The sequence below is a fragment of the Pelobates fuscus genome, chromosome 10, assembly GCF_036172605.1.
Source record: "Pelobates fuscus isolate aPelFus1 chromosome 10, aPelFus1.pri, whole genome shotgun sequence".
Classification (NCBI taxonomy): domain Eukaryota; kingdom Metazoa; phylum Chordata; class Amphibia; order Anura; family Pelobatidae; genus Pelobates; species Pelobates fuscus.
In genome coordinates this window covers 91,175,545-91,319,723 of record NC_086326.1, presented here as the reverse complement: position 1 = coordinate 91,319,723, position 144,179 = coordinate 91,175,545, and the positions used below count along the sequence as shown (strand labels likewise).

The 144,179-nt window shown below is 42.0% G+C and overlaps 1 protein-coding gene across 1 annotated transcript; it reads left to right on the top strand.

Moving 5' to 3' along the window:
- The first annotated feature begins 27,122 nt into the window (after positions 1-27,122).
- Positions 27,123-136,854, top strand: ALOX5 (arachidonate 5-lipoxygenase). Its single transcript, XM_063433939.1, has 14 exons — positions 27,123-27,340; positions 45,297-45,495; positions 47,127-47,208; positions 52,023-52,145; positions 73,204-73,310; positions 79,565-79,737; positions 82,645-82,791; positions 94,496-94,699; positions 109,519-109,605; positions 118,847-119,025; positions 127,952-128,073; positions 131,173-131,273; positions 132,372-132,542; positions 136,423-136,854. The coding sequence occupies exons 1-14, from the start codon at positions 27,191-27,193 to the stop codon at positions 136,600-136,602; spliced, it is 2,025 nt and encodes a 674-aa protein (XP_063290009.1). The 5' UTR covers positions 27,123-27,190; the 3' UTR covers positions 136,603-136,854.
- The last annotated feature ends 7,325 nt before the right edge of the window (positions 136,855-144,179 follow it).

The following is a 144,179-nucleotide window of genomic DNA, read 5'->3' as shown; positions in this document are numbered from 1 at the left end:
ACAGAGCCTGCATGAAAAAAAAACAGTTTCACTTTCAAACAGATGTAATTTACCTTAAATAATTGTATCTCAATCTCTAAATTGAACTTTAATCACATACAGGAGGCTCTTGCAGGGTCTAGCCAGCTATTAACATAGCAGGGGATAAGAAAACCTTAATTAAACAGAACTTGCAATAAAGAAAGCCTAAATAGGGCTCTCTTTACAGGAAGTGTTTATGGAAGGCTGTGCAAGTCACATGCAGGGAGGTGTGACTAGGGTTCATAAACAAAGGGATTTAACTCCTAAATGGCAGAGGATTGAGCAGTGAGGCTGCAGGGGCATGTTCTATACACCAAAACTGCTTCATTAAGCTAAAGTTGTTCAGGTCACTATAGTGTCCCTTTAAGCCTAATTGAGGCAGCTCAACTATCTGACTGGACTTTTTCTGCAGCAGAGTCTAGTTATTGGGAATAGTTATCGCCTCTCCCCCTACCTGTATTGTATAAATTGTACAAATAGATACTTTTCATCACAAAGTCTTATTTTTCGATACATTGTCTCTTTCAGGTAGTCATACTGATTAAGAATTCTTAGTGTTGCTATAGCAAGACCATAATTTTCATTTAGGACCAAATAACTTTATTGTTACTTTATCTTTATTTAAATGGCTTTTAAAATTATCTATTAAAAGTGAAGTTTTACTTTATTTATTTATTCATTTATTTTGTTTGGTGACAACCTCATATGTGATAACCACATTACGATCTCTACACCATATTTACTTAGAGACACCTATTGGTAGTGTGTTTGTTTTCCCCCTTTTTTTAGTTTCTCAATTTAACCATTTAGGGGTTACCCCCCATTTTCACACTATCTACCATTTTCTGTCTCATCTCACTATATAGGCTCCTTTTTTTATTTTTATTCATTTACATTAATATTCTATAATGTGAAATGTATTAAATTGCTTGAAAAAAAAATATACATAAGCAAATACATAGCACCTTCTCATACTGCAAATATATTTTACTATGCCAGAAATGCCCAGCCTGCTGTGGTGGTTATGGTGCTTGTGCAAAGTTTAATTATTTACTGTAACTAAACTACCATTATTTTTGCCTAGGTGAGGTATGTTTTAATACAACTATTACATTCTGTGAGCTTTGAAATTACTGTTTACTGAATGAGTGAATGTGATGGATCTTGTATGTTGTATGAATTGGCCCCAGCAGCACCCTTATAGGTATGCATGTTCAGGTGAGTGCAGCCCTCTTGATTTTATATATATATATTTGTTCATTTGTCTTATTTGTTCATTTTTTTCCCTTACATGGCTGGTGATTGGTCCCCTCTCTCACGTTCCTATTTGTTTACGCCCTCACTGTAATCAGTGGTGTATGTAAATAATATTCTCTGACTGGTTCTAATAACTCAAGGTTCATCATTGAGCTTGGGGAAGTATAGTTAGAATACGGCCTTGCTTAGTAAGGTTTTATTTTATTTATTTTTTTCGCTGCTGAGCTAATCACTTTGAACTTGTTGTTATTGAGTAATGAGTCTTTCTAAAGATTTGCAGGACGTTCCTCTTGTTGCATGCTAGCCAAAAGTGTTTGCACACTAAAAAGTAAAAATTGAAAAAAAAACAGGAAGTTACTTTGTGCTTGAAATAACATTGATACTTACAAAATAATTTTGCACATTCCTGAGAAAACCTTATAATGAGTTCCATGGCAAAAGGCAAAAACTAAAACCATAAAAAAAGTACAAATATAATAAACCTAAATATCCAAGAAGGGGCGGAACAAAATTAATGATAGAAAAGAAAAGGAGATGCTTTCTCAACAGCAGAACCGTTTTGAGAACATAATCTCACAAATAACCCTTTAATCGTATGCTTATCAGTCTATTCAGATGTTTAAATACTTGCAAAAGAATAATATGCAGGTGTATCATTTTTCTTCTAAATCCAAGAAAATATCTGACTGTCATTTTTTTTTTTTTTTAGTCTGTTGCACAATTGCAAGCGCTTTTTGTCTTCTTTTGGATCAACAACAAAAACAAATGTGAGGAAGGCTGAACTTGATGGACGCATGTCTCTTTCAGCTATGTAACTAAATATTATACTTACCGTCAGAGTTCTTTTTTCTTTTTAATTCTTCTGTTATTCGAAAAAAAAGGCTGTATCAAAGTAATTGACGCTTCTAATTAACATAAAAAAGTAAAAAAAAAAGGCTTGATGTAAATAAAATAAAATGCAAAAAAAAGTGGTTTCATGTGTAACAATAGGTTTGACTAATGGTCTACCATCTATGGCATCAACGGCCAAGGATATTATTTTAAAAATTATGTATGGAGGCACTTGAGGAGAAACCCTTAAATTTTGGTGGGACAAAACTAAGTCCAAATTCAAGATTTTGTTTTGGTTCAGAAGTTGGTCAATTGCATTTGTCGTTTTTTTTTATTTTTATTTTTATTTTTCTTAATTCTTTATTTTTGTAGTGCATGTTCAACATCATAGATACGCATAGACAAGTCACATTTCAACAGTATGGAGTGTTAGAGAGGTTTAGCAATGCATGTCAAGATTACTGCACTCTTTTTAAATTTTAGGATTCGAGATGTATTGTTGCCAGTAGGTTGAGGGATCGTCCGCTTCCCTTCCCTTGTCTGTGAGTAGGCACCCCAACAAGATCCGACGAAATTGGCCAGAGGAACAGCAAGAACAGCCACTGAGGGGTCCACCCGGTTACCGACCAGCGTTAGCTGTCTGAAGTCTGCAACTGTGTACCGCAAGTAGTTGAATTAGCCAAGTTTTTTATTTTAATTCCTCGGAGTACTCTGGATGTGCGACTAATTAGCCTGGCAGTTAGGCTCCGCCCCCTGCATTTGTCTTTAACAGGTTGGAGGGGATGTATGTTGGAATTAGTTAGAGGCGAAGTACGTTTTTTCACTAACAAACAAGGGTACCACTGGGATTGAATTTGGTTTATGATATGTCCTGTTTTGTGTAAACTATTTACTATTGATATATTATTATTAAAATATTATTGAAGATTTTATACCAAGGCAGCAATTTTGTTTTCTTATGCATCGTTTTGTATCTTTTTAAGCTATTTGTATTTAAATGTTATAATTTTTATGTATCTATGTTTATTTTTAAATGTTACTTTTCTATGATCTCTCTTTCTGTTAAACAATATTTGAAATATGTGGACCAAATTTAACTAATGCAGCCGCCTACAGACAAGAGATCTCTAGTCTTATCAATAATGACCATCACAGAGCTCTGCTGAGTTACAACACTTTATTTCACAGTAATGCAGACAAATGTGGATATCTGCTGGTAAAATGATCACCAAGTAGGGAGAAACCTTCTAAATAGACAAAATGAGGGATGCACAAAAGCTGCCAGACCAGATTGCAAGTGTTTTTTATTTTTTTTTATTTTTTTATTACTCAGGCCTATATGTGCTTCCCACCCAAACGCAACTTATTGAAGAATACATACAGGTTCACATACACCAATGACTGCCCTTTAGGAGCGCTCGACTTTACCAAAGTAGGCTCTGTCTGCCAACATTACACTGATTCCTAATGAGGGCAAGGACATACAAAACTATGCAAATTGCCACCCAATCTCTCTCTTAAATTGTGACATCAGACTGTTCACTAAAATGATCACCACCAGATTGAAACCTCATCTCCCATTACTGATCAAGGAAGAACCGTCGGGTTTATTAATACCTCATTGGTAAGCGAGAGACAATACTATCAGGATACTTGGGTTGCTTTGCCAGGCACGCGCTGTGTCAAAGGAGCTTCTCCTCCTGCCTACTAATGCAGAGAAGGCCTTCAACAGAGTCAATTGGGCCTTCTTTTTTCAGCACTTGCCTGTCTTGGACTGGGCTCAATCTTAATAAGAAGGATTTGGACAATTTATACTTCCCCTACTGCCCAGGTCTGTGTTAACTGAGCCTTTACAGAACAAAGTTATCCTTCTCCTCGATCCATTTTTGAACGTGGTTCAGGACAGTTCCAACATTTGGGGGCTGGAGGTCAGGGAATATCAACTGGATGCATTTGCAGGTGACTTACTCTTTTACGTGACTGACCCTGTTGTCTCCCTTCTGGCTGGCTGCTGACATGCGTCTTCTGTTCTACAAGGATTTTCGGCCTAAGCTTTCCAGGTTTCATCAGAGTGGGGAAGACTGGGGCCTGCCACATAGCTCATGGCTCGGCAGAAGAGCAGTAATTAAAATGAACTTGCTGCTGGAGTTTTTGTACCTGTTCAAAACCCTGCCCTTTTCTCTTCCCACTATGTGTTTGATTTCAGACTCTCATTTTGCCAATGTTAAAGGGTTGCCTGATTTTAAATTATACTACCAAGCAACACATTTTCTTCAGTGGGGGAGTTGGCTAAGATGGGCTTGCATAGACTCATAGACTTTGGAAAGCAATAGCGTAGTCACAAGTAGGGAGACCCCTCCAAACCTTGCAGTGGTTGGGGGTGGAACATAGTTGGGTTCTGGCATCCCCATACTGCTTTGTTAGGGCTAACCTATTTTTTTGCATAATGTGAATACTCACATCTTGCCCATCCCATCTCTTGTTTCTGAAATTTAAACCTGCATACACACTAAGTCTTGAACCTAAGACACTGAGGTCTCTTGCCTCTCGCACCCTCCCCCAGGTTTTGGTATGTAGCAAAATGGAGAAAACTTGCAATATAATCAGACAATACTAGGATTCAGAGTCCATCTTTCATGTCACTCTTTACATATCAGCTCCAGACTTATTTAAAGGGCATTCCACAACAACACCAGCTTTATGATTTCACTCCCTTTGAATCATTGTGCTTGGAGCCTGAACCTCTATAGCATGAGGTCTCATATCTATATACTACAATACAAGAGCAGTCCAGGAACCCCTCTTTTTTTGGTCATTGGTCTTTGGTCATTGGCAGACTGCCCTGGAGATTACATTTTTCGTGCCACAGAGGCAGACTATCTACAATCTAGTCCATCACTATTCATTGTACAGCAAATGCATGAGTTTGCTTACAAACATCTAACGTCAAATACCACAGAGAGGGACAATTATTCATCCTGCTCTATGTGCAGCCGGTGCTGTCACCGAGCGGAGGGCTTAACCTTGCGCATTTGGTTGGCCAAAAATCCATCCCTTCTGGAAGCAGATCCATTCAATCACTTACTTCTCAGATAAACCTCACTCTTTCCAGCCACCCTTGTTCCTGCTTATAAAAAGAAACTGAAAATTCTCAATGTGGCTTAGAGTCTGATCACGCTATATTGAAAACAAGCTATACCGTCCCCTATGGAGCTATGGCAAACCCGATTGGAGGAACTGTGCTCCATGAAGGAATTGATTTTAGTGCTACTGACTGAACGTACTAGCTGTATGCGGCGATCTGAATACACTGGCATGTGTTTTAAATGTTGGAAGGCTTTCAGGCCTTGTTGTCCTGATCGTCCATGATCTCTCTTAATCCCTCTAGATAGTGAAGCATAAGAATCCACATCCGATATGGAAATCCATTCATGGTCATAGAGAACACAACTTAAAGTATTTGTGTACTCTTATATGGGCACAACAGCTTTATGTACCATTTGTGCTTTTGATATGTAATAAAAATCAATAAACTTTTGAGTTACAAAACAAAACGTATATAATGCAAAACGTATATACCGGTAAAACTAAAATCCTCAGGATTCGATGGCTTATTTATTAATATTATATATATATATATATATATATATATATATATATATAATAAACAATACACAAGATCCAGCGCACTCTCCTATCTACTAAACAGCAACTTCAATGTTGACAGATTTTATTAGTTTTTAAAAGTTTTTTTAAATACACCTAATCTAGGATAAAAAATATAATGGGGATTTAGTTACATTATATGATCATACATTGCATAAGCCTGCCACAACAAATTCCATCTGAGGCTCTCTGCAGAAGAAGGCTAAATAGGGACCTGAGATGAGGCAGGCTTATGCAATGTATGATGATTTTTTGCCTAGATTAGGTGTTTTTTAAAAAACTTTTAAAATCTAATAAAATCTGTCAACATTGAAGTTGCTGTTTAGTAGATAGGAGAATGCGCTGGATCTTGTGTATTGTATAATATGGCCCCCAGCAGCACCCCATTTAAGAATGTTCAGGTGAGTGCAACCATCCCCCATGTTTCATATATATATTTGTGGCAATATGGACCCCTGGAGCAGCCTTTCCTCTAGAAGTATCATCTAGAAGGGAACGTTGCTGAGACCAGTAGGGGAATCTCCGTGAAACAAGATGAATGAAATGGTGATAGTCTGGAACCAGTAGTGGAAGGCAGGTAATGTCCACTCTGTCACACATACCAATCTGGGTACGAACTTGCACTTCTACCAACTGGAGCAGTGCCGAGGAAGGACTGTTCTCCTTTTTGCCTTGACGTGGCAGGTGGGCTTACATCAAATGGCCGTTGGAGTTACTAAATAACCTACATTTATTTAAGTATGCGTTGGGATTTGGGCTAGAGCGCACGTAACTTTTTTTTCTTTGGTTTTTATTGTATGTATTGGGGCTGATGTGTGCTATGGTCGTTGCTGCCGCCCAGGAGTAGTGGGAGTTTGAGCACAGGACTTATTTTTGTGTATTTGTATTCACTTTTGTCTCACCACATGTGCTCCCTATTAAGGGTTAATAACTATGTAGGGGTTTAGAAAAATATCCTTCTCTGCCTCATTAGAGGTTTCTCTGCATGCAGATGGAGCAAACAAGGTGAATTGTTAGTGTAGGACCCACCTAAGAGATTTGCCTTGACGTGGCAGGTGGGCTTACATCTAATGACCGTTGGAGTAACTAAATAGCCTCCATTTATTTAAGTATGCATAGGGATTTGGGCTAGTGCGCAGGTAACTCTTTTTTTCTTTGTTTGAGTTCTGTATGTATTGGAGCTGATGTGTGCTATGGTCTTGCTGCCGCCCATGAGTAGTGGGAGTTTGAGCGCAGAACTTTTTTTTTGTAACCATTCCATACCTCCCAGCAGCAAATACATTCCCAAATAATCCAAGCCCAAGGTGGAGCCACTCTGGGGATAAAAGCACCCAATAGTTAATAAAATAGTTGCCATTCATACAATGCCAGAATTAATCTAAATTGTATGCTGTCTAGGAGGTGGGAGGATCTGGGAAGGAGGGTCTGCTGCTGATTGGCTGGGATGTGTCTGCTGACTGTGATGTACAGGGTCAAAGTTTACTCAATGATGATGAATAGGGGGCGGACCGAACATCGCATATGTTCGCCATCCGTGGTGAACGCGAACAAGCTGTGTTCGCCAGGAACTATTCGCCAGCGAACCGTTCGGGACATCGCTAATGAACAGTAACAATTATTTGAAATAATTATTATAGCACCTACTATGGGCACAGGGTGACTTAGACATTAACACATGAGGTGTTAGACATGCAAAAAATACAGTTCCATTCCTCCCAGAAGCAAACTCATCTCCAAATAATCCCAGCCGAAGGTGGAATCACTTATATTTATCTTCATCTTCTTGTAATCCACGTCCTGAGAGGTTGCTACTTGTAAAGCTCTGACATATTATATGTATTGGTTTTACAATGAGTATTATTGATCGCTAGGGAACAGACACTTAATGTTTATTGAATTCATAGATCAAGTGACCAAAGAGGGGGGGGGGGGAAGGATGAGCAGTAAAAAAAACATATCTCTATTTTCATATTTATATAATATACATTTTAAAAAATATATTAACATAGATTTTAATTTATTTTTATTTTTTCTTACTGCCCCTCTTTTTTCTGGTTACGTTTTCTCACTTAATCTGTGAACAACCAGTGTAAAGCAACATATAGATATAATATATTGCATGTGTGTGTGACAAGCTGGATCATGAAATGAACGAGTGTCGGAAATCTAAAACTAAATTTAAAAAAAAATGTTTTTAATAAGTCCGCCGAAGCAAATTTCTCCACCGCGGACAAGTCTGCTAACATGTGAACGAGATAATTATGGATTATGATTGATTTGAAAACAATATTTTTCTCCTGGTAAAGTCCCCAAACATTTAAATCATGAAATTTAGTCTTCCTCATTAATCATGATAATCTGAGATTGTGACATTCATGGCAAACAAAATGATTCAAACTTTCACACTTGGAATGACCCGACCTTTGGAATGTTCTTACGTGTATGTTTATTTAAGCAGGTTTAAATCAGACATTTTGGTACAGTGTATGTGTTTTTTTGTTTTTAGGAAGTAATTGTTATTGTGAATTTGAATATTTTCTGGTGGTACCATTCAGGGCTGCCATCAGAAATTTTAGGCCCCTTAGACCTCTCAAGGCCCATTCCACCATTATCTCGCAGGCACTAAGAACTTTGGTCAGTGCCATCACCCTCTCATCCCCACTCGATCATCATCTCAGCTCCTTTTCTTCTTTACAGCTCCATCTCACACTCAGCTCCATCACCCCCAGCTCCATCTCTCTCTCAAAGGGAGGTGTGACTAGGGCTGCAAGTTATTTAACTCCTAAATGGCAGAGAATTGAGCAGTGAGTTTGCATAGGACATGATGTATACACCATAACTGCTTCATTAAGCTAAAGTTGTTTTGGTGCCTACAGTATCCCTTGACACAATCCCAATCCTTGCAACATAGGCACTAAAACAACTTCATTTTATTGAACTTATTATAGTTCCATGATTCTGTCCATTTTTTCCCAAGCTCCACTTCCCTACTGTTGTATTTTATTAAATAAAATAAATTAGGTCACGGCATTCAGGATTGCTGCTGGAAGGCAGGTTTATTGAAACCAAAACGGCAACGTTTCAGCCTATACAGAGGCCTCTATCAAGCTATCACCTCAGTGTCTTAATTAATTTAATTTTTTAATTTGTGTTTCTTTTTTTGTTATATATGTAACATCTTTCTGGGCATGAGACACTTAAATATTATTAAACACTATTAAATATTATATTATCCGTGACTTTGCTGGATGACTTTGCTGGATGAAAAAAAGGAAGAACAATTTCCTGGAGAATGTGGAAATTAGAGATCACCTTGGGTAGAAATTCTTGTCTAGGTCTCAAGACCACCCTGTCGTGGAAAAGTTAATTATGGTTCTCATCACAAGGGAATGCATGAATTTCAGATATGTGTTTTGCCGTGGTTATAGCCACTAGAAACATAGTCTTATAAGTCAGCAAGACAATACCCAGCTCATCTAATGGAGCAAAAGGGGCTTTCGACAAAACATCCAGCACCATAGGCAAATCCCAAGGAGGAGAATAATTCCTGTTCGGCGGTCTGATACGGATGGATGCGTTAAAAAAATCTAACAATCAGTGTATCTGATGTCCACGAAATGTTGCGTAGGGCAGACAATGCTGATGATTTAACCTTTAAAGCGGCACTGTCATGCCGAACTTACCTTTCCTCAATCTCTTCCTCTTCTCCCCCTCTCTCGGGATCTGTTATTCATTTCTTCCATTCTTCTTTAGTTTTCTTTAAAACCATAAGACAAAGTAGGGACTCTTTGTCTTATGGGATTCCTCCGCTTGACCAGCTCTGACCAGCGGAGGAGCAAAGTGTGCTTCATTTCCGCTGGTCAGAGCAATTTTCCCATGATCCCTAGCTTTCCTCCCTGTTCCCACAATGCTTCCTGTCAGTATTGCCGAAAGTCCTGTCACTTAGACAGAACGCCGGCAAAACTGCCGAATTGCATCCTAACAGAATGAGCACTGTTTCTCCATTGGTGTTAGGATGCAATTCGGTACTTTGTTCGGATCGGAATTTCATTCAAATGAATGAAACTCCGATCCTATTCATTGCTGTGGCTGCATCTTGCAGCCGCTTAGTAGATAACTCCCTAATTCCCACGGTATCAGGGAGCTATCTACTAAAAGGCTGAAAGACCTAAATTGGTCTTTCAGCCAAATTTACTAACACTAAGTAAAAATGACTTGGTATTAGTAAATAATATGCCCCTACTCGCTATACCGCGAGTAGGGGCATGTCTAGTAAGCAGTGAGCAGCCTGTGGCTGCTCACTGTAGAAAAAAAATAAAAAAAATATTGCCCCCCACCCCTAAATGACGGGTGGGGGCCGTAAAGTAAAATAAGGGAGGGAGACCTATTGTCCCCACCCCCCGGCCCCCACCCCTGAGCGGTGGGTGGGGGCCATAAAGATAATGAGGGGGGGGGGACCTACTGTCCTCCCCCCCGGCCCCCACCCCTGGGCGGCGGGTGGGGGCCATAATAGTAATAGGGGGGGGGGACCTACTGTCCTCCCCCCCCCGGCCCCCACCCCTGGGCGGCGGGTGGGGGCCATAATAGTAATAAGGGGGGGGGACCTACTGTCCTCCAGCCCCCGGCCCCCACCCCTGGGCGGCGGGTGGGGGCCCTAATGGAAAAAAGGGGGGGGACCTACTGTCCTCCCCCCCGGCCCCCACCCCTGGCCGGCGGGTGGGGGCCATAATAGTAATAAAGGGGGGGGGGGACCTACTGTCCTCCCCCCCGGCCCCCACCCCTGGGCGGCGGGTGGGGGCCATAATAGTAGTAGGGGGGGGACCTACTTTCCTCCCCCCCGGCCCCCACCCCTGGCCGGCGGGTGGGGGCCATAATAGTAATAAAGGGGGGGGACCTACTGTCCTCCCCCCCGGCCCCCACCCCTGGGCGGCGGGGGGGGGCCATAATAGTAATAAGGGGGGGGGGACCTACTGTCCTCCACCCCCCGGCCCCCACCCCTGGGCGGCGGGTGGGGGCCATAATAGTAATAGGGGGGGGGGACCTACTGTCCTCCCCCCCCCGGCCCCCACCCCTGGGTGGCGGGTGGGGGCCATAATAGTAATAAGGGGGGGGACCTACTGTCCTCCAGCCCCCGGCCCCCACCCCTGGGCGGCGGGTGGGGGCCCTAATGGAAAAAAAGGGGGGGGGCCTACTGTCCTCCCCCCCGGCCCCCACCCCTGGGCAGCGGGTGGGGGCCATAATAGTAATAAGGGGGGGGGGATCTACTGTCCTCCCCCCCCCCGGCCCCCACCCCTGGGCGGCGGGTGGAGGCCATAACGATAATGGGGGGGGGACCTACTGTCCTCCCCCCGCCCCCACCCCTGGGCGGCGGGTGGGGGCACTAAGTAAATTCCCCCCCCCCCCATCAAGGTGACTAGGGGTGCCCAAGCCCCTAGTCACCCACCCCCCACCCAAATAAAAAATGCCCCTACCTACCCCCCTCACCCTAAAAAATAGTGAGGGGGGAATAAAATTGCTAACCTGTAAAGTAAAATTAAACTTACCATTCAACGTCTTCTTTTTTCTAAAATCTTCATTTTTCAGCCCCAAAAAAGGCCAAATAAAAAACCATCATAGCCGTCGAACTAAAAATAAAATAAAAAACCCGAGCGCAAAAAAAAAACCCGACGAAAAAGAAAAAACCCGAGCGCACAAAAAAAATAATCCATCTTCACCCATGGAGGGCTCCGCGCAGACTGAGCTCCGCAGGGCGGGGCAAGGCTTATAAAGCCTTGCCCCGCCCTGCAATTAGCCTAAGAACACTCTGATTGGTGGGTTTAAGCCAATCAGAGTGCTCTTTGTCATTTTACAAGCGTGGGAAAGTTCTTTGGAATTTTCCCACGCTTGTAAAATGACACAGAGCACTGTGATTGGATGGCTTGAAAGCCTTCCAATCACAGTGCTCTGTGTCATTTTACAAGCGTGGGAAAGTTCTTTGGAACTTTCCCACGCTTGTAAAATGACACAGAGCACTGTGATTGGATGGCTTGAAATCCATCCAATCACAGTGCTCTGTGTCATTTTACAAGCGTGGGAAAATTCCAAAGAACTTTCCCACGCTTGTAAAATGACACAGAGCACTGTGATTGGATGGATTTAAAGCCATCCAATCACAGTGCTCTGTGTCATTTTACAAGCGTGGGAAAATTCCAAAGAACTTTCCCACGCTTGTAAAATGACACAGAGCACTGTGATTGGATGGCTTGAAATCCATCCAATCACAGTGCTCTGTGTCATTTTACAAGCGTGGGAAAATTCCAAAGAACTTTCCCACGCTTGTAAAATGACACAGAGCACTGTGATTGGATGGATTTCAAGCCATCCAATCACAGTGCTCTGTGACATTTTACAAGCGTGGGAAAATTCCAAAGAACTTTCCCACGCTTGTAAAATGACAAAGAGCACTCTGATTGGCTTAAACCCACCAATCAGAGTGTTCTTAGGCTAATTGCAGGAGCTCAGTCTGCGCGGAGCCCTCCATGGGTGAAGATGGATTATTTTTTTGTGCGCTCTGGTTTTTTCTTTTTCGTCGGGTTTTTTTTTTTATTTTTAGTTCGACGGCTATGATGGTTTTTTATTTGGCCTTTTTTGGGGCTGAAAAATTAAGATTTTAGAAAAAAGAAGACGTCGAATGGTAAGTTTAATTTTACTTTACAGGTTAGCAATTTTATTCCCCCCTCACTATTTTTTAGGGTGAGGGGGGTAGGTAGGGGCATTTTTTATTTGGGTGGGGGGTGGGTGACTAGGGGCTTGGGCACCCCTAGTCACCTTGATGGGGGGGGGGGGGGAATTTACTTAGTGCCCCCACCCGCCGCCCAGGGGTGGGGGCGGGGGGAGGACAGTAGGTCCCCCCCCATTATCGTTATGGCCCCCACCCGCCGCCCAGGGGTGGGGGCCGGGGGGGGGAAGGACAGTAGATCCCCCCCCCCCCTTATTACTATTATGGCCCCCACCCGCCGCCAAGGGGTGGGGGCCGGGGGGAGGACAGTAGGTCCCCCCCCCCTTTTTTCCATTAGGGCCCCCACCCGCCGCCCAGGGGTGGGGGCCGGGGGCTGGAGGACAGTAGGTCCCCCCCCCTTATTACTATTATGGCCCCCACCCGCCGCCCAGGGGTGGGGGCCGGGGGGTGGAGGACAGTAGGTCCCCCCCCCCTTATTACTATTATGGCCCCCACCCGCCGCCCAGGGGTGGGGGCCTGAGGGGAGGACAGTAGGTCCCCCCTCATTCCCATTATGGCCCCCACCCGCCGTCCAGGGGTGGGGGCCGGCGGGGGAGGACAGTAGGCCCCCCGTCCCCCCCGTATTACCCTTTTTTTTTTTTTTTTTTTTTTTTACAGTGAGCAGCCACAGGCTGCTCACTGTTTAGTGGACATGCCCCTACTCGCGATATAGCGAGTAGGGGCATTGGGGAGATTTTAATCTCCCTTGTGCTATTATGGGGGTCATATTGACCCCCATAGAGTGAGGGGGGGACCTGGGGGGCTTATGAAGTGGTGGGGAGCTCTGCTCCCTGCCGCTTCTATAGTTACATATTACAAGGAGGGAGCTGCACGCCGGTAGCTCCCTCCTTGTAATAAACTGAACGAACAAACTAACACTGATACTCAGTGTTAGTTTGTTCGTCTGATTTTTTCTATTCATTCATTCATCTGTCTGATGAATGAATGAATAGGTGAAATTCCCGTTCGCATGTCCAGGTGTTTCACTGGACATGTGCGGGAATCTCAGGGCTATCTAGTGTGGGCAGATGACGTGTCCCACAGGGACTTCACCTACCCACACAAAGATGGCGGCGCCCTGAATAAAGATCGGGCAGAAAATAAAGAATAAAAAATAGGTAATGTGGGGGGCATAGGGGCATTTGGGGATGACTAGGGGGTCGATTGGATGTAGTTGAGGCGGGAGGGGGGTTAAAAAAAAAACGGAATTCGGCATGACAGTGCCGCTTTAAAGCACTTAGGCTCAGCCCTTTATCCAGACCTGCATGAAGGATATTTAAAACGTTAAGGATGTTAGGATGAAGGAAATCAATAGCATTATCTTTAGACCAGGAACGAAAAGTCTCCCATATCCTATGCTAGCAAGCTGATGTTGAGCCTTTTCTAGATTTTAGGAGAATATCAAACACAGACTACGAAATACCTTGTGCTAGGAGTTTCTCTTTTTCAAGAGCCATGCTCCCAAGTTCAAAAAAATGTGTGGATTAGGCGCTCGCTATACAATAAAAATAGGCAGCAGTAACCAATACAAGGAACCCCAACCTTGTAAGAGAGTAGCGTGAACAAAAGAAGAGAGGTAACTTGGAAATAACAGAAATATACAAATATACAAAAATGTATACGTACACAATGGTAAAGGTGATGGTGTCTAATATAATTTAACCTCAAAGAAAAAAAGAGAACATACAAGATAATAGTGCAGTATATCAAATACAATGAGTATGTGAATGAATAATTGAGAGAATCCTCACTCACATCTCCCAGAGCTAACAAGGAGCTCTGCCGTTGGTGCGCGTGGACGGAACAATCCCCGTCTTAGGATATATATGATGCGATAGATGTCTTGAGCGTCTCAAATGAATAAGTATGTAAAAGAGCAAAAAATTCCAAATGGTGCAGTATGTACTAGTAAGTTGAGTGGAATAAAAATAATAAGAATTGGATACTCACATTTACTAGAGCAGAACTTGCTCTAGTTTCAAAGCGTAGGTGGTATTGTCCCCACCAGGGAGCCAGGTATATATGGAAGAGCAGAGAATAATAGATGGTGCAGTATGTACTGATAAGATCAAAAAATATAAAATGCTAAAAATTCAGTACTCACATTTAATAGAGCAAGACTTGCTCTAGTTTCTAAAGCGTAGGTGGTATAGTCCCCACCAGGGAACAGGATGATAACCAGGAAGTAAAAAAACGGAGTTAAAATATATATAAATAAAAAATATATTTATTATATAAAAAGTAAATAGAAATAAATAAAATTATTCTATTAAAGTCTTTGCAAAGTCCAAATTAATCCACTTGACGCGTTTCACCTGTCAAAGGCTTCTTCAGAAGTGTGGATGATGTCCTGGAATAGTCCGTTTATATAGGGAACTCCTGAATAGAGATTACTTCCTGGTGAGTGTTGATTGAAGATTTCCTGTTTCCTGTAGCCACCGGTGAGCCGCACGCGTCATACCGGAAGTGACGCGGCGTGGTGTTGCCGTGGTATCGAATGCGTTCCACAAGTGGAACGCAACCACTATCGAGATGATGGGGTTGCGTTCCAGCGGGATGGGATAATAAAATACATGTCATAAAACATATTAAAAAGCAAACCGCTGTATAACTGTGGCTACAACTAATATGAGGCTCACACATATCTAAGTTGACATGATACGATAAAAGTATGTAAAATGGCCGTGCGTTCCACTAGTGAGACGCAAATGGCGTTACTATAATGATAAAGGGAGCTGTTCACAAATAAAGTGGCCGAAATGGTAGAATAGTGAATATTAAATAATGCAGATGATTACATGAATACTAAAAGATGAACATAATAGTTACAGTGTATGCTAAAATATCGAATAATGGATGGAAATCCAACTAGTCGATGTGGGACATTAAAAGAGGTATACAAACTGGCAGTATATAGCAGAATTGAGTATTTCAAAATATAATACTGTAAAAAATTGTATATATATACATAAAAGACACAGGTATGTATATAAACACATGATATAAAAAAGGCAAATGCCATAGTTTATAGTGATATAAGGAGATAAATACATAGAAGATGACAGTGCATAGCAGCATAACTCTGACATATGTACCTGGAGTGTGGTACTATGAGAATACATATCCACATAATAAAGGTGAACATAAATATAAATATAAATATAAATATAGGATAGAAAAAATGGGAATGAAGGAGAATATAATAAAAAAAATAGGACGATCGTACTTAGGTGTGGGTATTAAAAATTGGAAAAAAAAATATATATATAAATAAAAATCAAAAATGCTAGAAAAAATATATATATATATATATAATATTTTAAAATACATGTATATATATAAATAAAAGAATTAAGGACTAATACAAAAATAGTAGTAATAACGGAATACCCTGCATAAAACAAAAGGCATAACGCTAAAATTATATATGGTTATAAAAAGTTAAAAAGATCGAATTCAATATTTAGTCCATTAGGATGTAGGGTGTCCATATTAAAAACCCACTCCATTTCTTTTTGTCCTATTTTTCTTATAAAATCTCCACCTCTCCAGTGATTATTTACTGTGGCAATGCCTATAAACGTCAGATATTTGGGATCGTTGTTATGTTTGCAAAAATGGGATGACACGGAATGATTGGCATAATTGTTTTCTATATTCCTACAGTGTTCAGCTATTCGTGTCTTTAATGATCTTATTGTACGCCCAATGTACTGGAGGCCACACGGGCATTCTAAAAGATAAATTAAGTTTTTACTTTCACAGGTAATAATTTCTTTGATCACGTATATTTTACATGTGTTGTTTGATTTAAACGAGGTACTTCTTTTCTGAGTAAAATTTGTTTTTTTGCAAGCTATGCAACTATTGCATTTGTAGAAACCTTTATTAAGGGATAAAAAATTATTTTTATTAGAATTCTGTATTCTATCTCTGGTATAGTTTTTTGTAAGGTGCATTTTTAAATTCGGTGCTCCTCTAAAGATGATTTTTGGTTTCTCTGGAATAATACCTTTTAGTATAGGGTCCTCTTTTAGAAGATGCCAGTGTCTATTTAGGATTTTTTTATTTTTTTTTAAATTCTTTATTTTTGAGTGCAGAGTTAAGTATACGTTTCAGCATTTTTACATGGTTTTAACGAGAGGTCGACAGTGTTTCGCTTAGCATAGTCATGATGTGCTGCACTTTTTTTTTTTAACAAGAATAATATCAAACAATTTAAAACAGGATTTATCACATATTCTTTTGCATGCATAATAACAAAAAATATCTTCCATGTGTGCGTTTCTGAGAGGAGTTTTGTGTGTGTGGAGTGTCTCGAGGGGCTAGGCTCTCGGGTGTGCTCTTGTGATGTGAGGGAGAGTCAACTGAGGTTCTGCATGGAGGGTTGCAGTGGCATCTCTTGTGTATGCCTGTGGTGTTTTATAGGAGTCCCCGGTGTATGGGGTGGCAGTTGCCTAGTGGCTGAGATGTTGGAGCGTGTGGCTGGGTATCATATGGGGCTCTGCCAGGGCGTCTGGGTGGAGATATATGTCCTCCTTTTTATGTGTACCCCTAACCGAAGGGGGTGGCGGGGGGGGGGGAAGGGGTAGTGTGTCATTGTGCCCCAAGATTCCAGACTCTGCGGGTTCTAGCTCTCTAATAAAGTGGTGGTCTGAGGCGTGTAAGAGAGAGCTAGCATGAAGAGAAGTCAGGAAAGAAAGAACACAAAAAAAACAAAAACAAATATACAGTTGCAACTTTAAATTAAGACAAGTGTAAATTAAAACAAGTATAACGACTCATATTGAGTTTCAGCCCAGTCGCGTTTGTTCAGGTGCCGTGGCCATAAGTATTGACCCAGTCCTCATTCGTCCTCATGTATCATTTGCCTGTGAGCTTCCAGCTCTCGGGATGAAGGAGGTGACTTGAGCAGGGTCCCATGTCCCCCTTGGGGTGGTCGACTGTGGGTCCTGATGGCTGCTTGTTAGGCCCAATGCCTGGAGGAAGGCCGGTGCTCCTTCTACTGACATGAGTGTGTGGTTAGTTCCGTTGCGGGTTACTACAAGAGTTCCTGGGGCCCCCCAACGGTAGGGTATGGCTGCAGTTCTTAGTTGAGAGGTAACTGCGCTCAGTGATTTCCGCCAGATTAGAGTATTTTTGGTAAGGTCTTGAAAGAATGTTAGCGTGGAGTCTTCGAAGGTCAGGGGAGTTTTGTTCTTCAGCGCCATCATTACCTGGTTTCTATCTTGTGAGGTTAGGCAGCGAAGAATGACGTCTCGTGACGCTCCAGTTGGAGTTTGAGGAGTGCCTGTAACACGAAACACTCCATCCACAGCCATCTTTTTGGAGGCTGTGTGTGGTAGTATGAATGCAAGTAATCTGCGTGTGTAATGAGGGAGTTCTTCTGCAGTCACTGCAGCAGGGATGCCACGGATTTTTATGTTGTTCCTGCGTTGTTTGTCCTCCAGGGCTGAGATTTGGTATGTCAGTGTGACTTGGGTGTTTTGCATGTGTTGTACTGTCTCTTTAAGGGTTGAGATGTCTGTTTTGGCAGCTAGTATGTCCTTTTCAGAGGTCTGTACTCTTTCATTTATGGCCTGTATGTCAGTTCTCAGTGCTCTGAGGTCAGCTGTCCATACTTGCTGAATGTCGTGCAGCAGGAGTTTTAAGTCCTGTTTTGTTGTGGGAGCAGTCCCATCTGGGATGTCAGTTGGATGGAGTGGACTTGCCTGAATGGGTGTTGTAGCCCTCTGTACGTCCTGTGCCTGGTTCTCCTCGTTCTGGTCCCCGGCAGGAGTCTGCTTAGGCTGTGCAGGCTGTCTCCACATGTCCCCTATGTCTCTGCCTTCAGCCACTGCAGTGGGTTTTTGGGAGCGCCTCCCCATTGCCTTCCGATGTTCCAGTTGTGGGAGAGAGGTTAGTGGCTCCGATCCCAGCAGGGGGAGTGCTGTAGGCCGCGTTTTTTCGCCGCGGTTTGGAGTGCCTCGGGTTGTGAAAAAAAGGCATCTATCGATGCGGTTCAGTTCTGGGGACCCAGCTGAAGTGGTATGAGGGTCGGATGGGCTTTAGTTGCAAAGATATTTAGGTGGATGGAGTCAAGAGTGTGGGAGCTCTTAGAGATGGCGTCCGCTCGTTAGGCTTGCAGGCTCCGCCCCCTATTTAGGATTTTTTTTAAATGTTTATTTTTATCGTTGTAGTCCAGTACTATAGGGAGTATTATATCATTTTTTTGCTGTCGTTTTTCTTTGTGTATGAAGTCTTTTTGGCTAACTGTAAGTGTATGTTGTATGGTAGATTCTATTAATTTCTCGTCATATCCTTTATTAGTTAGACTGTTTTTTATTTTGTTTGCTTGTTCAATGAACATCATATTATCAGAGCAGTTCCTTCTCAGTCTTGTAATCTGGCTTTTGGGGATGCTATTTAGCCAGACTTTATTATGGCAGCTTTCTGTGTTTATGTAATTATTAACGTGTACATTTTTAAAATGAGTTTTAGTATTGATAGTATTGTCTTTAATATAAATATTAAGATCCAGATATGTAATCTCACTGTTGCTAATTTCTGAAGTTAAAACTATACCTTCTTGGTTGGAATTTAAAAACGTGATAAAATTTTGCGCATCTGTAATAGAACCTCTCCAAATAAAAATAAGATCATCAATGTATCTTGAATAGGACACCAGATTCGCTGCCCAACCATGGTTGCTCCAAATATATCTTTCTTCCCATTCTGCCATATATAAATTGGCATAGCTGGGCGCGAATCTGGTGCCCATGGCTGTCCCTCTGTTCTGTAGGTAAAAGGAATTTTTAAACCAGAAATAATTATTGTTTAAAATTAGTTTAATACCTTCAATTAAAAAGTTAATTTGGTCCTGCACCATAGATCCATCATTTTCTAAAATCTTTTTTACTGCCTCACAACCTTTGTCATGTTGAATAATAGTATATAGAGATTGTACATCACAGGTGATGAGCAGATAATTTTCTTGCCAGGTGATCTTTTCTAATTTTTTTAAAAGGTCTATGGTGTCTTTGAGATAAGATTTCATTTTGGTTACATACGGCTGAAGTAAAATGTCTATATATTCGGACAGATTTGAGAGGGCAGAGCCTATGCCAGAGACGATCGGTCGCCCTGGCGGTTTTGTTAGGTTTTTATGGATTTTCGGGAGAAAGTAGATCACCGGAATTTTTGGGTGAATGATATTAATATATTGAAATTCTTTGTTATCTAATATTCCTATGCTAAGCCCTTTGTCTAAAAATGATTTAAGTTCTTTTTTAATATCTGTTGTCGGGTTAGTAGAAAGTTTGGTGTAAGTAATGTGATCGTTTAATTGATTGTAGGCCTCCTCTTCATACAGTTCTTTTGATAGAATGACAAGGCCCCCACCTTTATCCGCAGGTTTGATTACAATTGTATTGTCATTGTGTAAATCTTTAAGGGTTTGTTTCTCTTTTCTAGTTAAATTAGTCTTATCTATGTATTTGTTGTTGTTCTCTAAGGTTCTGATATCTTTACCAACCTTTTTTACAAAGATATCTAAGGCACTCGATTTACAGTGTGCCGGATAAAATTTTGATTTGTTTTTTAAATTACTATTTATATATTGGTTAGGAATATTATTAATTTGTTTTTTGTTTGCATTAATGGAAAAAAATCTTTTTAAGGTGGCATTTCTGACAAATTTGCCAATGTCTATAAAAGTCATGAAAGAGTTGTATGGTTTGGTGGGAGCAAATTTAAGACCTTTTTTGAGAACGTCAGTTTCTGTTTTATTTAAAATTTTGTTAGACAAATTAAAAATGCCAGTAGGTGAATTAGTACATGGCTTTTCTAGAATCTTTCTGTTCTTCCTTTCTTGTTGTCTTCTGCCTGATCTGCGTCCTCTAAATCTCTTTTGCGACTCTTTATTGGGAAGATATTGAGTTTGTTTGTATGACGTTCTCTGTTTGAGGGAATTTCTAAAAAAGAGGTCTCGTCAAATGGTTCACAAAAGGACAGGGCATGGTATCTGTTTTTGGTGATCAATTCTTTGGATGTATTGGGTTCTTGTTCTTCATGTTTTTTATGGTGCCTAGTGGTAACTTTTTCCCAAGAATACTGTCGTCTCTTAGTTTTGTATTGAGGGGAAGAAGGTTCATATACAAATCTGTGGGTTTTAGGTCTCACAATCAATGGTGAGGTATTATGGTGATTATGTGCTGGTTCTTTTGTTGTAAAGTGCAAGTCTTCTTTTCTTTTATATTCAAGTGGTCTGACCAAAGTCTTTTTTGCATTTTCATCGACTGTGGTGTGCTTATTTGTGAAATTTCTTTCTGAGTTTTTTCTCGTGAATTTATTCCAATGTTGTGTATAGTTGTGCTTTGTGTTATATCTCCTTGGAGATCTATATTGTGGTCTATACTGGTAATTGCTACTGTGAGCTTGATCAAATCTTTCTTTGGTATTTTTATTTTGGTAGTGTTTAAAATTAGAATGATGGTCGCCTTCAGTGTAGTGATGTATTGTGTTGTAATTTCTTTTATTTTGTTGTGGTTTTTTAGTGTTATATGTGCGAATTTGATTGTGGGCGTAGTCCCATTTGTCTCTGTTGTATTTATTTATTTTAATTCTCTTAGTGTCTGTTTCAGTTTTCTCTACTATTTTTTGATTTTTAGTGTTTGGCAGAAGTATTCCTCAGTGTCGGCAAAAGGGATAAGTTGTTCTCTTAGGCTGTTAATTTTTTTATCCAAATTTAGGAGTTTTTCACTCTTAACCTTAATAAGACTTCTCATAAGTCCAAAGGTACAAAATTCTAGGTGGTTATACCACTCTTCCATAAATACTTTGTTATCAGTATCGGATGTGGGCATTTTAAATAGCCTCAAACCTCTTGGCGTAATTTTATCATTTACGTATTTTGTTAGAGTGGCAATTTCCCATCTTAACTTCATTTCTTTTATTAAGGAAATTTCCAATTCTTTGAGTAATTCTTGTGGGTCATCAAAAATGATAAGTGGTTCATTATTGTCTATGTTTGTTAGATCTTCTAGATCATTGAATATGTCATCAATGTCAATGTTATAATTATCGCGATATTCAAATAGTGTCATTCTTATACTTTTATAGGGCTGCCCAAAGCAAATGGGGAATAGAAATAGGGTGTACAAAAAAATGTGTGGATTAGGCGCTCGCTAAACAATAAAAATAGGCAGCAGTAACCAATACAAGGAACCCCAACCTACCGGACTATTCCAGGACATCATCCACACTTCTGAAGAAGCCTTTGACAGGTGAAATGCGTCAAGTGGATTAATTTGGACTTTGCAAAGACTTTAATACAATAATGTTATTTATTTCTATTTACTTTTTATATAATAAATATATTTTTTATTTATATATATTTTAACTCCGTTTTTTTACTTCCTGGTTATCATCATGTTCCCTGGTGGGGACTATACCACCTACGCTTTAGAAAATAGAGCAAGTCTTGCTCTATTAAATGTGAGTACTGAATTTTTAGCATTTTATATTTTTTGATCTTATCATTACATACTGCACCATCTATTATTCTCTGCTCTTCCACATATACCTGGCTCCCTGGTGGGGACAATACCACCTACGCTTTGAAACTAGAGCAAGTTCTGCTCTAGTAAATGTGAGTATCCAATTCTTATTATTTTTATTCCACTCAACTTACTAGTACATACTGCACCATTTGGAATTTTTTGCTCTTTTACATACTTATTCATCTGAGACGCTCAAGACATCTATCACATCATATATATCTTAAGACGGGGATTGTTCCCTCCACGCGCACCAACGGCAGAGCTCCTTGTTAGCTCTGGGAGATGTGAGTGAGGATTCTCTCAATTATTCATTCACATACTCATTGTATTTGATATACTGCACTATTATCTTGTATGTTCTCTTTTTTTCTTTGAGGTTAAATTATATTAGACACCATCACCTTTACCATTGTGTACGTATACATTTTTGTATATTTGTATATTTCTGTTATTTCCAAGGTGCGGTTACCTCTCTTCTTTTGTTCATGCTCCCAAGTTCAGCTGGTTGGGATTGGGATAAACTGTTGGTCACTGAGTTAGTAGATCTGATAGGTAGTCTGCCAACACGTTGTCTGGCCCCGGAAGGTCTACTGCCTTCAGGCCTTGTAAATTGTATTGGTCAAAAATCATTATAGGACTCAACTCTTTTAGAAGGGACTTGCTTCGGGTGCCACCCTGGTGATTTATATACGAGGTAAAAGCCCTGTTGTCTGTCTGAATTCTGACCCAAGAATGATTAAACTCCCACAGGTGACGACGAAACCCCCGCAGAGCCTTGAAAACTGCTCTTAGTTCTCTTAGATTCGAATAAAGCCTTTTCTCCTCCGTAGACCATGTAACCTAAATCCATATGCTGTTTAAGGGGGCACCACAACCTAGAAGGCTGGCATCTGTAGTTATAGTTATCCAAGTTGGTTCTTCTGGGGGAAACCTAGAAGAACCAACTTGGATAACTATAACTACAGATTCTTCTCTCTGGTCCACCAAATCAGATCATCTAAAATGCATAGAAGAAGATGAATTCTCTGATCCCAGTTGCCCATTTTTTCCTTGAACTGGTGAAGAAACTGCATTTGAATAGGGCGTGTCCTCCACTGGGCCCATCTTGGAAGAAAGAGATCCAAATAGGCTCATGAACTCCCTTACAGATATGTAATGCTTCTGATGTAGACTCCTGATTTTTCTCATTCTTTCCATTCTTTCTGTAGACAGAGTTACATTTCCTTTTACCGAGTCCTTATTTGCTCCCAAGAAAATCATTCTCTGTGTTGGAACTAACAAACTCTTTTCTTGATTTATTAACCAACCATGTTCTTGAAGACAATTGATAGCAGTTCCTGTATGGAGACTCACTATTTGACTGGTTGAGCCTATGATCAGAAAGTTTTCCAGATAGTAATATATATGTTCTTTGTCCTCATAAGAGCCACAAGGGAAATTATAATTTTTGAGAATGTCCTCGAAGCTAAACTTAAGCCGAAAAGAGCCTATTTTGCTTTACTAACCTTTTTGGACTATGTCGGCTTCGGTTGGGACCACCAGTTTTATAATGTCAGGATATTTATATCGACAGACATTTTGTGCTATGATAGAAATTAAAGTGTATATTGCCTGAATCACTCAGAACAGAGCAGACTCCATTTTGGATTTCAAGCTAACAAAGACACAGATTTCCATCCTTTCTGTAACGCTAACTACTGAGCTGGGAGCTTAGGAATGTTTGTATATACAAACCAAGTGATAAGAAATGAGAACGGGGGATGGATTCTCTGTCTAGATGCTAATGGAATAGAAATAATTCTAAACCCAGACATTAGTGACAGAGAAGATTAGTAATTAATTTTACTTTCTAAATTTTACAAGATTCCCATTGTAAGTGAAAGGTGAGACTAAGTTTCTAACTGTCATTTTAGAAATTACAGCAGGAATTGGAGACACACTGTCTGAAGAAAATTCAAAGAAACTCTTTGAACTGACAGAAAACTTAAGTTATAGATAACCATAAAGATAAGCTAAATAACGTCAGAATAGCCACCAGGAAAAGTTAACTCTTTCCTGGATAGGAATGTTTAGTGGGACGAGACTGCCCTCTATAGACCAAATACTTAAATTGCTATCTGGAAGGTAACCACACCTCCAGTTTTCTATTAGTCTATCACCTAGTGACGAACAGAGAATTTTTCCCTTTAAAAAGGTAAGCAAGAGAGTGAGCAGTAGGGGGCAAAGCAGTTGGAAGCTGGCGAAGTCAAAAAGTCGGAGTTGAAGTGAGTTGGAGTTTGGGTTTCAGATTCGGCCATGCAAAGAAATCCATGACAGATATCCACTCCAGGGCACTCAGAATTTCTTACACACCAATCACACATCCATTCAGTTCCTGAGATTACCTACTCATCTGATGAGAATGTCTACTCAACTGGTAATTATACTGGTTTCATTTAATTAATCTAAATTAATGAAAATTTTCTAATAGCATGATATATGACTGGATAAATCACGATCAGATTTCGATATTTAGAAATCTTAGTTACTAAAGAATATATAGTTATAGCATCCCATTCTGCAGGTGGGAAAATAATAATTATATATTAGTGTGATTACATCACATGTTAGCATATCATGATATTTATCCAGGTGTATTGATTTGCTCTAAAATAAGATAAGATATATGTTTAGGCAAGTTAAAATTCTGCTTATAGAACATGGTAGATTACTCTTATTTGATGATTCCAGGAAATGACTAATGAGCTGGTTTAAATGTTATGTTATTTAAAATTACATGAAAATAGGATAATATATGCCAAGAAGGACCTAACCAGCATTGAAAGGGTTATTCTAACTGTTAGCTAAAGTTTTATGGCCTTACGCTGCAAGCTGTGTGAAAGAAAGCTTTTCTGTGTGTGTAAGTTTCCCTTTCATTTTCTCTGTGAAGCCCTCATAAATCTCATCTTGACAATTGACTGTGTTAACCATTGGAATGTGTATTGCCATTGTATTACATACTATGTTATACTAAATATTCATTGATTATTATCACGTATGGTACATATTATTATTTAATTTGCCACAATAAATTGTATCTATTTTTATAACAAATTGTGATTTTATTTATATGGAATACATTTCACTTACATGATAACGATCTTTGGGATCTGAGAATTGAAATAGTGGGCAATTCTCTACTGTTTACTATTATTATCCCATAAATATCCCCACAATAAGTGCGCTTACCTTATTGTTCCAGTTAAGGCCACCAAAGATTCCTCCACCTACGGATGGTTACAGACATGGTCGCCTGGTTGGCAAATTATCAGGTAGTCTCCATAGTCAACACACACTTCTGGTAAAGGTGAAACCAATACCAGATTTCATGGCGCCACAATCACTAGGTGTAGTCTCCATAGTCATATTTGGACATCCTGTTTTGGAACTCTTTCAGGTGTATGTAGGTATGGGAGTCTAGCTGCACGCATCCCTATTTAGCTATATTGATTATTTTTCCCTTCTCTTTTACTTTTTCTTTTCTTGTTTCTTTCTCATGGATGCACTTTTTAATTTATTATGAATTTAGTAATTATGAATGCACTGTTTTATGACTGGAATATGTATATTTATGAATTTGGTGTATAATTGACTGTTTTTATTTCATTGATCAATTTTGCACAGATTATGTTAATTGTGGTTATGGTTGACACCCTTTAAATAGGGTATTGTGACACTGAGGTGATAGCTTGATAAAGGCCTCTGTGTAGACCAAAATGTTGCAGTTTTTTTTAATAAATCTGCCTTCCTGCAGCAATCCTGAGTGCCTGAATCTAATTAATTTGATCTTCTAAACTGGATTTTGCCAACCCTGGCCCTGATAAGCACCTGGATTCCTAAATGTGAGTGCGGTATCTTCCGTCTGTGAACTACTATAGTTGTAATTTATTGAGTCTTAAAAGTGAAGCTTCTAGCCATGCCACCAAGCCCTCTCAATGACAGATGGGAAGTATACTCCCAGTTCTCATACTAATTCATAATAGTGCTGACTTTGATGGACTTGCCTGTAAGTCTAAACAGTGTAATGGATAGTACTGCATATGGCCCCATGCCGAGCACTAGCCAATCACTGAAGATGTGCTTCAAGGTCACAGATTTAATCATTTCTTTCACAACTAATCCTTTTATTTTTTACGTTATTTTGTGTTATATTTGTGCTCTCACAGTGTTTATTGTAGGGCATGTAAAGGGGTAAACTTAATATCTATCTTGTGTTTCATGGGTTAATTAAATTAAAAGAACCCTATAGTGTCAGGAATGGCCTGAAATGGCTGTTTAGGTATCTGGCGTGCCTCAAACCTCAATCTCGAGGTGGCTAGCCCCATAGGCTCTGCCTCCATGCCTCATATCATCAGTGTAGATGATGTCGGCCAATCCAAGGCTTTTCCATAGGACAAAACACCACACTGAACCAATCAGCATCTCCTCATAGAGATGCATTGAATCAGTGCACCTCTATAGGGGAAAGATCAGCCCCTCCATGCAGTGGAGTACAGTGCAGTGGAGACTGAGTAACTGCAACAAGAACTACTAGGCACAAATGCAAACACTGCATTTCCTCTGAAAAGTTAGCGTTTACTGTGAACAGCCTGCAGTGACACTATATTAAGCTGTGCTGGTTCTGGTGACTATAGTGTCCCTTTAAGCTTTCTTTTTGCCAGTTAAATGCTCATTCCAAGATGATCTGATTTAGAGGTTAGCTTGTTCCCAGTCATACATAGTTTAAAATGGCTTGCATAATTCTGCTGCAGCTTGAAACCTCTGCAAGGTTATCGAACATTAAAAGGCTCACATTATATTTCAGGGTTGTTTGGGTTTTTTGTGTTTGTTTTTTTTTTGTTTTTTTTAGATAAAGAGCCTGAATATATCCCTTTTTTTCTTTTTGAAACATTTTGATAAAGTCAATGTTTATTTTGCAAAGAGTAAAAGAGGAAGTCTTTCAACCTTGTACAATCAAAGTGGGAGGGTTTATATTTTGGGTGGAACATACATAAAGCTAGCTGATCTGCATAGGAACTATTCCACAAGTGGATACTTTCAAGAATACAAAAGCACATCCAGGGATCTGTCCCAGATAAAGATGCCTTCTTATACTGTTACTGTGACCACAGGCAGCCAGTGGTTTGCTGGTACAGATGATTACATCTATATTACTCTCATGGGGTCCAAAGGCTGCAGTGAGAAGAACCTGCTTGATAAACCTTTCTACAATGATTTTGAAAGAGGAGCTGTAAGTACATTAAAACTTGGTGCACACTGAATGGAAGTAGAGCTATGTATTGAAATGTTATGGGGGGCAATATGTCTCCAGTGAGAGACCAATTTACTACTTGTGAAGTATAACATATGTAACATTGTGTAGATGTGTTTGCTTTTGTATACAGTATACATTTAAATGGTGCTCTTCAAATAGTATCAAAAAAGCTAAACTTTATTATCATAAGCAGTAATGTCTGTTAGAAATAATCCACTTACAAAACTATTTTATTCATGAGGGAAATATATACGTTGCATTAAAATTTTTAATTTGGATAGTTAATTAACACATTTTACATTTGATCCTATCCAAAATATTCAAATGTCATCTGACTTCACACCTCACACATATATAGTTGTGCACTTTAATATATATATATATATATATATATATTTTTTTTTTTAAATTAGCTTCCCATCATATCTTACTTTTCACGGACTATGTGTGGGAGTGGAGTACTAAAGTCTTAACATGTCCCAAATGTGAGTATAATGGTCATTTCAGATATAAACAAAGCTAGAATATAATAATTTTTATTAAGGGATTCAGTGGATGGGGGACCCCTACTGTGGCCCAATGCACACCTTTAGTTTGTACAACTGAGCTGACTCCTTATTTCTTTATTTTCCAAATGTTTTGAGAATTGAGACCTATTTGGTTAACTTCTTAAAAGCTACAATACACATTTCAAAATTACACCTTTAAGAAGCTTTGAAATTAACATTTTGTGAAAACTGTTGACTCGATGAATAGGATGAATTTGGGGAATTGGAAAATTTCTCCCAAAATTTGCTCTTGTCTAACTGTATCACTACAGTTGGTTAACAAAATATGATTGTAATGAATTCTTCTTCAACATACTTTTTCTTTGAGAGCTCTGAATTAGAATTCTGTACATTACTACATGTGTGTTTACGCAAAATAGAGGAATATAGGCAATGATTCATGCATACCCATATGAGTTGCATTATATAAAATACATTTATTGCGTTATATAGTTCCTCTTATCAGCTTGTAGAAATAAATACTTTAAGGATATATTTGCGTGGGTGCTGCAAGTATATATGATTGTGTAATGTTACAGGAAGGAAAGAGGAAAATGGTTTCTTAATGAGTAATCACAAAGAGAGGAATTCAGATTAAAACTTAACTTTTATTAATCAAGATATCAATAAAATTAATAGACCTCCACATTTGTGGACTAAAAAATATCCATTACTTTTTGCAAATTATATACAGCTACAGGATGCTTGCCAGCAGCTACTAAAATAAATATCACCTGAAACTAAGTATCCAGTTTGAATTAGAAAGTTGCAATTATCTGAATCTAATTAATTTGGTATCCCTTGATGCTTTGCCAGCATTATGATTGAGAGCATTATGGGAGATGTACTCCACAACATCTGAAGTGCCAAAGGCTGCCTACTCCTGATCTAGGAACATATTCAAAAAAATTAATGATATATAGAAATAATTGCATAAGTAAATAGAAAAAAATAGAACTCAGGGATGCCCAAAGCTGAGGATGCTCCTGCACAGCAGATCTGAGTGGATGGAGGCATATTATGCATCCATCAACTCAGAAGTCCCTCTGGTTCACTGTGAGTGACTGCAACTGGAGGTGTTCCTAGCTTTCAATATAAACACTGTATTTTCTCAGAAAATACAGTGTTTACATGAGAAAGGCTGCAGGGAGCTATAGTTCTCACCTGAACAACCTCATTAAGCTGAAGTTGTTCAGGTGACTATAGTGTCCCTTTAATTTTATCAGATGCTGTAAAGTCAGATGCCAAAGTTGCCAGGTTGCCATTAAACTGCTTTAGACATTATGACATAACCAGTACAATGCCTCTGTGATACATCATAAATGACATTGTGTATTAGACCTTATATAGTCCCCAATTACTCCCTTTTGCACCCCATTTGTACTGTTGTTTCTTCAAAATATCAGAGCTCTGAGAACAGACAAAAGCTTAGCGAAGCTCAGTAGCTTGCACTTCAGTAAATTCCCATTCAGGTCTCACAATACTTTTTGCTCACATGTGCCATTACAGACAGAACATTTTCTGATTTTTAAAAAGTGTGTGTGGTCCGTCCTCCCCCTGCCCCCTCCCCATCCCCCCCGCCCCCTCCCCCTCTCCCCCCGCCCCCTCCCCCTCTCCCCCTGCCCCCTCCCCCCTCTCCCTTGAATGGCCTGTCCATTTTGGGCATTATCAGTGATGCATCTAAAGTCTACCCACCTGTCATGATTCCATACCTCTTGAAGGGTTTGTACATGTTGATCTTATAAGGACTTCTACATGCTGACCTTATAAGGACTTGGGTGCTAAATGAACACAATAATGTTAGGAATACTCATTATTTATTTTTTTCTCTAATTTGTTGTTCCTTCATGAAAATACCCCAGATGAATCTCCCAAGAATCAGTTATAATATGCATCTGCAACAATAAATGTAGCTAGTAACAAATAAGTTATTCATCTGTCAAATCATACTCTGAATTTTGTCTAACCTTGTATATGCAATTGGGTGAATGCTATAGGTCAAAATGAAGAGCATTGATTGGCCTTTAACACATGCTTGTTCAGAGCCAAAGAGTAGCAGGTGGGCTCAATGACTAAAATATCGGTGGTCAGAGGGTGGCGTCCAAGGCGAATGAGCTGAAGAAATTGCACAGAAGGAAGGATAGAATACTGAGAGTTCTTGCATTGTTAGATTGAGGAAGGGAATATTGTATAATATTCAATGGTGGAGGGAAGGCTTATTGAGGCACATCAAGGTGACTGCACACACGTCCCCAAGCTTCACATTGCAGGTGCACTTACAGCGGATGACAAAAGTATTTTTTGCACATAATTGACATTTGGCAGTCTGGAACTACTACCTGGCACACAAGTCCAAATATCTCTGGATGTGCAATGTTTTAAGAAGCACTGCACATGCAGATTCCTTCCTTCTAAAAGCAGAAGTAATCATGGAAGTTAGAGTAACCATTTAAAGTTGTTTTCCCTTGCTTCATACTCTGTGAGAGGCTCTAAAATAAATGGTTTTTTTTTTCTCATAACTGTTAAAACTTCCCCTTTTACAACAATTATTTTACTCTCCCCCGTGTCTGTTGTGTGGTTCATGTGTACGTGATAAGTGTTAACTGGTGCGAATAACAGCAGCAAGATTTTTTTTTTCTTTTTCTGTTTTACTGACCATATTATTGTAAGATTGGCAAATGACCATAATGGGGAAAACATTGGCTATAACAGGAAAGGATGATAAGTGATTGCTTATTGCACTTTTTGACCAATTGCAAAATATAGTGTTGTGGTCTTTAGAAATCTAAAGTCATGATTACTGAGACATTGAGATCTTAAAAATCTTAGACAAGCACCCACTTGCACCTTCTCCCACCCATAGTTGCACATCCCCTATGTGTTCAAAAAACCTAACCACTTCGGCTCTGGCGGCCGCTTGTGCTGCCTTATGTATAGTCTAACATACAATTATATATAATGCATTTATAGTTTAATGCAGTTTAATAAACTGAGCTGGGCACAATACAAAGATAACCATACCATAGACAGAGCTGAGAAAAAACAGAGATGTAATACAAAGAGCTGGGCACAACGCAATGATACCCATTAAATACAGATATCTGGGTAGACTTCAGAAATACCCACACAACAGCTATAGCTGAGTAAAATACTGAAATACAATACACAGGGCTGGGATACTCATAACTATTCCACACAGCCAGGAAAACTGATTTGTTACACAGAGCTGCAATACAGAGATACCCACACAGTATGATGTCTTTGTATAAGGATCCAAGCCTCTTTGTCTAAATTTAGCGTTCATAGCCCTTTCTTAGCTCTGCCTTTCTTGATCTCACCTTCAGTAGTGCTCCTGCCATGACAACTGTAGCTTTCTAGTAAATGTTGCTGCTGTAATGAAACATGTCATCTACTCCAGGCTCACTATTCGCTCTCAGCACACAGTGTGCACAGGGTTAAAGGAACACTAGAGCGTTAGATATATAAATGTGTATTCCTAACTCTATAATGCCTTATTCACCATTGAGGTGAACAGACTCCCGCAGCCAGAATTAAAAAGGCAAGTTTTAATGACCTTTTCTCCCTGGTTTATGGTGTTCCACTCCACCTATAGGAAAGCATTGGGAAGCTATTGCTCAGGTGCAGCGAAATGCCACACTGCACCAATAAGATGGTTTCTCTGAGACTATCTGATGGAAATAGTGGAGTTTTACTACACTATTTTAGTGCAAGTGCCTCTATTGGCTGTCAGTATGAAAAAAATGGCAATCTGAAAAAATGAAACTGCAAATTGAAACTATCAGAATCAGCTCAGTCCTCAGAGTCACAGCCCCTGTCCTGTACTGTGGAGCTTTTCAACTTTTTATCTCGCCACAGCATGAGTACCTTGGACCTTGGCTATAGAGTGACTGAGCACTTTAAAGAAAATGGTGGGTTTTGGGCAGCTGAGCCTACTCTATGCAATGTGCAGTGGAAATTATTAAATGATTACTGACAGGCATCACATTGCTGTCTGTCGGAAATGTCAGCTCTTTTATCTATGCCCCTGTCTTCCCTGGCTTTATATAGAGAGATAATATAGAGATAACATATTCTAGTAAATTCCCTAGATCAATCATACCTCAGAGAGACACTGCCGTGGGGTGGGTTAGAATAAGATAATATTATAAACTTACATTTAGCCGAGGCCAGGAGTTGCTGTGCTCTCTCTTTCACTCTCTCTGTGCATTGTTACCCCACCCTCTGATAGGGGGTGTCTGGTAGAATGCCACTAGAGGTGGAGTTAACCCTGTAAATAATTATTGTAGTTTATCGATATCTGAAAAAATTACAATTGCAGGGTTAAGGGGACCGGGACAGTGCACCCAGACCACTTAAATAAACTAAAGTAGTCTGGGTGCCTAAAGCATCCCTTTAATACTTGTATAATGACTTGCATAACTTTGGCCCTTAATTTAGACTGAAATATGTTATGTCACTGCAAGAACACACATACCTGTTGTATATACTTCTTTTTATATTATTTGGACTGTTAAATTATGTCTGTTGTCTTTTTATGTTAGCAGTGTTCATTAAACAAAACTACGATGAATCTGTGAAGTGGTTAAACTAAAAAGGAAGAGATGTGGCAACATAAATACCACCACAAATGTGGACAAATTTTAACATTACTTCCTCTTTCTGTCAAGAAGACTAAGAAATGCAAGACCATACTTGTTTTTGGCTGAACATTGCTTTTATCAGTATTGCATATCGTTTCGTGTTAGAATGATTTAAAAATACCTCTATATTGGTGGATAGTTTACTGTCCCAAGGCAAACACTTTCTTTATGACTATTAAACTATACTTACAGTTTCCCATGCCTTTTATATACAATACTATATGATCCTTCTTTCTCAATTCCATCAGTCATCCATTGTAACGCCACACTTCCTCTACACAAACATCACACCATTCACCGTTCATCAAATATTAAACCCTTTTCATATCCCAGCAGTTTATCTTTCATGTATACTTTTAAAAAAGCTGAACGGTTGCGTGGACAATTGGCTCCTACTGTTTTATAGAAATAAAGCACAAAACCAGCTATTTTCTGACACCTAAGAGCAGCAGTCCTACATGCACAGCAGTGCTGACACTAATGCTACACTCTCACAACGAATCCTGGTCCCTTGGGGGCACCTTGGCACCGCAGTAGCTGAGGCCTAGTTGGGTGGTGAGTGGGGGAGGACAGCCACTACCCTGCTATGTGTCGGTGTCTATATGAATTTGTGTGTGTGTGTGTCGGTGTATTTTTATGTATCTGTGTGTTAATGTGCAGGAATATCTGTGTAAGTATGTATGTATGTATGTGTTAGTGTATGTGCATACATCCAAGCAGTCAAACACCAGCACAATATACAAGCACACTCCTGCAATATAACACAAATATTACATACAAACCCATCACTGCATTCAAACGCCCCAAAAAATACAAACACTTCACTCAAACACATTACATTCAGACACACCCCTGCAATCAAACTCAAATATTACATACAAACACACCCCTGTAGTAATACACTAAAACTATATACAAGCACCCCTTCAAACACCACACTGTACATTACACTATAGCGCCAGTAAATGCCGCAGCGCTTTACAGATATACAACCTAGATATTTTGACTTGGAGATGCCTTGGAAAAATATTGAAATATTAAGGGCGCCTTGAACCTAAATGGTTTGGACCACTGCCCTACTTTTTTTTAGAGAGAAGCAAAGAGACATAAATACCCACTCCTGAACCTCAGTTTCTCTCTTTTTAGATTGTGTTGCTTTCCTATCTTTAGTTTATTTTCCTTTCGTTTCTTTCCTTTTCCTAAAGCCTAACTGCTTTCGTTTTTGTTCATCTTTAAGCAGGTAGGCCATGGCATAAATGTTGAGGTGCCAGGCTGGTGCTGCGACACTCACCTACAAGCGAACCCATGTAACAATGTTCATTACCAGAATGACCTCAGTGCTTGTTTCAGCCGTTTAAACACATGTGCACAAATAATTTATTAACATTTGTATTTGCACTTTCATAAAGTAATAAAAATAAAAAATAAAAAAAAAAGTACTTGGTGTTAAGTCGCCATTTGACCAAACTATATAAGAATTGCTCTAATTTCTGTTGTGCTAATGTTTCTTGTTTAGGAGTGTACATGTAACAAGTTAAACCTTTATACTGAAAAACCTTATACAGAGGAACCTTTGGAGGTAAAAAGGGGTTTCACTGGATGAATGATTGAGTTTGTGTCACAATACTTGTCTATTCTGTGTTCTGATGCACACCCACTCATCCCTACTTTCATGATGCCTCATTATGACATCATATATGACATGACACTCTCTCATTGGTCTTCTTTTATAAGTCCATTTTTGTGGCGGTTTTTGATAATGTGTACACATTTGATACATCATGGCCCTCTGTAACCAATCACAACACAGTACATGGTATATATTCTTCCTGGTTGTCCTTGTTTCCTTGTCCTGTCGTGGTTTATATTCCTTATTATAAGAGTGTGTTATATATTCCTTATTATGCTGTTTTCTGACCTTGGCTTGTCTGATCATTATTGATCTCTGTAACCCTGACCTTGTCTTGTTTCTCGTTTCTGTGTAATCTCTAACCTCCGTTTGTTAATGTTTGTTCTGTGTCTGTCTGTCTGTCTGTTTGCAAACTTTATGACTATAATCTCAATGCTACCACAGCCACTATAAGGACCTATGTGCATGCCTTCCTTACATTTACTTAGGTTCGTGTTTTGGGGTCAGGCCAATCCTGACAGTCTGATAGGACGACAGAGGGGAAAAACTACTTACTCTCTCTTCCTATACACTCTGTTATCCCTTGAAACTCCACGTTCTCCTCCTCCACAACTTCCTCCTATCTTTTCCAAAACTCCTACTGCTTCCAAAAGTCCCTCCTTTCTCTTACAAATTCCATGTTCCCTCCTCAAAAACCCTCCAAACTTCATGCTCCCTCCGTCAAAACTCCCTTCTACCTCATCCATACTTCACAATGCCTCTTCAAAAAACACCTTCCCATCTCATGCAAACTCCATGCGCTGTTTTTCAAAATTTCCTCCTTACTCCATGCTCTCTCCTCCAAAATTCCATCTTGTGTTAGACATCAGGTGCCTTAAGTTTTCAAAAAAATCCCAACACAATCAGTGACTTTATATAGTACAAACTTCAGTGTTTATTTTAGAACTCAAAATTAAATACCACAACGTGTGCCAAATAAACTATTGCTTTTGGTCATCAAGATGCCAGGAGACATACTCCTACTGTGACAGCCCATTACATCTGATAGATTATTTGATTTTTGTCCCTTCCTTACTGGCAGAGGCCCTCTATCCTAAGTGCAGGGTGGGATTTTTCTCCTGGCCCGGAGTTGGTGTTATCCATCTCTATGCTAGAATTCGGTGTGTTTACACATTTCAGGTATAGATGCCCTGCTTATTCCCACAGTCCACAGACACTCTCGTCTGGTGATGTTTGTGGTGCAGATTTGAATAGAATTGACTCAGGTTATTGTGATACCTTTCTTGTGGCCATTCCATATGTAGGTACGCTTACCTGCATGTCTATGCGCACACCTTGAACTCTGTCAATGAAGATGGAGTCTTTTAAATCTAGGCTTACTCACTTTTTTTCAGAATCCCACAGCTCTAGTTCATTGGCTTGATGCTTGAATGTTTCTTCATAACTGCCTTTTAAAGTTTTGGAAATGCTGGCTTCCATACCAGTTATGGTCAGTGCTTAGTCAGCTTCTGATAAGAATTTGGGGGCTGAAAAGTTTCTGATATTCACCTATTGCCATACATTTTTACTATTACTATACATATTATGCAATTTAAAATATATACTGCAGCTGTTTTCAGATTGTCTTGACATTAGTATATAATATCTCTGCTCCCTTTCGCCTCAAAGCTTCAGGAACTACTGGTCTTTATGCATGTGGCTCGCTTTCTCCGTTCCAACTCTCTCCTCTACCCTCTTCAATCTGGCTTCTGCCCGCTCCATTCTACTGAGATCGCTTTGATTAAAGCAACTAAGGATCTGATAACGGCTAAATCCAAAGGCCACCACTCTATACCAGTTCTTCTTGACCTATCTGCAGCCTTTGACATTCTTGTCCTCCTTCATCAAACTCTTTAACCCCTCGGTCTATGGGATACTGTCTTCTCGTGGTTCTCGTCCTATCTCTCCCAATCTTCATTCACTGTCTCCTTTTGTAATATAGAAGTAAAGTTAATGTTCATTCAGAGTCTCCTTTTCTCTATAAAAGTCAATTTAAAATACTAACCCTTACCTATAAAGGTCTAAACAATTCTAGCAACTGTCACATTTCTTTACTAATACATACTGTGAGAGAAAATGTGGTTTGGTAGTTGATGGCAGAAATATTAGGCCTGATTTACTGAACAGCAGCCTGAGGTTTGAGAGTTAAATGTCCCAGGGAGAGATGTTAGGTTTGCAAGATGCATTACTGGTACTCTGCAAACCATGGTATGGTTCGCTGGGCGGAGCACTTGGAGAGCAGGGTGGGCCAGTGCTCCAATGGCACCAGCTGCTATGTAACAGTCGAACCAGAACTTTTATTTTGCTTAGTAGTATCACTTATGTCTAATTCCACCTCACCTGTATCTGATCAATTAGCTAGCAGGCTTTTAAAAAGAAGGGATCAGCATGCTGCATGGTGAGGAGGAAAAGCCAGAGGAATGGTGTCTTGAAGTTATACTTTTTGTAAATTGGCAAGTGGGAAAGCCACCCAATTCCAGATAGGGATTTGCTGTGTATAGTAAGTGCTCAAGCAAGAGCAAGGAATTTAGTTTTGTTTATTTTCATTTTTGAAACACCTGTATTAATATTTCACTGAATAAATCTGAAAAACTGAGCTGGATGTGTCCTGGACTTTTGTTAGCCTAGAAGGCTGTGGTTACAAGATCTGTGACAAAATCCTACATGGAAAAGAGGTGGTGTGTTACAATACGTACGACCTTTCTCAGCATCTCCGCTCTGCTAGTGACCTTTCCATGTCATGAGCAAGGTCCTTAACAATGTATTGTTCCTGTAACATTTTGTAATTGTCTCATTTATTGTTAAATTTCCCATTTATAATATTGTAAAGCACTGAGGAACAAGTTGGCACAGTATAAATCATAATAATCCTAATAATAATATTACTTGTCCTGAAGCATGATATGTTGATGCTTGCTGTCTGCTATACTTTGCCTGGACTCTTGCTAAGATTCCCCAGCAGTACCTTGGGGTTCTGTGATAGTTTCTTTCTGAAGCAGAGATTCCCATGGTCCAAAGTCAGTTTCACATGCACTTTATTTGCTTGCTGCACAGGTTTGAAAATTGGGAACAAAGAATCTTCTGTTACACTGCCAGACTTGAGTTACGCATTTCTCCACCTCCCTATGAAGATTTTTGCATTCTGTTTATAAGGATTATTCATCATGTGACATCACTATACAGAAAGAAATCAATTTCACCTAGGTCGGGTTTTCTAACCTGTAATACTTTCATATTCTGAAATATGAGTTATTTTGAAAATAAAAAAGTAGGGCTCGATTTAGTTTGTTTGAACCACAGTTAGAAATTATTCCAATCTGCTAGAGAAAAACTTTTTAAATGATTTATCACTAAAACAAGCATGTCAAACTTGCGGCCCACAATGGACAGCTTTGCGGCCCGGCGAGCCGCGAGTACATGCCTAATTGCCTAGTGTTCCAAGCAGAGTAGGTACCTGCTTTCACCACATTGCAGGTGCCTACTTTGCTATAATTTACCCGGCCGGGGAGGAGGGGACGGTGGATGCAGCGAGGGAGCTCAGCATTCCTGCTCCTCACTGCTCCCTTGCGCACACCGTCTGTAGTGATGCCCTGTGCCGGGATATGACGTCATATTCCGGTGCCCGGCATCACCAAAACTGCGTGCGAGGGAGCAGTGATGATTAGGAAAGCTGAGCTCCAGACAGAAGATCCCATCTGGACCCCAGGAATAATTACCATAATGTGAGTGTGTGCAAGAATGTGTGTGTCTGTGTGTCAGTGAGTGTGTGTGTCTGTCTGTCTGTCAGTGAGTTTGTTTGTGTGTGTGTGAGTGTGTGTGTCTGTCTGTGTGTCAGTGAGTGTGTGTGTGTGTGTCTGTGAGTGTGTGTGTGTGTCTGTAAGTGAGTGTTTGTGTCGGTCAGTGTTGCAATGGCCGCGGCTGGACAGTGGACGACCTGGAGGTGCACAGAGGTACGCCATGCCACGTCATATTCCAACGTGACATCGACATGCTCCACCTTCACAGGGTGTCAAGAAGTAGCGGGAGGATCCGCTTTGGCACAGGGTGCGGAAGGCGCCATTTGGGATATACCAGACTCCGGGGTCCGGAGTCGCATACTGGCAATGACGATGTGAGTGGAGTCTGCTTGTTGGCTAGAGGGGGGTGGAATAACTTATGAAAAATTTAAATTGAGGCCTTAGAATTTCATTAAGACAAATTGCATCTAGATGCCTGTATAGATAGTTGGGTTTTATGTTTGTTTTTGTAACACACTATCCCTTTGTTTTAAAGAAATGACTGGTTTTAACCATCAGACCTTTATATGTGTGTCAACTCTTAAAATGATTTAGCAAAAGCATTTCAGTAAAATATTAACAACATTTAAAAAAAAAACAACTTCGCTGAAATATCATTTCTGGAACTAAAATCCTTTCCTGCTTATCTTTTAGATTTTATGGCGCCTTTGTAAGTAATCATATTCTGGTAAACCAACATTCTCTGCATAACATCATAGCATTATGTGATATTACTCCAGTAAGTTGAAAACATCTGAAAAAAGGTTTTGCGTAGCTTGTAATTATTTACATACAAATAACAGAGTTGCAGTCGTGTGTGAAAACATCACTTGAAAATGTTTTTGTAATGTTTTTTTAATTTTTTCTAATTCTTTATTTTTGTTATGCATGCGGGTACAAAACATCTTAATAACGCCACGACAGCATGTACATTGAATTTTAGTGAGACAATGGCATGAGAAACATTGCGTATTTTTAGATTGTGATGGTATAAGCAAGCTTAAAGTTTAAAGTTCCCAACATATCACATAATCGGTGGACAAGATGTAGAGGGCATGTATGCGTGTATGTGTGTGTAAGTAAGTTCAATTTGAAGATTTTAAACAGGTGTAAACATTCTAATATGTTGCAATATTAGTAGGTTATAGTGAGTAATAAACATGTTAGGCTAGTTAGGTATACAATGTAATAGTTTTCGTTTATGAGTGTGCTCTTAAGAAGGTGCCGCCAGACATGCAGACTAGTTGGCATGGGGTTGGCCAGTAGCCGTCTGTTCAGGGGCATTGCTAGTGGGTGTGAGAGTACATATGATTATCAAGAAAGAGTTGCCTCTAGCAATAACGCTAGGGCGATAGATAGCGTGAGAGTATAGCTTAGCAACGCAAACAACAACAGCTTATGCCAGTAGTCCGTTTCCCATCTTGGTTCTGGAGCGTCTGCAGTGCCCTATGTGGTGTTACCAGCGCTGGCCCAGAATCAGCCGACCCCACACTTGGGCCATGTTTTGGAGTTGTTCTTATGGACAGGTATGGATTCTCCCATTGCATGTCGGTTCCCGGCTCGGTGTAGCTGAGTTACCTCTTGTGCTGCCACGCGGTGGTTGACTTCAGCCCTGGGTTGCCGTATGGTGACTCGTTGGTCTGAAGTGCCGTGCTCGGGCATGTTGCAGGGGCTTTGGGGCTGCTTGGCATTCTCCTTACCGCGTTTGTGGAGGCTGATGCATGTGCCCGGGTCGGCGAGCTCCACTTCTCGCCCTCTTGTGTGTCGGGGCTTACGTGATCGGACGGCTGCCCCAAAGGCCCACAGTGGGGTTCCATAGTGGCGTCGGCGGGTCACCGGGCGAATCCACGAGGTCACCGCCCGAGCCGCATGAAGGTAGGGCATACCCCTGTCACACAGCATCTCATAGAGGGTTGAGCAGAGCCGGTCCAGGGCCTCCAGGGGGTGCGGGTGGAACTGGGTGCTCGCATTCTGTTTCTGTAGCTTTCGTCGGGCGGGCATCTTGGACACGCCCCGGCTGACTTGTGCTTCTGCCAGTTATCCAGGCTCTCTCTACTCGCTTTTGGCGTTAGCCCGCCTGTCTAGTGGAGACCGGGATAACCCCCGCCGGTCCAGGTATCGATTCTTGGGGTATCTGGTGTCGAAGAGAGCGTCCGCCCCTCCCCTGCTCCAACTCCTGCAGGCCTCAGGTTATGGTTCGGTCTATGCGCCCCAACAGGCTCCAAAGAGGTATTCCCCGATTCCCTGGTGCACCCCCAACGTGGGTAGTGCACTCTGTTGGGTCCTTGGGCTGTATAGCCGTCTATGTTGCCTTATTTTCGGGTCGCCCAGCAGGAGCTCCTTCCCCACACGTCTGTTTAGTTTGGCGGTCAGACTCCGCCCCCCACTTGAATATTTTTTATATATTTTTTGAGGCAATGGAACATCATTTGGTCAGTGTTGCAAGTCATTTATACGTTCCAAAAAGCTGGCCCTTCTGACTGTCACGTATCCTTCGTATACGAGTTAAGGGGTGAAGTAGGGTAATTATGGGCTGTAGTTGATGGTTAGGGGCTGTAGTGGAGGGTATGGACTGTAATTGAGGGTTAGGAAATGTAGTGGGGGATAGGGGCTGAAGTAGGTTGATGGCTGCAATTGGGGAAAGGGACTATAATTTAGGTTATATGAGCTACAATTGGGGGAGAGGGGCATGGACTGTAGAGGCAAGACAGGATCTGTAGAGGGGGCAGGGACTGTAGAGGAGGGGGCAGGAGTGGTGTGAGGGGGCACATGGACTATGGTGAGGGGGTAGAGGCAGTCGTGAGGCGGCAGTGGGGCTGTGGTGAGGGGGTAGGGGCTGAAGAGAGGGGGCACAAGGGCTGTAGATAGAGGACAGGAGCTGAAGAGGGGGGTGGGGGGCAGGAGCTGAGGAGGGGGCACAAGTGCTATAGAGGGGGCAGTAGGTGTAGAAGGGGACACAGTGGCTGTAGAGGGAAGCACAGGGGCCATTGTCTGTAGAGGGGGCACAAGGGCTGTAGAGGTGGACATGGGGCAGTGGCTTTAGAGGGGGGCACAGGTGCTTTAGAGAGGGGTACAGAGGCTATGGGGAGACAGGAGATTACAGGGGACATGGGCTGTGGTGGGGGAAGGTGCTGTAGAGGGGGCACAGGTGCTGAGGGGGGACAGGAGATGAAGAGGTGGAACATGAGCTGTGGTGGGGGGAGGGGCTTTGGTAGGGGCATTGGTGCTGTAGAGGGGTGCACAGGGGCTAGAGGGGGCAGTAGCTGTAGAGGGGGGCACAAGGGCTGTAGAGCGGGGACATGGGCTGTGTTGGGGGAAGGTACTTTAGAGGGGGCACAGAGGCTGAGAGGGACAGGAGATGTAGAGGGGGGACATGGGCTGTGGTGGGGAAGGGGCTGTGGTGGGGCACAGGTGCTGTATAGCGGGGGCACAGAGGCTAGAGGCAGGCAGTAGATGTAGAGGGGGGGCAGGGCCTGTGGTGGTGGTGACCAGGTGCTGCAGAGGGGGTCACAAAGGCTGTGGTGGCCAGGGGCTGTATTGGGGGGCACAAGGGCTGTGGTGGTGGCCAGGGGCTGTAGAGGGAGGGCACAAGAGCTGTGGTGGTGGCCAGAGGCTGTAGAGGGAGGGCACAAGGGCTGTGGTGGTGGCCAGGGGCTGTGGTTGTGGTAGTATGTGTAGAGGGGGGCACAGGGGCTGTAGAGGGAAGCACAGGGGGACATGCACTGTGGGGGGAGGGGCTATGGTGGGGGTAGTATGTGTAGAGGGGGAACAGGGGCTCAAGAGGTGGACATGGGGGCAGTGGCTGTAGAGGGGGGCATAGAGGCTGAAGGGGTACAGGAGATGAAGAGGGGGAACATGAGCTGTGGTGGGGGAAGGGGCCTTGGTGGGGCACTGGTGCTGTAGAGGGGGGCACAGGGGCTGTGCTGGGTGTGCAGGGGCTGTGGTGGTGGCCAGGGGCTGTAGAGGGGGGTGCAGGAGCTGTGGTGGTGGCCAGGGGCTGTGGAGGGGGGCACAGGGGCTATGGTGGTGGCCAGGGGCTGTAGAAGGGGACACAGGGGCTATGGTGGTGGTGGCCAGGGGATGACAATTAACCTTTTGTCTGGTTAAATGGAAAACATAGAAATGCATTGCCCATATTAATGTATTATTGACAGAACACAGTATATGTAACACTAGCAAAAGCAGGAATGGAATGAGGGTTTGTGCCGGTTATGATATGTACATCAATGGAGCAAAAGTCATATATAAAGTTAGGATATTGTATATGTATCCATGCAGCTTTATCTGCGATACCTGATGCATGTTTTTTTTCTTTCTTGTGCAATGCATAAACTACTTTAATTGGCTCTTTTAAAGCAGCTCTGCGCCTCCATATTTTGCACTTAGTGTGCAGTGAATTGGAACATGTGTGAGAATACAACACAAGCCTATGGAGTATTCTGTAAGATAATGGGAACTTATATAGATATTGTCTTGCAATTAGGAAGACAATGGGAATTGCTTTTTCCCAATAGCTGTCACTAGTGAGAGCTGAGGAAATTAACAAAACGTGAAAGCAAAACACCACCTTATGCCAAGTTTTGTCAAGCGGAAGGAACATATTTCTTAATGTAAAAAAAATATATATACATATTTGAATTACAAGGTTGTATATGCTTTGTGAATTTTTATTCCTGAACTTGCAGTTTTTGATGAACTTATTTGGACGTTTATGAATAATCCTGTGTGATTATTTCACTATACTAATACTTGTGGATAATTATCAAAGGAATTAAAAATGTTATGACAAGAAAGCAGAGCTTGAAATTTTGCAGTTTCTGTGTGTGTCTCTGTGCCTGTTTTGTGTCAGTGTTGTACTGAATATGGTGAATGAGTATTTATAATGTATATTTAGTGTTGGTTTTCAGTTCGATGTTTATTGAATAAACGCCATTGTGTTCTCCACAATGACATGTCCGCCTATATGGAACTTTGACCATCCACTTTCAATAAAATGGAAAAGAATACTGTATTTCTTTGAAAATGATCCATAACATATCAACCTTATCAACCATATTAAAAGATGCAAATAGATGAAGGAGATGGAGTTAGATAGTTGGTGTATGCAAAGCAATGAATGTGAGGAAAAAGGGAAGTTAGTTTAAAAGGAAAAATGATCAAATGAAATGAGACAGAGTCTCTCCGGGTTTCTCAATATATATTCAGTATTCGGCATAGTTACAAAGTTTACATGCATTTTCAGATCATATACTCCACATGCATCACTTTGAGATAACTGTCCCATTCAAAAGCTTTAGCTTTAAATTAGGTAGTTGCCTTGACTCTGCAGGCTGAAACAAATCAGGTGTATATATATATATATATATATATAATTTCTTATGTGCCTGCTTCTTCTTTCTTATGTTTTACATAAGGGGGGGGGGGGGGGGGGAGGGAGGGAGCTGATCTAACCAATCAGTATCCTATCCCTAGGAATGCTGAAAATCTGCATTAGGCATGCCTGACAGATATGTGGTGGAGAAGAGAGGGAGTTTGATTAGTTTGATTCATGCAGTGGAAGCTCCGGTGTTGGGTTTCTCTGTCCTGCTGCTGGACATTAGCGGACTGGCCTGAAACTGAGGTGAGTTGGTATGGGGGTGGGACAGAGAACAAACTCTTCTATCTGATAGACATGCCCAAGAATGCAACCTGACCAAATTTATAGTAAGTTTGTATACATTTGACATAATTTTCAAAAATGTTCTTGCTTTATTTTGATTTGTATATTTGTTTAAGTGTTTGCTGATTTAAAAACAAAAGAAATTGTCAATTGATGCATGTCCTTTTAAAAAAAAATAAAAATAAGAAGTGTGCCATTTCGGGAAAATGTGTCTAATTCTATATATATTGCAATATGGTTTTCAGTTATTTTTTTACACCCCTCAGAACTGCTCAGAACCAGGAAAATACGGTGATAAAACTCCTGGTCTGGTAAACCTATTAATAACAAAATCCTGCATTTTAGCACAAAAATAATAAATACGCTTAAAATATATATATATATTTTTTCATTTTTTGTGGTCTGTACATATGTTGTTTATTTAAAAAAAAATCTAAAATGTTAACACAATTTTGCTAGTTTGCAATATATTTTGTCAATATTCCGGTTCCTGAAATACTTACATTTTACTATAGTTATTTATGACAATGACTTCACTTTATTACAGACAACCAAATGTATACTCAGCAAGTTCTGTGAGAAGAAGGTTGAAAAACATATTGCTTAGAGTTTGATGTACATCTTAAAACCTAGTTCCTCTTTTTATAGGGAACCATCAATAACATATATTGAAATTCACATACTGGAGCACGTACCAAATCTAAAGAACAATGTGTTATCCTGGCAATACTTGGTAAACTAAATAAACAATTAGGGGTATATTCAATAAACCATGAATTTTAGCAAATTAAAAACCCAATTCTGCTTGCTGGGGTCAACAGGGAACCAACCTCTCATTGGATCTGGGACTGTTGGAAGGTATGCATGAGCACCGGTTGATTGGCCAGCAGCCTCCCCATTGGTTATCCATGCTGAATGCAATGCTCAAGAACTCTAGTTGTAGTAGTAGTAGTGTACGCAAAGCATCCTGGTAGCTTAACACAGCTCAAATAAATCTAATGATGCACTCACGCTGCATGGTCTGGATACCAAGGGTGTACCAAGCCAGGAGATTTGCTATGAGCCCAAAATTAAGATTGCACTCCAACATTCGGTAAATTTTGTGGATGTGATATATACATACAACACAAAGATAGAAAAGAAGGGCATAGTAAAAAGCGAGGGAGATATCCATAACTGGGAACATGCAGTGCAGAATGTTGAGATGGTGATAGCCATAGCAGGGAATATTCACAGACTGCACAACCAGGTCTTCAAAACTATTTGTTCTAGTTATGTTATCTGTAATGAGTAAAAATGAATAAGTACAGGCACAGGGCATCTTCTAAATAATATTAACAACTTAACTTTCAATGTACAGTTAGTGGCTTTCATATTTAGAAAGTTTACTTTTTACACAATGTTCCATCATACTAGTGAAAAGGGTTTTTGAATAAATTAAATTTGCATTCCAAACAAAACCTATATATCCCTATTTGTCTATCGCTCTCTCTCTCTCTCGCGCGCGCGCAGGCTCTCTCTCTCTCTCTTGGCATTCATTGCTTTTTTCAGCTTACAGTGTGATTGAAATGCTGAATATTTGAATCTTCTCTTTTGACCTGGATTATTTTTGATTACAGATTGATTCCTATGATGTCACAGTATCCGAAGATATTGGGGATATCCTGCTTGTAAAAATCGAGAAGCATAAATATTGGTATAAAGATGACTGGTACTGTCGGCACGTAACTGTAAAAACACCAGCAGGAGATTATCTTGAATTCCCATGCTACCGATGGATCCTCAATGATAAAGAAATTATTCTTCGTGAAGGAAAAGGTTGGTATAAAACAACAATTTGCTGGTGTGCCACTATTGGGCATGACAAAAAGGGGATGTGTATGTACCAAACTGACTGCACATTGGCAGACATGTTTGGGGCCCGCTAGTTCCTCTGCCAGAGTGCTATTGAAGTGCTTTCACTTTAAATGCCTAGAGGCTAATGCCTAGAGTTTAGCTTACATAGTGAGTCTATCAGATTGCTCACATTGTGGGTGTTTGGGACTTACCTTAGCTATCCCCAGAAGCAGAACACAGAGAGAGCAAACCTGGAACAGGAGTCTAGATCCAGGTGAGTCCTGACAAATACGTGTTTGTTCGAAGATATTTAAGTCTTTGTTAAAACACCAGAATCAAATCCGCATACCTTGAAATATTGTTTGCTAACAGTCTTAAGCTCTGGCATATCTTCCAACTGTAAATACAAAAATATATAAGAGAAGTCGGCCTCTCTCATAACAGAGACTAATACCTTGTGATATCATACATCTGGTGGTTTCTAAATGTATACAGAAAGAAAGAAAATAACCAACTAAAGTATTCGTATTCATCTCTTCCAGACTCTCAAGAAAATCTTAGGGTTATTTCCACTTCAAAGCAATGCCTTTAGACTTTTAGACCTATTTCGACCTATTGACACTGGTCTCATATAGATATTTTATGCATAGTGGATTAAACCTTTTTTTTTTTTTTTAAATGTCCTTTTGGTGGCCGATAACAATCCTTGCATCCAAGGAGAAATGTACTTCAATTTTGTGGTGAATGGAATCGGTAGATATTTATAAGTATATATGATATTGATAATAACATATTGGGTTACTATTTATTTTCTTCCTGTATACATTTATATACCACCAGCTATACGATATCACTAGGTATTAGACCTCTCTTATATTAGTGAGACCTACTTCTCTAATATATTATATAGATTATGCCCTGCCAGTACTAGTGGAGATTACTGGTTCTAGGAGACTCACTGATGCACATAGGTGTGACCTTAAATGAGACTTCTTATCATTTTCTTTCCATTATTTTGAGACAAATGCACATAAAGATTAATACCATTTCACCAGTATTATTTACTCCTTGGCAAAATACTATCCTTTGGCAGGCTTTCTATCCTTTAAAGCAGAACACATGGTGCAAAGATGCAGAAACTGTCTTCTTGGGAAACCAACAGATTATAATTTAACTTTGATTTTAAGAAATTTAACGCAGTCAAATAAGCAGCAGATCAGAATTGGTTGAGAGATTTCATCATTACAAAACTATCTGAAACCGGAATTAGTCCCTAGAGGACTGAGAGTTCAGACTACACCAACTAATAATATCACCAGTAGCGTTACCTCATAATGTTTGGGTCTGCAATTCATTCTGTAGCAATAATTGTGAGGTAAATATTAAAAATATATTTTTTTAATTATTAAAAATTATTCTAGCATATGTCTGACAATTTTTGTCATGCAACACATGATTAAGACAGTGCCAATTTCTCATACAGCACAGTCAGATACACTTAGTATTTAAGTGTTACGTGTGTGTGTGTGTGTGTGTGTGTGTGTGTGTGCGTGTGTATGTGTGTATTTATGTGTGTGATAATCCTTATCCTATTTCTTTATTGTCGTTTTCAGCAAAGTTGGCTAAAGATGACAAATTACAAATGCTTAAGCAGCACAGAAAAAAAGAGTTGGAAGAAAGGCAAAAACTGTACAGGTACAATTATTTTTCTAATAGATAACTACCAGTATAAGAGATATATACAAAATAAACAATAGATGGTACATACATAGTTCAGAAACAAAAACAGGATGTAAAGGAACACTGTAGGTGTTTGTGTTTCTGACCCAATGGTGTTAAAATCAAAATTAAGGTGGCTTGCCCCGTTAGAAAGTGTTAAAACTTACCTTGTTTCTAGGGGGAGGAGCCTGACCTCTAACATGGCCGGACACATCTACATGCAATTCCTGCTGATCTGAGCAAAAATCTGAAAAACCTGCTACTAAAGCTTGCAAAAATTATCTGGAGCAATTTGCAGACTTACCCCTGCAGTGAAGACCCACACAGACCGGTTCAATAGCAGCTGGGATGCAGAGTTAGCTCACCTGGACTTTCGCCCTGCTGAGGGTTGCTGCCTGCAAGCTAGGGGAGGCAGCCGATCTCCTGGCTGGAGCTGCATTGCCTGACAGCCTCGTTACCCCCCCTGTGGACTGGTGGGGGTTATCATGGTCTCCACTGAGAAGATTACCTGTCTGCCACAGTTACGCTTCCTCACGATCCAGGGATGCGAAGCAATTAAGATAGCCACCGAGCCGCAGCTTTTCATATGCCAAGTGGAGGGCTTTGAGGCCAGGTTCGACAAAGTTTGCCAGAGGTTTTGGCTCCGTTTAAGCTGCAGACCTGAGCCCATCGTGCAAGCAACTTACCCAACTCTTTAGCCGACTCCTGCTGTCTGTTCCTCCCCTGGGCCGGGGCTCCCTCGTGGAGCAGGCTCTACAACAACATCCAGACACTTGAGCAGTTCTCCATGCTCTGAAGTCCCCGCGGGCCTATGATCCCTCCGAAAGGAAAGAGGAAATCAGTGGATGCAAGGAATTGACCCCAAGCACACTCTGGGCTATAGAGGCGGTGGGAGAACCAGGAACCAGGACAAGTGTCCCTTGCAACTATCTGGAGCCCGACCCCCCTGACCCCTTAAAGACAGGGACGTTTTGCTGTGGTCTGTGTGCGGCATTGGTTGAAGTCATCGGGTGCAGGCTTACGAAATCAAATACATTATCCCCCCACAACCAGTAACCTGTGTTTATTATACATTATCCTCCCCATAGCCAGTAACCTGTGTTTATTATACATTATCCTCCCCATAGCCAGTAACCTGTGTTTATTATACATTATCCCTCCCCATAGCCAGTAACCTGTGTTTATTATACATTATCCCTCCCATAGCCAGTAACCTGTGTTTATTATATATTATCTGGTGTAACAGTAGTGTACATTTAAAAAAAAAAATACAGGGGGCTTGTTGTCACCTTTCGGGGACCCTTGGTGTTGTACGTGGCTGGGTGGAGGAAGAGACCTTCAATGACATCAGTGAGGACAAGGAACGGGACATGGCTAGCTTGGTATCCAACCTTGTGCAAATGGGGAGTTTGCGGTTGTGCAAATGGACTGTATGCAGTTGTTTGCGGTGCGTTAAACGGGGAGTTTGGTCTGTCACTGTGAAGCGGGCGTAACCCTTACACTACCTGATCGATACAACATCATACCTGATGTTTTAAAGCACATTATTCCAAACTATTTAGGAATGTTAGGTGATTTATGCCCTTTATGGATTAAAACCAGACTCTGCATCAACTATGTAATTTTCCATGGGAGTTTTGCCATGGATCCTCCTCCGGCATGCCACAGTCCAGGTGTTAGACCCCATGAAACAACTTTTCCATCACTATTGTGGCCAGAAAGAGTCCCTGTGGGTTTTACAATTCGCCTGCCTATTGAAGTCTATGGCGGTTTGCCTGGTTCGCCCGTTCGCGAACATTTGCGGAAGTTCGCGTTCGCTAACGGAAAATTTCATGTTCGCGACATCACTACACACAAGGCTTTAACTATGAGAGGGATTAAAATAATAATGCTCTGTGCAATGCTCACAGCAATGCAGTATACCCAGTCATGGAGTGCACCCAGCAGGATGAAACTGATCCCTACGACATTAAAGGACATTTCTTACCTCAAAACGGTTTTCAATATAACAATTCTTACATCAAGTTTTGAAAGGAAATAGATTTATGTATTGTTTTTAAAAGTATGTATAAACTGAGAAGAACTCACCCCTACCTTTAGTATATGACAGAATCTGTCAGCCATCTACATGCACGTTGTGAAAACAGACAATTAGTCTCTATAGTTTACCATGCTTCTGTGCAGGGAGTGAAGCAGGGAAGATCATAGAGACTATCTGCTGGTTTTCAAAGACTATCTGACCCAAGGCTCATGTATATGGCTGAAGGATCTTGTTGTATACTAAAGGTAGGGATATTTTTTTTTTATAAATTCATTATTCAAAACAAAAAAAATCAATTTCTTTTCAAAACTATTATTATATTACAAACAGGTTTGGGGTGACCATTGCCCTCTAAGTGTATACAGTCATGTGATGGATGCAGAAATTGTTCCCATATTCCTGGTCAATTTTGTTCATTATTGATAAGTAAAATAATAATAAGTTGCTGTTTGACAATAAGCCATTAGTATTGTGGTTTTCAAAATCTTCACTACTGGTCAGTGGCTTTGCCAAGAATTACACATATAAGGAATGCTGGACCACCACTTCTGGCTTCACCACAAATCGGCATCTCAAAAGGAAGCTAGGAAGTTTCACATTAGAAGTATTTTTTCTCTGATAAGTTATAATATATCAGGGTTTTAGGAGCGGTGTAGTTATCTGTTTTTGCCTACAGAACATGATTGCACAAAAACACTAAACTCACTGTAAATATCAAAGTCATAAAACAAACATAAAAATCATGATAAACAGAGGCATGCAATGTGCCTGAACCTTCCATTTCCATAAAACCATTCGGTAAACAAGATTTCTGATGCCAAAAATGGATTCGAAAAGTAAAATGCAGTCATTTTGCCAGGACTTTTACAAAATAATAACTGAACCAAAGGTGTTGGTGTGTCTCTCATGTGCTCCAACAAACAGTGTTTCAGTCATCAGAAGAATACAGAATAATACTTTTGACTTAATTTAGACTTTCTTATCGCCTGCTCTGTTAATTGCCTGCCAGAGCCTGCTTTTGTTTAAAGTGGTTCTGCACCTCCACCCAATATTGAGTATTTGATAAAGATAAAATCTTTTTGAAATACTCACATTGTGTTGGAATTTCACTGAAAAGTCCAATGCAGTTAAAAGGTATACTAAGACAAAGTAGGGACTTTGACAAAATGCTTGACAAAAGTTGGAGCTATTGCCATGAAATCACTATTGGTTGATGTTTGAAAAAAAACAAACAAAGGAGAGGAAATTGGGGATACACCGGGAACATGCATTTATCGGCAATGGTGCTGTTGTTTTAATTTTTAAATTTTACAAGACTACTGTAAAATCACCTATCTCCTTAAACAAATATGGGGATTCAGTTCCATGTATGTTCTATGTATGGCCATATCATTAGTGGTGGGTTTAACGCAATATGGCCATATAGTGGAACCAAATTCCCCAAATTGTTTGCTGAGATAGGAGATTTGTGGTGTAAACTGTATTTTTGTGTGCACTGTTCCTTAATCTGTAGGCTTTAGGGGAAGAAGGCTCCATCCATGGAGGATCCAGCTGTAACTTTCTAACTCTGGATAAGACATCAGTCAGGTCCATTCTAAATTTATAACCCAGAGACCTTTAGGGTCATATTGACGTTGTCATTTAAAATGTAATGATATAGAAATCTTGGAGTTGGTAATACTGAGTTCCTCATTAGAGTTCCATAAATCTTTTTATTTGTTTATTCTTGTTGTCTGACCAGCATACTGGATTCCACCTAGACATGTCAATAGCTAAACCACATAAGAAGTGTTACAAGTGAATCAGTGGGTCACAGTATGTCAGCGAAAAAAAACGTGACACACAAAATATAGTGATGTTGGCAATATGTTTACAGGTGGAAGATTTCGTTGAATAACATCTGTGTATACCAGGTCTAGACGGAATACGTTGATATGTTTCTTTGCCTTTAAGCTCCCTCAATGCTGTAGGTGCCAATATATTTTTCAGGTTACAACCTTTTCTAAAGGTAATTCTTGGATATTCTGGTAATGATAGACATAGCCAGGGGTCTCTTTTTAATAATGGGAAATATTTATGGAGAATGATAAAAAATCTCTCCATATGCTAAATTGCACTTGGTAACAAAAACAGGGCCTAATTTGCTATTGGTAACATCCATTCCTGCTATGTATCTATGGGTATATCCTCTGTCTATTTTTGTTAGCCCCTAACTTGTTTTTTTTTTTTTTACAACTACTATTTTATAAAAAATATTCAACATTTCCTGAGGTATGTGATCTGCTTGTGTATTGGATATTACAACTGGGTTCTGCAAACCCAATAAGGACATCCTATCAGAGCTCTTGCTTTTAGATAGGCCCTCTTGATTAACTGAAACGGATATTCTTTCTCTAGAAAACGATTGATGGGCGGCCTATCCCGTACCCACTCCTCAACAATCAATTCATTTTAAATGCTTATTATCAAAATCACAAATAGAAGTACAATTGCGACTTAATATTACAAACTTCCCGAAAGAAATATTATTAATCCTCTGTGGATGGTGGGCACTATCAAAATGAGGATATCCGTTTAAGTAGACATATTTTTGATAGGTATTAGTGATTATACTTTTGTTTTCAACTCCCAAAATTAAATCAGGAAACTCAATATTATTAGATCTAATTTGGTGAGTGAATGAAATACCGAAACTATTGTTACTCACAACTATTAATAATAATATGAAATACATATTCCTCACTTTTAGATGGAAAGAGTGGCATCCAGGATTTCCACTGAGCATTGATGCCCATTGTCACAGTGACTTACCACACGACATACAGTTCGACAGTGAAAAAGGAGTTGATTTTATATTGAATTATACCAAAGCGTAAGTAGAAAACGTTCCCTACTAATATAAAGAATTCCTGGTTACACAGTGCAAAATAACGGTTTCAACCAGTCTTGTTAATTCTAGATGTTTTAAACTCAACTGCAATCTATAGGATTAACCCCTTAAGGACAGAGCTTCAGAAGCTTGTCTTTCACTTTATGACAACAGCATTTTTTGCATTTTTTGCTGTTTGCGTTCAACTGCAATTTGCATTTTACAAATTTATTGCACCGACGCATATTATATACCGTTTTTAAAGGACGGAAGGGCTTTAATTTGATGTAACTATGTAATATATATAATGTATATATATATGCTTATTTATTATTAAAAAAAAAAGAAAAATGCAAAAAAAATGGAAATAATTAGTGGGTTTTTTTTCCAGTTTTTGCAATAATAATGTGTGCACAATTAGTGCAGGTTAAAGGGACACTATAGTCACCTGAACAACTTTAGCTTAATGAAGCAGTTTTGGTGTATAGAACATGCCCCTGCAGCCTCACTGCTCAATCCTCTGCCATTTAGGAGTTAAATCCCTTTGTTTATGAACCTTAGTCACACCTCCCTGCATGTGACTTGCACAGCCTTCCATAAACACTTCCTGTAAAGAGAGCCCTATTTAGGCTTTCTTTATTGCAAGTTCTGTTTAATTAAGATTTTCTTATCTCCTGTTATGTTAATAGCTGGCTAGACCCTGCAAGAACCTCCTGTATGTGATTAAATTTCAATTTAGAGATTGCGATACAATTATTTAAGGAAAATTACATCTGTTTGAAAGTGAAACCAGTTTTTTTTTCATGCAGGCTCTGTCAATCATAGCCAGGGGAGGTGTGGCTAGGGCTGAATAAACAGAAACAAAGTGATTTAACTCCTAAATGACAGTGAATTGAGCAGTGAAATTGCAGGGGAATGATCTATACACTAAAACTGCTTTATTTAGCTAAAGTAATTTAGGTGACTATAGTGTTCCTTTAAGGAAAGTAATTAAACATAAATTAATTTAGTTGTTCTGATTTACAGAATATAAAATGTGTCTGGGATTTTAAGTTTTTTTGGTAGTTACAGGTCACAAAGCACAAGGAGTAAAATAAACTTTTAATGTGGAGCGATTTTAGAATTTGGTATGTTTGTCTTGTAAGCTTAATAGCCATAAAAGAAAACAAAATTGCCACACAAAAGTATATATTTATATAAAGTAGACACCACAGGCTATTTACCTAAGGTTGTTTTGACACTTTCGTAGCCATTGCACCGCCAACCTCTGCTAAATATTGGAGTAAAATTTTGTTTTTTGGGGGTTTTGGCACACAAACTTATAGCAAAGAACTTTTCATGTGTATTTTGTAAAGTTGGTGTGTGCTATTCCTGTACAAAGTTTTATTTCGTGTTCAGTTACATCTGCTAAGTAAAATGACACCCCCATTGTATGTCTTTGGCACTATTTCGTGAAGCTACAGTGCCATATAGGAGACCTATCCTTTTCAGTATTCACAGTCGAATTTTGAGAGACGGATTTAATGAGCCTATGCTTCCATTTGGGGTATTATAACAGTTTGACTGTTCAAAAAAAACCCACAAAGGCCTACCATTTGTAAAAGTAGACACTCCAGGGTATCTCATAAGGTGCATATTGTGCCTTAACATGCCCCCATTTTTCACCAATATATGCCAAAGTATGTGGTAAAACATAATTTTGTGCATTTTTTTACATACGGATTGCATTTTTAATTCTTTATTTTTGAGTGCATGGTTAAACAAGACAGCTTACTCCGCCACAATAGTTTCATGAGCATAGATATATCACGGTAGCGTTACATTTATGGCATTTGAACAGTGCACAATTTTTATATTTGTAGAAACAGAACATAATATACTATCAGTTACGCGATATAACTAGATTTGCTCGCCTTGTCTACGTTTAGTATGGAGAATAAAATCAGTGCTTGTATAATAACGGTTGAAAAATATAAAGTGAGAGCTTAGATTTCAATGGTACTAGTAATTCCGCTTGGCTACGCTGGCATCTTAAGATATGACAGGTTTACATTGTGCTCTTCCTAACCCCCTAGAAGGGATCGTCGCTTTGCCCATCGATTAGTGACGTGGTTTAAGGTAAGGTAGGAGTAGAAAAAACATGCTAAGGCATCGCTTTATAAGATTAAGTCAAGGACAAATGGTTCAGTGCTTAGTGTGTTAAGACAAAGTAAAAGGAAAACAGAGGGAGTCTGATATACTACCAATAGTTAATACACAAGATGAAAGCAGTATTTAAACTAAAGGCATGCTTAATAACATAAATTAATAAATTGCAGGTCATAGTAAACAGCGTTAGGTGTAAGTAGCTCCGCACTTTTTAAATTGACCACCAGGGGGCAGCGAGCCACTGAGCTTGCCGGGTAATGCATATTTTCAGGCATAGACAGGTGTAAATGTTTGCCCTACAGTGATAAAATCGTCTGTGTTACACTCATATATGATATTAAAAAGTCAGTGCAAAACCCAAGTATATACAGTACTCTGCAGGATCATCTTTCTGTATAGTTAGCCTCTGCTTGGTTACTGCTGCAGCTGTGCTGGGTCTCAGCTCTCTCTGTGTCGCTTGTGTTTCCCGCTGGGTGCTATATTGTTTCAGTACTTGCTGGTCATGTGTGAGTTCGTTGTTATGCTTTGTTAGCATCAGCCTTGGGAGCCTGAGGGAGCCTGCGTGTTATGCCCGCTCTGTGTGAGCAGAGTGAGAGTCCAGGTAAGATGGGAGCACTTTCTTTGATTGTTGCAGGCTGAGTGGGTGTATGGTCGGTCCTCCGGCAAAGGAGTCACGCTGGGATGAGTGCTGTTTAAGGTTCTGTCCCTCCGTTGCAGCTGTGGTCTCCCGCTGTTCGTTGTTATGCTCCCTCTAGGTGCTGGCCCAAGAGACTGCGAGGGCTGTGATTGCCGCTTCCCTGTGTGGGGATCGGGAGGTAGGGGCCATTTTGGCGAGATCAAGAGGAGGCAGGAGGACTTCCACTCACCATCTGCACGCATGGCGACCGCCATTTTGGAGGCAGCGGTCGGGCTTCTCTGCCTTAACTGCGGGGTCCCAACCAGAGTGGGGACCGGGATCACCCCCCCGGTCCATAGGGGGGGGAACGGAGCCGGACTCGCGCCGGTCTGTACCGTTAGTCTGGATCTGTGGTGCAGGATAGTGAGGCAGCGGCCGTCTGCCCCACTCACTGCTGAAGAAGGCCCGGTTGTTGCAACCGGTTCCTCTCCCCTGGGGGACTGAAGCCCAGTGAGCCAGCCTCTCCCCAGGTCCCGCAGTCCCTTGGCTCTGGGTAGCTCCGCCGTCGGTCCGGTTTGGGGTAATAAAACGGGTTTTTTGCGATCTTTCTTTGTAGTATGCCAGGAGCCATTGGCGGATCCAGGGGGGGGGCAACGGGGCAATTGCCCCCCCCCGAGAAAATATTGCTGCCTGAGGCTCTCCCCTGCCGGCCCACGTAGGGCTGGTGCTATCCAAGCACCAGCCCTGCTGATTGCCTGCACGGACCGGAGATCAGTGATCTCCCTCCCCGGCCCACACAGGCAGATTGCTGGGCGGCCGGCAGGAGAGGGAGTCACGGATTGCATTTTTGCTGGGCATTTTGTATATTTCATATGTGCCACCAAGTTCAAACCCCCTAAATTATGCTCAGCTAAGTCTTCTGAGTAAAATGACACCCCCATTGTATGTCTTTGGCACTATTTTGTGAAGCTACAGTGCCATATAGGAGACCAAGCCATATCAGTTTTTACCGAACTTTTAATTTTGACGCTGGGCCTATGTGCAATTTCCAAGCATCTTCGCAGGTTTTAAATTCAAACTACCCCACAAAGGCCTACCATTTCTTAAAGTAGACACCCCAGGGTATTTCAAAAGGCATATTTTGAACCTTAGCGTGGGATAATTTTTCCGCTAGCTTGTGCCAAGTGTAGTGGTAATAAGCTTTTTTTCTGCCTTTTTGACACACAAAGTGAGTTTGCACAGTATACAGGGCCGGCGCGTCCATAAGGCGACACAGGCGGCCGCCTTAGGGCGCACCGGCTCCGGGGGCGCAAGATTTCAGTGACCGGCAGGAGGGAAGCTCTCCCTCCTGCCGGCCACCATCTCCGCCCCCAGTGCGGCAGTGCTGCGATCAGGCGCTGCGAGGGAGCTCTAACCTCTCTGCTCTGCTCCCTCGCGCGCTGTCTAGTGATGCCGCGGGAGCCGGAATATGACGTCATATTCCGGCTCCCGCGACATCAGCAGACAGCCCGCGAGGGAGCAGAGCAGAGAGGTTAGAGCTCCCTCGCAGCGCCTGATCGCAGCACTGCCGCACGCCGCCCAGCAGCCCCACTGGACCCCAGGGAATGATCCACACCAGCTCTCCAGGTAGGGAGGCTGGGTGGATATTATTTATTTATTAAAATAATTTGTGAATGTATGTGATGTGTCTGTGAGTGTCTGTGAGTGTCTGTGAGTGTCTGTGAGTGTCTGTGTTAGAGTGTCTGTGAGTGAGTGTGTGTGTGTCTGTGTGAGTGTCTGTGTGAGTGTCTGTGTGAGTGTGTGTGTGAGTGTGTGTGAGTGAGTGTCTGTGTGTGTGTCTGTGAGTGAGTATGTGTCTCTGTGTGAGAGTGTATGTGTGTCTGTGAGTGTGTGTGAGTGTGTGTGAGTGAGTGTCTGTGTGTCTGTGAGTGTGTATGTGTCTCTGAGTGTGTGAGTGAGTGTCTGTGTGTCTGAGTGTGTATGTGTCTCTGTGTGAGTGAGTGTCTGTGAGTGAGTGTCTGTGAGTGAGTGTCTGTGTGTGAGTGTCTGTGTGTGAGTGTCTGTGTGTGAGTGTCTGTGTGTGAGTGTCTGTCTGTGTGTGAGTGTCTGTGTGTGAGTGTCTGTGTGTGTGTGTGTGTGCGTGAGTGAGTGTGTGTGTCTGTGAGTGTGTGAGTGAGTGAGTGTATGTGTGTCTGTGAGTGTGTGCGTGAGTGAGTGTATGTGTGTGCGTGAGTGAGTGTATGTGTGTCTGTGAGTGTGTGCGCGAGTGTATGTGTCTGTGAGTGACTGAGTGTGTGCGTGAGTGAGTGTATGTGTGTCTGTGAGTGTGTGCGTGAGTGAGTGAGTGTATGTGTGTCTGTGAGTGATTGTATGAGTGTTGCATGTGAGTGTGTCAGTGTATGTGTGTGTCTGTCAGTGTGTGTTTGTGAGTGTCTGTCAAATCAGTGAGAGTATCTTTGTCATTGAGTCTGTGTGTGACTATCAGTGTGTCTGTCAATGAGTGTCAATCAGTGTGTGTGTGTCAGATCAGTGAGTCTCTGTGTTTGTCATTGAGTGTGTGTGACTGTCAGAAGAACACTAAGGGACAGGGAAGGGAGGGGACCAATAATGGACGGGGAGAGGGGCTGGTTAAGAGGCACATAGGTGAAGATGTTATTTTTGAATGGGGGGGGGGGCGGAAAAATACATCTTCGCCTATGTACCCAAAAATCCTTGCACCGGCCCTTACAGTATATTTTGCAAACCTTATGTGTACCACCACTCTATAATACTTCATATGTTGCTCAGTTATGTCGGCTGAGTACAAAAATACCCCCGTATGTACCTTTGCCAGGTATATGTGGATATTGGAGGGGCACATTTGGGGGACAGCCATTCCAGTTTTTTTCAAACTTTAAATTTTTACGCTGTGCCCATGTCCCATTTTAGAGTATTTTACCAGGCTATATAATCCAAATACCCCATAAAGCCATACCATTTCTTAAAGTAGACACCCCAGGGTATTTCAAAAGGCATATTTTGAACCTTAGCATGGGATCATTTTTCCGCTAGCTTGTACCAGGTGAAGTGGTAATAAGCGTTTTTTCTGCCTTTTTGACACATAAAGTGAGTTTGCACAGTATATTTTGCAAACCTTATGTGTGCTACGACTGTATAATACTTCATATGTTGCTCAGCTATGTGGTCTGAGTACAGCAATACCCCCGTATGTACCTTTGCCAGGTGGATGTTGAAGGGGCACATTTGAGACGCAGCCATTCAGTTTTTTTCTAACTTTGAAGTTTTACGCTGTGTCCATGTTCCAATTTGGAGTAGTTTAGATGGTTGGTTATTGAAACTTCCCCACAAACACATACTATTTATTAAAGAATACACCCTGGGGTAATTCAAAAGGCATATTTTGAACCTTATCGTGGGATCATTTTTTCTCTAGTTTGTTCTAGGTGTAGTGGTAATGAGCGTTTTTAAATGTATTTTTGTAACTTTTTTTTAACTTTTTTAACTTTTTAAAACTATTTTTTTTAAACTTTTGTTCTGCTTATTAATTTTTTTAAACTTTCCTAAACTTTCTTAAAACTTTTTTTTACAGATTTAACATTTTTCTAAGCTTTTTTTTTACCGTTAACCCCTAACTAGCAGTAAGCAGCACTAACAGTAAATTCCCTATTTTCCCATAACTCCCACCCACCCCAGCTAGAAAAAAATATTTAATTATACAATATTTAAATTAGTTAATTAAATAAATTGAACACCTGAGGGTTAAAAAAAAATAAATAAAAGTTAATCGTCAGGCGTTAAAAAAAATTAGATCACAGTATAATACTGTGATCTGTATTTTGATCAGGCAGGGAAGGGGTTAATTTTTATTTGGACTGGGTAAAGGGGGGTGTTTTGTTTTTTTTACTTAAACGTTATTAAAACTTTTTTTTAAACTTAATTTTTAAGTTTTTAAAGCTTATTTTAAAACTTTTTTTAACGTTAACCCCTAGTTAGCCTAACACCAAATCCCCCAATTCCCCACTAACCTCCACCCTCCCCAGCTAGCTAAATTTATAATTTTAAAATATTTAAATTAATTAATAAAACAAATTTAACCCCTGAGGGTTAAAAAAAAAAAAAAAAGAGAGAGGAGAAATTTCCCTTCGTCTTTGCTCAACAATAGTTGAATCAATGGCTAGGGAAAAAGGTCAGAATGGGTGGTACCAGCTCCACAAAATTAGGCTTGAACCCTTTATTATGAATATAGAAAGAAATGAACAATGCTAAGGTAGTACCCCTTTAAGGGGGTAGCTTCCAAGCAAACTGGTGTAAGAAAAAAACACACTGATTTTAAACATGTACTGCCTAGTGCTTAGTTAGAGTCAGTTAGGTACAAAAATACTGGTGATTAATGGTAGATAGAGGTACAGGAAAACCGGAATGCTAACCGATATGAATACGGTACCAAAAACCCTGCATCAACAGTGCTACATATAAGCTTTAATCCCTGTTGCATAGGAGGGATACATGTGGGACCAATGTTGCAATAAAGTTGCTATTGTGCAAACTAATGCAATAATCTCCTCAAAATCCGATTGTACACGTCTATCTAACAAAACAACACACAGAAAGTAATAGAGGAAACAGCTTGAGTCATAGGAAGAATGTAGCTAGTGCTATTGTAAAAGCAGTAGTGGGGAGAAAGTATCGTGTAGATACGAAAGAGACCAGTGGACAACGAGCTAATAATATCTGATCGTAATGATCTAATGAGATGCTGCTATATGAACAACTGGTCTAGATAATACCCTATGTTCTGCTAATAAACACCTTGTGGGTGTTCTTTTTTTTTTTTGTTTATTTATTTTTTTTACACGATTGCGGCGATCTGGGGTTAATTTTACCGCGTGACGGACAAGGTCCGTCACTCGTCGTTAAGGGTTTCCCCTGAGTGACGGACCTCGTCCGTCACTCGTCGTTAAGGGGTTTAATGGTATACACCATGCACCAAAACAATGTTTAGCTTAATCAAGCAGTTTCTGTGTATAGATCATGTCCTGCATTACCCATGCTTAAGCCTCTGTCATTTAGGAGGTAAAACACTTTGTTGATGCAGCGTTAGTCACAACTCCCCTGGCTGTGATACATACCGCCTTCATAAAAACAAAGGTTTCATCTTTACAGCAGCATGATACTTTGGAAAACTCGTATCTGCTGCTTTGTTAATTAAAATTTGATCACACCCTTGAGGCTATGTAAGCTCTAGCAAAAGATAAGAGATTGAAAATTGAACACCCTGTGTAATATGGGAATCTAAAACAAAATATAGGCCAATTCCTATATGTGATGGGAATTATGACACTAGTGGGAATGCATGTGTGATGGTAGGTGTGTATGCTAGGGATTGTGTTGTGAAGGCTGTGAATGAAGAAGACATTTGTGATCCCTCTTTCTTCCTGTGATCCTGCATGAATAACACCAGTCTGGCTTACAAGATACTAAAAATAATAATTTACAGAAACATCTCAAAGATTAATCTCAAAAATGGTAACTAGGCGGGGCCTGAACGGCAAACGGAATAGTCGCATGGCGGCGGGGCTCCCACAACCATAATGGAATTTAGGGAAATTCATACGGATCCAATGCTCACACTGATGCCGGAATACGCTGCCCGAGATAGGGGCACCCTGGCGAATCGACCGATACCAGACTCCGGTATTTCCCGCAAGCGTGAAACAGAGGAGGCCCGCTGCGGCCTACGGCGGATGGGGATGGGGGGAGGCGGCCGCTCTCCTCGCCTCTACGCCGACGGCAATGCACCCCTGAACACCCGCTCCCCCCCCTCAGGACCGGTGGGGGTAATCCTGGTCCAACCCAGACAGACACAAAAGCCACGGCTGACACAGATGGCGGAACCTCACAGGCAACTCACAGCTCCACAGGCCCACACTATGGCGGACACCACGGACGACCACAAAGGCTATGCAATGGGGACCGGCGACACACTCACAAAGCTGGATGCCATCTTCACCGCCTTTTGGGCGAAACTAGAAGATAGAGAACGGCAAGCTAAAGCACAAACGAACCTACCCAGGGAGAGTTCCCCACGCGCCCGCCGCAGCCAAGCACAACCCCGCTCAAAAGCAGGCAAACAAAGATGGTGACGAAGACGGAGACACCTCCCGCCTGCTCGCAAGAGGCTACACCGAGCGGCGTTACAACCTCGAGGGGACCTACAGGACCCATCTCATCCCAGCACGAAACGGAATCCTGCTGAGCAACCTGCTGAGCTGAGTGGCAGACACACATTGCGGCGCCGGAGGTCGACAAAACCACGGAGAGCTACGGGGTCCTGTATAGGAGCACCACCTACCTGCACCACGCTCACAGGTACCCACAGCGACGGGCAGACAGGCCTAATACGGTACCCTTTCCGGCTGGACTCTGCCATGACAAAACGGGACCCTTGTACAGCCTGTACGCCTTTTCCCATGCTGGGTATCGGGTGAAGAGAAGCTCAAGTCGCAGGAATGCACAGAGGGAATTGGTTGGTGCCCCTGCCAAACTGAACTCTGGTGACTCCCTTCTGCAACCCTTTAAGCAAAGATAATTGTTTAATAATAATCTGTTATATACTGCCCAAAAGTTTTTGATCGCCGCAATTATTATTATTACTGTATGCTCTTATTATGATTAACGCTGTGTGTTCTTGCTGGGTCTTCCTAGGCCCACTGGCGGTGCTCCTAGATGGCCGGCTACTGGCCATTCCCATGCCCAATGGCTGGCGTGTCTGGCAACCTGCCTGCCTCCCTAACCTCTCGGCTACCCGCGACTTAAAAGTATGTTTTCTACCTGTATACCTACCCTGTCCACTCTGTCGTAACAAATCCATAGGACATGCATGGACAGCGAGTGAATCAGCAACTTACCTTTAAGCAATTTTAGACGCATGTTAAAAAGTATGTTCAAACTAAATCTACGCGCTAAGCAGCCATAACTGTCAAGCTGTATTACCACTATGCTAAACTATTACTTAATGCGTTAACCACTAACACAAAAATGTGCGCTGATATGCTACTATGCCTTTTTTGTTCAAATTCATTGTTCACTCTTATCTTGCTATAGCTGGCAAGGCATAATGAGAATGTTTGTAACCCTCATGCGCCTCAAAAATAAAGAATTAAAAAAAAAAAAATGGTAACTAATTCTGAGAAAAATAAGATTGAATGCAAACTTCTTCAGTCCTGATGAATTTAGATATTGTTTCATTTGGATTTCATCACACTTGCAAGGCTACTGCAGGCTCTAAGATAACAGACTGTGGAATAGGGGAAGTTTAAAAATTATATTTCCCTTTACAGGAAGTGTGCCCGGAGGCTGCATGAGTAACATCCAGGCAGTGTGTGGTTAGGGCTGTATAAACAGAAACAATAGTGATTTAACACCTAAATTGCAGAAAATTGAACAGTTAGAGTGCACATAATTTAAAGTAATCTTGGTTTTAGAGTGTCCTTTTAAGGCTTTGGTTCCCAAACCAGTTCTCATGGCCCAACAACAGTCCAGGTTTTAGGTACTTCCCTCTTCTATTCAAATATAAATTCTGACAAAACCTGGACTGTTGCTGAGTCACAAGGATTGGATTGGGAACCACTGCTTTAAGTAGTACCAAAGATTAAATCAAAGTTGTATACAGCATTCAGTCCTCTAACATCTACAAGGAAGCTAGGACCCTCTTCACGGATGATGGAAACTTTCAAAGATTCTTTGAACTTTTGAGAGTCACTTGCTTTTCAGTACTTCGATACACATTGTGACTAAATAGTCAAACATATTTATTCATATGTTTGATAGTTTCGTTTTTTTCACTTTTTTTGTTGTTTTATATCTTTAAAAAAATATTAATACATACAAGTAGATACATATGTAATAGCAATCATGACCATAAATGGTGTTCAAAATAGGCATTATAATCTGTCAACTGCCCAATGGACCAAGGACATATAAGGAATACATAGGAATGAAATTACATTTTCAAATGACATGTTTTGGGGCAAGAAAGAGTGAAGGAAGCGTCACAGAATTAACATGAGAGTGGCTGAAAATTGGTAACATGTAGGCTAGGAGAAAGGAGTAGTCTAAGGAGTGGGGTACAGGGTGGCAAGAGAAGAAATAAAGGGAAGGAAGACAAAGCATGGATCCAGATATGGGGCTAAGAATCTGAGGCTGTGGATGGCCTACCTGAATAGTCCATAGACTCAATCCACGAGGCCCATGTGGAAATAGAAGTGATTATTAACAGAGGGAAAAAAAAAATCCTATTGATCTAACTTTTTAATTTATTTACCATTTCAGTCTGGTGTTGTTCAATAATCAAATTAATTCAGTGCCCTGCAAACATTTTATGTTTTTCCTTTTTAAGAAAATGGAGCACAAGTGTGTTACAATTCATGACCAGATTGATGTTGGTTCAGTTAACTATCCTAAAGACTAGACAGGGATCATCTCCTTGGTGACCCAGATTAACAACAAGGAAGATCCTTATCAAGTCAGGACTCAAACTAAGAAGGCTGTGAGTTACAGCCATCAATGGTGCTACTCAAAAACATAACAAAAAGGTCTACCATGGCAGAAGAGCTTGGACACATTTGTATGGAGCAACAGCCTGTCTGGAATAAACAATTAATAGACATGTGCTCCATTCTCTTAAAAAGGAAAAACATACAATTTTTACAGGGCACTGAATTAATTTGATTATAGGATCTTAGGGAAACAATACCAGATTGAAATGGTAAATAAATGAAAAAGTTAGATCAATAGGAAAACATTTTTTTCTGATAATGGTTTAAGGTTAAATCTTACCAAAAATAAGTGATGTGAAGTGAATTTTGCCTGTGATAGAGACTCTGTATATATTTTTGTTTATCTAACACACTACGTCAACAACTAAAAGGAAAGCCTAGTGCCCACTTTTGTCAGTAGGTTAAACTTAGACCATTGCACAACACATAGCTCTTCTCCAGAGAGGCTTCTTACAGAAGGATTCTGCATGAACAAAATTGCAGTATGTACTTCATTTATGAATGTAAGACTTCACACTTTTTTGTTGTCCTTTACACAATAACCTTTTAATGAGCTTTTTAGCGTTGCCTAACATGCACAGGAGCGATTATAACCATATTTTCTGTTCACATTGAGATCTGTTAAGCGTATCTTTAAGGAACTAGGCCCTGCAATCTAGATTGATCTCTTAACCAAATCCTTTTGTAATACAGCCTGTCTCTTGTTCTCATATGTAAACTGTTTGCAATAAATATTTGCATTAAAATTCATAATTAAACCATTGCTTGATATCTGGAGCTATGAAGCCAAATATCCTTCCTGAGCCCTGAAACATAAGTACGGTACTATTCTTCCTTTCTGTACAGTTTCATTACATGCACTTAAAGGACTACTCTAGGCACCCAGACCACTTCAGCTTAATGAAGTGGTCTGGGTGCCAGGTCCAGCTAGGGTTAACCCATTTTTTTTTTATAAACATAGCAGTTTCAGAGAAACTGCTATGTTTATAAATGGGTTAAGCCTTCCCCCAAAGCCTCTAGTGGCTGTCTCACTGACAGCCGCTAGAGGCGCTTGCGTGATTCTCACTGTGAAAATCACAGTGAAAGCACGCAAGCGTCCATAGGAAAGCATTGTAAATGCTTTCCTATGCGACCGGCTGAATGCGCGCGCAGCTCTTGCCGCGCGTGTGCATTCAGCCGACTGGGCGGAACGGAGGAGGATCGGAGACAGAGAGCTCCCCGCCCAGCGCTGGAAAAAGGTAAGTTTTACCCTTTCCAGAGCCGGGCGGGAGAGGGACCCTGAGGGTGGGGGCACCCTCAGGGCACTATAGTGCCAGGAAAACGAGTATGTTTTCCTGGCATTATAGTGGTCCTTTAAAGGATCTGTAGAATTTAGCTTGGACTCTCACTAACCAGGTTAGTCAGTGCAATTAACCCCGGTTGCAATGAATTGAAAACTGAATTGCTAATTTTGCTTTATGGTTTTAATATCACTACAATTCATTGTTTCACTAACACGCAATCCAAAATGGCACAAAAACAAAGAGCCTGAGAGATTTTCAGACAGAATTCATTCTTAGTGCATTCATATTTTCTTTTTTTTCTTTTACAGCTCTCACTTTATTGCATGTGTATGTGGGCATATAAACAACTACATTAGTCCTGCCCAATCTCTACCCGATTTTCCACCATATTATATATATATTGAAAAGTTGCACACAATCATGCACGCACACACTTACACATACATAAACCATATTACAGATAAAACCACACATACTGTTATACATATATGCAATCATACACAAACACATACACAGTTACACATATACATCATATACGCAGGCACACACAGACTAGAACATATATATACACTATTACGCATACACACGGAAACAGTCATGAAGGCATACAAACTGTTTTACAAACTGACAGATGTACATACTGTTAAACAAATACACACTAAGACACTCACAGAACATTTTACATGTACAACAATATATATATTCACACTCACAGATACACACAGACTATTTAACATGTATTACAACTACTATTACACTTATGCACACATGTACACTCACAGATACACAGTTACACATATACACTCTCCTACACTCAGATACACACTGATTCTCAACTGCTACACTTATACACACACTATTACATATTTACTCTCAAACACAAACTCAAAACACACACACTGTTACTGAAATATACAAAATATTACACCTATACACACTCCAACATTCAAAGATACACACTCTGTTACAGATATTATTTTATTTATAAAATATTATACCAGGCAAGATACACTGAGATCTCTCTCGTTTTCAAGTATGTCCTGGGTCCACAAATCATTGCATTGTTACATTAGGGTACAATAAAATACAAAAACAATATTAATACACAATATATACAAAATTTAACATAGAAGAGGTAGGAAATATATAATCAACCATGACGCGTGCATTCTGTTTTGAGGTATGTAGAGAGGGATCTCTTAAAGGACTTTAGGCTTAGGGAAGATTTTAAATTGTGCGGGAGGTCGTTCCACAATTGCGGCGCTCTGTAGAAGAAGGAGGATCGGGTTGCTTTCTTTTTGTATTGAGGTAGACTAAATAAAGTGTTGGTACTGGATCGGAGGCTATAGGAGGTGGGAACAGCCGAGGAGAGCATTTTGTTCAGGTAGGGTGGGAGTTTTTCCAGAAAAGCTCTTAAACACAAGGCTGGAAAGATGAAGGGTGCACACTTATATACTCGCATATGTACACATGTATACACAGACACACACACAACCTGCTACGCACATATATATACATATATAAATAAAAACACACACACACACACACACTCTCTGGTTACCTCTGGTTACCTTTCCCCTGTTGGTCTAGTGTACTGCTCTGCACCTCTGCTGCATTGTGAGTTTCTCTCATAAAGCAGCACACAGCGCTGTGAAACCAGAGACCACAAGAGCCATGCCGGTGGTCTGCTCCCAGCAAAGGTACTCAAAGGCCCCCCTCTTTCCCTATATTGTTCAGCATTTTGTCAGCCCTGAGCTAGCCCCTGTTCTGGCCAGACACAATAAGGGACTCAGGACTAACAGTGATAAATGGCAAAATGAATACCCAGTGTTTTTGGGGGGCCAACTTGGGGCTCTAACCCAGGTCAGCCCCCTCCCCAGGGCCAGATTAATATAGGGCCACAAGAAGTTTTTTATTTATTTTTTACACACTACTCTTGGGTTTGCCACCTGACTGGTATTTTACCAGCAAAGCCGGTATTTGGGGCTGCCTGGCCATGCCGGTATTGCAGTAATACCGGCAATACAAATGCAGATATTTTTCTCAGTATAAATGGAGATTACTCTGCCAGCACCAGCCAGTAGGGGTCACTGTGTGTGTGGTGAGAGGCAGGGATAGTAAGTAACAGCATATCCCTCCCTGCCTCTCTCTACTCACTGATCCGTGGGGGAGCAGCTACACAGCACAGAGAGTTCAGACAGACAACAGCTCAGGGAAGTGAAGGATAGGGGGAAAGGCAGCAGGGAAACATAGGGACACTGACACACTAGGTGACACTGAGACACTTGGGGACACTGAGACACTAGGGTACACTGTGAGACATAGGGAGACACTAGGGACACAGTGTCTCCATGTCTCCCAGTGTCCCCATGTCTCCCAGCCAATGTCCCTAGTGTCTCAGTGTCCCCACAGCTCCCAGTGTCTGTGTCCCCATGTCTCTCAGTGTCCCTAGAGTCTCATTGTCCCCATGTGTCCCAGTGTCCCCAAATATCTGTCTCCCAGTGTCCACATATCTCCCAGCCAGTGTCCCTAGTGTCTCAGTGTCCCCATGTCTCCCAGTGTCCCCAAATATCTTTCTCCCAGTGTCCATATGTCTCCCAGCCAGTGTCCCTAGTGTCTCAGTGTCCCCATGTCTCCCAGTGCCCCCAAATTTTTCAGTGTCCCCATGTCTCCCAGTGTCTCCATGTCTGGGTCCACAAGTGCCCCCATGTCTCACAGTGTCCCCAAGTGTCTCAGTATCCCCATGCCTCCCACCCAGTGTCCCTAGTGTCTCAGTGTCCCCATGTCTCCCAGTGTCTGTGTCCCTAGTGTCTGTGTCCCCATGTCTCCCAATGTCTCCATGTTTCCCAGTGGCCCCATGTCTGTATCCACAGGTGCCCCCATGTCTCCCAGTGTCCCCAAGTGTCTCAGTGTCCCCTGGTGTCTCAGTGTCCCCATATCTCACTGTGTGCACATGTCTCACTGTGTCCACATGTCTCTCAGTGTCCCCTAGTATCCTAGTGACAAGGGAAACACTGAGACATTGGGACACGGGGAAAAATGAGGACACTGAGACACTGGAAGACTAGGGGACTGGGCGTCCAATTCTTTGGACAGACATGCCCCCTTTTTGGGCATGTTCGCCTCTTTTGGCAGTTCTGGTCACGTGATTTGCGTCAGTGGCCCACCCTTTTACCCCGCCCATTGACTTCCTGCTTCACTGGACACTGCTGTTAGGGGATAAATTAAGCATAAATTAAATAGAGATTAGGATAGAGTATGTGTATTCTTATAGCTGCATCCTTTGAGTTTCCCTCCAACACCATCTCCATCAGATACATGACGCTTGGGAGGTATGACTGTTTTAGTGTTTTTGGTCGATAGGATTCTGTAATGAGGCCCCATCATTATTGTCAGCACCAGGCCCACTGGGCTCTTAATCCAGCCCTGTCCCTCCCCCTGCTATCACCCTTGGTGTATTCTATCCATTTCAGCCAGTGTAGTGTGCTCTGTGACACCAACTTATAAGGGTTTACTTCCCTCATCGTGCTAGGGTTTATTTCCCACCATAACAGGCTGCTAAATAGTGTTTAATAAAAAAAAATGTTGGTGTAATAGTAACAATAAAACATGCAGATAAGCACCTCACACACACACACACCACACACACAGACACCGCATCACACACACACACGCACACAGCACCCCCCCCCACACACAGCATCTCTCGCACACACACACACACACCCCTCATACACACACATAGCAGTTTGTGTGTGTATTCAGCAGTCTGTATGTATTCAGCAGTCTGTGTGTATTCAGCGGACTGTGTGTGTATTCAGTGGACTGTGTGTGTATTCAGCATTCTGTGTGTGTGTATTCAGCGAACTTTGTGTATATATTCAGCGGACTGAGTGTGTGTACTCAGCAAACTGTCTGTGTGTGTATTCAGCAGTCTGTCTGCGTGTATTTGGCAGTCTGTGTGTGTGTATTCAGCAGTCAGTGTGCGCATGTATTCAGCAGTCTGTGTATGTATTGTATGTATGTATGTATTTAATTTGTTGAAGGTACCAATAAATATGAGCTAAATGTTATCTATAATTTAAATTTCCTGTGAGTTGTGTGTAGGCAGGGCCCCAGTGCACTGCTTTGCCCGGGGGGGCCCATAATGTTGTTAAGATGGCACTGGCATGAAGGTGAGTTTATAATGGCATGTATCAGCAGTAGGTGCAAGTGTGCATTTTGCCAGGTTGTTCCCCTGCGACCGCTCTTTTGAACATGCAGGGCATCAGAAGCAGTCTCTTCAGATTCCCCCACCCCTTCTCTGGGAAACACTTGCTGACCACGCTTTGTAATTGGCTCCTAAGCCTTCAGCTGATATGCTGCCCAGCCCAAGAACAGCAAGATCCTGCCGACCATGGGAATCGAACTGAAAAAGAACAGCCACCACGTGGTGAGAGAGATCGCATGGGTGTTAGATGGCTGGGTGGGAGCTATGATAAGGTGGGTGTTATGACTGTGAAGAGGGTGAAATGCCACAGGGTGAAGTGTTGTATAATGTTATAAGCTCACCATATACAATCTTGTGGATTAGATCTCCTGGCCTATCGAGAGGCAGCAAAAAAAAAAAAAAAAAAAATGCGAAAAGATGATTGATGGCTAGGGGACAGTAACTAAATGTTCATTTTATGCTCAGAACAAGTGAAGTGAACTATTAAAAAAAAACGGAGCAATAAAACGTGTACTTTCAAGCAGGATTCTTCTAGACACCTTAACTGTCCAATTGAGGGAGACAGACCAGCAATGATCCTGTGTGTTTACCCTTGCTGTGCCTATGCTGTGCCTATGTTGGAGTTGGAGTTGGCCTGGGTTGGCCTGGGTCATTGATTCTAGTGTAGGATGAGTTATAGCTTTATGCTGTATGTAGCCAGAAGCTACTGCTGTAAGCACTTAAAACAGCTTGGTATAATGATAATACCCAATACGCAGAAAGAAAATCACCAGAACTACAAATACAGATAATAAAAGCCCCTATACCGGTCCTTAGTATGGCTGGACTAAGGGGAGCTAGGAAAGCCAGAGACAAGCCGAGGTCAAAGGAATACAGAAAATCACAAAACCGAGAAACAAGCAGAGTCAGGGAAACCAGAAATCAAAGAGAAGCAGGGTCAATACACAAAATAGCCAAAAGAATACAGGAACGCGCTGAGGAGCAACTAGGAACACAAGGAACCACAACAGGGCACTGGTTTGAAGGCAGGCTGGGCTTTTATATGATTGGGAACATAACCATGCCCCCAAAAGGCATGAGTCGGTTGAGCTCTTTTGTTTAGAGCTCCTCCAATAACATGTGCCTGCACTGACCCTTTAAAGAGCAGGGGTTGGCAACGTTCGGCACTCCAGATGTTGTGAACTACATCTACCAGAATGCTCTTACTTCCAATGCAAAGCATCATGGAATATGTAGTCCACAACATCTGAAGAGACAAAGGTTAGCTACAATTGGTCTAGAGTTTGGTGTGCAAATGTGTGAAAACTGTGCAGTGTTATCAAACACAATAATGCTAATAACGCTAATCCACCAAACACTAACCCATTATTTTACAACACACTTATTTGTTCTGAATAAAGTTCGTTTACACAATACACAATCATTCATATACCTAATTTATTGTAATAAAAAAAGAAAAAAAAAACAATACATTTAACGTCATGTACTTATCCCAAGCTGAAATTAAGGGAAGGTAGGAAAGGGATCTTGTTCCCCGATCCACCATCAGCAGTAGTGCCATGGATTTTGAGAGCTGGACAACCTCTACCTTAGACATGAGGACTATTAATACCTCTGATTCCACTGTCTCCAACAACCACCACTAGAAATAGAATTCAGCGATAGGGTAGTAGGATTAGCAGCAGGATTGGCAGCATTGAACACCAAGAAGGCAATTGCTTTTTTCCATAACTTTTCAGGCAACAGCCTTTCCTGCCACTTCTACTGGCACTCATTCTACCTTAGCTAGTTCAAATGTGATAACCTTTTGGTGCACACCCAAGAAGCAATAAATGGAGAGTGCAGCAGGGTCTATTTTTTTGAGAGTCATCAGAGCCACTCTTTAATGAGTACCAAAATAGTGTCCTTAAAGGGAAACTCCAGTGCCAGGAAAACCATCCATTTTCCTGGCACTGGAGGGTCCCTTTCCCTCCCACCCCCCAATCCCCAGTTACTGAAGGGGTGAAAACCCCTTCAGTCACTTACCTGAGGCAGCGGCGATGTCCCCCGCCGCTGTCTCCTCCTCCGCGCCGCTCCTCCTCTGTATTGCGTCGGCCGGTGGGCGAGACTGATCCCGCCCACCGGCCGAGGAGACCTAATGCGCATGCGCGGCAATGCCGCACATCATGCGCATTACGTCTCCCCATAGGAAAGCATTGAAAAATAATTTCAATGCTTTCCTATGGGGAAATGAGCGACGCTGGAGGTCCTCACACAGCGTGAGGACGTCCAGCGACGCTCTAGCACAGGTTTCCTGTGCTACGAAGGAGGAAGTTCCCTCTAGTGGCTGTCTAGTAGACAGCCACTAGAGGTGGAGTTAACCCTGCAAGGTAATTATTGCAGTTTACAGAAAACTGCAATATTTACACTTGCAGGGTTAAGAGTAGTGGGAGTTGGCACCCAGACCACTCCAATGGGCAGAAGTGGTCTGGGTGCCTGGAGTGTCCCTTTATTGTCTGGTGTTGGTGAAATTGATTCATTTGTTGATGATAATTCTGTTTCTCCCACCATGCCAGACATTGCACATTTACCTTGGCTGAGGAGCTACTTGAATAGAGTATGATGAGCCAGAGGAATTAGAATTCTATGGAAATGCTTTGGATTGGCTGAGATCATAGAGCACAATGATTTCAGCAAAAGGGGCAGAGTGGGACACAAGAGACCAGCATACACTCACCTGCTGGTCCAGTAACCTAAATACATTTGTATTCTGTATTCTGCACAAATCTCCATTTCTTACCCTATAGAGCCCTCAAAAGTTTGCATACCCTTGCAGAAATTGTGAAACTTTGGCATTGATTTTAAAAATATGAATCCATTTATTATCACACAGAGGTTTGACTCCTTGTTAAATCATAATAACAGAAAGTTGAGTAGCAAGGTGATGGAACTTTATAAAGATGGAAAAGGATATAAAAATATATCCAAAGCCTTGAAAATGCCAGTCAGTACTGTTTAATCACTTATTAAGTGGAAAATGTGGGGATCTCTTGATACCAAGCCAAGGTCAGGTAGATCAAGAAATATTTCAGCCACTACTGCCAGAAGAATTGTTCGGGATACAAAAAAAAACAACCCACAGGTAACCTCATGAGAATTACAGGCTGCTCTGGAAAAAGACGGTGTGGTTGTTTCAAGGAGCACAATATGATGATACCTGAACAAAAATGAGCTGCATGGTCAGGTTGCCAGAAAGAAGCCTTTACTGCGCTAATGTCACAAAACAGCCTGGTTACAGTATGCCCGACAACACCTTGACACGCCTCACAGCTTCAGGCACACTATAATTGTGATGAGACCAAAATAGATCTTTATGGTCACAACCATAAGCGCTATGTTTGGAGAGGGGTCAACAAGGCCTATAGTGAAAAGAATACCATCCCCACTGTGAAGCATGGTGGTGGCTCACTGATGTTTTGGGGGTGTATGAGCTCTAAAGGCACAGGGAATCTTTAAAAATGTATGATGTTATCAGAAAAAAATGGCAAACAATTTTCATTCTTCTGCAAGAAGGATGCGCGTGGGGCGCTCTTGGGCTTTCCAACATGACAATGCACAAGACCAAGTTGACCCTCCAGTGGTTACAGCAGAAAAAGGTGAAGGTTCTGGAGTGGCCATCATAGTCTCCTTACCTTAATATCATTGAGCCACTTTGGAGAGATCTCAAACATGCATTTCCTGCGAGACGACCAAAGACTAGACCTAGAGGCATGACCTAGAGGCATTTTACCAAGACGAATGGGCAGCTGTACCACCTGCAAGAATTTGGGGCCTCATAGACAACTATTACAAAAGACTACACGCTGTTATTGATGCTAACGGGGGCGATACACGGTATTTAGAACTAAGGGTATGTAGACATTTGAACAGGGGTCATTTTAATTTTTTTCTTTGTTGCCATGTTTTGTTTTATGATTGTGACATTCTGTTATAACCTACAGTTGAATATGAATTCCATAAGAAATAAAATAAATGTGTTTTGCCTGCTCACTCATGTTTTCTTTATAAATGGTACATATATGACCAATTCTCCAAGAGTATGCAAACTTTTGAGCACAACTGTAGATAGCAGCAGTTATTTACATAAACATCCCTCTTGCTTCCTTTTTTTGACATGTACTTACAACTTTATAAAACTCTTATTTGCATGTTTCATTGTTACACGTTGTAAATAGAATGTATTGAAATGTATCTTTATATTTTGCAGGATGGAAAATCTCTTTGTGAATAGTTTTATGCACATGTTTCAGTCCTCTTGGAATGATTTTGCTGATTTTGAAAGGATCTTTGTGAGAATTAGCAACACAATATCAGGTGTGTACTATGTGCATCTTCTGCTGTTTGTGATAATGTTAAAAGCTGATTTAATTTCGAGGTAATGTCATAAGGACTTGGGACCAACAAATGCTGTTCTTATTTTTCTTCAGTGTCACAAATGATAGAAGTGCAGTGCCCCTGACGTAGTGAAGATAATAATTAGAGTCTGTGAAGGACATTTGGTGAAATATTGCTTAGATTTTGTATTTTGTGTTTCACCAACAAATATTGCACGTCCCTAAGAAAGAGACTGTTGTGCTGGAGTCTATTCTATATATTGACTGTTAATGGACTTTCTGTAGATTCCTTATTAATTCCACCTGCAAGTATTGTAATTAATTTAAGCTGGGCTGTATATTTTGCTTACATAAAGGCAGTGTTCCATTACATTGTTCTGACACTTCGCTTGTCAGCGAGCCAACCGAATAGATCTATGCATGTGTATAGCAAGAACCCAAGAGTGTGGGACATGGGTCCAAAATTGCAAGTGTCCTGGATTTTGCAGGTAACTCCCAACACGTGTTCTGTATCAGAAGCCTTTTATCACAATGTGTATGTTCTCAAACATCTTGACCATTGATGACAAAGTCTAAGATTAAAGAATGCACCTAAGATGGGGGCTTATTTAGAGTATGCCATCTGCCATGTCTTCTATTTGTTAAAACATATTGGATGTATTTAAAAGAATGGATGGTGGTGTAATTTGTAAAACTGATTTTGATGGCTATGCAGAAGATTTAGCTTGGCATGCCATACAGTATAACTCACCAAAAAAAAAAAGAAAATGATCTGTTACTTTTTCACAGCAAAATACATTTTGCAATAACAGAAGCAGTTTTTAGACAGTGGAATTCTGAAAATGCTAAGTTTTCTTTTGTCAACATATTGACAAAATACTTCCCAGAATGGTTGAACGCATTTAAATGCTTATGCGTAAGAATTGTGTGGGAAAATAAAATCACGACTTATATAGTTTTCTAGAACTGCTGTATGGCATTATTTCCCCATAATATACAGTGGATCATTGTTTCCTTTATATATTACTCATGTTTTAAAACATTGTATCATCAATTTTAATATTTTGGATAAACATTTAAAACTATTTAATAATTGGAAAAAAATATTTTAATGTATATTTTAAAATATATTTATATTGGATATATTTTTTTATATCAGGGATAATGATAATGTGTCTTTTTCATTAGGTGACAATCATTGGCAGTATGCAATTTACCATGAGCTCTGTGTTCTGGAGAGTGCAGTACATTATATATGTTTTTATCTATGGAATATTTATTCACATTTTGGTAAAATATCACCTTGAATTTCTGACATTCAGGGGCCTGGCAGCTAACCGAGCAGGTCACACATGGCTGGAGCTCCTAAGATTCAGCCTTATAACCCGCTGATTACTTGACAAAAATAATCTATATTACGCCTGACAATACTCTACCTGCCAGAGGAGTACTCTGGCGAGTGCCTGGCATGAACTTTCTCAGTCCCGGTGGCTGCAGACTGAGCCGGACTGTCTTGAGGCCTGTGTAAATATTGAGAACAGAGGAGGTGAACGATCCTCTGCCAAAGCCTGATTCCTGCCTAACTTGGGCCCTTTCCTTCCCCTTTTGGACCAGAGGGTGGTCATCCTAGTCCCCACTGGTGGGCTCCTTGAACCATTTTCAGAGGCCTTCCAGCCGAGCGCACGCCAGAACCCTGCTACCCAAGATGTCTGACAATGCGTGGAGTACAAACCTGCAGATACCTCCCAAGACTGACCTGTTCCTGTTGGCATTTGATAATATATGCGCCAAATTCTGGAAAAGACTCGCTACCCTAGCGGTCATCTTACTACCTGACAAGTCCAGCATCATGGCCCAGACCCAAGCTTGCAGCGGACAGGATCCAGCGGGATCTTCAAAAAACCTCTCCTGCAAGGAATGGATGGTAAGATCGAAAATAGAGACCGAAGCAGATGCTACCTCGTGGTCAGCCCTCTATCAAATCCTGCCATCATGTCACGCATCGGCGCTCCCATATGAGTCACACATCGCACCATTGGAGGGATGCTGTTCCGCTGCACTTACAGAGTGTGATGAGTCCATCCAGAGATCCAGTTTCGGAGGTTGGCCTAGACGGGTATCCTGGATGAGCAATGCGGGCCCGCATCAGTGTTTGGAGCTGGTGGGTTGTCCCCCCACAGTTCGATAGACCCCAATGTTATAGGCCCAATGTCCCCCTCCCCATCATCTCAGAGGCATTGGCTGAGCTGGCTGCCATCCACCCTAACATCTATGCTAGAAATACATTTGATTTATATAGTCATGTTTCATTCCCAGTTACCATATTAATCTTTGCATGCACACCATATGCTGTAGCCTAACTCGAAAAACCCAGGGTTGAATACTGCCTGTTAATACTGCCTTGCATATTCGTATTTTATTTTATTTCTTTTATTCAGACCAATTCTTGTTATAATCTCTAATGGTGTGTAGGTCAAGCCTATTTGTCAGATAACCACTCAAGTTAATCTCCCATGCTCTGTGTAATGATATATTTTACTTAAAAAAAGGGTTATGCACAGATAAGAGATGCCCCCTGGGGGGCGGGGCCTGACCGCCGATCGGATCAGACGCACCTCGTCTGAGCTCCCGCGCCAGAACCGCAATATCGGTGCCAACAGCGATCCGAAATCAGCTACAGCCCTAATTCACGCTTTAAACCACTCACCAGCTGACGGTGAACACGGGGATACCCCTCAAGGTCCCACTCGGTACCAAAGTAACCCGATTGAGGTCTGCGGCCTGGGAAGGCTTGAGCTGGGGTGAGACGGCCGCTCCCCCAGTTCTCCGATCGACGCTCTGCTGCCCCCCTCCCCCCCTCTGGACCGGTGGGGGTGATCCCGGTCCCCAACCTGCTAACCTCCCAGATCCTTTGAAGAGCTGAGGCAGGGTCGCAAACCCCAGCGAGGACACCGGAGGTACAATTAAAATGGTGGCTGCCACGAGTACTCCAGTGCCGGAAAGAGAGGCAAGCACTATCCACCAACGCTTAGATGCTCTCTTCAATGAGTTCTGGAGAAAGCTGGAGAGCAGACGGATCATACCTGAAGCAGAGGTTGTCCCTTCCACACGGTACCCGAACCGCATCCCGGCATGTAAGGTAGTTCCCGCCAGGGGCCCAAGGTGCATAAGACGACGGAGGGTGCACTGGCGCAAAACGAGTGAGACACTTCACCAGCAGGCACTGAAGCTACCTCCCTCCATGCCCACAAGGACAGAGAAGCGGATAACAAGAGAGGAAGAAGGGAGGCAACTACAGCCACAGAACCCAGCAATTCCACCTTCAGCAGCGAGCCTGCAAAATCAAGCTATGTGGGACTGTGAAATACCTGTTAAAGGGATAGGCTGATGGCAGTGTATTTTAGGGCAGGATGGGTATACTATCAACCCAGCTCCCCTTAGCTACCAATCTATGTTTTCTTTTGCTGAACCTGTTATGCCACCAGTGTTCCTCTCCTTAAGAATCAACTGCTTACTAGATGAAGCCTATTAATACATAATGTACCCGTGATCCTTTTATTATCTGTGTATAACTCAGTTTGGCCAAGGGCAGAATAAGCTGATACTCTCCATGTCTATAGCTTTAAAGTTGGCAGCTATAGAGCCTTGTTTCACAGATTGTATTAGTCGATTTCACTACGCAAGGGCCTTAGCTTTAATATCACTGACATCTCTAGTATGGGCCATACCGCACGAAATGCAACACAGAGCTGAGCCACTAGGGGGCTCCACTGTAATTAAACTAAACTAAACTCTGGCTCAACAGGTATCATGATTCACTTTTATTACTTTTAAGTTCTAGAGTTTTGATTCAAATTTGCTCGCTAAACTTGCTGTTCTAACCATCTTAAATAAGCCTGTGACCCTACGACCTTACAGTCACCAGCGGTAGCTCACACTTAGTTCAATGTTTAACACACCGTTTCAATTTGGGCTTCCAGCTGAGTCTCCAACTGAGATGTATTACGTGTAACATGTCTGCTTAACTTAGAATTGGGACTACTTTAAATGTTTCTGCCTAGCATCTGACACAGCATATTACCTTACTGAGTAGAAAACAAAAGCGTTGTTTATATATGTTATGTTCATTTCAAACTCTCTAAGCGATGTACATCTTTACTGTCCATGTCGTTACTTAAAAATTGTGTGCAAGATCACATGTTTACCCCTATGTTCAAACTATGCCTAACGTGCTAGAGGACTGCCTTTGGGGTACCTCATAAGCAAATGTTATAATGCACACTTCAAAAATAAAGAATTAAAAAAAAAAAAAAAAAGAGATGCCCCTAACCAAGGGGCCATGGGGGAGCTAGATCAATCGCGTCACCATGCCATTGCATGCCACCTACCGGGTTTTCTGCAACGGGTTTAAAGGTATGGGGACTGCATTTCCTCCGAATGATATAGTAATCCTGTGTCTAAAGGATCTGTTAGTAGGTAACTTAAAAGATGCTAGACATGTGAACATAACATAAAATTAAAAATTAAGAAAGTTGAAACAGACTAGGTTGCTTTGCAAGTAGGTAAGGTGAAGTCACTGTTCCAGACCCTGGGAGATCAGAGCATGGTAAAGCCTATGTCATCTGCCCAATTATTCAGGTCATGTGGAAAGTCGAGGTGCCAGCTCTTGGGGTAAATGGCTCAGCAGTGGCCAGATCCCATGTTACTGTACGGGCTGGAACAGGTTGTGCTGTGGTCAGGATTGTGAGGCCCATTGTGGTTAGCATTGCAGGGGCTTCATCTTTGGATTGGAATATATGAACAGTCCAGTTTCAGGTCACTAGTAGGATGCCTACACGGGTCCCCAATGGGGATGTAAAAGGCGCCATGGATCTGAGCCATTGCAGGGTAGCCCTGGATAGATCTTGATAGAATGATAGTTGTTAGTCCTGGAATTGTATGGGTGTTTTGCCATGCAGGGTTGACATAATGCAATTTCGATCTGCATAAGTGGTGCATTTCAGGATTACATCTCACGGTGTGCAGGTAGTAGTTTTGGAGCCTCCCGCATCATAAGCCCCATCAAGTGTCATCTTCTTGGCTATTGCTGGTGGTAAAATAGAGGCCAGCAGCCTCTGGATGTAGTGAGGCAATTCGTCCGAGGTTATTGCTGTGGGAATGCTGCAGATTTTTACATGGTTGCAGCAGTGACAGTCTTCCAGCGTTGTTAATTGCATGAGCATTGAGTGCTGGTTATTTTGAAGCTGGAGGGCCGAGTTGCTGAGCGTGGCAACCATGACTTGGACATCTAGTATCGCTCTTTCTGTGACCTGTACCTGGTCGGTGACTGTCTGGATCTCCTTCTACATGAGAGCTCAGTCTGCCGCCATCGTTTTGTGTAGGTCAGTTAGTAGGACCATGAGGTCGTCTTTTCTTGCCGGTGCCGAACCCCCTGTGAGCTCCTGGGGAGGCTGTCGACCCCTAGCAGGTGCCTAGGTCCCTGGGCCTCCTGTGCTTGCCGTGATGTGGCCGCATATTGTTGTTCCCCTGCAGGGGTTGTTTTAGCTTGTGAGGGCTTTTGGAGCATGGCACCTATGTCCCTACCGTTAGGCTTTTGAGGCCGGTGTCCCATGTTCCCGAAGTGCTCTGGAGATGGAGGAGTTGAGTATTTGGTGATCCTGAATCTGCTATGTGCCAGGGAGCTGACCAAGAGTGACTGTAGGGAGAAACGTGGCAGCTGGAGGTAGGCCACAAACTTGCGTTTCGGCGTGGGTCGCCTGGTGTGGTATCGGAAAGGCATCAATCGATGCAGAAAGTCACCTTGGTCATGATGGTGAGGTACTCGACAGCGGCAGGTACTAGATATTGTCGCTAGTTGGCATTAGATTATTAGGTTATCAGGAGCCGACATATATGGCGTCCATCTTGTCCCACTAGCAAGCTCTGCCCCAATTTAATATGTTTTTTTACAACTCAGAAAAACAGACTTATTTAAAATAGGTACAAGGTAACATAATATTGAAACTTCTCAGAGGAGACAGGAGGAGACTTTAAAATATATATCTCGACTTCAAATAGTAAATTCTGTCTCTGGTGTACTTATGTGTGATTTGTTGTCCATCCTAGTATAGCAAAGTACAATATAATCACTCACTATATACCTCATGTTTTATCAGAGCAGATATTTCAGCTGTTGTTGATAATAAAATAAACTGAAACACAATTCTTGAACAAGCTAATGTTCTTTTCTTGTAGAATATGTGATGCAGCATTGGAAGGAAGACTTCATGTTCGGATACCAGTTTCTCAATGGCTGCAACCCAGTCTTGATCAGAAAATGCCACAAAATACCAGACAAATTTCCAGTTACAAATCAAATGGTAGAATGCAGTCTGGAACGAAATTTGACATTGGAAGAAGAAATTGAGGTATATTAGACTAACCGTGAATACTTAAAACTGCATTGTGGTGGTTAAATAGGATTATGGTTATCTATTGCATATAGCAAACACTACAGTTCTCTAAGAATTTAAGATTTATCTGTATGGGTGTCTCTCAAGATCCCTCATAGGTTTCAGTGTTGTACTTTCCCGCATCGATGGCAGTGCCAGCTGGGGACAGCATCAGGTAAGTATAACTCATGGGTCACAGCAATGTCACCATCGGAGTCTTTGCTAAATTATTTGAAGACCCAAAAGGTGACAGAGCGTCTTAAAGACAAGAAATCCTAATTTAATGGGAAATTAATCATTGTACAGTATCATGAAATCCTATGTATCATGAAATCCTATGTTGTTTTGGATGAACTGTTGAGTATGTCCGCTATCACAAACAGTGAAGTGAGCTGAAGGGGTTTAGGATAGACAAATAGATAAGTGGCCCCAGCCTGGTTACATTTCTGGTCTATGTTTGATATGCTGATAGTAATATAGAAAATGTGTTAAAAAAATACTTTAAATTTCAACCATTCACATGTTGCTACTGCTGATCCTAAAAAGGCTAAGGATTGGAGGGATTTTTCAACGGTTTCCACAATAGGAACAAAAAACGACTTGATTTAATGTTGAGTCTAACTTTTACAGCTCTGTATATCAAGTCTTGCAAATAAAAAAAAGCTATGTTGCCTTTTTTTTCCCTGCAAATTAATTCTTATTGGCGTGCATATATTGTTCAAAAGTCCAAATATACAACATAAAATTGTATTATGGCACATACAGGTGATACTCGAAAAATTAGAATATCGTGCAAGTTAATTTATTTCAGTAATGCAACGTAAAAGGGGAAACTAATATATGAGATAGACGCATTACATGCAAAGCAAGATAGTTCAAGCCATAGACATAGAATACCTAGACGCCGCATTCTGTGCTGAGCGGCGAGAAATGCGGCAGCCATCTTGGACCAGTTGCTGCTCAGCTGAAGCAATTGAAGAACATTTGGAAAGCCCATCTCACTAAAGGTAAGTGAAGGACTTGGGGGCACTTATAACCCTTAATCTCTGTATCTTTATCATTTTTACTGTAAAGAATGATTACTGCAGCTGAAATCTAATTTCCTCAAGTCTAAATGGATGACTTCCTGTTCTCAAACAATCCTGTTAATGAACCAGTTACCACAGAGCTGTTTGTATTAGCCCATTATATGTTGACTAATGCTATGACATATGTGAGATGACCTTTTCTAGTGGGAAGAAATTCAGCCTTTCTAGCCTTTCTTAGCATTAACAGCAAAAATAATACTAGTAACACAAGTCAAAGTGAACTAGTGTGAAGTCCTGGCTTTGCAGCCTCTTTTTCTTGTTGTGTAGGATATTGTAATTCTTGTTAATAACCTTTTTGTTGTGCTATTAATGTGTGGACGTACACAAGAAAAAAATCATATTACTTGGTTTTCGGTTCACTTTAGATTCTGCTTAGTTTGGAATTTGGAAGCCTCCTGAATTCTAAAGTTTTGCCAAAATTCAGCCAAAATTTGGAACAAAACAAAGGCACGTCTAGTAAAGTGTATATGTTGCTTGTATTCATTCTAGCTGCTCAATAAATACTTAAAGTGGCCATCACTTACAGTACTCAAAATATCAATAGAAATATATAAAGCAAAGTTTTTCCTTACATAGAAGGAATATGAATTTTGTCTGGTGTAAAGTGTCTTTTATCTATCTTTTGCTGGATATATAATATAAGGACTAAATAAGCTGCACTAGTGTTTCTTTTTTTTTTTTTTGTCAAGCAATTTTGATTTAGGCACAAGTGTTAGATACAGCAGTTTATAACTGTGACATCAACACACCTCTATAGTTAGAGAGAATCATGATATGATCATGATGATCTTGTTTAGTGGCTAGAGCCTGATTGCCCCCCTCTGTCAGCACAGTGGGTGTAGGGATCTGGTCCCTAGGTCTTGTTGCTGGGCCCTCTGAGGTAGGCCGAAGTTCAGCAGAAAGGGCTGCCTGGTCCACCAGTAGTGGTCATCTTATGTGTAACAGGGCACTGTAGCATAGTGCCAATATCAAGAGTGTCTCTGGATGCACCTGCAGGCTACCTTTGGGATCTTCACCCCATGATGTGAGTGTTCAGTGCCCGGGAGGGACCACCCGCTAAGTATGAATCCAGATCTTTCAGGAGAAGACCAGACGCTGGTCACATATACCGCGCCTTCTGGAAGGCGCAGTAGGCCCCAGAATGTCGGCAGTATTTTTACCCATTTAGGTGAAGACAAACGGCATTGAGTCAGCACCCCCGGCAGTTCTGCTTGATCTTCAGTGTGTTGCCAGCTGAATTGCATTCCACTGCTGCCTAAGTTTGTTGATTTCCAAGGACTATCCTCGGAGCAACCGATATTGGCATCCTTTCAGCCTGGCTTTTGGTTCCACCCCTCACTAGTGTTTCTTTTATTTTTCTCTTTTAAAGATACCTGTGATCCAAAAAGATATATATTGACAAACAGCTGTTTATATTTAAGTACATGTATGTGAATGCATTTTTCCTTGACGTTTTGTTAAAATATTGCATTATGATATGATTGTACTGAATTGCTTTGTTAAAAACCATCAATCCACTTTATCTGAGAGTTATTTATAGTTTAAAATTTAGAGTGCAGTTGATAATTGATCAGAACCAGGTATCTCAAATTTGTAATAACTGTTTCTGCACATTTTAGAATGTGCATTATGTAGCACTTTAAACCTCAACCTTACAGGTTAGTTTCCCAGCAGGGGAAACTAGTTTTCTTAGTATCTATTAAACAACTTCCAGTTTGTACATTGTTTGGAATATATGCTACTTATGATATCACTTAGTAAGTTTGTTTTGTGTGTGTTTATTTTACCTGTGCAGCAAGGAAATATCTTTATTGTGGATTTCGAGCTTCTTGATGGTATTTCTGTCAACAAAACTGACCCATGCACCTTACAGTACATAGCAGCTCCCATTTGTTTATTGTACAAGAACCTTGAGAACAAGATTGTCCCGATCGCTATTCAGGTACTGTATATATAACAGAGTAAATTTGATAATCCAAAATTAATCTTCAGAGAATAACACAAATATATGCATGTATCTTTACGTTAGTAAGCTATACAGTGTATTCAAAAAGTATTCAGACCCCTTAATTTCTACACTTTTTGTTGTTGCGGCCTCATACTATAGTATACCCCATAATGGCAAAGCAAAAGAGACTTCACATTTGACATTATTGTTATACTGAAAAACTCAAATATATCTTTGACATAAATCTTCAGACCCGTAACTCAGTATTTAGTTGGCACCTTTGGCATCGATTTACAGCCTCAAGTATTTTTTTTTCGTATGATTCAACCAGTTTTTCACACCTGGATTTGGGTATTTTCTACCATTCATCTCTGCAAATCCTTCCCTGCAAATTTTCAGGTCTCTCCAGAGGTGTTCGATAAGGTTCAAGTCTGAATACATATGTAAATGTGATCATTCAGTTGTTGTTGTTGTTTTTTTTTAATAACTTCTTAGCGTTATTTTTTGTGTGTGTGTTTTTTTGTATGTTTTGTTTTTAAATCAGTTTTTTGCTTTGTCATTATTGGGTATTAAGTGTCAATTGATTTTGAAAAAAAATCGAAAACAAATTGTCGCATAAAGCTGCAATGTGCAAAATAAAGGGGTCCGAATACTTTCTGAATACACTGTATACAATATTTATGTATACTATTATTTAGATCACTTAGTGATAAAGCATTATATCCTCTGAAACTATGCACACAATTAAAGAACAATGGTTAAAAATGAGAACATTCCTGTATTCATACCTAATATGCAGTATCTGCCGCAAACCTTAGGCTGTATCCGATAAGTTGTTTAAATATTTTCAACTAATACTCATAATGATTTTAAGGAGAACTCCAAATAAATAAAGCACTTCAGGTTACTAAAGTGCTTTATTTGTGACGTGTATCTTCTTCCTTTTTTTTCTTCTTCATTTTATAAAAGTTTAGTAATGGACCTTGTTACACTTCTGTGGATGTCAATCAGGCAGCTGATCCTGTTACTTCCTGGTTGTCTAACTCTGTGGAAACCATTTACCCAGCCATTTACCAAGACATTTTTTTTTTTATTAAACTGTAATACTCACTCCCCCCCCCCTCCCAAAAAAAAAAAACATTAAAAAACATACAAAACAAATGACACGCATATCTACTTTGAGGTATACCTGCTAAATCTTTGTTTTTATGAGGTGTTCCGTTAAACATGCATTAAATATGTAATACAAGGTTATATATTGGGTGTATATTTTAAACCTGTATGTGCACAGCATCGACAATAAATCAAAACAAAATCAGGATGATATTCTACTTTAGTAAAATAAATCCAACGAGCAGTGGAAAAAGGATTTTCCCAACACTAAATGACTATCGTTGTAGTTGTTATTTTGTATCTGATATGGTGGCTAATATTTTGTAAGGGTTGGTTAATAATTAAAGCTAAGGCATGCATTGATCACTGTTGGAATGTGATGCCTACAGGTGTTGAGTCTAGGTAAAAACAAATTTATAGAGGGTGAGGTAGAGTTCTCTGTGAGCTTGATGAATCTAGAATGCATCATTTTGCTTCATAAAGTTTGTGATAAATCATTTTCTAATACATGACTTTAGTGTTGAGTAATTTTATTACATGGAATCATGGTGTCCTTTCTCTGAAAGTATTCATAGTCATCCTCCTACGCAAATGATTCGGAAATGAATGAGAAATTTGATTATTACAATGTCTCATTTACTATGTTTACTATTCAAATGATTCTGGTGAAAGTGACTAGCAAAATTGAAAAAGGGGAAGGAAAATGGTTGTTAGAGTTCTAATGTTGAAGGAAAGTGTGACTAATAGACCAGTGGAGGAAATTCATATTTTTTTGCACGTAAGATTTTATTTGTGTTATAGATATGAAAAAACGTATCATAACATTCCTTAATAAAATAGCAGTTCCCCAAAGACACTGTATTGGTGTTGGTACATATACAAGTAAAAACAAACTAGAAACATGAAAAGAAATGGGTGGGGGAAAAAAGAATAGATCATCTTAGGTAAGAAAAAAGGGTAGGAAAAAAAACAAGGAGTTATTTAGAGAAGGGTAATTATTTGGGACAGTCAGATGGAGTAGGTCTAATTTAAGGATACAAATTATAACATCAAGGTGTCCAGCTATAGGGACATTATACACTGTTTAATAAATATACCCTAATGAAAACATGCATGCATTTACATAGTTACATACAGGCCGGACTGGCAAAAAAGTTCAGCCTGGGCATTTTTGTATCACAGCGGCCCACTCAGAAGGGGGCGGGGCAGAGAGGGTGTGTTTTGTCATCACCAATGATAAACACGTCTCCTCTCAAAGTGAGCATGTTGGTTCAATGCTCTTCCAGGGTAGACCATGCGCAAAGCTCTTCTGAAGAGCTCTAGCATGAAAAAAAGCCCTGTATTTGTTCTGCACAGTGCAAGCAAATTGAATAGCATGCTTGCACTATGTTTCATTGCAACTTGTTTCTGGTGTCTCTATAAATGGGATACCAGGAGACAAAAGGGCCAGGAAAGAGTATTGTGCATGTGTTTGGAGCCTGCTTGTGAGATTGCGTGTGTGGAGAGTGAGCTGATTGTGGTGTGGTATTGTGTAATAAGGTTGGCTTTAGTCGTGTTGTGTTTGTGGTGTAATGTAATGGATATGTGGCTAGGGGCTGTAGAGAATGTGTGTATAGGGGATGTAGCAAGTGTGTGCATATGGAAATAGTGTGTGTGTATAGGTGATGTAGTGTTTATAGTGGTTGTAGAGTGTGTGTTAGGAATGTAGTTTGTGTAGGTGGTGCAGTGTGTGTGTTTGAAGGACCCTGAATATGTATAGGAGATCTAGTGAATGTGTGTATATAGGGATCTAGTGTGTGTATGTGTGTAGATGATCCAGAGTTGGGTAAGGGATCTAGTGTGTGTGTTTAGGGGTGCAGTATGTGTGTAAGGGATGCAGTGTGTGTGAGGGGTGCTGTAGTATATGTATGTATGTATGTATGTGTGTATATATATATATATACTGGCGTACATACCGCGGTCGCAGGGGTCGCAGCTGCGACCGGGCCCTTCACTCCAGGGGGCCCGGCAGCCCTGCCGACCCCTGCAACCGGGTACCCGCCGCCATGTTTTGCGGCCCCGGCCCGCGCGGCAAACCGACGGGGACGCACGTGAAGGGGACCATGCTGTCAGGGCCACCTGATGGAGATGGATTTCCAGGGGGCCCGGTCAGTGCTGGGCGCTTTAACAGCGCGACCGGGCCCGTGTAATGATGTCAGGCAGAGCTGGGAGGAAGTGACTGTCCCGTTCACTCCTCCCAGCTATCTGACAGATAGGAGGAGGGAGTCAGAGTGGGAACTCTGACTCCCATCAGGCTTAGCCCCCACAGGACCCCAGGGAAAGTCATCCTCCTGCAAAAGGTAGGAAACAGGAGGGTGACTTAAACATTTTGTATGTGTCTGTGTGTATGTCTGTATGTATGTGTCTGTATGTATATGTCTGTGTGTGTTTCTGTCTGTGTGTGTCTCTGTATGTATGTGTCTGTATCATACAGACACATACATACATACAGAGACACACACACACATAGAGCAGAGTAAGTGATGAGAACCGCACTCAGTCCCAACGGCCAAGGGTGCTCCAGAGCAGGACCAGCAATCCCAGTACAATAATCAAAGAAGAAAAAACTCACAGGCACTCCAACTTCAAGCCGCAGGCAGATTTATTATGACAGAATGCAACGCAACGTTTCGACCGGAAAGGTCTTTTTCACACACACATGCATACAGTGACGCACACAGACACATACTGTATGTGTGTGTGTGTGTGTCAGTGTTTATGTGTCTGTGTGTGTGTATGTATGTGTCTGTGTGTATGTCTGTCGGGGGAGTGTGTCTGTATGTATGTATGTGTCTGTCGGGGGGTGTCAGGATCGGGACAGGGATCCAACACGCAGAGTACAAAGAGTGGAAAGGTACGTATACCGGGCCTTAGAATGGCCGGACTAACGTACCGAGAGTAAAGAATAGTCAGAGGCAAGCCGAGGTCGAGGGAACGAGAAGACAGATAAGCGAGAGACAAGCCGGGTCAAGGGATAACAGAGAAACAGGGTAGTACAACGAGCCGAGTCAAAACCAATGGAGCAAACTAGAATACCAGAGCACTGAGTGACTAGACAAGCTAGAACCACGACAGGGCAATGAGCTGAAGTAAGGAGTAAGCTTAAATACCCTGGCTCTGGATGGAAATCACGCCTCTGACAAGTACCGATTGGATATCGGACACTTGAGTGACAGATAGCTCGTGCTAGCGTCATGACGTCACGTATTGAGCGTCCTGCTAGAAAAGGACGTGGATTCCTCGCGGCCGGTGTTTAAGTGACTGGATGAACCGCGAGGAACGGAGGAAACAGCTCGCCTGGACGGATACACCACCAAGTCTCTACCTCCCTTAGAGGTAGAGGCCTCAGGTACCCTGACAGTACCCCCCCTCTCAGATACGCCCACCGGGCGGAATGAACCGGGGCGAGATGGGAAGCGAAGGTGAAATGCTCTGCGAAGGCGAGAAGCATGGACGTCCTCCTGAGGTACCCAACTCCTCTCCTCAGGACCATATCCCCTCCAGTTGACCAGATATTGCAATTTTCCCCTTGAAATTCTGGAATCAATGATGGAGCTGACCTCGTACTCCTCCCGACCCTCCACCTGAACAGGGCGAGGCGAGGAGACCTTAGAGGAGAATTTGTTGCAAATGAGGGGTTTCAACAAGGAGACATGAAAAGAGTTAGGAATGCGTAAGGCAGGTGGCAGAGCAAGGCGATACGCAACCGGATTGATACGAGTGAGAACCCTGTAAGGACCTATGTAACGAGGAGCAAATTTCATGGACGGAACTTTTAGGCGAATATTCTTAGTACTCAACCATACCCTATCCCCAGGAACAAAAACAGGAGCCGCTCTTCTATGTTTGTCAGCGTGTTTCTTGAACAGCGAGGAACTATGTAATAGAATTTGTCGAGTCTGATCCCATAATTTCTTCAGGTTGGCGACATGATCATCAACCGACGGTATCCCCTGAGAAGAGGAAACCGAAGGAAAAATCGAAGGATGAAAGCCATAGTTCATGAAGAAAGGGCTAGAGCGAGTTGAATCGCAAACAAGGTTATTGTGTGCGAACTCCGCCCAAGGAATCAGACCGACCCAATCGTCCTGGTGTTCGGAAACAAAGCAACGCAGATACTGTTCGATCTTTTGATTAGTACGTTCAGCAGCTCCGTTAGACTGAGGGTGATAGGCAGAGGAAAAGTTCAATTTGATGCCCATTTGAGAACAAAAGGATCTCCAGAAACGTGAGACAAATTGAGAACCTCTATCAGAAACAATCTCTGAAGGGATCCCATGTAGACGAAAAACTTCTCTCGCAAAAATCTCCGCCAATTCAGGAGAAGTCGGAAGTTTAGGTAATGGCACGAAATGGGCCATCTTGGTAAATCTATCCACCACCGTGAGAATAACAGTCTGTCTTTTGGAAGCAGGCAAATCAACGATAAAGTCAATGGACAAACAGGACCAAGGTTTCTCAGGAATGTCCAAGGGGTGTAACAGGCCACATGGGGATGCATGAGATAGTTTAGTCTTGGCACAAGTCTCACAAGCTGCGACGAACTCCTCAATATCCTTACGAAGAGAAGGCCACCAGAAATCCTTGGATATCAGAGAGTACGTCTTGCGAATACCAGGATGACCAGCTATTTTACTTTCATGAAAACATTGTAAGAGCTCCAGTTGAAGTTCAGGAGGAACAAAGTTTCTTCCCTCAGGAGTGTTTCCGGGAGCTAGATGTTGTGACTTCAAGATCTGGTCAAGTAGCGGGGAATGAATTTTGAGACTGGTATTAGCAATAATATTGCATTTGGGTACAATGGAAGACAAAAGTGGTTCAACTGAAGCAGAGGGTTCATATTGGCGAGATAGCGCATCGGCTTTAGAATTCTTTGACCCAGGTCTGTAAGTCAGAACGTAATTGAAATGGGTAAGAAACAACGACCAACGAGCCTGCCTGGAGGACAGACGCTTGGCCTCTCCGATATAGGACAAGTTTTTGTGGTCTGTCAGGATGGTAACAGGATGTAATGTACCTTCCAATAAATGTCTCCATTCTTTCAAAGCCTTGATAACCGCTAGTAATTCTCTGTCACCAATGTCATACCTGCTTTCAGTACCGGTCAATTTTTTAGAGAAAAATCCACATGGATGTAATGGTTTATCAACACCCAACCTTTGAGATAGAACAGCACCCAAACCAGTCTCTGATGCGTCTACCTCGAGCAAAAATGGCAGAGAAGTGTCAGGGTGAACTAAAATTGGAGCGGAAGCGAAAAGCTCCTTGAGAGTCTTGAACGCAAGGAGAGCTTCAGTAGTCCAATTCTTAGTGTCAGCCCCCTGTTTGGTCATGTTAGTGATAGGTGCAATAATGGAAGAATAGCCCTTAATAAAGCGCCTATAATAATTGGAAAAACCAATAAATCTCTGTATGGCTTTAAGACCTGTGGGTAAAGGCCACTCTAGAATGGATTGGAGCTTATCCGGATCCATCTTAAATCCCTCCCCAGAGATCACATAGCCGAGAAAGGTTACCTGGGTTTGATCAAAGCTACATTTCTCCAACTTGCAGTACAAGCCATGCTGGAGAAGCTTGTGCAAAACCTTCCTGACTTGTTTGTGATGAATCTCAATGTCACTAGAATGAATGAGTATATCATCTAGGTATACAATGACGCACTCTTGCTGAAATTCCCTAAGAACCTCATTAATCAGATCTTGGAATACTGCCGGCGCATTGCATAACCCAAAAGGCATGACAGTATATTCATAGTGGCCATATCGAGTATTGAATGCCGTCATCCACTCATGTCCCTGCTGGATTCTCACCAAGTTATATGCCCCTCTGAGGTCTAACTTGGTGAAAATTGTAGAGCCCTTCAAACGATCGAAGAGTTCGGTGATCAAGGGAATCGGGTAGGCATTTTTAATGGTTATCTTATTCAAACCTCGATAATCAATACAAGGTCTCAAAGAACCATCTTTCTTTTTAACAAAAAAAAATCCAGCCCCGGCAGGGGAGGAGGACCTCCTGATGAATCCCTTGTCTAAATTCTCGTGAATATATTCCTCTAGGACTGAGTTCTCCTTTATAGATAATGGGTATACATGACCTCTGGGAGGCATGGTACCAGGGAGTAGGTTAATTTTGCAATCAAAGGACCTGTGTGGGGGTAAGGTATCGGCTTTCTTTTTGTCAAATACTGCCTTTAAATCTAGATACTGAGGCGGAATTTGTGTCTCTGTAGGATTGTCAGAGGTATTCGATGTATTAGTTAATCCAAGAGGTAAGACCTTCCGCAAGCATTTTTCTTGACAATTCTCTCCCCACGAAACTATCTCCCCTGATTCCCAATTAATAATAGGGTTGTGTCTCCTCAGCCAGGAGTACCCCAGAACTATGGGAATAGACGGAGAAGAAATGAGCATCAAGGATATATCCTCTTTATGCAGGATGCCAACAGTCAAGTTAATCGGTATGGTCTCATGAAAAATAACAGGCTCAAGTAACGGTCTACCATCGATGGCCTCAACAGCCAGAGGTGTCTCTTTTAACTGGGATGGAATAGCATGCTTGGCAGCAAAACCCTGATCTATAAAGCTCTCAGCAGCTCCAGAATCGATTAGTGCCATAGTCTTAACTACTCCCTTCTCCCACTTTAAAGAAACGGGTAACACAAGCCTGAGCTCCTTGTAGTTGTGAATAGAGGACAAAGTAGAAACACCCAAGGCCTGTCCTCTAGAGGAACTTAGGTGCGAGCGTTTCCCGAACGATTGGGACAATTTAGGCGTAAATGACCCCTGACTCCACAATACATACATAAACCCTCCCTTCTCCTGTACTGTCTCTCCCTTTCAGTGAGATGAGTACTGCCTATCTGCATAGGTTCAGGAATACGTAAGTCTTCGAACTCAGAGATTTGAAAGGTAGGCGCTAGTTTAAAGGAGGGTCTACGGGTCCTATCTCGAGTGTTCTGCCTCTCTCTTAAGCGTTCATCAATACGAGATATAAAAGAAATTAAATCCTCCAAATTTTCAGGGAGTTCTCTAGTAGCGACCTCGTCAAGAATTACATCTGATAACCCATTCAGAAACACATCTATATAAGCCTGTTCGTTCCACTTAACTTCTGCCGCCAAGGATCTGAACTCTAGTGCATAATCCACAAGTGTTCGATCGTCCTGTTTAAGGCGCAACATTAATCTAGCTGCATTGACCTTTCTGCCAGGAGGGTCAAAAGTTCTTCTAAACGCAGCTACAAAGGCATTATAATTATAGACGAGTGGATTATCATTCTCCCATAAAGGATTGGCCCATCTCAAAGCCTTTTCAATGAGCAGAGTAATAATAAATCCAACCTTTGCTCTATCTGTAGGATAAGAGCGGGGTTGTAGTTCGAAATGGATGCTAATCTGGTTTAGAAAGCCACGACACTTCTCCGGTGACCCGCCATAACGTACTGGTGGGGTAATACGGGAAGAAGCACCTACAGTGGCTACCTCTAGACCTGAGACTGCAGGAGAGATAGAAGGAGTACGTGTCTCCTCAGGTGGATTACTAGCACGAGACAAAAGTGCCTGTAGTGCCAAAGCCATCTGATCCATCCTATGTTCCATGGCGTCAAACCTGGGATCCGAAGAACCAAGCTGACTGTTTGTACCTGCAGGATCCATTGGCCCTGTCGTAATGTCAGGATCGGGACAGGGATCCAACACGCAGAGTACAAAGAGTGGAAAGGTACGTATACCGGGCCTTAGAATGGCCGGACTAACGTACCGAGAGTAAAGAATAGTCAGAGGCAAGCCGAGGTCGAGGGAACGAGAAGACAGATAAGCGAGAGACAAGCCGGGTCAAGGGATAACAGAGAAACAGGGTAGTACAACGAGCCGAGTCAAAACCAATGGAGCAAACTAGAATACCAGAGCACTGAGTGACTAGACAAGCTAGAACCACGACAGGGCAATGAGCTGAAGTAAGGAGTAAGCTTAAATACCCTGGCTCTGGATGGAAATCACGCCTCTGACAAGTACCGATTGGATATCGGACACTTGAGTGACAGATAGCTCGTGCTAGCGTCATGACGTCACGTATTGAGCGTCCTGCTAGAAAAGGACGTGGATTCCTCGCGGCCGGTGTTTAAGTGACTGGATGAACCGCGAGGAACGGAGGAAACAGCTCGCCTGGACGGATACACCACCAAGTCTCTACCTCCCTTAGAGGTAGAGGCCTCAGGTACCCTGACAGGGGGTGTGTCTGTGGGGATGTGTCTGTGTGTGTTGTGCAGTTTGTTGGGGGGGGTTCTGTGGGGGTATGTGAGGGGTGAAGTATGTGTGTGTGAAGGGTAAAGTGTGTGTGTGTGTGTGTGTGTGTTTGATGGATATTGTGAGTGTGAGGGGTGAAGTGTGTGTGTGTGAGGGTGCTGTGTGTGAGGGTGATATGTGTGAGAGTGCTATGGGTGATTTGTGTGAGGGTGCTGTGTGTGAGGGTGCTGTGTGTGAGAGTGCTGTATGTGAGAGTGCTATGGGTGCTGTGTGTGAGGGTGGTGTGGGGGATGTGTGTGAGAGTGCTGTGTGTGAGGGTGATGTGGGGATGTGTGTGAGAGTGCTGTGTGTGAGGGTGATGTGGGGGATGTGTGAGAGTGTGTGCGCCTCTATGTATGTCTGTGTCTGTATGCATGTGTCTGGGAGGGGGCACGGATCAGTTTGCAACGGGGCCCCATGTATTGTGTGTACGCCACTGTATATATATATATATATATATATATATATATATATATATAATTAAAATATGTTTAGATGTATTGTGTGTGTGTGTTGTGCAGTTTGTTGGGGGGGGTTCTGTGGGGGTATGTGAGGGGTGAAGTATGTGTGTGTGAAGGGTAAAGTGTGTGTGTGTGTGTGTGTGTTTGATGGATATTGTGAGTGTGAGGGGTGAAGTGTGTGTGTGTGAGGGTGCTGTGTGTGATGGTGATATGTGTGAGAGTGCTATGGGTGATTTGTGTGAGGGTGCTGTGTGTGAGGGTGATGTGTGTGAGGGTGCTGTGTGTGAGAGTGCTGTATGTGAGAGTGCTATGGGTGCTGTGTGTGAGGGTGGTGTGGGGGATGTGTGTGAGAGTGCTGTGTGTGAGGGTGATGTGGGGATGTGTGTGAGAGTGCTGTGTGTGAGGGTGATGTGGGGGATGTGTGAGAGTGCAGTGTGTGAAAGTGCTGTGTGTGAGGGTAATGTGTGTATGTTAGAAGGGATTGTGTGTTGGGGGGGGTGTAAAAAAAACCAGACATTATATCCCCCCCTACCTGGTGGTGCTAGTGGTGAGTGATAGCAACGCTCGGAATCTCGCGAGAGGAAGCCGGCGGAGCTGCAAGATAGAGCTTTGGCAGGTCCTCCTCTCCCTCCCCAGCCTCATTTCTGTGCAAGTGGGCCAGTGAGGGAGATATTTGATCTTTTTCCCAGCCCAGACTTTCTGTGACTCTCCAATCACAGACTTTCAAATGCAGCTGATGCTGTAAGCCAATCAGTAGCTCTCTATAAAAAAAGGCATGCATCTCAAGCATCATGTGTAAATATGAAGCAATATATGTACATTTTAAGTGAAAGAGTGAAACTCACAAGTGTGTCCCTCTTTTACTTTTATATACAGCGTACAGTATGCATGTTTGTGTCTTATTTATTTTAGATTTTTGCAACCATAACACAAGGAAGTTCCATTTTACTCCTGTACATAAATATTTTTTATCGTGTTCACAATTTGTTGTACTAACTTCACTGTATTGTTATAAATCTTTTGATTAAGGTGATAGGGGAAACACTGTTTTTATTCACTTTTAGTACACACAAAGCAATATTAAGAACCGCCAACACACCTTACTTCTAGATTTTCAGTGATCTTGCATGGATAACATTGCTGGCTAATTCGCCTGGTGGCAGCTGTCTGACACTGAGAAGCACCAGATCATGGCTCATATGGTGATTTGCTCCCACTGGAGATGCATAGACATTCGGAAACATTATTTTTATCTTTCTGCTGGCTCATGGAACTGCACAGTGCCCCTTGTGACTAGCCCACAATTTGGTTTTAGGTAGTGTTATCCCTGAGTGAGGTTGCAAAGGCTAAAGCATTACTTTTGCTCACCAATCTATCTATCAAGACATTCAAAACAATATTTATCAATTTATACAGAAATTTAATTTCAAAGGTTAATCTCAAAATGGTAACTAATTCTGAGAAAAATAACATTGCTGTTTTGACGTTAAACTGATGAATTTAGATATTGTTTATTTTGGATTTCATCACACACACACGGTTGCTGGAAGCTTTAAAATAACAAACTGTGGAATAGGGAAGTTTAAAAATTAGATTTCTCTTTATTGGAAGTGTGTAGGGAGACTGTGTGAGTCTCAGTCTGGGGAGGCATGCCTATAGCTGCATTAAAAAAAATGTGATTTAACTCCTAAATAGCTGAGAATAAGCAGTGACATTGCTGTGTTGTTTTTGTGCTCAGAATGTCATTTTAACAAACCAATGAAGCATTTCCCTCCAACAAAGCAATAACATCTTTGTTTTTCAGCTCAACCAAGAGCCCGGAGTGGAGAATCCAATATTTTTGCCAACAGACTCCCACTATGACTGGTTATTGGCTAAAATATGGGTCCGTTCATCTGATTTCCACATTCACCAAACTGTAAGCCACCTCCTGCGGACCCATTTACTTTCAGAGGTTTTTGCAATTGCTATGTTCCGTCAACTGCCTGCAGTTCACCCTGTATTTAAGGTAAGATCCTACATCCATCTGTCGCTATTTAGTAGGAAATATATTGGAGATTTCTTTCTTTTTTTTTGTAATTAAAGTATTTTAGGTGTGATCAAGACAAAAATAAATGTAACATCAGTGACAAAAAAATAAAACTCAAGGTGAAACAGGTAACAAAAATGCACAGTAATATCTAAAAAGGTCAATATTAATCTCTTCAGTCCTTAAAGTGATACTATAAGTGCCAGGAATACAAAGCTGCTCCCCCTGCCTCCCCTCGCCCGGGTAAATAATTTAATATTTACTTACCTGATCCCAGCGCCGATGTCCCCTGACGCTTCACCCCTTCCAACGGCCCATGATGAGTGGGTGCTAACGCGCATGAGCTGCAAATGCAGCAGACGCATTAGACCCCCCCCCCCCATAGGAAAGCATTGAATCTATGCTTTCCTATAGGGAATATTCTGACGCTGGATGTCCTCATGCAGAGCGTCAGAATTAGATAAGAAATTGTGTACGTGCAAAACAGCATGTCCATTCTTTAAGGCCGTCTTTTCCTGAGAAAGAAACCTAATGAAGTTTTGATGTCTCATGAAATAGAAATCCACCTGTTAGTTTTTTTTATTTTTCTCCTGGTACTAGTTGATACATGATTATAGCTACTGGATACAAATTTTTTTTTTTTTTAGGCAATCTTTGTTTTTATTGAGGCATTGTATACATTTGTACAGAGAATAGACAAATTGAAAGCGTACATAGTCCAATTAGTGTACAACACATCCAAATATACTAGCTCTCTTTTTAAGTTTATAATCCCCCCCAGCCTCAGTTATGAACAGAACAACCGGTTGCAACTGAGCGAACTAAACATTTAAACGTTTTCTGAGTGACGTTAGACAGGAAGGTCGGGTCTAGGGCGGCATGTCTGGCAGTTAGATCATTGTCTTCCGTGCTCACTAAGACCTTACACGAAACTTGGTCTAGAGCCAGTACCGTTATAGTATACGGCAGATTTTCGGAAGCTTCAGTCTCATACTCTAAGCTAATGGTGTCCCGTCAGTTATCTGTCAAGGTGTAGTTGGTTTTGAGTCCGTTGTGTGTGAGTTCCGAGTTAGTCTGGAGTGCCCCGTGCAAGGCGTCATTTTCTGAGTGGGGTGGGGTGGGGAATGGGGGGGGGGAGGGAAGAAAAGGGTATCAGCCAAGGCGGGGAGGGGGGGGGGGAGTCCGCCAGCTCACCTCCGGCCCATGTCCCAGCTCCGAGTTCACATTCAGTCGCCCGTCTATTCGGTCTCCAGCGCTCGTTGTCTTGCCGATCTACGGGCCATGTACTCAATCCAGGGCACCCATAGTCGGGTGCATTTCTCCTCCGTCCCTCTCAGGTCCGCTGTGAGGCTCTCCATGCTGTATATTTCTTCCACCTTTTCCATCCAGTTCGATACCGTTGGTACCGCATTCGTCTTCCAGCGGGCCGGAATCAGACTCTTGGCGGCATTCAGGAAGTGTCTCGTGAGAAACCTCTTGTATACACCAAGGGGCATCGTAGTGTGGTAGAGGAGCATCTGGAGGGGCTGCATCGGTATGTCCGAGTCCTGGATCTCCCGTAGTTTTGCGTGTATTTTTTGCCAAAAGGCGGCTATGAGCGGGCATGACCACCAGATGTGCAGGTCAGTGCCTTCATCCGCCTCACATCTCCAGCAGCTGGCCGTAGGTGTCAGACCCATACGGAATAGCCGAGAGGGCGTCCTGTACCAGCCTGTCATGAGCTTGTAATTATGTTCCTGCAGTTTCGCACTGGTCGTACCTTGATGCGAGTGTGAATCTTCTCCTATTCGGAGTTCGACAGGTTTGTTCCTGTGGCTTTTTCCCATTTAGACTGTTATGTCGCCGGCGGGCTCCAAGTTGCTTCTAGTAGCATGGCGTACAACGTAGAGATGCCTTTTGGTAGGTGCATCTCCGCTGAGCAAAGGGCCTCGAAGCGGGTCAGCTTTCTGTGTACTAGCTGCTTGCCCGGTAGGGAGTGATAGTAGTGCCTTACTTGTTGGTAGCGGATTAGCCCTGTTGGGGGTGCCTGGGAAATTAGGGTTTCCAAGGGTTTCAGCTGACATGCGGAGCACCAATCACTCAGATACGGTTTGTCCGGGCTTCCCAACCCTGCCACGTCACGCGGCGCCAGACCTCCTGCAATCTCAGGGTTGTAGACCACCGGTACTAGAGGGGTCGGGTTAGTCGTAAGTTCCAGCTTGTATCGCACGGTGGACCACACCTGCAGAGTTGCCCCTATGAGCGGGTGCGTCCGGATGTCCTCTGTCTGCATGGGTTTCAGGAGCCGCGTGACGTGTGGGATTTGCCCCCTAGCTTGCATGCGTTCAAGATGGACTCATTGCTTGTCCGTGTCGGGCACATGCCAGTCCACGACCCGGAGGAGGTGCGCAGCTTGATAGTAAGTTTGGAGCAAGGGCAGGGCCACTTCGCCTTGGCATTTTGGTTGAATCAACTGTGTATGTCGGAGTCTGGCTGTGCCCGCTGCCCATACAAATTGTCTGACGGCCGTACCCAAGGTTCGGAAAAAGGTCATGGGGATTCGGATGGGGATTGTCTGAAACAAGTACAGGAGCCGTGGCAGGAGGTTCATCTTGACCGCATTTATCCTCCCGAACCAGGACACACATGTTGCCCCCATCTCTTCATATCCACCCCCAGCGTCGCCAATAGGGGCTGAAAGTTTTCGGGGAACAGCCTGGACAGGTCCTCCGTCAGCCATATGCCTAGGTATTTAATACGCTGTGGGCACCACCTGAAGGGGAAATTCGGCCTCAGTTGGGCCGACAGGCCAGGGGGTAGAGCGAGTGGCAACGCCTCAGATTTATCCGCATTCAATTTTAAGTTGGAGAGCGCCCCGTACGTCTGAAACGCCTGAAGTAAATTCGGGAGTGTCACCGTTGGGTTTGCAATAAAAAATAGCAGATCATCTGCATAAGCAGCCACCTTATGTTCTCCTCCTCCCACGGCGAATCCCGTTATACCCCCATCCCTACCCCCGTCCCGTCTGACCGCCGCCAGAAATGGTTCTAATGTGAGGGCAAACAGGTGAGGGGATAGGGGGCACCCCTGCCGCGTTCTGTTGCTAATCGAGAAGCTAGGGGACAGGGCTCCGTTTATCCTCAGGCGGGCCTTCAGGGTCGCATATAGGGCCGCTATCCAGATCTGGATATGGGGGCCAAAGCCCATCGCCGTAGGGTCTCCCTCATGAACTGCCAATCCACCCGATCAAAAGCCTTCTCGGCGTCTCTGGAGAGCAGGAGGCCCCCGCGGGCAGTTTTTTTGGTGGCATGTATGAGGTTAAGGGCCCTAATCGTAATATCCTTTGCCTCTCGTCCCGGGATGAACCCCGTCTGGTCTGGGTGTACCAGGTCCGGAGCCACCCCACCTACCCGGAGGGCGAAGATCTTCGTGAATAATTTGAGGTCCGCATTGAGGAGGGAGATAGGTCTATAACCGGCGCACGAAGTGGGATCCTTCCCGTCCTTCGGCGCGACTGCCACAGTAGCCATGAGGTTATCATCTGGAAACCTCCCTCCAAAATGGAATTAAGGCTCGCCAGCAGCTCCAGTAGAAGGATCTCCCCGAAGGTCTGTAGATATCGTACCGGGAAGCCAGCTGGTCCCGGGGCTTTGTTCACCTTTGCGGCTTTAAGGGCGCCAGATAGCTCCTCCAGCGTAATGGGTGCGTCTAGGTCCTCTGCCTGGGGTTGCGTGAGCTTCTGGACACGTGTAGCTCCAGGTATTCCCGGACTCTTAACAGTCTCTGTTGAGTCTCCGCTATCCTAGTGTCCACCGGCAGATTGTATAACTTAGTGTAGAACTCCTGGAATTCAGTCACTTTTCCATCTGGCCTTCGTATGGGAGGTGCACCCGCCGTCTGAAGTACTGTGATTTGTGACTGTCGTCGCTTCTTTTGCTGCATTCTAGCCAACATACGTCCGCATTTGTTTGAATGCTCATAGAATAGAATCTGTGGGATTTACGGATCGTATGCAATAGATTCCGGGATAGAAGGCTTTTCAAGTCTCTTCTGGCTTCTAAGAGGGTACGGTAGTTGTCGTCCATCGGGTCCAATCTGTGTGCCTGTTCGAGCAGCGCAGTTCGTGCGTACAGGTCCTTTAGTTTGTTATTTTGCTCCTTTTTACGGTTAGCACAGGTCTTGATGAAATGGCCCTGTAGGACACATTTGTGGGCTTCCCAACGTATCAGGGGCGAGGTATCCGTTGTATGATTGTCTGCGAAATAGTGTCTCAGGAGTCCCCCAGCACTTGTTCATTAAGCCTCCATTGTCTACTGCTAGGCTTGAAAAGAGGAGAGAGCATCGTGGCTAGGACCGGGGCGTGGTCCGACCAGACCGCCATTTGGATGTCACAGGACAGGAGAAGGTGCAGGTATTCCTGCGCGATCAAAATATAGTCGAGGCGGCTATGCCCGTAATGCACCTGTGAATAAAACGAGAAGTCCCTGTCCTCAGGGTGAAGGACCCTCCAGGTATCGGCCAGACCCATGTCTCGTATCGCTTTTCCAGCTACTTGTATGCATAAGTCAGAGTGCGAGCTGCGTCCTCTGGAGGTGTCTATACGTGGATCCAGTGGGACATTGATGTCTCTCACTACTATGAGGAGTCCCTCCCTAAACTTGTCCAGCTGTCGGAGGGTCCTGGAGAGGAAGCGGTGCTGGCCCGTATTCGGGGCGTATATCGACGCGAGGGTGTATTTCTTATAAGCAATTATTCGTTAAGGAATAAGTAGCGGCCATTCTGATCCACCTTTGTCTCTGAACAGGAAAACGGTACGTGTCGTGCAAAGAGTATCGCTACCCCTGCTCTCTTGGCCACCGGGTGGTTCGCAAAATATCCAGTCGGGAACCTTGTAACTCAAAGGACGGGGCCTACCCCTCCTCTAAAATGGGTCTCCTGGAGGAATGCTATTGAGGCCCGAGCGGCCCACAGGGACCGAAGCAGATGCGACCTCCTTTCCGGGGCGTTTAGTCCCCTCGCGTTGTTGGTCCAGAGGCGCAAAGGGGCATGGCAGAAACCCCCAGTCCCCGGCACAGCTGTGGCCTACGGGGGGGGGGGAGGGGCAAGGAGGGGAGAGCGGGGACAGAGGGAAAAGGAGAGAGAGTGGGACTGGATACAAAATTAACTCTTTTGCTTTTACTTCCATCAATTTCGATTCAGGAAGCCCTCTAGTGGCTGCCAGAAAGACAGCCACTCTTGGTAGACTGAGCTGGAACTCCAATGTTTTACATTTCTCTGGATCTCCAATGTTATATATTGCAACACTAAGTGCAATAGGGACACTGCACCCAGACCGCTTCAATGAGCTGAAGTGGTCTGGGTGCCTACAGTGTCCTTTAAATGAACAAATCCAGCTCAAGCACACCTGGTGCAACTAATGATTAGTTGCATCAGGCGTGCTTGAGACAACCCCTGTTTTGCATATTTGTGCTGTTGTGAGGAATTCTATTCAGGGGGTTGAATAATTTTGAGACAGGAGAAATCATAAGTTGCATTTTTAGTTGAATTTTGGGAAATTATTTGAAGCATTTGTGTTGCTATTTCAATTGATTTTGTTTGATTTGTTGATTGCAAACAGCTGGAAGTCTGTAAATTTTGACACTAAAGCTGAGGTTGAATAATTTTGATTACAACTGTACAAATATAAATTCTTATTTATTATAATAACAAAATACTTTTTTCCATGTCCATGTGTACATAATTAGTACAGCTTAAGGAAAATAATACAAAATAAATTCACTTATTTGCCCTGATATGCATAGTATCATAGGTCTAGGGTTTCAGTGTTTTTAGTTATGGGTTAACAAACAAGGAATAAAATACAATTTCAGTGTGGAACAATTTTGGAATTTAGTATGTTGGTCTTCTAAGTTTAATGGCCAGATAGATAAATAGATATTTTAGACATCACAATGTATTTTGATGTAGGAATTTAACTGCCACTCTCTGCTAAATATTGCAGTCAAATCGTGAGTGTGTTGTTTTTTTTTTTTTCTTTCTGTCTTCATAGACACAGATAATGCGATTTTCGTAATGTCCATTTAGTATATCTGATGTGGGCTACTTCTGTTCAAAACTCCAAATTGTGTTTTGCTACATCTTCTGACACTGAAGTACAAATGGCACAGTGCTGAATGGAGCAAAACCATGTGCTGCTGTACAGAGCCATTCATACTGTAGAATCAGGATATTGTTTACACTATTTAACACTATGGCCACACAAGGGTGGCCAAAAGGTAGATCCCCATCTGTCATACGATTCCAACAATGCTATGCCAGCTAAGGATCTACTATTTGCCCATTCTTCAGGGGTGTGTTTAAGAGCAGTCACATACTCACACAGACGCATACACACTGACACATATAAACTCTGTGTGTGTATATGTGTCAGATGCATATACACACTCAGACACATATACACTCACACACAGAAATATACACACACACAAACAAATTCACATTCAGACACTGACACATACACACAGACATGTAATAATTGTTATATGTTTAGTCACCATCCTTTTAACATCCCTTTTTGTGTAGGAGGGTGGCTCCCCTGGGGTCCTGCAGCTGTCTGAGTCCGATATGAGTTAGGGTTTGGGGCTGGTACTTTCCTTGATCCTCCCCGCTCCTGTGCTTGCTCTCTCCCTGCCGCGCAACTTCCTCTTAATGTGTGAATGTGCATCGGCGATCTGACAGGGGTCCAGTCGGGCTGTTAAAGGAACACTGTGCCAGACCAGGCCCCTGTTCAGAAATACCCATATCCCCCCCCCTCCCTCCCCCCCAGTGTACGGGCCCTGGTGCAGCTGCATCGACAGTAGTTCTGCTACTGATTTAGAAATGTTTCTGCATGTGAAATGCTCTACAGTATCCTGTCTTGAGACAGGGCCTAATTAACTTGGGGGCTAATGGAGCTGAAGCTTCAGGAAAGAGGCCCATGGAAGAAACCCATTGACTAAATTGTATATTTTAACTATTCTTCATATGCTCTTACTTTGTGCAGAGGGAATTAAGTATGGGAACTTAGGAGTAATGTAGGGTAATAAAACTTGTGTGGACCGGCTGACTATAAATTAGTTAAGGTAAAGCTGATTTTGCACACTGTGCAAATGCTCTTGCTGCTTCCATCTCTCTAACAGTGTGGCATGTCCCCGTAATTCTACATTCACTTCATTTAAATTTTTCTCTGCCTCAAACTGCATACCAGGAGCTTCTACTGCTAGTAAGAAGGGAAGAGGAGGAGTGCTGTGGGACATCAGGGAACTGTCCCCAAAAAGCGTAGAGCAAGCACATTATTAGAGATGTTTGTGCCAATGCTGTCACAATGCTGTCTACATAGTCTCCCTCTAGTAGGCTAGCCTGAGTGATTGGAAGGCAACCTGTCATACATTTATACCAGGCTGACCTTCCAATTCTTTGTGCAGACCTTTATGGAAAGGTCCAACCCTTTAAGCAGTGCCAATAACGTGATTTGCATCACTGGCCCACCTTTTACCCCACCCACTGAAGCCCTGCTTCGCAACCAAATGGGTTTGGTTGAGAGATGCATGCGATAAATTAGCATAGGGTATGTGTATTCTTATAAATGCATCTGCACAACCTCCACCAGATACATTATGTGTGGGAGGTATGGCTGTTTTAGTGTTTCGTCTGTAAGATTCTGCAATTGAGCCTATCACAATTTTCCACACCAGGCCCAGTGGGCTGTTAATCCATGGGGTGTGGTGCCTGTTATCACAGATTTAATGCTTTTTGACACCCTTTTCTCAAAGTGTGATGTCTTCCTGTCTATGCCCTTAAAAACAATCTTTGTACTGATCTACAGTTCACACCTCTCTTGCAAGGCAGGATATTGTAGCAATGGTTTTACTAACATTTGAGGTCTAATCAGAGGTCAGCTCAGATGCTCTATCTCCCTAGTCTCTTCAGATAGGGAAACCATTAGCTACAATAAAGTACATATAAATGATAAATGACAAATTAACTATTACAACCATGTATACAGAATTACTAACCAAATATAAGAGATATATTTTACACAAAAACATATAGTATTTGTATTTTTTACAACCATGATGAGAAAAATTGAAAAAAAAAACCAAAAAAAAAACCAATAAAAATGTGTTGCTGGAAAAATTTATATTGTTTTTCTTTTCTTGAGAAACTATAAAGGGGTGGAAGCTTTGATTCTGTATACTATTTTTATTGAATGACAGTCTATTACTAGAGAGATGTCCTAGAATGCTTCTTGCAGTGAACATGACTTAAATCTTACAGAATATTGTGTGGCCTGGTAAAACCTCATAGGGTTTATTTTTTTTGTATAATACTTTGGCGTGAATATTTATGGCATGTGTAGCATGTATGTATGACATTTTGTGGCTTGTCTTATAACATCTGTTTACACCCAGGACATACTTAAAAACTAGAGAAATCTTCCGGGTAAAATATTTTATAAATAAATAAATCTTGCAACTTATTTTATCTTTTAATTTGCTCAATCACTAAAATCAACACATCTACACCATTTCCTTCCAGATAATACTAAAGGAAAGACGTACAGTATGTTTTTAGAAGAAAAACAGGTTAATCTGTTTAGTCACGGTTTCAATCTTACATTAGTGCTTTGCAGTCTGTATATCATAATTTCCATAATTTTGTCTTCAGGCCAACTAGTCAATTTGCCAATTGATAGCTTTTTTTTTGTTGCTTTTTCAAACGTAATTTTATTATACTGCTGTTATGGAGAAAGAATTCGGCAGTTTCAAAGTCCTTATATACGTTTTGTATTCTGTTAATTCTTTCATTCAGAATGTAGTATTTATATTTGCAGCAGGCTGTTCGTATCCACTGAGAGTAAAGACTATATAATCCAGTGGCACTTTATCTGTTGATAAATAGTGATGTTGCGAACATAAAATTTTCCATTCGTGAACGTTGAACGCGAACTTCCGCAAATGTTCGCGAACGGGCGAACCCGGCGAACCGCCATAGACTTCAATAGGCAGGCGAATTTTAAAACCCACAGGGACTCTTTCTGGCCACAAAAGTGATAGAAAAGTTGTTTCAAGGGGAATAACACCTGGACATAGTAAAAGCATGAAAACAATTACATTATAATAATGGTACAGTCATTAAATACACCGCTATACATAAAGAAATGTTAAAAAAATAGTTGGTGCCATATTTGACATTGCTCTACAATGTGTAAAGGTATATGTCGATCCAGGGTTAGATAGCGTCCTGGTAGATTCTGTGAGCCAGTTTACATCGTTGCATAGTAATAAAGGCTGAGATAAGACTCAAGCCCATCTTGTTCAGCCTTCCACAAATCTGTATTTCTGCTGTTGATCCAAAAGAGGGAAATACACTGAGAGAATCCCATTTTGGTCACAAACTTAACAAAAAAACAAAGCAAAAACAAGATTACTTTTTGATCTCTCCTCCCCAGCCGACGAGTGGAGCGGAATGCGCATGTGCAGATGCGCCTCTAGCGGCTGTAGGGAAGACAGCCACTAGAGGTTGGATTAATCCTGCAATGTAAACATAGCAGTTTCTCTGAAACTGCTATGTTTACATCTGAAGGGTTAAAAGCTGAGGGACCTTGCACCCAGACCACTTCATTGAGCTGAAGCGGTCTGGGTGACTATAGTGTTCCTTTAAACTCAATATTTTAGCTAAATCAAGTTAGAACGGCAGATTTGGGGGGGAGGACCTTTCCTGTGTAATATGTCCTATTTGGCGCTATGGATAAGGTCCTGCACTCAAGTCACAGTGGCCTCGTACAGTCCTATCACAAGTTCTCATGAATGCATGGGCTCTGGGCCAGCAAGTGGAGGAGGGTTTTCTGGAGGGAGGGGAAAGCAGTCTTTCACTTGCTGGAGTTCTGCTTGCAATGAAGGTAGAAAATAAATCATGTCTGTGTGCGCTGACGACAGACACAAAATATTCACAGAGTTGACATTGGCAATGCATCATGTGTGCTGGGGGTGCAACTAGTCCCCAGCACACAAATAAAAATATCTCAGTATGTGTAGTGTCTCAAGCAGAAAGACTGCACATGCATAGTCCTACCACCTCTTGAAATCACTGAAGTAGTCATGGTGATTGGAGTAACTCTTTATAGGGCTATGAAAAAAAAAAATTAAGCATTCACGCAGTATTATTTGTTCTGAATCCAATAGATTTATTTTAGTATGTGGCAGCACACATTGCATGGTAATTATAGAGGAAAGAGCAAGTTGGTGAGCACACAGAGACATCTGAATTCATATGTATACACAATTTGTAAGTCTGTACAATAAGGCAGTGTTGATTAGCTATAACTCAATTGTCTACTATATTATAATGGTTTTATCACAAAAAATTACAACCTAATGCATTCTGAAGATACAGTTTAATAAAACAAAAATTCGAAAACCCTAAATTCTTGTTCTTCCATCATAGTTAAGATCAGACTGTTATTCTGGCCTTTTAAGCAATTTGTTTTCCTTATTCTTCCTGTTCCTGTTCAAAAAAAGGTTTCACAGAAACTTGTATTGCAAAAAAATAAAAAAGCACAGTCACTTTATTTTTGCATCTTTACGACTGCAGATTGCGGTCTACTCAGATGTTTGACTAGAACTTTCATAATTATCTGTCAACCATAGATTGTCAGATAATTGCTCATCATTTGCAGTGCAGATATAACCAGCTTTGCATTACCTGAGGACTGTAATCTGTAGACCATGGGTGCCATTAGCCATTCTCCGACACCAACGGTCAACACTTTACCGATGATATCTCTGAAATATACATATATTTATGATACTGTCATATTTTACAAGCTTTCCAAATAAAATTCTAAATTAGTTTATACTCTTGACAGACATTGTAGTAGAAATAAACATAAAAACATAATAAGTGTATATGCTGAATATATGTAAATACAATACAACTTCCACCTCAGAATATATAATTCTGGGGTGGTTACAAATAAAAAGTAAATTATACTTATCTAACAATAGACAACTTCCCTTGGATTACTTCCCAGGTAGTAACCCCTTGACAACCAATATGTATACAAAAATAATATTGGGATACAGCTGTAAGCATCTAGAACAGGGGTTCCCAACCCAGTCCTCAAGTATCCCCTACCAGTCCAGGATTTATGGATTACCCTGTTGTGTCTAAAGAGTTTTCTTTTTCTTTCTAAACACATTAGACACAACTGGGTAATCCTTAAATCATGGACTGATAGGGGGTACTTGAGGAATGGGTTGGGAACCACTGAGCTAGAATAAATTACAAAATTAATACTGCGCTATAATATAATGCACTCACGAGAGTTATGTAGATAAAGCGCTCCAAAGGTGCCTCACCCGATGGGCATGGAGGGCTCCAAGCCCTTACTGGATCCGTCCACTCCAAGGCAAAAACTGGACTCCAGGTGACAGGTGTACTTTTAGCAGCTTTTTATTAAAGTATTGTTAAAATCAAGAATAAAGTAAAGGTGAATAAATATAAAATATAGAATAGCTGTAGGTCCTAGTAAGGGCTTGGAGACCCCCATGCCCATTGGGGGAGGCATCTTTGGATCGCTTTATCTACATAACTCTCGTGAGTGCTGGCCATGGACATCAACGTTGACTGATTCAAAGTCTCCTCTAGTTATCCAAATTGCTGTTGGAATTGCTCTCTGTCAGTGCTCCAGCTTGTCCATTCAGCCTGATTTGGAAATGTTCTACATTGATATCTGAACAAAAATGAGCTGCATGGTCGAATTGCCAGAAAGAAACCTTTACTGTGCCAATGCCACAAAAAAGTCAGGTTACAATATGCCCGATAACACCTTGGCATGCCTCACAGCTTCTGGCACACTGTATTGTGGAGTGACAAGACCAAATAGAGCTTTATAAGCGCTATGTTTTGGGGGGGTGTGAGCTCTAAAAGCACAAAGAATCTTGTGGAAATTGATGGCAAGATGAAGGCTGCACACGGGACGCTTATGAACTTTCCAGCATGACCATGACCCTAAGCACAAGGCCAAGTTGACCATCCAGTGGTTCCAGCAGTAAAAGGTGAAGGTTCTGGAGTGCCATCAGTCTTCTGACCTTAATACCATTGAGCCATTCTGGGGAGATCTCAAATGTGGCATTCATGCAAGAAGACCAAAGACTTTGCATGACCTGGAGGCATTTTGTACCTGGGAGATAATTGAGTCAAGCACTGTATTAAACTCAATTATCTCCAGGCACAACAAACACACATTTCCCAAATACCCCAAAACCTTAAAAATACATAAAACCCCACAAAGTTACATCCCCTGATAGCCCCGATCTGTGTGACCAACATATCCAAAAATCACCCAGATCGGTTCAGAAATTCCGTGGAAGTAATAATTTGACCAACCGCATGCATGGTCCTTTGCCCAAAATAGTTCCTAGAGAATCAGGGCTTGCGGTCGGTCTAGTTCGGTAGTTTAAAAACCGGACAAACTACCGAACATAGTCAATGTTCTTACCCTGGAGCCTGTTCCCCTTGTTTGTTAGAACTTTTCCACCGAATAGTGTCTTTCTAAGTGTTGTAGAACCAAACAAGGTTCGTGCGGCTGTTCGGTCCCCAAACCATATAGTCCAAATACACGAACGGAGACTGTCGCATCACATTTTACACGGTCCATAGTCTGTGGGCAGGAGGCTTGCAAGCAGGCTCCTCAAGGAACTCGTGGAAAACTCACTTGGAAAGGGGAGTTAGTCACAGGGGTCTTTTCATTATTTTCTTTGTTGCCATGTTTTGTTTTATGATTGTACCATACTGTTGAATATGAATCCCATAAGAAATAAAAGAAATGTGTTTTGCCTGCTCACTCGTGTTTTCTTTAAAAATGGTACATATATTACTAATTCTTCAAGGGTTTGCAAACTTTTGAGCACAAGTGTATTTGTGTTTGGTTGGTACGTTTTCTGTGATAGGGGTGTGAGCCATCAGTCACTTTTTCTTGAGGCAGGAGTGGGCAGGTGTTGGAACTTGGCAAGGTTTTCTTGTCTGGGGCCCTGAGGGGTATGTCTGTAGGGCCGTGGTGATCGGCTGAGATATTCAGATGACCGCTTCCAGGATATCACCACAACCCATTAATTTCTATGATGAAAGAAGTGTGCAATCTTTGCCTTAGCTATTCCTCCAGAGGAGGTTGGTTTGTGGGATGTCAGGGCCTCTCATTCAGTGTTAAAAACTGGAAAAATGGGGGGGCGGGGCCGACCGCCATGCTGAGAGGTCGCACTCGTGTCGAGCTCCTGCAGACTCACAGCAATTATACCCGTAAAAAGCCTAAAAACTACTCATCTGCAGTTAAGCAACATCGGTCCTGCAGGCAAAGAGGTGCTGGAGCTGAGGCCACTCGGATCCCGAGCGTTTAGACCCCTAAGAAGGCACATCAGCACAGCCACATTTGAGGCCTACTCGAGCGGTGAGTGAGGTGGACGGCCGCCACCTCGCTATCCTGCCCTGCGGTTTACCTTTGAAACTCCGACGCCACGCGGTAAGGGCCCCGTATCCCCCCCCCTCTGGACCGGGGGGGTCATCCCGGTCCCAGGAGACTGTCTCCGTGACCTGCAGCGCCCAGGCCTGGGGGGCTCCCCACGACCAATATGGCGGGAAGAAGGAGGCAGCCCCAAAATGGCGGCGCAATCAGGGACCACCAGTACGCAGCAAAAATGATACCCCGAGGCTGTACAGCCGGCGGAAAAGCAATGGGGCCCCTCACTACAGAGAAGATACCAACTTACCAAGCCACAGACGGGGATTCCCAGCTCCCGTGGCAACGAGCAGTCGGGACCTGCCACCCGGTCCATCAACAAGCACTGCTGCTAATCCTGCCGACCTACACCACAACCCAGAAATCCGACTATGTCCAGCTGAAGATCTCACAATGGTATCCCACAAGGAGAGAGCACTCACACCTCTTCCTCCCATGCACGATGGACTCACTCCTACCATGCCACAAACTCTGCAGATCGGGGGTTGGATAAACATGAACTGCCACTGCATAAATTGCCAAGGGGACTTTCTCAAGGTCTGGGCTGCACTCAGAGGGAAAAGCTCCTGCCAATACTCTGTGTATGTACCTAACGTTATGCATAACCCCTTAATGCAATAGCCTGCTTACATAGCTAAAGTTGAGTAAATGCATAGATTGGAATGTTCATAGCACAGCTTATGCACTGATTTCGCCTAATCCTATTCACAATCTACAATCTGACTCGAGTACTTAAGCCTGAAAAAACATAATGCATATTTTCTATACTTATGTTTAAATTAATCTGTTGACTTCCTGTTACTTATAAAAAAAATGTGCTGTACTAACTGCCAAGACTTGTAATGATATGTATATTGCCTGCAAATGCTATCTTGGCTAAGTATGTTTGTTACCACTCATCGCACAAGAAAAATAAAGAATTTAAAAACAAAACAAAAAAAAAAAAACTGGAAAAATGGTTTTACATTGAAAGAAGGGACAAAACCAGCAGACTCCAGGAGCAAACCAATTTATTGAGATTAGTTATATTGTCTTTAGTGTGCTTTAAATTTTAGATTAAAAAGTGCCTTTTTAAACTATTTAAAATGTGTTTTTTTTGCACCCAATGAGTAAATACATGTAAGCTGAATTTTTTGCTTTGTGCTGATGTTTAGCTTTGTGCTGATTTATCAGTATAAGTAAAAATTGTCATCATATCACTCACGCTATACTGCTTAGTACATATATTTGTCCAACATGTTCCTTATACTGTTTTATATTACAGCTTCTGATACCGCATGTGAGATTCACCATCGCAATCAACACAAAAGCTCGAGAACAGTTAATTTGTGAATGTGGTCTGTTTGATAAGGTATGTAATATGCTGCATTTAATAATGAGCAAATTTGAGTGTGAAACAAAGATAAGCTAATTTATAATTAATTATTTTGGATTCTACTACCGCTTATATGCCAATGAGACCCAGATATACCTCTCCTTCCCTGATCTCTCTCCGGGTCTTCTAGAGAATGTCACCAGTTGCCTTCTCTTCTGTCTCTGATTAATGTCCTCCCACTTTCTCAAACTCAATCTCTCTAAATAACTCCCTTCCTCATAATATTAATCCTACACTGGTAATTCTCCCTGCAAGTTGATGGTGTGCACATCAGCCTATCCCTGCAAGCTCACTGCATTAGTATTCTTTTTGATTCTTGTCTAAACTTTACTTTTCATATCCAATCTGTCGCAAATCCTGCCAATTCCACTTTAAAAACATTGCCAACATCCAGAACTTTATTATGCAAGATACTACAAGGAGTGTGTTCATGCTCTTGTCATTTCTCACATTGATTACAAAAATTATCTAAATTGGTTACCTGAGACACCATACTGCCTCTCTACAATGCATAATAAATGCTGCCTGTCAGGCTTATTTTTCTCACCAATCGCTCACCAACATTCTCTGCCAATCATTACATTGGCTTATTGTACCCTATCTGATTGAATTCAAAATGTTAACTCTTACCTCCAAAGCTCTCAACAACTCTACCCCACCCTGCTTCATTGGTACACACCTTCTCTATCACTCCTTTCTGCCGGTGACCTTATCCAAGATATGCAGAATCAATAACGGTTCAGGCACTCCAGGATAACAGAAATAGCCGCTTCATTCGGGCAAAAGCAGCAACGTTTCAATCCTATTGGGTCTTTATCAGGTTGACCTTCTCCAGTCTGCTGCTTGAATCTATACTGCTAACAAGAAGTCTCACGGACAGCTCCATTCCTAAAGAACAACCTGCCTTCTCTTATCAGAATTTCTCAGCTTAATTAGTGGGGGCACTCTCCACTTCATTGTCACCTTCCAATTCTGCTACTATCCCATTCTGTCACTGGGTTGCTATCCGTCCTCGCTGCCTTTCCTATTGTGCTTTTATACCCCACCTTCTCTAGATCATAAGTTCATTTGAGTATAGTCCTTATCAACCTATATATAACCATAGCTTGTAAATAAAGGTTATAATGAATTAACATGTTTATTGACAAAATAGCCAATAAATTAACTAAATACAATACGATTGCTAAATATGTATGCTTTATAAAAAAAAAAAAGAGAGAAAAACAGCATTATAATGTTGATCAACCAACCATAAGGGCATCAGGACCATAGGGATGTCAGTATGAAGATGAGAAATGCCCTCCCCATCCATACAAAACATACACTGATCAGTCACAGATAGATTGTCAGTGGTTTCCAAACCAATCCTTAAGGTGCGCCTACCAGTCCATGATTAAGTTATGTCAAGGTGTTTTTTTTTTTCTAAAAACACCTGAGACACAACTGGGTAATCCCTAAATCCTGGACTGGTAGGTGTGTCTTGAGGACTGGAAATCACAGGATTAAATAAATAACATTGATTATATTATTACAATGGCACCTGCCAATGGGTGGGATATATTTGGCAGCACGTGAACAGTCAGTTCTTGAATTTCATGTGTTGGAAGTAGGAAAAACGGGAAAGTGAACAGATCTGAGGGTTATTGAAATCAGCTATGCAAGAAGGTGTGGACCAAAGGAGCACCCTAAATGGATACAAAAGGACCTATCAGTAAGAAAAAAGTCTGGAGGGGTTAGTCCAATTTAAAGGACATTGGGGAGAGGGAAAGATATGCTGCATTTTCTTAACATCTTAACATCAACATCCCAACACACACCATCTCAATGTTCCTGGGCTGTAGGTGAAGTCAGTGACGGAACTAATGTAGAGAAGGCCCTGGTGCAAGAATTTTTTGTTTGGGTCTCCCTCTAGCGCAAGATTGGGAAAAAAAGATAGATCCCCATTTGTCATACAACTCGCATAACTGAGCAAAGAGTAAAGGGTTAGTGGAGTTTAAATAGGGAGAGGGGGCATGTCCACTTACTGTAGCGCCTCCTTCATTCACACACCCTTCTCTGGTTTCCGCCTCCTGTCTCTTTAAGAGACTGAAAGGTCCAGACTATGGTGAAATGCATTTACCAGTATCCCAAATGGTTAATCAGTAGATTACTTTATAAACTAGGTTGTATATAAGGACCACACTGATCAAAATTTTAAGGGAACAATCCAAGCACTATACCAATTTCATAGAAATGAACTGGTTATGCTTCACAAAGTTCCTGGCGCTTCCTTACCCAAAGTTGGCTGTTCAGCGTTGTTCCTTTTTGTCCCCATTGACCGGTGTCTGACATTTAGCTAGAAGAAGCACAGATTGCTGGCAGGCAGGAGCACCACTGATTGGCTTAGAGAGATCAGCTGATGCTCTCAGCGAATCAGTAGTTCCCCATTCATAAAAAAGTTATGCACCATTTTTTTATGAATGGGAATCTACAGCATGGCTAAGAGCATCAGCTGACTGCTCTAAGACAATGGCAGTGCACCAGCCAAATGGCAGTCCATGATATTTCTAGCTGACACCGGATGTCAATAGGGACAGAGAAGAACAGCACTAAAGAGCCAACTTTGCTCCAGGTTAAAGAAGCATCAGGGACCACCTGACACCATAACACCTCGATTTTTATGTCGTTGTTACGATGCCGGGAGTGTTCCTTTGTGGCCTGTCAGAAGTGATGGCCTGTCAGAAGTGATGCAAACAATTGTAAAACTAATAAAGACTCGGGACTTGTTTCCAATGTTGTTGCTAAATGGTTTTACTGGCCAGCGGCTTCTTGCTAAAGTGCCTGTTATCACTGTTAGCAAGTAGTGGCTGTTTCCCAACTGCAAAATTTCACAATTAGGGAATTACTGTCTGCTTTTTCTGTTAATCATTGTCACAGAGTATAATGGGAGCTGGTAACTGTTGCTGTAACTGCTATTGGTATCTGACAGATTTACAACCTTATTAAAATATGAGACTGCACGTCTTATGATATAGTCTAGATCAGTGGTTCCCAAAATTTTTAGGTTCAAGGCGCCCTTAATATTTTCCAAGGCACCCCAACTCAAAATTTTGAGGTTGCATATCTGTACAGCGCTGTGGCATTTACTGGCGCTATAGTAATGTACAGTGTTGGTGTTTGAAGGGGTGCTTGTATATAGTTATTGTGTTTTAATACAGGGGTGTGTTTGTATGTAATGTTTGCGTTTGATTGCAGGGGTGTGTCTGAATGTAATGTTCACTTTTAAATGCGGATGTACATTTGTGTGAAGTGTTTGAGTGAAGGGGTATGTTTGTATATATTTTTTAATTCGAATGCAGGGGTGTGTGTGTAATATTTGAGTTAGAGTGCAGGAGTGCGCTTGTATGTTGTGCTGGTGTTTGACTGATTGGATGTTTGCACATACACTACCACATACATACTTACACAGATATTCATGCACATTAACACACAGATGCATATAAATACACCGACACATACACACAAATTCATATAGACACCGACACATACACACATATAGATACACACACATACAGATACACATGAATCCTGACACACACAAACTTTGATGCATGCCCACACCATGACACAGATACACACACTGACATAAAAACACACTCCCTGACGCACATACACAGATATGTGCGCAGACACAGAAGCACACTGACATCTATATATATATATATATATATATATATATATATATATATATATACACATACATACACACACACACAAACACACAGATGCACACCCTGACACACACACACACACACACACACACTCACAAACACCCTGACACACACACATACACTCAAACTCATACAAGTGATTTTTTATTTTTTTTAAATATCTCCAGCCACCCTACTGTCAGCTTACCTTATGTGCCAGGAGGGTGGCTTGGAGTCCTGCTGCTGGTGGGAGTGAGGGGTCTGGAGCTTTTTGTGCTCCTCTCCCCTCACGCTGACGCTGCGGCTGCCTCCTCTCCTCCCTTCGCTGACTCCCTGCAGGATGCTGGGAGGAAGTGACAGGTCGCGATTTCCTCCCAGCTGGCCGACATTACAGGGGTCCGGTTGAGGAGCGGGGATGACATAGTGTGGAGCAGGGGGTTGTGACATAGTGTGGAGCAAGGGGCGTGATATATTGTGGAGGGGGTTCACCTATCAGAAATTCCTTTTTTTATTAATATTTTCTAATCCATTCCCTGGTGGTCCGGTGGGTAGCTTTCCCTGGTGGTCTGTTTATTCGGTTTGCAGCTCCACTGAGTGCAGAGCTGCAGATCACATGGTAAGTCTCTTGCGATCTCCAACAGAGTCAGAGCGTTGCCGTGGTAACCCATGGCAATGCTCTGATTGGCTGGAGATCGTGAGACACTTTAGTCTGCAGCTCTGCACCGTGTGTAGCTGCAAGACTGACTGCAGTGCTTGGCTCTCTCTTAGAACAGACTGAGGGAAGGGCTTTGTACCTGGCGGCATAATGGGCAAGCCGCCAGGCCCCTCCCTATGTTGGGCCCTTCGTCATAGGCTGTGGACCTGACATGTTAGTCTGCCCTAAGGTGATTTAGGCGGCCACAAGGCCCCAATCAGTGCGAGGCCTTAGGCAGCAGGCCAAATCGCCTAATTAGAGAGGCGCCTCTGCTGAGCCGCAAATATATTCACTGTGGGCTGCATGTGGGCCGCAAGATTGACATGCTTGGTCTGGATTTCCTTTTGTGCTTTCATGTAAGAGGGGGAAATAGAGGAGAAGGCTCATTGGGTGATTGTAGCTGTGCTCCAATATTACAACTGGATATCTCAGCTGAAATCCCCTCTTAACTGGAAGAAGTGCCCTTTTAGTGTTTATAGCCCCTTTCCAAAGACATTATATGACACATAATGCTGGGGAGAACAACAACCTTAGAACCATGCAACTTTTATACACAGACCCCCAGCATGGGGTCTCCAGCCAAAGTATAGATGATCCCGCATGCACAACTCTGTGTCTGGGAGAGGGTTGTGACATCCATCGCTTACTTTAATTATCTCCCGGGCACAGAAAAGTATAACACAAAACATCCCTCAAACCGGTGAAATTAGTGCTCTAATCCATGGAGAACGCTACTCAGTCAAAGCTTGGGCCGGCTGCGATGAAAGTTCTGGCCAAAAATAGTTCCAAGCCGGTCGTGTAACAGAGGCTCTTGTGGGCTTGGAAAAAGGGTCTCCCCTTGGCTCTGAGGTAGCGACTGTTAATAGGGACCCTCTGCATCTCCCCTCCATATAGCAAACTTGACTGGGCGGTTGCGCTAGATGAGACTGAGTCAAACTTCCAGAGAATTAGGGATATGTTCCGCTGGATGTGAGAGACTGATAAAGTCAAACAGAAAACGATTGCTTCAAGTCATTGCTGCTAAAGCTAGTTTTATAGGCTATTGAATCACAAGGTGTACTTAGGTTCTACATTTTGCCTTTATTTTTGTTAAATCATGACTCGGTGTAATATGTCATGTGTTGTTAATCTGAGGTTATATCTACCTAATTTAAGACCTGCTCAGGAACAGATGATTGTTATTATGTCCTGATATGTAGAACCATAAAATTCAAACAGGGTGTACTTTTCCCCCCATCACTGTAAGTATTCAGCATAATACACAACTCACAGTTTAATACATGTTGCTATCTCCTGCTAAAGACAACTAGAAGGTTGCTCAGGATAAGACTTTTTTACCATACAGTTGTGGTTGTCATGGTGAGTACTTCGAAAACAGGCATTTCAATGTTTTATCAGCAAGCAGCTAATATGGAAATAGTTGATATTGGTTTTAGCGGCCATTAATAATGATTGTCTGGTAAAGATCATCAACAAGGTTAAAAACCTGTCAGCAATTTGTGGCCGCTAGTAGCTATTGGCTGTTTATATTATCAGCTTACAACTACTATTTAGGAACAACATTAAAAAAAAAACTTTCTCAGCTGGAGAAGGAAGAAAAAAAGACAGGCTTGTCACAACGTCTGTTCATTTTCATGACACTCTTAAGTTATCTAGTTTTGTATTCTTTAGGGACTACTTTATCTTCCACTGTCACGAAGAGTCATACACTTGTAATTTATTGTGACTTATTTCTTAATCATAATCTGTCACATTTTTATTGTTTAATTTTATCTGTGATTTTACTTGATGCGGTGAATACTTTTCATACAGAAACACTGGATTTAGAACTTTTTTATGACAAACATTGGCAGAGTGTAGCGATTGCTGCGCATGCATTATAAGGCCCCCAATGCATCTCTGTGATCCTTCGGTGGGTGAACCAAATGCAGCACTGACACTGTGATGGTGCTGTATTAAGGGTGAATTTGACTTGCTTTTATATTGATTAAAGTGGGGGGCTAATCATTTAAACATCCACACTAACACTCTAGTATTATGAATGTATTTATAACCTTTGAGTGTTCTTTTAACCCCTTAACGCTGTTAAGGCGTTCCATGCCGTTTCCATTATAATGGCCTTTAAAGCCATTGCGGCGGCATGGAATGCTGTAACGGCTTTCAGTTCCTGGAGATCCGCTGTACTTTCCTCCACCGTGATCCGCTACGGGAGGACTGCCTGGCAGCCCAGGCAGTCCTTCCCTGGTAAATCAGGCCCCCGTGGGCCATGTGATCGCTGCCCATAGAGCTGCCTGCAAGGGTATTGCCTGGGCTGTCAGGCAGACCCCCTGCTGCTTGAAAATGGAGAATAAAATAATTAGTATATCACACAAATTAAATATATGTATATATATATATATATATATATCATATATATAATTTCATACTTCGTGTATTTTTATATTAATATATAAACTTGGAAATAAATGTTATATATAGTGTAGATTGGATAAGCCGTATTAGTCCAATAGACAAGATGCTAAAATACTAGAGTATTGCAGTATGCAATGATACCTTTTTTTTATTGGACTAACATAATATTTCAAAGACAAGCTTTCAAAGTTTTTCTCTCTTCTTCAGGTCTGAAGCAATACTGATCAATCTGATAGAGTTTAACACAAAACAATTGATGTTACAGAAGGGGAGGGTGGGGATGAATAGGGTGTCATAAATAGCAGAAGATGTGCCTGAAAGTGAAAGGTGCAGGTTGGCTGAGAATAGTCAGAAAAAGTAAATAAACAGAGGAGAGTCAATAAGCTAGTTGAAAAGAAAAAATAAAAAACACAAAAGAGAAAAAAACAAGGAAACAGCAGAGCAGGGCATGCAAGTAAATAGCTGCATATATGTATGTATATAAATTGATCCAATAAAGGTGAAATGAGAATATTGAAAAATAACTATATGAGACATTAAGATTTGTGTTTATATAAAGTTTTGGTAGTGTATGAGAAAGCCAGAGTCTACATTAAGTCCTTCATTAGAGATGTCGCGAACATAAAATGTTGCCGCTGGATATCTGAAAAGTGCGCCATGGCCGTGTAGGAACGCCTGAAATGGCCACACACCTTCCTGGCCTGCTTCAGGACGTCCTGTAAGCCTGGGTACTTATGCACAAAGCGTTGTACGATCAGATTACACACATGTGCCATGCACGGTACATGTGTCAACTTGCCCAAATTCAATGCCGCCAACAAATTTCTTCTGTTGTCACAAACCACTTTGCCAATCTCCAGTTGGTGCGGAGTCAGCCACTGATCCACCTGTGCGTTCAGGGCGGACAGGAGTGCTGGTCCGGTGTGACTCTCTGCTTTCAGGCAAGTAAACCCCAAGACGCCAAGACGGCGTGACACTGCCGTATCCGGGATGTGGAATAGTACCTGCGATCATGTGCCTTCACAAAGCAGTTGTACCTAGGTGGGTGTTGGACTTCCCACGACTCAGTTTCTTTTGGCACAGGTTGCAAATGGCATCGCTGTTGTCAGAGGCAGACACACAAAAAAAATGCCACACTGCTGAGCTCTGCAATGACGGCATTCTGGTGGTGGCAACAGCATGTGTTGATTGGCGTGCTGTCTGGCTGATGCATGCTGTCTGACTGTGCCACTAGCTCCTTGCGACGACCTCCCCTTGCTTCCAACTCGTCTCCTCCTCCTCTCTGTCTCCCCATCTGAACTTTCCCCCTGTTCTTCTTCTCTTCTAGCAGGCACCCACGTGACATCCACGGACGCATCGCCATCATCAACCGCTTCACTTGTATCTGACAACTCAGCAAAGGAAGCAGCAGCGGGTACAACATCATCATCATCACACTGTACGTCCATGTGTGTAATGCTGCCTGACTGAGACATATCCCTGTTATCTACATCCTCTGGCAATAATGGTTGCGCATCACTCATTTCTTCCAACTGATGTGTAAATAACTCCTCTGACAGATCAAGTGAAGCGGCTGTGGTGCTAGCGTTGGTGGTGGCGGCAGGCGGGCGAGTGGTAACTTGAGAGGTGCCCGAAGCTAAGCTGGAGGAGGATGGTGCGTCAAGGTTCCGAGCGGAAGCTGTAGAAGATTGGGTGTCCTGTGTTAGCCAGTCAACTATGTCCTCAGAACTTTTCAAATTCAGGGTATGTGGCCTCTGAACACTGGGCATTATTCTAGGGCCAAAGGGAATCACAGCACCACGACCACGACGGCCCCTGCGGGGTGGCCTGCCTCTGCCTGTAATTTTTTTTTCGATTAGTGGTACTATGCGTGCAAGCTACTGTGACAACAGATATGAGTGGCACTGTGCACTGGCAGAAGTTGGCAGAGTAGACGCTGTAGGCCTGACACACATGCTTGCAGACAACTAACTGCTATTCAATCTATTACAGTCAAATTTATTATTTTTTTTAAATGTACACTACTGTTACACCAGATATGAGTTGCACTGGTGTGACACTGTGCCCTGGCAGGCCCTGAAACGCACACGTGTGAAGGAAACTGACTGCTATTATTTCACAGTCAAATTTCTAGTTTTTTTTTTTTTAAATGTACACTACTGTTACACCAGATATGAGTTGCACTTGTGTGACACTGTGCCCTGGCAGGCCCTGAAACGCACACGTGTGAAGGAAACTGACTGCTATTATTTCACAGTCAAATTTCTATTTTTTTTTTTAATGTACACTACTGTTACACCAGATATGAGTTGCACTGGTGTGACACTGTGCCCTGGCAGGCCCTGAAACGCACACGTGTTTTATTAAGGATACAGCACCATTAACACTTACTGGTTTGTGTTTTTGCTCTTTTTTTTCCTAGGCAAACGCAACAGGAGGAGGAGGACATGTGGAGCTAGTTTTACGTTCCATGAAAGATTTAACATATCAATCTCTTTGCCTACCAGAAGCAATCAAAATGAGGGAGATGGAAAGCAAGGAAGACATTCCATATTATTTTTTTAGGGATGATGGCCTGAAAGTCTGGGAGGCAGTATTGGGGTAAGAGAATTCCATGTCATGTCTGATGTTCTAGAAAGACTCTCCCCTAAAACATTGAAATTCAACTATAACCTGTGTCAACCTGTTTTTCATGAGATGCTCCATTTTCTTTCAAATTTATATTAAATATTTAGCAAATGAAATCATGATCTATGTCAGAAAATGCAAAACTTTTAGAAAAGGTAAAGCCAGGGCACACATTATAGATGAGGAAGAGAAACGGAAACCTAGTTAAATATTTCCTCCTCTCTATATGCTTTCTCTAAACTAGCAGCCCAGTGCAAAGAGTTTATAATACTGACTGACAGGGAGCTAAGATGAGGCACCCAGTTGCAGGATACAGAGATGTAGATTTCTACATTTAGTCTTATTTTTCACTCTTCACAAATATAGATTTTTTTATTTAAGCGTAAGTAAACAAAATATTAAAATTTAAGAGGAGTTAAAGTTTCCCTTTATTTTATGTGTGTGTGTGTATATATAATATGTTTATTATTCATATATATAATATATAATGCATTTTCTCAGACTTTTAGGGGTATTTAGTGTATTCCTCATTCTTGGGTCTCTTACCAGAGGCCTAGTAGTCTGAAAGTTTCAAAGTTGTTTATAGAATTGCACTCTTCTGGACAGCGATCTCAGGTGTCCCACCGAGAATCTACTTAAGCCATTTTCCCAACTTGGGGGTTTGCAGCCACAACTAGGACAACTACTACTGCCTTCACTTCAATATTTGTAGCTTCTCTTTCAGTCCTTGGTATTTAACCACCTTCTCATGCTCCTTCTTCTTGATGTTATGGTCACTGGGTACTGCTACGTCCACCACCACTGTAGTCTTCTGTTCCTTGTTTTCCACCATAATTTTAGGTTGGTTGGCCAGTATTTGCTTGTCTAACTCGAAAATAAGAACTCAGAAAAGTACCTATCAACTCCTCAGGGATTCAAAGAATCTGGTTCTGCCCAAACCAGTGTATATTCAGGAAAGTAGAAAAATAAATTCCAGTGATTCCTTTTGAAAGTAGTGTTCCTTTATTCAAGTGCCCAAAGTGTAAAACAGCAAAGTTTCAACTGCTGCAATGGTCTTTATCTTGATTTTTTTATATACTTTTCTGAGTACTTGTTTGTCTGTCTGGATCTGGAAGACTCACAGTATCTTAGCCCTGTTATTCTCAAATCTCCTATCTGGACTTAGGCAGGTCCATTCCATATTTTGCGCAGATGTTTCAGAACACTATCCCAGCAATTTGGTTGTGCCTCTTGGTGTATGCTGTCCCTAACAGATTGGGTCAGAATTTTTTGGGCAAACTCTGCACCTTAGATTCTGTCTGGTGCTGAGTGTTTGTTCCTGTACTGCTCGGAGTAGTGCCTCAGTGCTTTCTTTCAGTCCTGCTTATTTCCAACCATTGGTAGGATTTTGTAATGTGAGCTGTGACAGAACAACCTGTCACTGAAAATACTTGTTTGTATGCTTTTCTCGTTTCAGTTCGGTAACCGAACAACCCCCTCCCCCCTGTACTCAGCCCACCTTGGAGCTTGTTAAGCTTGTTAACCCTATTGACCCCTCTATCATCGGTTTGCATCTAATTGTTTCAAGTGTTCTGCTGCATGGCCACCATTCGCATGAACGAACACGTGGGAAATGAGTCGACGGTCATCTTGTCGCACGAAAGCAGGCAGTGGTGTTCAGACATCGAGTGCTTGGAACTAAAATCGGACTGACTAACTCACGAACACTGCTAAACTTCCATCATTGCCTGCTTCTTTTCGAAACATCTCAGGAGAGCGCTGTTCGGTAGGATTGTTCACACAAACTAGGCGAACAATCACTACCCAGGAACCAGAGAATCTGTTTGATACTTCATTAATTTTGGGACTCCCAAAGGTGACCAACCGCCACCACTTTTCTTCTGGAACTATGTTTGGCAGATGCCATGTGTGTGGTCTGTCAAAACTTTACCCTTATGGCGATTTTGTGGTTAATCAGAAACATCATATTACACCGTGTGTGCAATAGGTATTCAGCATTTAGTACACTTCACGGTAAGAACAGCATCACATGCAAAGTCATAAACCAATTTTTATGTTTTATCTAGCATAAATTCCTCTTGGCTGTACAATCGGCTAGGTCGTCGCTTAGCTGGAGGTTGCGGGACAGTGGCTAGCGCACCTTCCAGGTTGTCGGATAGGGTTGTGTCTGGTCTTAATTTAGCTTAAGGTGCGTGAGTGTTGGGTGAGCATGGCATTTTCCTAGGACTGGTAAGAGCCTGGTATGCTCGTGGCTGTGGGCCGCTGGGCGGTTGAGCCATCATGCCAGCTGTTAAGTGTGACGGGGCTTGTTTAGGCAAAAGGAAGATGGCGGAGGGGGGGGGGGGAATGGCTGGGCGAGATGTCTGGCTGTCAGCTTTCGGAGCCAGATATAAGATATGGGAATCTGTACAATTAACTAAGGCATAGTAGAGTCAACAGTAAACTTATAACAAAATAATACACTATCAAGACATAATAATAAGTCTGCCGGTGCTGCTTGTTTCAGGTGGGTGAATCTGGTGCGCCCGGTCTTGTTCCCCTTGGCACAAATGGGCTGATATGGTCAATAGTCCATGAAGGTTGGATTTCCGCTGAGGCCGTGTCAGCTGGTAGGCCCAGGGCCTGTAGGAAGGCCGGTGCGTCCGACTTGTGAGTTAGGAGGTGCGTCTTGCCTGCTTTGTTTGCCGTCAGTCGGTGCTGCCCCCATTTGTATGTAATGGAGTTCTCGCGGAGCAGTTGTGTGATCTGTCGAAGAGGTCTCCTCCACGACAAGGTGTGCCTGGAGATGTCCCTATAAAATGTTAATTGTGCCCCTTCAAATTGAATTGTGGGTGTGCCTCTTGTGGCTCCCATGAGTACCCCCCGGTCAGAGTCCCGAACAAACTTCACGAGTATATCTCTGGGAGCTTCTTGGGGAGCTTTGGTGGCTTTGGGTAATCGGAAGCAGGAATCTACTCCTATTTGTTTTGCTTGCTTGGGTAGTAACAAAGTGGCTATCAGCCTTCGGCAGTAGTGGGTCAGCTCAGGGTCGGTAACCAATTCTGGCACCCCTCGGATCCTCACGTTCCGTGCCTTCGCCCTGTCTTCCTGATTAGCTAGTTGTGTTGTTAGGGTGTTGCATTGTGTTTGCAGCGACAACAGGGCTGCATCTGTGGCAGTTTGGGCTACCCCTGCGCCCTTGAGGCCCTCTTCCACCTTCACCACCCGGTTTGTGCGTCTGGAGACTTCCTCTCTGACCAGCGCCATGTCAGCTTGGAACATCATTTGCATCTCCTTCACTAGTGCCTTTATGTCGGCTTTTGTGTCAGGGGCAGAGTCACCCAGGTCCGGGGATGTCATGGTTTTTGCTTGTACCTTTTTTGTTGGTGAGTAAGTGGCTGTTGGGCTCTCGTCTTCCAACGATGGGGAGGTATCTTGAACGGGTCCGGCCGCGTGGCTGTGCACAAGAAAGCCACGATATCTCGGGAGCCCGAGCTCGGATCAGCTTTGTATTTCTTCGCCTTCTTGCCCATGGTGTAAGGCACTTGGGAAGTTTATGGTGGCTCATTAAATTAGCCGTTTTCCGCCTGTAGTTAGCGATGTGTTTATTTTCCTCGAGGAGCTGCTGCAGGCTGCGTCCAACTCGCTCGGGCGCTGGCTCCGCCCCCCACCCTCATGGCGATTTGGCTGTATTCATGGGATATGAGTGCTATTTGGGCACTTTGGGTGCTCAGATCCAGGCTATCTGGGGATATAAGACTTTTGGGGGGCCCTTGTAATATTGTATATGTTTTGGGGTGTTTTGTGTTTTTTACATTGTACCTCTCTGCCTGGGAGATAATTAGTTTAAGCAAAGTGCACTAGATTATCTCCCAGACACAGGGACGCCAGGGAGGAGTCTGTATTGGACTGTATGGAGACCCCCTACTGGGGGTCTGTGTATAAATCGCGTGTACCGTGTCCCATTAAACCAGTTTACTCCCAACATTAAGTCTCGGCTAATGTGTGTGGGGGAAAGCTATAATCACTGAGCAGCTATAATCACTGAATCCGACGCAGCAGAGTTCCAGAGAGGGGGACATCCTTGGTGGCGAGACCTGTGTCCCTATCCGGATGGCCGCCACATCCACTAGCTGTTGGTGATACATGCCATGGAGAGGCTTATCTTGGTATGGAACCATCTCCTTTACTGCAACCTCAATCTTTGTTGTCTCAGGCATTCCCTCAGTCCATCTTTGTCATGTACTTGTGAATGCACTGTTTTTCACCTAGGACTCTGGCCCTGACACTATACAGACTCAACCTCCTTCTGGCTAGTGTACAGTCTCTGGGTGTTGGATTTCAGTTGAACTCCTCCATTCATCTTGAGTCTTTTTCAGGTCTTGATATCCATGTTTTTTAGCTCTTTCATGGCCAGGTTATTTTTCCAGTTGGATACCTGATGACTGGTAAGGAATATGTGTTGATGGCATAGATCTTGTTCTTGCCATTGAGCTGAGAATTCAGAACCTGTCTGACTCTATGGAGGTACTTGGATGTTGCTATGCTCCTTGCCTCTTCCTCAAGGTTTCCATGTATTTGTAGTATCCCCAGGTACATGTAGCTGTTCTCTACGTCTCCTATTTGGCTTCCTGGCAATTCCACTCCTTCAGTCCCGATCCTCTTCCCTTTTTATCTTCCTACACTTTTCTAGTCTGAACAACCTTCCAATGTTATTACTGTTTATCCTAGTTAGGTGGATAAATGTTGCTCACTTTTCTTTTTATTTTCTCCTTCCTTTTTTTCTCCCTTCCTTTCTCCTTTTTTTCCCTCCCCTCCTCCTTTTTTTCTTTGAATACTCAGCAGATGGGATATTAAATATGCATCACAGTATTCCTTAATATTAGGGAGAACAAGACCATCTCTATCTAAACTTCTAGACAATAAGTCCAATGACATTCTGGGTCTTTTCCCTTGCCATATAAATCTAGAGAAATATGTTTGAACTATTTCTAGCCATAGCAGTGGCACTCTTAGAGTGACCATTCTAAATAAGTACAGCCACTTAGGGAGTACATATGCTTTAATTAAGCTGATTCTCCACCACCACGAAAATGCCTGAGTTTTTACATTTTTGTAACATTCTATTTAGTTGTTTTAGTAGAGGGAGAAATTAGACTCAATCATCCTCTTGGAATCCACTGTTATTGTTATACCTAAATAGTCGATCACCTTCACTGCCCAAATAAACTGTATATCTGTAGTCAGTGCATATTATATGCGGGCACTTAATAACGTTATCATTTATTTCCTTTGACTATTTATCTCTTCTTTTATCCTTTTCTCGATTTACCTTTTTGACATAAAGTTCCATTATCTTTATTTTCATTTACCCTAAATCTACCCTCTAACACGGTTCTTTTGACTATTTTATTCTATTCCAGTTCTATGTTATATATTATGAGTTACCAAGAGTAATATCACTAAGATGACAGGAACCAAAAAAATAAACAGAAAACCATTATTCTCTATTCATAATGTTTTCCTTCCCCATAAACACGCCTATATACGTATATTACCATCAACAACCTGTTCCCTTTATTGTATCTAATTTACTTATCCAATTATCCCAATATTCTGTCTTAGTATATTGATTTTTAGTAATTAATATACCCTTTTGCATTTTTGCTTGCCATATAACTTGAGAAATAAGCTATTAGATATTTGGAATCTTTGCCATTTCCAGTGGCACACAATAAGCAATTGAGCAGCTGTTATGATATGTAAGGTGATCATTAACCCCTGGAATTAAAGGGAATCATGACATGTCACACATGTCATGTGTCCTTAAGGGGTTCAATTATTTTTTTTCATTTTTGACTATTTGAGATTCAATAGAATTGTTCTTTAATCAGGTTTAAGTTTAACTTTTGTGATTGGTAAATTAAGTTTGTTTCCTTCCAAAAAATGTTAATCTTTTCACACCACCGCAAGATATGTAGTAGACCTCTAATTTTTGAGTTGCATCACCAGCATTTATGAGAAATATCCGAGGATATTTTTGTCAAAAGTTTCAGTGTCGGGGGGCGGGGCCGGGCGGCCATGCCAGCAGGCTGCTAGTCACAATAGCTCCAGGGGAACTCGACTACTAATGGGCAAAAACACACCAAAATCGGCATGGAACCCCCTGGGAGTGTGAGATACCTGGTCCTGGAGTGTCCCGGTGCAGCTGGAGCACCTGAAAACGGGTGGACCGGGTCCTGGTGAGATGCTCCGGGCCTGGGGCCTACCCGGGAGGGGAGTGGGGCGGACGGCCGCTGCCTCGATCGCCATCCCGGTATCGACTGGAAACAGCACTATCTGCGGGGTCCCCGGCCACGTTCACCCCCCCTCTGGGCCGGTGGGGCTATCCCGGCCCCCACCGGGCAGGCAACCTCCTGGCAGAGCTTTTTGGGTGACTCAGCGCTGACAGCCACCACGCGCCCTGAAAAATGGCCGACGGAGATGCATCTGCCGACAGAAGAAGAGGGCGTGCTGAGAGAACACCAACGGCACACGACCACCCAGGGTACTTATATGCACGTCGGTTCTGCCGACTACTCACATCACAAGCAGACCCACTCAGCGCCTATCTAAACCGAGCGCGCCTCACCAGAGCTCCCTTATAAGGCTACACGGAGGCAGTGCCCAATCGATTACCCCAGAACAGCGGGGCCCACACCTGATCACTGCGACCTGCAAAGCATCACACTCATACCCGCGTACCAGCAGGGAAGGAACTTCCACAGAGATCCGCAGACACTCTGACCTGCAGGGGGTCCCAAGAACGTAAAGGACACAGACGTGTTATACGAGGACTCATTAAATGCCGGAAAAAAGGACACTGCTTACCATCCTCTCTGACGCCGAAGCCGACAGGTACCCCAGCTCCTTACGACAGACGGCAACTAAAGCAGAAGCTACTGGGCCAGTTGCGGATAGCCGTAACGACAGGGACTCTGGCTATGGGTACAACCAAACAGACATGTCCACCACTGGTACTATAGCTGAGGCTGCAGTTAGCGATGGTATTGAGGCCCTAGCGTAGACCACAACTTAGCAAGCCACAACCTGCCTGGTGGTATATCTCCCTATTTGAATACTCACCTTAAGTTAAGCTATTGTTCCATATAAGCATAAGTCTGCATAACTACAATTTATTCACTTGCCTAATGTAACCTATATCTAAAGCAAACCTATAATGAAACGTCCTGAAACGTTAGCCTGAATAACCAGTCGCCCCCCCTCCTGCTTCCAGTTTCTCTTGTAAATAAGCTGATCACAAGCAATGTGCAGGGTAGCTATGTAAATAAAATGTAATAGCGAGTTTAAAAAAAAAAAAGGAAAAATTTGCATTTCTTTTATGTGACATGACACTGTACAACTGCATGTATATCTTGGTTGGCTCTGCTGTCGTGGCATTGTGGACCGTATTGTATTTTCTCTGCACGGAAAAATAAAGAATTAAAAAAAAAAAAAAAAAAGTTTCAGTGTCAAGTACCACTTATTCAACGGTTTGAAATGGACAGGTTTTAACAGTGGATATATTTATATAATTTTTTAGATAATTTTTCAAATTATCTTCTTTAATATGTATATTTAGATATTTTCCCACTTGTCTATTTCTCCTACAGGTTCATTGTGTTTTAAATGATATAGAACATTAACACATTTTGCCTTAGGTTTTCACAATCTTATAGTTCCAATAGTTAAATAATTTCTCCTGCTTTACCCCTCTTAATTTTTTTAAGGTTAGATGTTGAGATAAGTCCCTTGATTTTCAAATAACTAAATAAATAATTAGATGGTATAGCAAATTATTTCATTAACTGTTGAATAATCTATCAAGAGTCTTTATATCCATATTTAACCAGGAGTTTAGATTTATGTTTTCCTGAATATCAATAACATCATACATCAGAAGTAGGTTAATTAATTTTTGAGTTTTAATTTTCTTATAAGTTTGTCCGATCGGCCAATAAATTGGCCTTGGACTGTGCCCAGTCCTTTTCTTTTCTATGGAATATATATAGATTGGTTTAGCCATATTAGTTCAGTAGACAAAAGACAAAATACCAGAGTATTGCAGAGTATAAAAATCCACTTGACGTGTTTCACCTGTAAAAAGGCTTCTTCAGAAGTGTCAGGTGAAACGCGTCAAGTGGATTTTTATAGACTTTATACATAGTACTTTTATCCTTTAATTTATTTCTGTTAAATAAATTATCCTTATCCATTTTATTATACTTGGATTTTGTTTTCTACTTCCTGGTTACCATCTTGCTCCTTGGTGGGGACCATACCACCTATGCTATACAGACTAGAGCAAGTTCTGCTCTAGCAAATGTGAGTACGGTATTTTACTATTTAATTTATATATTTTATCAGTATATACTGCACCATTTGGATTTCTTTGTCTTTTCACATATCATCTACCTGAGGCTGTCAAGATATCTGCTTATCTTTAGACGGGGATTGTTCCGTCCACGCGTACTAACAGCTGAGCTTTAAGTTAGCTCTGGGAAATGTGAGTGTGGATTATTCTCAGTATCCATTCACGTACCCACTATACTTGACTTACTGCACTATTATTTCTTTATGTTTTATTTTTTTGAGGTCAATTGTATAGAGACCACCATTACTACTTTTGTGTACGTATATATTCAAATTGATATATTTTCTCATATCTAGGGCGCGGTTTCCTTCCTTCTTTTTTTGTTCACACTATTCTGTTACAAGGTTGGGGTTCCTTGTATTGGTTACTGCTGCCTAACTACTATAAACTATATAGCGAGCGCCTAATCTACCTACGTTACATGTTACCTTGCTTGTATGTAAAGTTCTAAGTTGAAGATTCTTTTCTTTTTTCTTTTAAAAATAATCTATTACTTTTACCTTGTAGATTTGTTGGTGATATAGTGAATATCTACTATAAGGACGACAAGACTGTGTGTGAGGACACTGAACTTCAAGCTTTTGTGAAAGATGTTTTTGTGTATGGACTTCGGGACAATGAAACATTAGGTACAAAAGAAAATTCATTGCAACAAAAATATGAACTCTGAGAACTGCCAAAAGTTCAGGGAAACCTCAAAAGCTTATCGAAGAATGTTCAAACTGCAGATAAAAGGCAGCACCTCACCAGGAGAAGACCCACAAACCTATTATGTATATAGAATAATGGCAATGTGTGTTTGGGGTGTGCTTCAAAAACAGGATGTCTGCAAACATTTTTTTAAAATACTAAAATAGTAATATAGCTAAAACATCCTAAAAACTATCAAACCATGGTAAAAATAATGTAACAAACATACTTATACAATAAAAATATATAGGTCAGCTCCTTACATTTAACTTTATCTTTTCTAAAAATGAATAGTCAATCATTAGAATCCTTCCTCTACTAATAGCCAGAGCATCCCATTGCCTTAAAGGAGCACTCTGGGGTCAAGAACCCAAACATATATTTCTGACCCTAAAGTGTTAAAACCACCATCTAGTACCTCTGGCCCTCTCTTGCCTCCCTAAATATAGTAAAATCTTACTTGTATTTATGCCTGATACTGCTGGCTCTGCCCCTGTCTGCCTCAGACCAGCAAGCTGTCTGCTGACATCATCAGAAGTGTTATTCTGAGCCAATCACAATGCTTCCCCATAGGATTGACTGAGACTGTGAATGAGGCAGATCAGGGGCAGAGCCAACGCAAGTCAAACACAGCCCTGGCCAATCAGAATCTCCTCATAGAGATAAATGAAATCAATGAATCTCTATGAGGAAAGTTCAGTGTCTGCATGCAGAGGGTGGAGACACTGAATGTTTGGATGCATTTTAGGCATGACCCAGAAAGGATCTCTAACAGCCATCTAAGGAGTGGCCAGTGAAGTTATTACTAAGCTGTAATGTAAACACTGCATTTACTCTGAAAAGACAGTGTTTACAGCAAAAAGCCCGAAGGTAATGATGCTACTCACCAGAACAAATACAATAAGCTGTAGTTGTTCTGGTGACCATAGTGTCCATTTAAATACCAGAAAGAGAGGGAGAAATAATGCATACAAATACACATCAAATATCATGTAGAACAGAGTAACATTTTATTTCTTACACTGCAACAAAGTAACACTTTAATTCAGTAGTCAGACGTGGCTCTATCTCCTGCATTCTAGTCACTGGTAGCTCGAACTCAGCTTGTTTTGGCTGAGATCCTCTCCATTCTTTGACAGGAACAGTTTAGCTCTGGCAAATCTTCTTCCACTTCTCCTGTTCCGAAGATGATGGAGCCAGACTCAGGATTGAAGAGTAGAAAATTTTTCTTTTATTAAAATATGTATAAAAATAAAAATAAAAGCATAAGCCCTAAAGTGCTTTATAGGGGTTTGGAGTGTCCTTTTAAGGAAGCCTATACAAAATAAATAAATCCCCGGACAATTGTGGTAGGCTTAGTTTTAATTCTTTTAGACAAGCTTTCTATTCTAAATGGAAAAACTTTTCAATGATTTATCTGCAGAAGTCATTTTTTGGTAGATATATAATTCAAAAAGTTTTTCTGATTGTGAAAAGCTCATCCTAAAGATTTTAATCAAAGCCTTAATTTCAAAGGTTGGTGACAGACCATTAAGTTAATTCAATTATACCTATTTCTGCTTCTCATCCAGAAGAGAGCAGGAAATCCAACTATAAGTGATTCTTACATTGTGCCCCAATATATATATATATATATATATATATATATATATATATATATATATATATATATATATATAGAAATTTGGAGACTAGAATCATAATCCGTTTTCTCCTTGTATCAGATAGCTTTCAATAATGCAATAATTAATAATATATAATTGAATAACCTTTTTTGCCCAAAAATACAAATCTGCAAACACACACACACAAAGCAAATAAAATAATCTTTAGGAATACTTCTACTAGGTCTATTACAACCATTGAACCAGCCAATTAACATCTGTCATTCAGTGTGTTAGGAGGGCCTTGCACATGAAATTGCCACATGTTCCAGTAGAAGGCTTCCTTCCTATTTGTGCAGTTTTGTTAAAGGGATACTATAGTACCAGGCAAACAAAGCGTTATTACAGTACCCCCTCCTTTGCTCCCTGCTCTAATGGTTAAAACCCCTTCAGTCACTTACCTAAATCCAGCACGGATATCACTCGGTACTGGGTCAGGTTCCACCCATGCCGACATCAGCCGGCGGGGGAGACCTAATGCGCAATATGAAAACATTGTTTCAATGCTTTCCTATGGGGATTTAATTGATGCTGGATGTTCTCATGCACAGCGTTTAGCCTTTGCTTAAAATCTTTCATTCCTCTTATTTATTTTTTAGCTTTAAAGCCATTTCCTTAAAAGAACACCCAAACATGTATTCCTAACTTCAGATTTTTGGGCCTACCTGGAAAACTAAATATTTTTTACTTACCTTTAGTCACCTTCCATGTGTTCTCTGTACGGCCGACCTCTGCCCTGCCTGAGAGCATTAATGATGATGAGCCAATCCAATGCTTCCCCATAGGGCGGTTGGGGGGCGCTAGTGCTAGTACTCATAGAGATTCATTAGTTGCAAACAGGATCGCACCAGGAAGCCCCTTTAGTGGCTGCCTGAGTGACAACTACAAAAGATGGCCTTAGGAACAAATGTTTAATATTAAGAGACTGTAAGGACAGTCTCTTTGCACTGAAACCACTACGTTAAGCGATAGTGGTTCTGCTGCTTATAGTGTGTCACTTTACTATCCTTCTTGAAAACAAGTGCTCATAACTGGCTTTTCAATCTTGATTGATAATTGCAACTGTACCTTTACCTACATTTTATGTACCACTTGTAGTCTCTTGCAGTACCTCCCCCCCCCCCCCCCCCCCCCCCCCCATCTACAGTCCTCTGAAATACTCCATTTACATGGGGAGAAACATATAGAATTAATGAGACCAGAACATATAATTAGTTATTCAGCACTTAAATTGTGCCGGTGTCCCTTTAAATTAGTTTTCAATTAAAATACACAGGTTCAGTACTACTTGCTTAAATTTCATAATTCACAGTGTTATCAACCTACTGTAGGAAATATGACTTGAAAAACTTAACATAATATAATTTCTTTTAGGTTTTCCCAAAACGCTTAAGACCAAAGAGCAACTGGTGGAATATCTCACCTTGGTGGTATTCACTGCATCTGGACAGCATGCAGCAGTCAATTTTGGACAGGTAGTTTGCTTTTTAAAAATTGACAAAACGACAGTACACTTTAAGTCAAGAAAACGTCGTTCTGTATTAGAATAATCTATATAATTGATTTTAAATCTTACTCAACAATGCATGATTATAATCCCTGGTATGCTGTCTCACCAAATGTTTGCTTATCACCAATCTATAAATCTGTGCATGAATGGTTTGACTTTGCAGAGTTCTCTTGCTTCAGTGTGACATATTCTACATACTAATATTACGTGTTGGAGGAGAGCTCAGATAAACTGGAAGTTATCAACTTTTTATTGTATGCCTTATGCAGGTCATGTGCACACTGAGAGGTAAAACAAAGACAATGCGGTATATGAAGCTGTAAAAGAAAGTTGGTTCAGGAAATGGATATATACAGAGTTCTTGGCTTCTTTTACACTTTAAACTCTTTTTATAAAAAATAATTACATTTTTTAAAAACTTTAAAATGCCCTACTTGGCATTACTCATTAGGTTCCCCCACCCCTGAAAAACATGTAAATGGTTCATTGACCAGCAATCCACCACTAGGCAAAGCTTCACTTGCTAGACACCATTCCCTATCCCTCCCACTTCATACTTAAATCAAATGCTTCTTTATAGAGAAGCATTTGATTTGACTGTTCTCACCCGTTCAGAACCAAGTAGAGAAGACAAGAAGGGATGAAGTGGATGGAAGCAGGGATTTGCAGGCCTCATTTATGCATGGAGTTTTGGGTTGCTTAAAACATGTGTGCCAGGTATGTAATGGTGCAGATTACACTGTATTTGCAGCATTTTAATCTGAAACACTGCACATACAGACTGCTGCCACCATGATGACTTCTAAACACAGAAGTGGTCATGGTGCGTGGAGTAACCATTTAAGCATATTGTCGGTCTATTTGTACCTAGGGTTGCTAGATCAACAGTTGTCTGTTAGTGCCAATAAAATGCAAACGTAAGTAATAATAAAGTATGCATAGGTAGCAACCAAATTTGTACCATTCTGAGGAATGTGCTAGTACTTTAAAAATAAATTAAAATGCATTAAAATGTTGGTGTTAACATGGGGGTATTAAATATTCAATGTCTTATATTTTGTAGTATGATTGGTGTTCCTGGATTCCTAATTCTCCGCCTACAATGCGCTGTCCACCACCAACTAAGAAGGATGAAGTTACTATAGAATACATAATTGAAAGCCTACCAGACAGAGGCCGATCTTGCTGGCATCTTGGAGCTGTTTGGGCATTGAGTCAGTTCCAAGATAATGAAGTAAGTTGGTTTATTGAAATTCTTTCAGTTTCTTTCATATTGAGAATTTAAAAGGCACAAGTATATATATTGTATTCTGTTATGAATCTGTCAAGTCAATTGAGTGATTTCACAAAAAAAACAGGCTCTCTGCAGACATACATACAGAATTTACATTCCCAAATCGCAAAGTGTTTATCTGCCCAATGTTGGATGGCAATGCAGTTTGTAATGCAGAAGTGTAATAAATGACAGGCTATGGGTGTAAGGGAAAGAACTAGCTTTTGAGAAAACCAGCAGATGCTCCTTATAGATATCATTACATTTTACAATGAGCTGTAGTTACTCCAACCACCATGCTTTTAGAAGTGGTCATGGTGTAAGAACCTGCATGTGCAGTGTTTCTGCTTGAAACACTGCATGCACCACAATATCTACACTTTTGTGCCAGGGGCTAGTTACACCTTCAGCATATGCGACTTAGCCTGAAATACTGTTCCAGGCTGCCTAATATTAATTATCTGCAAAAATTATTGCCTTCAGCGAATACAGTGTAACAGCGGCAGTGGTGTATTTAGGTTTTGTGCTGCCCTAGGCAGGACGGTACTCTGGCACCCTCCCCAAATTTACATTTTCCCCACCCCTTCCTGTCAAGGCCGCATTTTGACTGACAGACGCACACACTCATTGACAGACACACACTCTCATATACACTGACAAACAATGACATACACACTCACTGATTTGACACACTGATAGACAGACATACACTTACTCGGACACACACTGACTGATAGACGCACGCACTGACTGACAGATGCACACACTGACTGATACACGTACACACTGACTGACCGACACACACATTCACTGACAGACACATACACTCAAATTCACTGAAACACACACACATTCACTGATACACACACACACACACACACACACACACACACATTCACTGACACACACACACTCACTGACACTCACATTCACTGACACACACATTTCCCCACACTCACAATTATTATTATTATTATTTATTTATTTAAATCCACCCAGCCTCCCTACGTTTGGGATTGCTGCGTGGATTTCTCACCTGGGGCTGCTGGGCAGGAAAGCGGCCGGACGTGCAGGCATGCAGCGAGGGAGCACTTTCCCCTGAGCTCTCTGCTCAGCTCCCTCGAGCGCCGCAGAGTGATACCGGGAGCCGGAATATGACATCATATTCCGTATGCCGGCATTACTGCGGGTCGCACGAGGGAGCTGAGCAGAGAGCTCAGGGGAAAGTGCTCCCTTGCCGCCCACCCAAGATACAACCGCCCGCTGCCCCGGGGAAGCCCAAAGGTGGCCAGCTGGCCACCTCTTGGGCGCCCATAAAACGAGGCAAACAAGGCATTTGCCTGGGCATTTGGGGGCGGCATTTTTTTGCTGCCCCATGGAAATTGCCGCCCAAGGCAAATGCCTTGTTTGCCTCGCAATAGACACGTCCATGAACTGTGGGTACAGGCATAATGAGTTTCTCCCTTGCAGGCAGCGTGCATCTCCTCTCACTTCTTTTATTTTAGACCCTCCCGCCATTCCCGCGTCCCAATACCCTTAATAAATAAAGGAAACTTACTTGCAATCCCACCCTGAGGACAAGTTCTCCTTACAGCCCGATCCTCCTCCTGTGATGTCATTCCCACCTTATTACAGGGGGATGTCATAGTGGATATTGCAGGGATATCATAGTGACCAGGCTGAGTGAAGACTTAAGATGTCCACATTCTAAGCAGAGGACTTGGGTACATAGGAGGTGTGCTGCCATTCATAGTCTGTTGCCAGCATGCTATGCGTGCTGATGACAGATGTCCAATGCCAGGATTAACATTAGCCAGCCCAGGACTCTCACTCTGGGCTGGCTGAAACTCTGTACAGACTCCGAGCACCATGACTACTTCAAATCACTGAAAAGATCATGGTGCTTGGAATAGCCCTTTAAGAATGCAGTAGGACACTATACAGTTATAGAAGAATTAAGCAGTGTACACTATAATGTAGACCCACTATGCAGTTGGCCTGTTAGGGAGATCTGCTGATCTCATTCGCCAACCTATCAATGCACAGCTGTGTGCTGGGTCTTTGATTGCACTGCCAGATCAGTCTGCTTTCCCCAATTACATTTAGTGCAGTGTACACCCTCAACACGGTTTCCAATTGACGTCAGATAGTGTAAAACATTCTAACAAGAAATAATCTAAATATGTTGTTATATACAGGGAGTGCAGAATTATTAGGCAAATGAGTATTTTGACCACATCATCCTCTTTATGCATGTTGTCTTACTCCAAGCTGTATAGGCCCGAAAGCCTACTATCAATTAAGCATATTAGGTGATGTGCATCTCTGTAATGAGAAGGGGTGTGGTCTAATGACATCAACACCCTATATCAGGTGTGCATAATTATTAGGCAACTTCCTTTCCTTTGGCAAAATGGGTCAAAAGAAGGACTTGACAGGCTCAGAAAAGTCAAAATAGTGAGATATCTTGCAGAGGGATGCAGCACTCTTAAAATTGCAAAGCTTCTGAAGCGTGATCATCGAACAATCAAGCGTTTCATTCAAAATAGTCAACAGGGTCGCAAGAAGCATGTGGAAAAACCAAGGCGCAAAATAACTGCCCATGAACTGAGAAAAGTCAAGCGTGCAGCTGCCAAGATGCCACTTGCCACCAGTTTGGCCATATTTCAGAGCTGCAACATCACTGGAGTGCCCAAAAGCACAAGGTGTGCAATACTCAGAGACATGGCCAAGGTAAGAAAGGCTGAAAGACGACCACCACTGAACAAGACACACGAGCTGAAACGTCAAGACTGGGCCAAGAAATATCTCAAGACTGATTTTTCTAAGGTTTTATGGACTGATGAAATGAGAGTGAGTCTTGATGGGCCAGATGGATGGGCCCGTGGCTGGATTGGTAAAGGGCAGAGAGCTCCAGTCCGACTCAGACGCCAGCAAGGTGGAGGTGGAGTACTGGTTTGGGCTGGTATCATCAAAGATGAGCTTGTGGGGCCTTTTCTGGTTGAGGATGGAGTCAAGCTCAACTCCCAGTCCTACTGCCAGTTTCTGGAAGACACCTTCTTCAAGCAGTGGTACAGGAATAAGTCTGCATCCTTCAAGAAAAACATGATTTTCATGCAGGACAATGCTCCATCACACGTGTCCAAGTACTCCACAGCGTGGCTGGCAAGAAAGGGTATAAAAGAAGAAAATCTAATGACATGGCCTCCTTGTTCACCTGATCTGAAACCCATTGAGAACCTGTGGTCCATCATCAAATGTGAGATTTACAAGGAGGGAAAACAGTACACCTCTCTGAACAGTGTCTGGGAGGCTGTGGTTGCTTCTGCACGCAATGTTGATGGTGAACAGATCAAAACACTGACAGAATCCATGGATGGCAGGCTTTTGAGTGTCCTTGCAAAGAAAGGTGGCTATATTGGTCACTGATTTGTTTTTGTTTTGTTTTTTAATGTCAGAAATGTATATTTGTGAATGTTGAGATGTTATATTGGTTTCACTGGTAAAAATAAATAATTGAAATGGGTATATATTTGTTTTTTGTTAAGTTGCCTAATAATTATGCACAGTAATAGTCACCTGCACACACAGATATCCCCCTAAAATAGCTAAAACTAAAAACAAACTAAAACCTACTTCCAAAAATATTCAGCTTTGATATTAATGAGTTTTGTGGGTTCATTGAGAACATGGTTGTTGTTCAATAATAAAATTAATCCTCAAAAATACAACTTGCCTAATAATTCTGCACTCCCTGTAGTGGTGACCCTCTACTGAACATCGTTTCAAGACATGCATTAAGAGACTTTTGTCTTAGATCATTTTTGTTTTGTGTTTCAAGTATTTTCTAGGTTTTTACCCAGATGAGCATTTTACTGAGAAGTCAATAAAGGAAGTTATGGTGAAATTCAGGAAGGAGCTTGAAGAGATTGGTAGTTTCATTCAAGAACGAAACAAGAACAAGAAGTTACCATATTATTATCTCTCTCCAGACAGGATCCCAAATAGTGTTGCTGTCTGAATTTTGCAATTTGTTATTTTTTATTATTTACAGTTTTTCTTTTCAGCCTGGCACACGAAGAAAGGATTGACTCTATTCATGCATAAAAAGCTTACAATCACTTAATGAAACCATGGTTTTGATCTGTCAATGTCCGTCAGAGATAAAATTATTTATAATGTGAAATGTAAGAGAGTTGATTTATACTGATGTTTTTACAAATGTGTGACTATCAGTTGCTGCCATAATAAAGTTTTAAAGTTTATAGTTAAAGATTTATGCTTTTTTTTTTGCTTCACCAATAAACACTGTATTATTATTATTACTATTATTTTATTATTTATATAGCGCCAACAACTTCCGTAGCGCTGTACACTGTAGATGGAGAAAAGTTACACATATTGTTATTGAGCAGCTGCACCAATTTAAGTTTTCATGCAAAGCCAAAAAGAAATGCCACATACAGTGGCGTACATAACGGGGTCGTGGCTGCGACCAGACCCGGCCCACCAGGGGGCCCGGCCGCCCTGCGACCCGGTATCTACCCACTGTGGCCAGCCTCTGCTCCTGGGGGGCCCAGGGGCTGGCCACCTCAGGGCCCCCGAGGCTGGCCCTGCTGTCACCGGGCGGCCGGTCCTATGGGCACGCGAGGGAGCACTCTCCCCCTGAGTGCTTCCTCTTCAGCTCCCTCGCGCACCGCACTGATACCGGAGCCGGAAGATGACCTCATCTTCCGGCATCAGTATGCGGCGCGCGAGGGAGCTGAAGAGGAAGCACTCAGGGGGAGAGTGCTCCCTTGCGCGCCCGCAGGACCGGACGCCTGGTGATACCACTGGACCCCAGGGAATCCCCTCAGCTCTCCAAAAGGTAATGAGGCTGGGGGGGATTACATTTAAAAAAAAACATGTGTGTGTGTGTGTTAGAGTGTGTGTGTGTCTGCTAGTGTCAGTGAGTGTGTCTGTTGAGTGTGTGTCTGCTAGTGAGAGTCATTGAGTGTGCCTGTTATTGAGTGTGTGTCTGCTAGTGAGTGTGTTACAGTGTGTGTCTGTTACTGAATGTGTTTGTGTGTCTGTTAGCGAGTGTGTGTTTGTCAGTGAGAGTGTATGTTTTGTAAGTGAGTGTGTATGTATGTCTGTCGCTGATTGTGTCTCTGTCAGTAAATGTGTGTGTCTGTTAGCTAGTGTGTATGAGTCTTTTCGTGGGAGTATGTGTGTGTATTCATCACTTTCCTTTCTCCAGCGCCGGACTCCTTTGGCGCTGGGGATCCCTCCGCCTCTCAGCTCCGAATGCGCATATGCTTTCCTATGGACGTTCAATGTCTTCTCACTGTGATTTTCACAGTGAGAATCGCGGAAGCTCCTCTAGCAGCTTTCAATGAGACAATGGATTAACCCTCAGTGAAACATAGCAGTTTCTCTGAAACTGCTGTTTTCAGCTGCAGGGTTAAAACTAGAGGGACCTGGCACCCAGACAACTTCAATGAGCTGATGTGATCTGGGTGTCTGTAGTGGTCCTTTTAATTTGTGTGCATCTGCATGCATTGGCATACATACCGCGGTCGCAGCCATGCAACACCTGCGACCAGGTGCCCGTCGCCATGTGTTGCGGCCCCGGCCCGCGCAGAGTAAGGGGGAGCCCACGGGTCATGTGTACGCCACTGGCCACATAGACATATAACTGACACAGGAGTGTTGTGAGTTAGGGATACTCCTTTAGAGAAAATGTTCTAGGACGCAGGACAGTAAGATACTCAAAAAAGATTATGCACTAAACCAGGGTTAGGCAATCTTTTAGCAGCATTGTGCCGAAATAAGATTGTGATGTCCCGTAGCGTGTCGGCCCTATTTTTTTTTCAATTGAGGTGTGTATGTTGCCGTCTTCTGCTTTTGGTATTTATACTGCAGTTGCTTTGTATCGTTGTATTTGTGCCTATATGAACTATTATATTGTATATGTACTCAAGTAGTTTGTGGTGTTGTGTGTGATACCTATGAATGTGTGCTGTGTATGGGGGCTGCTTGTGAAATTGTGTGTGTGGATGGATATGTCACATTGTGTGTTTGGTAGTGTGTGTATGTGAAGGGCTGTTTGGGGAATTGGGGTTGTGTAGACGTATGTGGATTGTTAGTGGTGTTACGTTTGTGTATGGATTGTGTATATGTTTGTGTGTGGGCTGTTCGTATTATTTGTATGAGGGGAGGGTTATTCTGCATTTCTGTGTATATCTAGCAGTGTGGGTGGCTTCCCTGGGTTTCAGTAGGGACCAGGGACAGGTCAAGGACAGGAGCTGTAACAGCAGCTGCGTGCTACTCTGCTCCAGTGTGGATTACCATTCAGAAGTGTTGAGAGGAATTGATCTGAGTGCAATGCATAAATTGAGGATTGTCCTTCACCACCTTTTTGTATTAGATATCTGAAGTTTCACTGGGACTCCTGATAGGCCAGAGCCTGTTTGGTTCTAGCAGCCTTGAGTGCAGTGCAAAAACACCTCGAGTGCCATAGGTTGCCTACCACTGCACTAAACCATTAATTGCTGGGAACTGACAAGATAATTTAAAATTATAGCACAAAATTAAAAACTTGGAAAAATTCCAAAACTCAATCCAGTTCAGCTACTTGGCTCATCATTTGAAATTCCATGGTCAGTTCCTGACAGTTTGTTTTAACAAATTAGCTTGAAACTTGTAGAGAAATACTGAATATACAGAGACAAGAACAATGGCAACCCTCTACACTTCCTTCAGTAGAAGAAAAATGCTAATGAGGATAGGAAATTATGTAAATGAAAATACTGATATATTGCAAAATACTGAAATATAATGCACAAATGAGGATAGGAAATTATGTAGATGGAAATACACACTGGCATATTGCAAAATGCTCAAATATAAAGCACACATAGAAATCAGATAATGAACCCCTTAAGGACTGAGGCAGTTGTACAAGTTGTGATAAAAAAGAAAAATGTAAACAAAACTATGAATTTGCGCTATATGTCTATTCAACCAGAATTCACCTCTTTCATATTAAATGCACCCACACTTATTATAGATCATTTTGTTCAGGAGAAACAGGGATTTTATGTCATATCAAATATTTATATATGAAACATAATTTATTTTGAATAAAATATTTAAAAAATTGAGAAATTAAGAAATGTTATTTTTTTTTTTTAGTTCTGCATGGCATTTTAACTGTGAATAGCATAATACTGTTAGCTGTTACTGCAATAAAATACACATATTTGTATTCAACAATGTCTCACGAGTAAAACAGTACCCTAAATGTACAGGTTTTATGGTGTTTTGGAAAGTTACAGGGTCAAATATAGCACGTTACATTTTTCAGTTTATACAAATTTAAATTTGCCAGACTGGTTATGTTGCTTTTGAGACCGTATTGTAGCCCAGGAATGAGAATTACCCCCATGATGGTATACTATTTGCAAAAGAAGACAACTCAAGGTATTAAAAATGGGGTATGGCCAGTCTTTTTTTAGTAGCCACTTGGTCACAAACACTGGCCACTTATATACACTGCTCAAAAAAAAAAAGGGAACACAAAAATAACATATCCTAGATCTGAATGAATTAAATATTCTTCTGAAATACTTTGTTCTTAACATAGTTGAATGTGCTGACAACAAAATCACACATAAATAAAAAATTGGAAATCAAATTTTTCAACCCATGCTGGTCTGGATTTGGAGTCACACTCAAAATTAAAGTGGAAAAACACAATACAGGCTGATCCAACTTTGATGTAATGTTCTTAAAACAAGTCAAAATGAGGCTAGGTAGTGTGTGTAACCTCCACGTGCCTGTATGACCTCCCTACAACGCCTGTGCATGCTCCTGATGAGGTGGCTGATGGTCTCCTGAGGGATCTCCTCCCAGACCTGGACTAAAGCATCTGCCAACTCCTGGACAGTCTGTGGTGCAACGTGACGTTGGTGGATGGAGCGAGACATGATGACCCAGATGTGCTCAATTGGATTCAGGTCTGGGGAACGGGCAGGCCAGTCCATAGCATCAATGCCTTCGTCTTGCAGGAACTGCTGACACACTCCAGCCACAGGAGGTCTAGCATTGTCTTGCATTAGGAAAAACCCAAGGCCAACTGCACCAGCATATGGTCTCACAAGGGGTCTGAGGATATCATCTCGGTACCTAATGACTGTCAGGCTACCGCTGGCAAGCACATGGAGCGGCCCCCCAAAGAAATGTCATCCCACACCATTACTGACTCACTGCCAAACCGGTCATGCTGGAGGATGTTGCAGGCAGCAGAACATTCTCCACGGCGGCTCCAGACTCTGTCAAGTCTGTCACATGTGCTCAGTGTGAACCTGCTTTCATCTGTGAAGAGCACATAGCGCCAGTAGCGAATTTGCCAATCTTGGTGTTCTCTGGCAAATGCCAAACGTCCTGCACGGTGTTGAGCTGTAAGCACAACCCCCACCTTTCGACGTCGGGCCCTCATACCACCCTCATGGAGTCTGTTTCTGACCGTTTGAACAGACACATGCACATTTGTGGCCTGCTGGAGGTTATTTTGCAGGATCATGGATCAATAGGTTAGGGCATACGAGTGTACCTGTGGGAATGGCGATAAGGCCCGTGTGAACCCCTGTGAGAAGCCCGGCACCAGAATCTACCAGATGCCTAGCTGGGTGTAAATGCAGATAGTATTCCAGGATATCAATGTTAACCTAGTTGGGCGTATCTTAGGTGACAAACGGTCTGTGTATGTGGATTAGGTGTGGGTTCTGGAGCAGATGTGCAAAACCCTGCATGTTGTGAAATAGCATACCCCCGTATCAAAGAATAGTGCACCCAAGCCTTTCCTAGAAATGAAATGGTCAGCCCAGCTAGTCCCTCTGGCCGCCTCCCTGACTAGTGCGTGGGGTGAAGGAGTGGTGAGAAGTGGAAGTGGCTGACTCTATGCGAGAGGCAATGATAAGCAGAGGAATGGAAAGCTTTGTTAAGTAGTGGTCTAGCTGTTTAGGACTACTGAAATGTCACCATGAATGTAACCTTAGTACTGAAGGGTGTCTTGTTAAGTTAAGTAGTGATGTTAGTTTAACATCCTTTCCATCAAGAATTACCTTCTCCATGGAAATTGGAACAGAGTGGGCCGGTGAGACAGATGGAGTAGTGATAGTGGGTGGTGGGGGACGGGGAGGGAAATGAGGGGTAAGCCAGACTGTATGACCGAGGTCGCCAGGTGAGGGCCTGACGGGCTTAAAGAGACACCTGGTGTGGCTATAGCCGATTCCATTTATCAGCCTGTTAATCATTTGGAGGCTGGCCAGGATAGCGACCGGGGTCTCCTGATTGGAATCTGAGGAGAAAGCGGACGGCCCTTGTGAACTAGAGCCGGGCCTGGGAACGTCGGTCTGAGCCGTTGTGAGCCTGTGAAGTTGGCTGGGGAGGGGATACCTGTGTCTGAGCTCTGCTGATATTTTTGGAATGTACCAGAATCCCAGGTAACTGAGGGTAGAAGGGGTGCGGGATTCCTTTGGAGACCCAGGCCAGACTGGCATGCTGGGTATTCCGTCCAACAGCAGACCGATTATTGGGATGGACACTTGTGACATTCTGAAAAAGAAATAATGATTTGGATAAGTAATGTGTCTTAGAGGTGTGGATGAGACCTTCGGAGAACTGGCCTGCTAGCTAGTGCCGAGGCAAAGAATTTACCTAGAACCAAGTGACAGGTGAGGCCCTGCTAGTGCCAAGTGGTGGAGAGAGGCTCTACCTATGATCTGGGCCGAGGGAATTTTGTGGCCACTAGAACGTGGTGGCAGGATGTCGACCTCTCGGTGACTGTAAGAGATTCAAAACGTATGGCTGTGACTTGGGAGGCCCTAACTGTAGCCCTAAAGAAGGGTGAGCGAGGTGGCTAACTATGATTTGGTCGTGGGGCTGAAACCTCCGAGTATGAGGTGGGGTGTAGACCTCGCGGGACCGTAGTATTACTTAGGATAGCTAAGGCCAGCGCCTAACCCTCAATGCCAGTTCTCTAGCTTGATGGGGCTTGTATCTTAGAATGGTGTGATATAACGTATGTAGATACTTAAACCTTGAGTGTTTGTCCTCTTTCTTTGATGCGCAGGAAGATTACCATATATTCTTGCTGGAGCAGGGAACGGGCCCGGTCCGGAAAACCTTAGGGAAAAGATGCTAGTGGGCCTGAGGCGTGCCACTGGTATAATGAGTGTAAAAATGTTGAACGTATGGGTAGGTGTGTATCAGAGATACTGTAACGTAAGAACTCTGGTAAGCTGAGGGACCTGAACGTTGGTCCGTCAATTAGAGACAAGCCCCTGGGGTCCCACAATGTGAATTTTATTTGAATGACACGAAGGTGAAGTGAGGCCTTAAGGAGAAACATAATCGTAGTGAGTAAGATTACCAATACCTGATATGGTTGTCAATGGCGTAGGACTTGGCGGCTGCGGTAATGATATGTAGAAATGAATGACAAAACATGTACCGTTAAATATAGTAGTAATACGGTGGATTATGAGGTTGTTGTTGACATTTGTGAGGAATCTTAGACCAGGTACGTCTCGAAGTTTTAGAACCCACTTTGAGAGGTGGGGGGCTGTATGAGGCCGTGGAGGCTGAATGAAGCCTCAAGGGAAAACGTAAAATGGTAAACCTTCTTACCTGTTACCGAAATGCGGGATACTGGGTATCTCTTATTGGAGCTTGTTTGAAGAAAAGTATAAGTAGTAGCATGGCGGTGTAGGCTTGTGTGATTTATGTTTACTCGCCGTGAGGAATCTCAGATCTGGCACGTTTGAAATTTAGAACCCACTTTGGGAGGTGGGGGGCTGTATGAGGCCGTGGAGGCTGAATGAGGCTTCAAGGGAGAACGTAAAATGGTAAACCTTCTTACCTGTTACAGAAATGCGGGATACTGGGTACCTCTTCTTGGAGATTTGTTGGAAGAAAAATATAAGTAGTAAAACCCAAAAAACATATGCAGTCTAAGTGTAAGGAACCAGTATATAAGGACTTTTAAGGAACGGAGGTTTTAAATCGTGCTAATGGTCTGTAAAGAGCCTGGTGAAAAGGGACCGTAAGGCTTAGTAGAGACCTTAGTTGTGTAGAAGACTAATACATAAGGGAAAGTACAATAGCCTAAGTCCCGGCAGGGTATGATAATGCCTGGAAGTGTATTTTTTACACGTAACTGATAAGAGAAAAGTGGTCAAACTGTGCTTTAAGAAGATTTACCCTGTAAAAGATAGGAGTCCCATAATTATGTGACCATGGGCAGGAAAATTAGAAGCACATATTATTTAACCAGTGGTGACTTTAAGAGCCATGTAATAAATACACATAAATCCAAATAGGATAAATAATGCGAGTGCTTAGTTACGTGAAAGCAAACTATGTACAATTACAGTAGATTTGAGAATTTAAACATTGTAGCCTCTTGCTTTCGGTAAACGAATGAACAGGAGAACTGTAATGAGAAAGAACTCCTGTGTTCGGTTAAATGGAGCATAGAATTTTTTTTTTACACGAAAGCCAATGTATTTGTGTTCGGCTGAACGACCGAACAAACGGATGAAAATAGTCGAA

Bases quoted from the DNA above. Each gene is read 5' to 3' on its own strand.
- ALOX5 (XM_063433939.1), top strand. From the start codon at position 27,191: ATGCCTTCTTATACTGTTACTGTGACCACAGGCAGCCAGTGGTTTGCT. The intron at 79,738-82,644 runs GTATATTAGACT...TTACCTGTGCAG, and splicing joins CATTGGAAGAAGAAATTGAG to CAAGGAAATATCTTTATTGT. The intron at 82,792-94,495 runs GTACTGTATATA...TTTGTTTTTCAG, and splicing joins TTGTCCCGATCGCTATTCAG to CTCAACCAAGAGCCCGGAGT.